The sequence below is a fragment of the Ostrinia furnacalis genome, unplaced genomic scaffold (genome assembly GCF_004193835.3).
Source record: "Ostrinia furnacalis isolate ACB-3 unplaced genomic scaffold, ASM419383v2 OfSCF5765, whole genome shotgun sequence".
NCBI classification, from domain to species: domain Eukaryota; kingdom Metazoa; phylum Arthropoda; class Insecta; order Lepidoptera; family Crambidae; genus Ostrinia; species Ostrinia furnacalis.
Genome location: NW_021136004.1, coordinates 139,475 through 255,100, shown reverse-complemented (window position 1 = coordinate 255,100; position 115,626 = coordinate 139,475). Strand labels below are relative to the sequence as shown.

Sequence of the window (115,626 nt, the reverse complement as noted above, 5' to 3'; positions counted from 1 at the left end):
TTTGTTTTAATTTAAAACTAAACATTGACNGTAAGTAACAGACAGACAGACAGACAGACAGACAGAGTTACTTTCGCATTTATAATATTAGTTGGGATTGGGATTACAATGTGAAAACTTTTTTTAATTGAAATTAATTTGTTTTAATTTAAAACTGAACATTGACATTTTTGTTATAATTTACATAATAGAGTAGTAGAAATTACTATTTAACATATGGCAACTTTGTTTTTCCTCCAAAATGGCCGGTGTTGTTTTTGTTAGGTTGAATTGAATGCATTATTGTTTTCTTAGCCATCGTTTATGAGTTCTGTGGCCCTATTAAAGTATTGAAGAGTCGAGTCAAATTCAAGTTCATTCCTTCGTACCTGCTGCTGTTCTGGTTCATCGGAGTTTTGTTCGTTCCTTCGTGAATCGCGAAGAAACTTTCTGTTATGTTCACAAGTGATCTGAGTTTTCTCAATGTGCTGTGTTCTGTGTTTATTGTTGAAAACTTTGCGAAAAGACGCTTTTGGTGTATAATATTATGTGTGTTCATAAATAAAGTAAAATTATTATATTCAAAAGTTTTTGTTTACTTATTTGCATTTCCATGTGCAATGTAGAATTTTTCCAAATACATTGTTTTGAAAATACGTACACCATAAAGATAAATATTTTCAAAATAATGGATTTGAAAAAATTCTACATTGTACATCATAAAAACAATAATTCTTTGAAGGTTATGAGGGCCTATGTGTGCGTGAACTGTGTGTATGTGTGCGTGGACTTTATGTATGTATGTGTGCGTGTACTATGTATGTATGTGAGCGTTACGTACGTAGGTTAAGTATAGATGACCCACGCTGAACTGTCCCGCCAAACTCAATGACAGGGGGGCGCTACCATCGTTCAACTATATGGTTTCCAACATGGCAAAAATCTGAACCAGCGATCCGGTATTGACGGTGGCGCCCCACTGTCAATGTCATCGACAGGACAGTCCAGTATTTTGGAACTATACAGGGAATTTAACACCAGGCTGTCAATTAGTAGGCTCAAAAATTTGACAGAGAGGGTTCTCTATTTCCTATGTATTATATTACTTTTCTCTATGCTGTCAACTGTCACTAAAATGTCAATGTCAGGCAGACTGCAGACGTCACTGTCACTGACAGGCAGTAACACTTGGGCATAAGCCTTTTTTGTCTCCCATAATTGTTTGTTATTTTTTATTTTTATATTTTATTTTCACGTATTGTGTTGTCTTATTTGTGATGTCTGTTTGTTTTAGGTATAAGTTTGCTTAGATTGCAGCTACAAAATTATTTATTTTCATAACATCCTCCTTGTAAAAGCTGCGCACGTGACATTGGCGGAATAGTGTGCCCTCAGTGGCGAAAAAACACAAGTTCATCGCCATAAACCAAAGAAGAAGAAGAAGAAGCTATTTTGCCCAAGTTATCATTTCCAAATGTGAAATTTTTATTTCTTCAAATATTCGTCAAAATATTTTGGATAAAAACTGTCTGGCCACTGGCCCCCAATATTAAAATTCTAAACTCTGACGCCATTTTTCTAACAATTTATTTCTAACAAGCGCTATTTTCTGCTGAACGCAGCCATTGATAGCATGGCGCAAGCACACTATAAGGGAAATTCGCCAAGACGTAATAGTGTGAGCATCATCTCGGTCACTTTTTCCTCTCTCCTCGCGTGCGTCTCCCATACTTCGGTGTGTGCTAAGCGCTTCGAGGGACAATAATTTCCGACATAGTGTACTAGCACCATAAACAATACTGTCTGCTGTCACTGTCATCAAGCTGCCTCTTGGCCTGTTGTCAAATTCAGTCAAATTTGAAATTCTCAAACGCTTTTTGTTGTGCGTAAAAATCGCAATTAAATTAAAATTTGGGCTTAACTAACAGCAATAAGATGTGTGATCACAAATTAAGTAGCGATGAAGTGCCTGCAAAGTTTGCGGAGTGGCTCTTATCAATGGGATGTCCTCCTGAGAAAGTTCCCACTGTTGACAAAGTTGTAGAGTACGTATCACAAAAAACCTGATTTATTCCATTTATTGCCGTAAAAACGGTTTGAAATCTATTTCAATAATGTATTTAGAACCCTAAAATCATGCGGTGTTTAATACTTTCTGCGTAGTCTTGTGGAAATCATTGATTTTAAGTTATCAATATTCAAATACAAATTTTGCAGGATGTGTCGCGGTCAGTACTACATGGTATGGCGCAGTTTGATGGAGCACGTTGAGTCGAAAGACACAATCCGACAGAAGAGGCTCCGAGTATTCTGCGACGACATCTACAAGTACAAGAGAAAGAATGCCTTCAATAAGGTTTGCTCACCATTTCAGAAAAAGGTGAGACCTTTTTCTGGATTCTAAATTGCTTAAATGCTTGATAAATTTGCATGGCAATTTCCATATTATTCATAAGTAAGTACCTATGATCAGCTAAACAGAAAAACATATAAGTATTTAGTTTGATATTTTAGCAAATACTTAAATAAAGATTAATTATAAGAGAAATAGTACTACTTGTGATTGGCTATGTGTGGATGGATACAGTCTAAACTTACCCCTAAATTATGCTTGTTTAAGTGAAGCAGCAAATCTAACACACAGCGATGAATAAAGGTCTGTGATTGGTTCATGTGTCACCCTGTGCGTCCACGCGCACTGTGAGACCTCATAGTAATATTTGTGAATATGGGCATTACTTATCTACCTATCTAAGCAGAGCTATGGTTCCTGTCTCTGAATTGTATTTATGTAAGATATTATTACAATATTGTTATAATGAAAAACTGTAATATCACTGAAAATGTTTTGCAAACAAGTTGATAAAAGGAAATAACTTATTTTAATCATATCCTTCCAAAGACACAATGTGATTACATAGAATTTTCAAAACCTGAGTAAAGATAGAGTGTAACCTATCTATGTAAACCACAATGCTATTTACTTGCCACCATAAAGCAGCTTAATGATTAATTAAATAAATAAAAATATTCATAAATTCTTTTATAATTTCAGCCGGAATCAAATGCAGCAATGCCTGAAGAGCTGACGCTTTGGCATCAACACAATGAGATTAAGGAAAAAGTAGCGGATGCAGAGGAAAGAGTGGCTAAGGCTAGGGAGACCCTCAACCAACTGACAGACAAAATAACCAACAAGCGTATGAATTTGTTATAGCTCTATTTATTCTGCTGAGCTAATGATTTCAGTAACTCCAATGGCTTTTGACAGGCATTTTAATAGCAAAAAGTTGGAGGTACTGCTGATATCGCTAGCATGGCAATATTAATGTCTAGGGAAAACTCTTTACTGATTAAAACAGGTTGTGAAGCCACAGGACAGTGCTAAACATAGGCCACTTTTAGAGTTTTTAGATTACTGATTTGGTTGGATAATGCATAAAACAAGACAGAACCAGTGGTGCATGTAAACCACCAGTCCTTACATTTTTTTATGCTGTGAAGAAGACGGAGGTTTTTTAGAACTTAGGCCCGGCTTCCACCAAGGCGGAGCAGAGCGAAGAAGTGTTTGGGCCGTCATATTTTTCTATAGAATTCAGCGGCGGCGCCGAGAAATGAAAATAATGAAGTCTGATTGGTTACTCAAAACACTTCTCCGCTTTGCTCCGCCTTGATGGAAACTGGGCCTAAGTCTTAAAGCGTTTTTACATTTAGGCGATTTAACAGCGCTACAAACGCGCTGCCGAAAATTTCATACTATGTGACAGTGGCAGTGGCAGTGGAAGGCAAGCATGCCTTCACAATCACATTATAAAAAAGCTGCGCGGCGCTTCTAACGCCTTAATGTGAAAGCGCTCTTAAGATTGTAAAATGGCGAGGTATTAAGATCGTTCTTCTTCTTTGGTATATGGCGATGAACTTACGTTTTTTCGCCACTGAGGGAACACTATTCCGCCAATGTTATTAATTAATTAAGATCGTTAAAATGTTGCAGTGTCGCACCGCAACTTGTCCCAAACGCGCGTGCAGCAGCTGCAACGCCGCGCGTGGCTGCTGCAACAAGTTGCAGATGACTTGAAGACCAAGAAGGAGAACCTTGAGGAAACCAAAGCCATCGCCAACTCACTGTGCACTATTGATGAGGATGTTGATGTGCAAGTAAGTTGTTTTCAGTGTTTCTTTTAGGTAATAAGGCTTAGCTTAACTAGACAGAGCAAAGAGAAGAAGGTACTTAAACTGATGGTGACTGTCATTTTGAAGTAGGATAAAAATAATGAGACAATACGCGACACTTTAAAGCTCGTCAGTGTCAATTATTGCCGGCTCACATATTATGTGAATATGTGTAGCAACTCATAAAGGCTGCACAATTGTCTTGTCACATACAAGCTACCAGTAAATATTTTATTTTTATAATCAGCAGATGCGCAGATGTAGAATTGCAGACACTTAATGTGTTCACTTGACATTATACTCATCTCCAAAGTGTTCAGAATCGGAACAAAGTGTTCGATCGATGGCCACTGCAAGACACGGCGACTCTTGTTTCCTGTGATGGACCCATGCATGTCGGCAACAAAAAGTATCTACACACTCTTAGCCTCTTACTGATGTGATATTTGATTTTAGAGCAAGCTGGACAAGTACATATCGTCTAATCGTCGCGGGGGTGCTCCCTCCGCGGCGGTTCTCGCGAACCCCGTCGCCAGCTCCTCGCTCGTGTCTGTCAGCGACGCCAACGACTCGGGTGAGCTGCTTCAATACTTCAATGATGCTCGACTCTGAAACATGCTAAATTACACCATATTGTTGATGACATTGAGTAAAGTCCGGTCGCCGAACACGTAGCATTTAGTCCAATGACCCCAAACTACTCATCCTTATCGCTCGCGCGTAATTATATTGCTGTCGCGACTGTGCAACGGGCGGCCGCAGTGTGTGTGCGAGCGCGACAGCAATATAATGACGCGTGAGCGATAAGGATGGGTAGCTTGGGATCATTGGAAGAAATTCTACGTGCTCGGCGACCGGACTTTAGACTTTTTTTACATACCTTTGCAAAGAAAACTTTCTGTACGTAATAGAAAGAAAGAAATTATACATAGAGCAATAAGCATAAACTTTTAAATGCTCTAGTCGCCGCTTCTTTATTGCGCCGCTTGATCCCAAAGCATGAATGAATAAAGGGCGTGGCTTGGAGCGAGAGCATGACTTAAGTAAGGGTGATAAAGCAGCGGAGGCCTCGACAAGTACATAATATAGTGTAATCGTCGCGGGGGTGCTCCCTCCGCGGCGGTTCTCGCGAACCCCGTCGCCAGCTCCTCGCTCGTGTCTGTCAGCGACGCCAACGACTCGGGTGAGCTGCTTCAATACTTCAATGATGCTCGACTCTGAAACAAGCTAAATTACACCATATTGTTGATGACATTGAGTAAAGTCCGGTCGCCGAACACGTAGAATTTAGTCCAATGACCCCAATCTACTCATCCTTATCGCTCACGCGTAATTATATTGCTGTCGCGACTGTGCAACGGGCGGCCGCAGTGTGTGTGCGAGCGTGACAGCAATATAATGACGCGTGAGCGATAAGGATGGGTAGCTTGGGATCACTGGAAGAAATTCTACGTGCTCGGCGACCGGACTTTACTTTTTTTTACATACCTTTGCAAAGAAAACTTTCTGTACGTAATAGAAAGAAAGAAATTATACATAGAGCAATAAGCATAAACTTTTAAATGCTCTAGTCGCCGCTTCTTTATTGCGCCGCTTGATCCCAAAACATGAATTAATAATAATTAATTAATTAATAATTAATAATAATAATTTATTCATTAAAATAATAACATTATAAGAACTTATTATGCTAGAGTTTACATATAGTTCAATAGTCTTTTGTAGCCTGAGCTAGGTTAAAAACCTGTGTTTCAGGCGAAAAAAAGCTCACACGTAAAATAGTAATTAAGTAATAATTAAATAAATTAACAATTTGCTATATTATATAAAATTTTTAAGAATACTTAGGTTAAAACTTAGATTACATAGGTACTACAAGTAGCTCCTCGGTTAAGTCATATGTCAAACATTGAAGATACTTAAATACTTAATGAATGAATAAAGGGCGTGGCTTGGAGCGAGAGCATAACTTAAGTAAGGCTGATAAAGCAGCGGAGGCCTCGACAAGTACATAATATAGTATACCCCGTCGCCAGCTCCTCGCTCGTGTCCGTCAGCGACGCCAACGACTCTGGTAAGTTGCATCACAATACACTGCTAAAGTCCGGTCGCCGAGCATATACAATTTCGTACAATGACCCCAAGCTACCCATCCTTATCGCTCGTGCGTATAGGAAAAGGTGGGACGATGATATCAAAGAAGTGGCAGGAGTAATCTGGAATCTGGCTCAGGAAAGATCAGAATGAATGGATAAGGTTTGAGAAAGCCTTTGCCGATTTGCAAACATCTGCAGAAAATAAACAACAGTAAATACTAAAATACTTTTTATTTTTATAATAAAACTAGCGGCCGCCTGCGACCTCGTACGCGTGGATCCCGTTTTACCCATCTATTCTACGCGGTTTAGATTTTTTCATACAAATGTCTTTTCAATGAATTTTGCAATATCCTGTTGTAACTAAGCTTTAAGTTTACTAAGGTACCTGCATGCCAAATTTCAAGCGTCTAACTTAAGCGGTTTAGATTTTTCATACAAAAGGATTTTCCCGCTAATTCCAGTTCCCGTGGGAATTCCTAAGTATACTATAACCTGCCCAGGAGTACGAAGAATAATTATACCAAGTTTCGTTAAAATCCGTCGCGTAGTTTTTGTTTCTATAAGGAACATACAACAGACAGACAAACAGACAACAATTTTACTGATTGCATTTTTGGCATCAGTATCGATCACTAATCACCCCCTGATAGTTATTTTGAAATATATTTTTTTTCTCGGATATTGGAAACAACTTTATTTACAACTAGCTGACCCGGCGAACTTTGTTCCGCCTTAATGGCAATAAATAAGCAGACTTTTTTTTAATTTCGAACAGGATAAAAAGTATCCTATGTCCTTCTCCTGGCTCTAAACTACCTCCCTGACAATTTTCAGCTAAATCGGTTCAGCCGTTCTTGAGTTATAAGCGAAGTAACTAACACGACTTTCTTTTATATATATAGATAAACAGATTTTTTTTTTAAACTAAGGCAAACTTAACTCTAAACAAAATAAAAATATAAACTTATTTTACTCAAAAATAAAAGTGTGTCCGTGAGGCAAAGAGGCGAGAATATATTACATAAAATATATTTCATATACAGAATTGACCTCTCTACAGATTTATTATAAGTATAGATATTATTATTACCAGAGGAGCAGCTATCCTGGCTGCCCAAGTGCCGCGGCGACGCGCTGTGGACGCGACTTGCCGAGCGGCGCGCGGGGCTCGCGGGAGAATTGGCTAAAGACACCGCTGACAAAACTGTTGCTACGTAAGGGTTCAAATTCAACTTCTTTAATTGCTTAATAGGGTCAATAATGATCTAGGGGCGTAATGTGAGTTTACTTTAAACGCATCCGATATCGACTGCGTAAAAAAGTGACATGTATGACGGATTGTACAGCGTCCCTAGCGGATACTTTCAAGAACTAAAATCTTCATAGAATTTATGACGCACTCGTTAAGAATCGAATATGTTTGATGTAAATTCACACTAAGCCCCCGGTACCCAATAGAGCCAAGGAACCAATACCAATATCCAGCCTCTCCTGTTCGCCTGTCCTGTTATGTGAATCCTTAACTATAGTTTTTATTTATTTAATTAGGACAACCAACAAGACAGACACAAAATCAAGCAAAGGGGTTTACATACATAATTTTGTCTTAGGACTAGGTGCTATCTTAATTACAGGCTGCCACGGCATGCTGTTTATAGCATGTATAGCTGTATTAACCACAAATAACTACAAAAATTAAGAGAAGTGGGGAAAACTAGTTTTTGCGATGTTCATTCTTTTACTCAGTACTCGTATTTAATAGCTTGAATTTTTATAACTCTTAAGAATACAAAATGTTAGCTTCTTCCATCTCAAAATATTGTCCCCTGTTGCGCAGTAATCACGCCGCGATGTAACCTTATCGCCTTTTTTAGACGACTATGGGATTATCGTCTATAGTCGATAAAATGTCCCAATAAAATGATATTTATAAATGGCGCACATCCGGACTATAATTAACTTCCAAAATTAACGCTACATTGCTTCTTTCTTACCCAGGGCGAGTCCGCAGGCCGTGCTATCGCACACGGCAGCGCTACACTGCATGCTAGCGCTTGAAGCGCTGAAGAACCGCGCGCACATAAAACAGACGCGCAAGCGACTGGCCACCGCTGTCTCTGAACTTAATGTAAGTTAATATTGAACTAATATTGAGAAAAATATTAAACTTGAGTAAACTATTCATAAATAAAAACTTAATCCTAGAATATTTAGTGTAAGTAATGAAATCGGACTGAAAACAAAAAAGATTTAATTTTGTATGGAAATAGCGTGACGCCACGTAACACGCGTCCGTCTAACATGGCTTTATTGTGTTCTGATTACAATTATAATCTACTCTTAATCACTTATGAATAAAAAGTTACACCCTCGTTGAACTAGGGTGTAACTATTTTTTATTAATAAGATGGTGATTAGGTCCTTATTAAAGTCGAAACGAATCAATCTCTATCATGTTTGTGATTGGTTAAACTTCGACCAATCACAGGACATTTTAAAAGCATCGTATTCTTCCTCAGAACTACCTCTCCGGCGAAGCATGCGAGCTCCTAGTGCTTCGATGCGAGAAAGCGCGCAGCACTGCACGGGTTAACACGCTGCGCACGCTACTGGATGACGTCACAGCGCGCAGCGGCGTGTTTAACGCGGGGGGCGATGACGTCATAGAGGACAGACGCGCCACGGGCCGACAGATCGCTGCCATAGATAAGGCTATTGTAAGTAAAGCCTGGTCCGTGAGCACGTAGAATTTTGTCCAATGACCCCTAGCTACCCATCCTTATCGCTCGCGCGTAATTATATTGCTGTCGCGACTGTGCGACGGGCGCCCGCAGTGAGTGTGCGAGCGCGACAGCAACATAATTACGCGCGAGCGATAAGGATGGGTAGCTTGGGGTCATTGGACAAAATTCTACGTGCTCACGGACCAGGCTTTAGTCAAGCTTAGGGCATAGACAAACTTCTAGTGTTACAATAACACGCTGCGCACGCTACTGGATGATGTCACAGCGCGCAGCGGCGTGTTTAACGCGGGGGGCGATGACGTCATAGAGGACAGACGCGCCACGGGCCGACAGATCGCTGCCATAGACAAGGCTATTGTAAGTAGTCAAACTTAGGGCATAGACAAACTTCTAGTGCTTCGATGCGAGAAAGTGCGATTATTGATGACGTCACAGCGATGACATCATAGAGGACAGATGCTCGACGGGCCGCCAGATCGCTACCATAGTCAATGTATCGTAAGTTTTCAAATTCAGGACTCTAGCTAGACAAACTTGTGCTGCTTTAACGCGCTTGATGACGTCACCGCGCGCAGCGGCGTGTTTAACGCGGGAGGCGATGACGTAATAGAGGAAAGACGCGCCACGAGCCGTCAGATCGCTGCCATAGATAAGGCTATTGTAAGTAGTTAAGCTTAGGGCATAGACAAACTTCTAGTGTTGCAATAACATGTTGCGCACGCTACTGGATGACGTCACAGCGCGCAGCGGCGTGTTTAACGCGGGGGGCGATGACGTCATAGAGGATAGACGCGCCACGGGCCGACAGATCGCTGCCATAGACAAGGCTATAGTAAGTAGTCAAGCTTAGGGCATAGACAAACTTCTAGTGTTGCAATAACGTGTTGCGCACGCTACTGGATGACGTCACAGCGCGCAACGGCGTGTTTAACGCGGGGGGCAATGACGTCATAGAGGACAGACGCGCCACGGGCCGACAGATCGCTGCCATAGACAAGGCTATAGTAAGTAGTCAAGCTTAGGGCATAGACAAGCTTATAGTGCTGCTATTACGCGCTTGATGACGTCACAGCGCGCAGCGGCGTATTTAACGCGGGGCGAGATGACGTCATAGAGGGCAGACGCGCCACGGGCCGACAGATCGCTGCCATAGATAAGGCTATTGTAAGTAGTCAAGCTTAGGGCATAGACAAACTTCTAGTGTTGCAATAACGTGTTGCGCACGCTACTGGATGACGTCACAGCGCGCAGCGGCGTGTTTAACGCGGGAGGCGATGACGTAATAGAGGTCAGACAAGGCTATCGTGAGTATCCAATAGATAAACTTTTGGTAACAAATTCTGGGCATAGACAAACTTCTACCAAGTCTTCTCGCACGCTTAATGTTGACGTCACCGCGCTCAGCTGTGTTTTTAGACTTTTTAGCGCTGGGGGTGATGACGTCTTGGAGGACCTATAGAGCTATCGATGTTTTCAAATTCAATACATAACAAATTGACTATTCCGCTGAGTTACGTCATATAGAGCATCATGGATTGACAACAACTAAAGCCTGGTCCGTGAGCACGTAGAATTTGGTCCAATGACCCCAAGCTACCCATCCTTATCGCTCGCGCGTAATTAAGTTGCTGTCAAAATTCTACGTGCTCACGGACCAGGCTTTACTCGTAATTTAAATGCTAACATTTAGTTCGCAGCTGTCGTAAACATTTTCCAAACAGTTGTAATTTTATATTCTCTTTCACAGGAAAGCAAAAAGGAAGAGGTAAAAAAACTGGTAACAGCCCTCGCTACCACAGAGAAGAAGATGCACAACGTCAGGGAGTGTCTCATCGGGATATTCAATGGGTTCCACAAGGATCAGTCCTTGTACGACAATGACCGGTTCAAAGGTGGGATATAGTATAACTCAAAGGTGACTGACTGACTGACTGACATAGTGATCTATCAACCAACGCACAGCCCAAACCACTGGACGGATCGGGCTGAAATTTGGCATGCAGGTTGCAGGTAGATGTTATGACGTAGGCATCCGCTAAGAAAGGATTTTACGAAACTCCACCCCTAAGGGGGTAAAACGGGATCCACGCGTACGAAGTCGCGGGCGGCCGCTAGTTCAACAATAAATTCGTTTCCACTGGTGAGTGACAGGACTTTATGCTTCGCCGGCGCGATCAAAGGCCAATGACAGGTCGCGCGACCTATGAAAGTTCACTGCTTTACAGTGGCGCCAACTGTTCTAAAACGAGAGCTTTCACTTCATATTTGTACTTTAGGGTAAAGAATTTTCGTGTTTACCAAGTCTAAAATCTTAGTGTAACTGTTAATTTAATTAGTACCAATAAGATAATTGATAGTATTAATTTCAGATCTCAGAAATGTCATTATTAAAGGCTTATAAAACCACCTTTGGTATCTACTCTTATTTTCTTTCGATTAATTTCGTTGCTGATTCAATTTCCCTGGATCTAACGTACCCGTAAACATATTTTCTTCTTTGTCTTTTTATATCTACTTTTTTTACTAAAGTCCTGTTGTTACAGCCCACCTAGACTTCCCCCAAGAATCAGTAGCGACCTTACGCCAGTTCTACGAGGAGAGGAGAGAGAAACGCAAGAACAAGGTCGATCTCAGCATGGACTTGGATGTTTCTGACAACTGCTCGCTTACTGACCCAATAGGTGACAAATTATTCATTTATTTCTCGCAATTAAGCTTTTTAACAGTGTTAGGGCTGATTTTTCAATCGTCAGATAACTTTTAACTGATGGATAAACTTGTCATTTTGACATATTTTCCATACTGAAACTGTCAATATGCCAAACTTATTCTTCAGTTAAAAGTTATCCGACGCGCGTTAAGTGACCCCTATGGTAACATATAACAGGAGTTTTGTTTTCAAGTCACTTAAAATTAGAGATTGATGGTGAAAACGGGCATAATTAATAATACACTGGTTACTTTAGAGCCTACGCTAAACTCGCGCGGGAATACGCACGCGTGTCTGTCTGTACAAAAACACACGCCGTAGGAGCATTACTAGGCGGGCTCACACACTGGTTTTAGCGTAGTTATTTATTTTTTATCATTTTTTAACGGGTAAAATGCATTGAAATTTCTTACCTACCCCGCGGGGATAGAGTAGGTTATGTGGGTCATAAGTGGGAGGAAAATTATAGGTGAACCTTAAGTTCATTTAGAATCTTGTCTGTAAGGTTCAACCAATCAAAGGATAATTTGTTTACACCAGTGGTTCTTAACCTTTAAGTCACGAGGGACCATTTTACCAAATTTCTGTCCACTTTTTTTTTCAAAATCCTATGAAAGGGGAAGTTGATTTCTCGCCCACTGTGCGCCGTTTGCGTTGTGTTGACTCGACTCATCACGTCACGTCCACTTGTTTATTACGATGTCTTCGTGGACCACTTGGAATGCCTCCAGGGACCACCAGTGGTCCGCGGACCACCGGTTAAGAACCACTGGTTTACACAATAGCTAAACGACCTTGTAAATTACTTTCATATTTCCTTTCAGACATTACTAGCCCAAAATTCGTTGATGAATTAAAGATATATTTGAAGAAATTCAATCTGGAAAACAACAGGAAACTGGTATTAGAAAGGTAATTTGAAATATTTTTATGTTGCATGAATCAGTTTCATTCACGTTAGGTTAGTCAAAATAGAGTAAAAAAAACTAATTTTAGCAGTCATTTGAGTTCATTACTTTAGTTTTAATTCAGCCAAACTTAAATATTCTTAAGTAGGCTACTTAAAAAACTAGATTGAAAAATATTTACACCATTTTTTATTTACAGCGGCCAAAAAATCTGGGTGTTCGAATCAGTCCAATCAGCAATTGACAGATTCCACAACAGATGTCAAAACGGTGAAGTGTCTTGTGCCCTACTCAGTCCTTCAGTCAGTCTGTCTTACAACCTACAAGCGTTAGTAGGAATTGTGCAAAACGGAGCTACTTTGAGGACTATGTTGGATGCTGTTCAAAGTGAAGTGAACAACAGAAACGTCAATATAGGTAAGTAACTATGAGCTAGGACATGTAACATTGGCGTAATCGTAGTGCTGAAAACCAAGTCTTGAGGTAAATAAGAAGATCTATGATCAAAAAATCTAAAAACTATAGCTCACGCTTCTTGGCGGAAATCTGAAGCGTCATGTTAGCGGTTTGGTTTTATTTCCTCAAATTCGTGTTTGGGCTACTATTAATGTGTAATAATGGTGGATTATTAACCATTGAGTGTTCGTGAACGTGCATGAGTGTGGGCAAATGAAGCAGAACAGTGCATCGTGATTCTTCTGGTTCTCTCAAGTTGTCCATAGGAGGTCTCAGTAAAGCACCACAACTTTACTGAAACTCAAAGGGTGGGAAGGGGTATCATCTATCATCCTTCATTATATCATTACTTGATCTCATTTTGTAACTCGTATCACTTGAAAATGGCACAAATCAAGTCGACCTCGACGTGTATTGCCAACATCATCAAAAAAGAAGAAGAAGAACTATAGCTCTAGCGCATAACTCGGTCAGTGCCTGAGGTATGGGAGCGGCACGGGAGGGGTGGCAATGACATAATTATGACGTGACAGAGCATATAAATCTGAAGAAAATCTGTGGCCTAAGTCATGTATTTTGACAGTCAAGATCTCGCTGACGTTCATAAGTCGTCCCATTGAAAAACAGTTCTGAATCCGTATTCACAAGGGTCATTTTGATAGAACGATTACTCGATAGGAACGCAACTCAGTGTTTTGTTGTCGTTGAAGTTTGAAGTTTTGTTACGTGAATAAGGCTACTGAAGTCTCGCTGATGTTGGACTCATTAGTCTTAGGCAATAATTGCTGAAGCTACGCCGTGCGACGCCGTTCGCAGTATGGGAGCCTTCTTGGCTAGTTCACCCTCCGATAGTTTCATTAAGTCACTCACGACACGCATATAGGTCGCTCAACGAATGTTTGCTTGTGTTGATGGCCTCAACTTTCGTTGCGCGAACTATAACTTTCTAATAAATATAGACAAAGAAATGTTACCACTTTTTTACAACAAAGGTCAGAAATCTAATAAATATTTTTATCCTTTACAGACATAAGCCTAAAGTCGAAAGAAGAGGCGATCATCGACAAAATAAAGAAGCGTCTCAACGAGAATCTGCTGAGTTTGCAAAAATCAAGCAAGACTTTGGAATTGGGGCAGGAAAACCTCAAATTTTGGTCTAGCAATGAGATGAGAAAGTACATTTCGCCCAACAGAACCGTGGATGGGAAGTCTTATAAAGATTACGAAACTATTTATTTATCTATTTAATTCAATTCAAGTCTTTTAACATGATTCAAAACTTGAAAAAATGTAATGCCACAAGTGGGATTCAAACCCGCGACCTTTCACTTGCCTGGGGACTGTTCTTATGTACTGAGAGCAAAAAATTCACCCGTATTTGCTTTGAAAAACAACGTCTTATGTACCTGATGCAGTTGATTTTCTTCAAGTTTTTAATTATGTTTAATATTTAACATTAGAAATGTAAAAATCCTAATTAATCCCATCTTATTATTATTTGTATTGTTAGTCACCATCTTTTGGTCTATTGATTTTATTAAAAATATTTTCTAATCGATTTTTTGGAGTTTACTTACCTTTCAAACTTGATGACGTCATTTACATCCGTAGTACAGTCAGCATCAATTAGTTCGTGACATTCAAAGTTGCCAAAATGTTGATAACACAACCTTATTTCTATTGTAACAAAGACGTGTTGCGAACTTATTGGCTACTTTTGGTATCACGAACTATTTGACGCTGATTGTACACAATGTCTAAGGCGGTTATCACACTGCGCCGCGTGATTTTCATATAAAAAAACGCGCGCGGACGCGTCGTAAGTGTGAAGTGCCGCGCGTGTTTTCTATACAAACTGAGGTACTTGTATACAATGATTAAACCTGTCGCCCCGCGCTCCGCGGCGGAGCGCGGCGCAGTGTGATAACCGCCTAATAACATTAGATGAATGCAACCTCAAATTAACTGTTTTTAAAGTTCTTTGAGTGAGAAATGTACAATACTAATGTGAGAAATCTCTACTAGTGTTGAAATAAGGTCCACCCCGCGCTGGGATGCGCGCCGTGCGCGGTCTTATCGTGCAAAATCGATAAAAGTATGGCGCGCTAGGTCTACCGAACCTTTACGATAAATTTTAAACAATGTGGTAAAAACCCTTTCTGGTTCATTGTCATTCTTTTTTACTTTTTGATCCAAGTTTATATCTGGTGAATTTAAAAAGAAACGTAGACAAGTGACGTCATACGTGCCTTATTTTTACTGTTTGATTTTTTTATAATATGATGCTTGTTCTGTTCATAATACTTATAATTTGTTGACCGACGATAACTATAAAACTTAGAATAGGTCTACGGTACTAGGTAAATAAAACACGCTGTATTGGATTGGATCCTTTAATGAAAGTCATCATAAATAAATAATGTAAATGTTATAAATTATAAATGGTAGAGTATAAAAATATGAAATCATAAAAATATAAAAAGATCTGTTTAAAATGTATCAGGCGGAAGTTTTTTTTTTTAACAACACACACGAGAAACACATACAATACGTAATCTTACTGGCAATATCATAATTTCTTTGACATTTTCGGTATGTCGTAAATAAATAGCACAACGATTAAATCATTGCCTTCCTCTTTGTAGGTACATAATGTCGTTGTGCAATAAAAAATGGACCCGCAACATGGCGGTTGTCGTAAGCGTACTTAAGTATTCTTAAATCTAAATGCTTGTTTACAAGCATTGTATGGGGAACGCGGGGCGCGAGGGAGTAATATACTTAGTCAAGAATACACATTGATGCAAAATAGACATAATACAATTTCCTAATATGCCAATGTCGTCTACGAGACTGCTTATAAATATGCCCCGGTCACACCTCATAGCTTAGCTATGGAACATTATGCATTACATAGCTAGCTGTTGTACGAGTACTACTTACTTATAATACTGTTCAATACATAGCTGGGCATCGTTAGCCAAAAAATTAAATCGTCACTAAAAAAGGAAAAACAAATATTTTAAACTGCGATCTCCAACCCGCCTGCCAAGCGTGGGGATTATGGCAAAACCCTCCACTACAGTGGAGGAGACTCATAGTCCAGCGGTGGACTGTAAAGGGCTGTTGTTGATGATGATGATGGAAAAGGTAAATTATAGGTAAACTGTGGCTGTGGAAAAAAAATTGACGAAAGTGGAACACAGGGACAACCTGTTGTGCCTATGAAATACTCGTAGTAACATGATTATAGAAACGGGTTCTTAACTCTTGTAGTAAGAGAATATTTTTTTATATAAAACAAGGTGTCATGGGACTATACTGGAGAGGGTATTGAAGATTTCGTAACGCATGCCATAGGGCCCGCATTTGGGGAATCATTTTCGCTAATCGATTGGATAGGCGGAGGGCGGGAAACTGGGAACGACGAACGCCGATTGCGAGAGAACTTTACGCATGACTGTAAGTACGACTCTTTTAGCCTTTTAGCAGTTGCTTCAAGAGTTTGTCTTTGATCAGACGTACCGGGATTCCGTTTCATGGTGTTGAGTTATCGGACTTATCTAATGAAAATGAGTCATATTTACTAAAGAGTTAACAGCTTAAATTACTCAAGTTAAGTTATTCCGTGACTAGAAATTTTAACTTCGATAGATAAGTGTGACTGCAAAATGGCATCCTGAGAATCATCTCAAATGCACCATGGGTCATTACCAACACAGAAATCCATGAAGCTCTGAGCATGAGAACTGTTAGGGAGGAGCTAAAGGTAACAGGGAATAAATATAAAACGCGACTGGAAAATCACCCAAATCAGTTGGCTACCGCGTTGGCAACAGCTACACCACAGATAATTATAATACTAGGCTACACTAAACGACTGAAGCGCCACGATATACCTACTCGGCGACAAATGGTGAATGAGAAGTGTCCTGCTGGGGCTCCTTGTTTTTCTTTAAATTTATTTATTGGGCTTTCAAGTAACACCAATATTGTTGGGGCAACATCATTGTGTCAGAAGAAAATCTTGAAAGTTCGCGTCGCGGAAGGTGCGATTTATTTGATGTTGAGTGTAGTTTGGAACTGATTGCAGATGAGCGCAAAAAAAAAGTATGGAATAGCAATAATGATTTTGAATTTGAATAATTCAGTACACACACCGGCAGATTTAGCGGAACGCAAAAAAAAGTATGAAAATAAGGAAAATTACTACTGATCTATGAAATATTTATTATACAAAATAAAGAGATAATTAAAATAAAATAAAATAACATATATTTTTTAAATATTTAGTCGTTTTTATTTAATAAAAAATCATCGAAACGAAATTTCAATTTTTCAGTTTTGAACAAAAATTAGAAATTGTGGCCAGATTAAAAATTAGGGTAGCTTATCACTATCCAAATGAATGAATTAATGATGGGTATTTCCCCCTCTTGCTCTGATGATGGTTTCCATTCATCTGAGCATGCTGCAGTTAATGATATGAAGGGTATTTTGGGGCAATGTCTGCCATTCCTCTAGTAACGCGTTTCTCAACACCACCGGTGGTATTCTGAGTTTAACACATCTTTTAAGAAAGTCCAAGACATGCTCTATAGGATTCTTGTCTAGGGATCTTGCCAGCCACTGCATCATGGGTATATCCAAATGGTTTAGATGTGCCTGTACTGAGCGAGCACTGTGAAAACGAACATTATCGTGAATTAAACTAAAGGAGTCCACAATAAATGGAGTAAATGGCACATCATGTTCTTCTAAAATGTTCCTAGTGTACCATTCAGAAGTCGTATTTCCTCCATCACCCACCACTAACTCCGTGCGAGCTCCCAAAAAAATCCTTCCCCACACCAGAATTAAGCTACCTCCATAAACCACGATATTTTCAAAATTAAGACTAAATGTTACGTTCTCTTTGTGTCTCCATATTCGCTATCTTCCATCGATCTGGTTTAAGAGAACTCTGCACTCATAAGTGAAGAGATCATGCCTCCAGTCGTTCAAGACCCAATCACGATATTCACGTGAAAAGTTCAATATGTTTTTTCGGTGCTGTGTCACAAGTTGGAGCTTTCTCGGGTATGCACGACCCTATACCAACTTCAGTAAATCTCCTGTGAACTGTGGGCTCAGTCACTCTTACTCCTCGAGTGTCTTTAAGGTTATTTCTGGCTTGAACAGCAGGTAACCGCGACTTTCTGAAAACTCGAAGTTGTAAAAAACGGTCATCCCGTCGCGAAGTACGCCTTTTTCTGACTTGAACCCTCCTCCTAACGACAGAAATGATCAATCTGTACCGTTGGTTACTGCCATGGGTGGTCGATACTGATCAACGACGTCTTACGGCAGCCGATTTGTATGCATGGCCGTTACTTCTCATTTCATCTGCCTTAATGATTTCTGACGGTGCTAAGCTGGGCATAATAAACCCTTATAAGTAACTGAATGCTTACACAACAAAATTCTCAGAAAAAAACATCTTTCACGTAAAAGAAATCCAAATTAGCAAAAGCTTCATTCAATTCAAAACACTCAACGAAACTGTTGATGGGGTAATTTAAACAAAATAATTAAAAAAATATACTGTTGGCAATTATTTTTTTCATATTTAGAATTAAATTAAAAAATAATGTCATAATTAGGCATTTTTTTCCTAAAATAATGATGATATTGATGCTTTTTTTTCCGTTCCTCTAAATCTGCCGGTGTGTGTATAATTACCTACTAACGGTCTTGTGCCCAGCTATGTATCTTATTTAGGTACAGTGTAGACACAGATAATATAATACGTATAGATTTACTCCTTACGAGAGCAGTTCATATTAATAAGCATGTTCATATCTATAACATTAATTTCATCGTCTTCATCCTCCTCTTCTTCAGATTCAGAGAACTTGCGCTTTGAGAAGCCTGTAACAATATTTAACCATTATAGGTAACTGTTACAATTAAAATAGTAAGACACGGGTCTTAACGCGATGTTTATTAATGAGTTACATTAAGTACTCACGCTTGACGTTTCGGCTGCGATGCTGCTGAAAATCTTCATGAGTTAAATTAAGTACTCACGGCTTGACGTTTCGGCTGCGATGCTGCTGAAAATCTTCAAGCCCCCTCGAACGGACGCCGCGAACCGCCAGTCTGCTTATGACCACGGCTGCAGCATCGCAACCGAAACGTCAAGCCGTGAGTTAAGTAGTACATAATGTAACTCATTAATAAACGTCGCGTTAAGACCCGTGTCTTACTATTTTAATTGAAATGGAACGCGAAGGTTTAAAAACTTATATAACTGTTACAGTTAAAACCCGTTTTCCATAGTTAAAACTAGAACTAGTTAACTGCTACTCTAAGTTTAAATTAGTGTAAAACTAGTTATATTAACTGAATCATTTCGTAACAACGCGTTTTCCCTAATTTTCACATTGAGTGAGGATTTAGTGAAAACTAGTTTTAAATACCCCTCCAAAACGATTCAGAACCATGTATTTGTAAAACTCCAGCAAGCACCTACTTATTTATGTCTTTTTCATATATTTTTTTTAATCGAATCGTAACATTAACATGCAACAGGTCGAGGAGAGCCATGGCTGAGACGAAGAGAGTTAACGATCACTGCTGAAAATAAATAAGTAAGGTACGTACTAAGCACGAATAACTTGCGTAAAAGTTAATCGTATCGTTAACGTAAAAAAAATGTATGAGAATCTGAGAACGCCTACAAGTGCCTACAACGCCTAGCCGAACACGGGCCGTGCGGGCTTACACGTACTTTTGCCGATTGTCACGCCTATGCGGACAACACATACGTCTGTGTTTTGATATAATGTGGACAATATGTGTTAAAGCAGTGTTTTTCAACTTTTTCATGACGGGACTCCCTAGTATGAAAAAATATTTTGCGACCCCCTCGACCGCTCGTTTTTTTCATGCATTTTATAGTGTTGCTTAGATGTTGTAAGAATCGAATATTTAAATCCATAGTTACAACATTTAAACTGCGGCGTTATCATGCGTCGTATTGTGAGACGGAGCGGAGCGGGAGCGAAAGGCTGACTCCTCTTAAAGAGTTCTAACTGTTCTAACTGTTGAAAAACGGCATTCAGTCGCCTGATAGTTTATAATGATCCAATTCAAGTGAATGGTGCAACCTTATGAGTCTATCCAAGGAGCCTATGCGGCTATGCTATACACTCCGCGATTTTTAAGAGCGCTTTCGACTCACGTTTGTTTGTAGCGATACAGGTGACGTGATACATGCGAAATTTGCACCCAATCTATGGATAAAGTTTGTCCATTTAATGTCCATAGACTGAACCCAAGTCCGACTTTCGCGTTTTTCCTGCAAATGTAGGAAAAACGCTCGCGCATGTGCTAAGAACTGTGTTAACCACAGGTGTTAACGTTCAAACCATAGACAAAAACCAAAAGGTCCTTAAAATTGCCAACATGAAAAAATACACTGGTCAACAAAAAATCAAAATGAAAAAGGTGCCGAGATTCTGTTGATAGTTTATTATTAGGTGTGTATTAGTAATAATAAAAATATTTTTCTTTTTTTTTTCCTACGTGTAGTTTTGGATCTACCCTCAGTTTTAAAATTTAGCTTTAATCGGTACTTTGGTTGCACAGATTGTAGTGTTCTCGGTACATTTTTATAAATGCATTTATTTTAATATCATGTCTACATTGCCAAGAAGTTGTCTCAATAATCAAAATGTATTTCTGTTACATTGGTAGAGTGTACACAGTTAAAAAGTTCATAAATTCAGGCAAGATTTTATTAAAAGTGCTTATTTTTCTTACTTTAAGTCGGAAATTGTGGTTGAATTCAAGCCGTGGATACCCAAAATTGTTTTTATAATCTTCTGTGAACACTTAAGGCAATATTACAATGGTCAAAGAAGCCGTAACATGAAGTTCAGAGTGGAGAAAGTGAGAAAAGAACAAAAAAAAATTCTACTTTGAGCATATTTTTTTTTTAAATTAATTTATTAAAAGTAATTTTTAATGGTCCATAAATAACAATATTAATAAAAGATACTGATTTCTTAAGTTCGATGGACTATTTGGGACGATTTGCATAGATTTTGTTCATTGAAATTACATTTTTTTTTTTCGGAAATCACTAGTCCAGTAACTACTCTGAAATTGTGAGACATGCCTTAAAAACTCAGGATGTCATAATTTTTATCAAAGAGCACTACCTCCACAGTCATCTTGACCAATTCCCAGAGAATTTTGGGTCACTATAGCATGCTATAGCTAAGAATAGCGAGAGCGATGCTATCAAGACCTAAAAACCATTGGAAGAGAGGTACCAAGGCAGATGGGATCGGTATATGATGGCTGATTACTGCTGGAGGATGTAACGTGATAGTTCCATTACACCTCATTCACAAAAGTCGTGGAAAATAAAGTTTTTAAGCATTTCAAAATATTATAAACGCTGATTTTGGTGAAATTTTGTATTTTTCTATACACGTCAAAATCTAGAAAACCACACGTAGGAAATCAAAAAATTTGCTACTAATGCAACCAGCATAAGGTCCTCAATCAAAAAATATATACAATTCCTTGGCACCAAAACCACTGTTGACCAGTGATATCAATGCAACTTACTGAGCAATGGCTTAGCCACTTTCAAGTTGAGGACTTCGTTGTTGCACGTAGCCTCAAGCTCGAGAAACTGGTCTATGGCTGAACCAGCGGTGGATGGACCAGATTTTGGACCAGGAGCCGCAGTAGACGGCCCTGGGGTGGCCAATGAGGCCATCTCGGAAACCAGCTTTTGATCTGAAGGCGGGACTCCAGTGACTCCAGTGGGTATGTCTGAAGCCTTCTTCAGTGGTTGACCCTTTTGGTTGAGACTATTTTCTTTAATGAACTCCCTTTTCATGTTTTCCAGCTGCATCCTCTCAATCTGGAACCAAGAGTTTATTGTTACAACATTCTCAGTTCTCACTCAAGTTTCAAGCTAGGTAGATAAAATATATCGTGGGCATTGTTCTTTTTTACAGAAAAGATTTACGTTTTAACCCCTCTGGCTAAGCTAAGTGCTTTTGTGGTTTCACCACAATAATCAAATTCGGACCAGTATAACCAGTATTTCTCAGATCTTGAGTCGACCAGTCTGACACTAACATTGAGGTATTTGTCGTCTTAAAAATACAACTAGGAATTGAAGTAAGAACTGCAGCGCTCGCGCGGCGCGCGTCTCATACTTAGTTGTTAAGTAATAATGTAGGATGTGTATACCCTACAATAAGTGTTATGTTAATTTATGTTAATGTGACATACCTAATTATTTTTTTGCGCAGCTTTAACTTACAGTTGAACTACAACAACCAAATGACGGGCGGTAATCTATAAGAAACCGCAAACCGCGATTGCTTGCGGATTTATAAGCCTAAGCCGTTTTGCGGTAAAAAGCTACGTTACTCGTACGGAATACGTTGGGTATGTGATGCTATTTATGTAATGTCAATGTTTTGAATAATGTTATTTTTTTTAATTTAAATGTTGGTTGGAGAGGCACCCGCTGAAAACCAGCGGCTCGATTAATGCTGAGCGAGCGCCTTTTTGACACAAAAATATGCGTGTATAGTTTTAAGTTCCTTTGTTCTATTTTTTATTTTTTCTTTTTGTGTCAAATAAAGTTTTTCTTATCTTATCTTAATGTCGATGTAATGAAAATTGAATTCCCCTATCATAATGTAAGATTCCACATTAAAATTTTTAAATTTGTATGTAATTATGTATGTAAACCCCTTTGCTTGAATTTGTGTCTGTCAGGTCTTGTTGGTTGTCCTAATTAAATAAATAAATAAATTTAAACATTGACAGTGCTCGAGATAGGTCCAGTTATAGACAAAACCAACTATTTCTAACGTGGTTTTCACCAAAAAAAGTACAAATCACATTTGTCTACATTGAGATTATCTAAGAATCGATCTACTTGTTCGAGCGACACTGTTGAAAACTTGAAACCGGAAATACGGAAGCGCGGAAAATCCCGTATCAAGAAACGAAACCGCAGCTTTAGTTACACACGTATCTACTCAAGGTTAAAATTGCGTGCGTTTAAAATATTGTTATTAAATTGATTTGTGCTTGAGTACCTAAATTATCGATTGAGCGTCGTTGCACGCTTCGAGCAACTGTGCAGCGACGCCTACGACTCAGATCTTGCGCACACCCTAAAAATAAGCGCACCTGGCCACGCAGAATCGCATGCAAAATCAACAAATTATAAGTATTTTTGCAATAAAATATGTAATCAAACATAACAGAACCATAGAAAGTTCAAATTTAATGTTAGAAGGCTTGATTAACTAACAAAATCGCCTATGTCTACCGGTCGGACATTTTAGGCTGGCCGCGCACTTTAACTGCGACGAACGCGTCATGGAAAATTGAAAATTTTATTAAATTATTTTTAACTATATTTTCAGACGCATCACCAAAAAAATTGTTATTAAGAAAATGCGTTTAATCTGAACATAAGGCACACTTTTATAGTTTTAACTAGCTATAAAGATATTAAAATTTGATGCCTGCTGCTCGTAAACATTTTACTATTCCGCTAACAAAGAAAACTTACAATCTTTTAAAAACAAGAGAGTAAATATTTAAAATAAAGGTTCTTTTCCTCTAATCTCCTAAAACATTTTTTTCCTAATAAAATTACGAACCTGGAGAGCATTGCGCTGATTTTTAATTTTCTTTAATGCGTCGAGTATCCATTTTTGTTCAGCAATAAGCTGCTTTTCTTGATGTATTTTCTCATTTAAATCAAAATCGGGATTGTTCTCGCTCATTATTTATGCAAAACAATTTTCTAGGTAATTAATTTGTATCGGTTCGTCGCAAGTCGCAACTTCGGTCGTCGGATAAAAATCGATCGATAACATCAAAAAGTGTTGCCAAGTCATTCATTACCTGTGTGTAGGTAGGTATATTAAAAACCCATAAATCATTTATCGGATGCTGTACCGTGTCACTGTGTGAAACGAAACGTCGACAACAAGGGATGACAAGGTTAGGGTCTTGCCTGGGTAAACTCGCACTGTTAGTACAATAGTGTTGTAACTCAAAATGTGACTTTTTCCAGAATTTATGAATAAATGGATTATACTTTATTTAATACGTTTATAGACACGATATAATACACAATCTAATATACAGGGTGTTAGGTAAATGGGAGATTTGTATGAAAATTAAAATAATTAATAAAATGAAGATATCAATTTTCTGACTTCACCATACCATTTATATGCCCATGTTAACATGGGCTAGTGTCGGCTCATATACCCATTTACCTAACACCCTGTATATTTGTTACGGTATTTAAGTAGTATTTTGGCTGGTTAACAAAAGTTGAGCTATTTTAATCGAGTAAGTATCGTGTTAATTTATTTAAATTCGCAAGCTTTCAATGTACTTAGTCAATGCAGGTAATGGTAGTTTAGTAACCATATTATTTTAAACTTTAAGGTCCTAATTTTTTTTAGTTTTTTGTCATATTAAGGGTTATTAAGTTACTTTAATAGTCTTACTCGGGAATATCGACATGCTCTATTATGTGGGTACCTAAGTAATGAATGGTTGTCCTAAGCGGTAGGTAGCAAGAACTGAAGGCGCTGGATATAGGCCAATACCAACTGGGCGATCTGAGTTGGGGGAGGAAGGTAGACGTCCTGTGCTGTGACTGAAATGATGATGATATTATTAGGGATGTTATGGATATGTTGTTTCGGTTATGGATACGGTTACTGATATATGAATAATATTATACCGATTATACCGATTATACCGGTTTCGGTTACGGTTACGGATATTTTTTTATTTCGGATATCCGAAAGTTTTGGTTACGGTTACAGATATTTGTGCTTTAGAATGCAATTCTTAGCCGCACATTTTACATCGAATAAAAAGTAAATAAAAAATAAAAATTGATACGTCCGATTTTTAATTCGACGGAATTCTGACAGCTGTCATTTTTTGACAATTCAGATGTAATAAGCCTTTTTTGCTTTGAATTATTAATAAATAATATTAAATTAAATTTCATCAAGTACAACTTACAAGAATGAACTATTGTTTGTATTGTGAATTCAATGTACACTAATTATTATGTACATTTTAGAGATTAAATAGAAAAAAACGTGTTTTTAACACAGTAAAACAACATATTAACATAAACGAAAATATGTATTGATCATCAATCATCGTTGTCGTCATCATAATCAACTTGGATTATAAAATTGGCATCTTGTTAAATTGATTATTTTATGAAGCTAAGATTTTATTAACAAAAGGATTTTCATAAAAAAGGTTTGTAACCCATGGATTATTGGGCAGGGATTCCAGTAATAGAAAAATAATTTCCCAATTTTTTTTGTAACTTCCATAATATGATAATAAAAATTCAAATAACCATTTTGAAATGATCAGTACATTTTTAAGCCTTAGTTTTTCAAGTGAAACCTTAAATTCAAGAAAGGATTATTTTTTAATTTGTGAAAATGCTCTCCATTCTTAGTGGAAATGTTTCAATGTTGACAACACTTCTGAAATGTCAAAATTCCGTCGAATTAAAAATCAGAGTTTAGATGGCATTATAAAAGTAAATCAGATTGTTATGCCTTTACATTATACCTAATGCTATACAAAAAACAATTTAAACTGCCTACATCTGAAACTATCCGAAACATTTGAAACTGTTACGGTTTCGGATATCGAAAGTTTCGGTTACGGTTACGGATATCCATAACATCCCTGGATAATATGTCCTACAGGCTACAGCCTCTACCAAAGTGGGTTTGTTGTAGAGACTGAGTTGACCATGTTTCTTGGTGGTCTTCCGCTGAAAGTAGCCCGATATAACAGCGAGATTTGTTTTTTACCAGTCGTCGCGTCGCGTCGATAGAAAAGAATAAAATAGGTTCCCTTCCCTTTTTCATTCCCAAGTTCTCCCAGGCTAGCACTACTTGCAAAAAGTTAGAGGAGTGTCTGCTGCTTGCTTGTGCCATAATTAAGAAGCAAGCCTTTTAGTCGAGTAATTTAGTCGAGTGGCGAGTAATTTAGTAGCTAAACGTGGCAACACCAAAAATTTAGTCGAGTAGGCTACTAAATCGTTCAGTCAAGTCAATCCATTTTGTTCTATTTTGACCACATTAATTTTAAATTAATTACCACCGTGTCGCGATGCCTTGAACTGCTCCTTCCCAACACTGAATCAAAGATTACATCTTGACACGTATTTGCAACTCTAAAAAGTGTGGGTAGAAAGACAATTCCACCAAAATATAGGAATTACCTACAAATATGCAAGGTTCTTACCTCCTTTGCCGCTATTGTCCGTACTTTAAAAATATAAAATTTGACATCATTTATGTTCCGAATTTAATGCTTTAATGATTCTAAGCAAAGTCCTTGAAAAATATTTATAGTAAGCAGCTGTACAAATGTACGTTATAAATAATGATTTCATTATTTCAAAGCTTTATTTGAACTTTTTGAACACTGATTTTTAATAAACTGCTCAGTATTATTAAATTTTAGTTTTTACAAATTTGAATTAGGATCAAATCGGAACGCTATCCTAGCCTTAATGACATTGACAACAAATGTCAATTTGACATTTGTTTCAGTCGGCAATTCGGGCTGTTGTTTCGTTGTTTGTTTTATTTTCTACAGTACAAAACGAATGAATTGCTGTGTTGTCTGTTTACTTCCCTCATTAGATAAATTAAGTATCATTTAATAAAGTGTATCTATACCTAGCCATTATCATAGTGCACAAACACCATAGTGTACTACTATGAAACGGAAGTTTGAATGCTCAAGATTAACTAAACATACAAGGTTAATGAAAATTAAGCGAAAAAATGAAGATCTTGAGGTTAAAAAGGAGAAATTAAGGAAATCTAGAGATGCCAACAGGGCTCGGAGGGCGGCGGAGACACCAGAACAGAGAGAAGCAAGACTAGAGAAAAGTAGGCTATATAACAGAAGGAAACGGGAACATATAAAAGCTCAAATGAAAAGTCAACATCGTAATGCTATTATAGAAGCTGTTAAAAGAAAAAAATCTGCACAAGAAATAAAAGAAATCAGGGAAATAAATAATGCTGAAAAGCAATTGGCTCGTGGACAGAGAGAGGTAACAGAACTCGTAAACAAATTGAAAAAGCAATCATCCAGTTCTGACGATGGTCAAGAGAACCATACGGCTAATGGTGAGAAAAACGAATCAAACAAAACGGGAACATCAGAAGACAGTGACGAAATTACCATAAATCACCTTTGTATAGTGGAAATAACTTGTATACAATCTGAAGCTGATGATATAAATTAAATTACTGGTTCCTTTTGGCTCTTTACTCGTCGTTAATTTTGTGGTCAGGAAGCCTGGCAAGAGAATTAATTTGAATTTTACCGATTAAGAATTCATTTTGCACTAGTGGCTGTTGTTTTTTTTTTTAAGTTTTAAATAATATGTTCTTAAATATTCAATTAAAAGAATTGTTTTATTTATAATTTGGAACTACATAATGATAATAAGAATGCCTTTTATTTTTTAGGTAGAAGTTGTTTACACTGTGCTGTTAAAAATAATGTTTATTTTAATAACAGTGTAAATAATTATTTTAAAATTTTAAAGCAGTGTTCTTTCAAGTCATTTGTAAATAGAGTATTTATTTAATTAATTGAAACTTGTAATGTATGAATAATACATAAATAAATTTTAAAAGATGTAAGCTTTATTAAATTAATCAAATATGTTTTTAATATTAAATCCACCTCCTTTTATTCTATCGATGATTGTAAATCCTGCCATCTATTGCTTTCATTATAAACTAAGAATAAATATCTGGTAGTGAAACAAGTCACTAGATGTAGTCCAGTCATTTAAGCTTAAATTAGGTAAGAATCTCGGAATTCGAGATACCCAGCTGTAAGTCTGTAAATACTTGTATATTGACACCCTAAAAGTTGTCTCAAAACCTACATATGGTAGGGTGTGTTTAAGCAACTATTAAATTTTAAGGTCAAAGGTCACAAAAATCGCTTTTTTTGGAAATATCTCATTTCCTATGGGTTTTTTGCTATTTGTATTTATTATCAATATTGTAGAATACAAAATTCTCTACAAATTTTGTTCAAAAAATTTTTTTTATACGTTGAACCGTTTTCGAGATAGAGGGCGGCCGCTAGTAGGTANATTTTTGTCTGTCTGTCTGTCCGTCTGTATGTTCCTTATAGAAACAAAAACTACTCGACGGATTTTTACAAAACTTGGTACAATTATTCTTCATTCACCTGGGCAGGTTATAGTATACTTAGGAATTCCCACGGGAACAGGAATTAGCGGGAAAATCCTTTTGTATGAAAAATCTAAACGCTTAACGGAAGTTAGACGCTTGAAATTTGGCATGTAGGTACCTTAGTAAAAGTAAACAACAAGGAATTCCAGAAATTCCCACGGGAATTAGCGGGAAAATCCTTTTGTATGAAAAATCTAAACCGCTTAAGTTGACCTGAAGTGATGCAGTGACCGCGCGCTCTCCGCCCTCTATTTCGAAAACGGTTCACCGTATAAAAAAATTTTTCAAACAAAATTTGTAGAGAATTTAGTATTCTACAATATTGATAATAAATACAAATAGCAAAAAACCCATAGGAAATGAGATATTTCTAAAAAAAGCGATTTTTGTGACCGTTGACCTTGAAATTTAATAGTTGCTTACACCCTACCATGTAGGTTTTGAGACAACTTTTAGGGTGTCAATATACACGTATTTACAGACTTACAGCTGGGTATCTCGAATTCCGAGGTGAACTTACAATAATGACTGGACTAATAGACAGTCATGCTTTGTTCATTCGCCGAGTCGAGTGAATAACCGGTATAGGTATACCTACTATGTTTAAGTGAAGGCTGGGCGCCCAAGTGGTGGCGTGCTGTAATAAAAATAAAAATGTCGCTAGACTCGCACAGCGCAGCGCACTCGGTATAAATCATAAAGTTTATGGTAACTTTATGGTATAAATAGAAGTAAGTACAGGCGACAGCACATCGGACGGCTAGGATGCGCGCCGTGATAAATTTTTACGATGATTTTAGTTAGACGTCAAATTATATGCAAATGTATAGGCTTATCGCGTAAAATCGATAAAATGGCGCGATTAGAGCTTATCGCCACAGTTATTCGAGGTGCGCATAGATCCTAGGTTTACAGACAGACCACAGATTAGTGTCTTGGACTACTTACACATTTTTGTTGCATACTCGCCTGTATTACAACTGGTTAAGACCCTTACAGTGGTTAGCTTGACATGCATGCTGCCGCCTGTACACAATTCACAAGCGAACCGTGTCGTGCAGATTTCGCAAGCGATATGAGTCCTTACACTCAATGTTTTAAAGGTGGTAATGGTTTGACATCATTATTATTATTACTGCTTGCCCTCTCATGGCGGGAAATCAGACCACCCCCCGCCCGGTACCCTTCGGACTTGTGGAGTGCACAGATTAGAGAGGTGGAGTGATCTCAAGCCCTTGAGGCCTTTTTGTAACTTAACTTTTTTCGATCAATAATTTTTGTGTTAGGTTTTTTATGGCTGATGGCGTGATGTAAAATAAGTAGGTACCTACCTATCTACACAGTATTTTATGATTTATTTACTGTGCTACCTACTTAGTAACATTGAAACTAATTCGTTCGTTTCAGTCACATGTCGTCTTCTGCTGGACAAAGGCCTCTCACCTCTCACAAAGATTTCCTGCCCTGCAGCCTGCATTCAAGCATTCCATGCCTTTCCGCGATCTTCAGCAGATCGTTGGTCCACTAAGACTGAGTTGCACCAACATACTTTTACCGTAACTATAACCGATTTTTTTTTTGTATGAAGTTTGTCAGATTTTGACCTTTGTTAAAGTTAAAGATGGTGCAACTCACTCAGCCTTAGATGAAAAAAAAAGCGCTACTGGTCTGTTTGGCTAAATATTGCCAACATTATTATTATCAACATTTTCAACATGCTCTGTTCGTTGCGCGTGTTTCTCAAAAGGGGATCGTTATCTTTATTTTCGTTCAAGAAGATAACGATAACCGGTTGTAATAAATGGTTTTGGCATTCGTTGTTCTGATTACATTTTATTTGGCTTGGTTACGCTCAAAAGAAGCGTAATCACTAAAAATGATTCTCATTAATTATTATAACCTAGGTACTTCTCTCGATGCTGAATTAGGTAGGACCTACTGCGTTAATTTGAAACATGCTCACTCAACAACGCCTCTACGCTAGGCCACGCTCGCGCCACGACGCCACGCCACGTCATGCTACGCTGCGCCACACATGACAATGTAATTAAATAAACATGTATTTGTGATAAGATTACTTAGGTATTTGGGTTGACTAGGTAGGCTAATACCTTCCAAGTCGAACAGTTAAAAACCAGAGTACGATTTTATCACCATAATACAACATCCATGGGTCGGCTGCGGGCGAGAGCTCGGTCGTTTCGCCGGGCCACCCGCCCCCTCACCCACAGGGGGTAAGGGGTACAGCGGAGAGGGATATTGCGCAGTCGGTACCCTCCCCGACCCCGACCCGACTCACCCTCTCTGCCACTCGGCGAGGCGAGAGAGGACGCACCCTACTCCTACTCGTCTTATTGTTGAAACATTTTAATACCACCGGGACTCGAGGGAAAAGCCGGATTTAACCGTGAGAGGTAGGGAGAAAGCATGGATATTTGAAAGACATTTTAAAATAAACTTAGCGCTGGCTGGACGCACCCAAGTGTATAAAATTAATGAGAAGTAGGTATATTCTTCTGAGTGTTTTTATTCTACAGGGTGTTAGGTAAATGGGTATATGAGCCGACACTAGCCCATGCTAGTATGGGCATATAAATAGTATGGTGAAGTCAGAAAATTGATATCTTCATTTTATTTATTTTAATTTTCATACAAATCGGATTTTATAAAATTTATTTTGTATGAAAATTAAAAAAAATAAAATAATGATATCAAATTTCTGACTTCACCATACCATTTATATGCCCATGTTAACATGGGCTAGTGTCGGCTCATATACCCATTTACCTAACACCCTGTATTAATATAAACTTCTAAAAATAATTAATAAAGTTAAGTAGGTATACTCTGAGGGAGAAGTCACACGGAGCGGTGCGGTCGCGGCGCCGCTCCGGAGCGGTGCCGCTGCGGTGTCCTGCATATAAAAATCAATGATATGCCAGACAGTGCGTTCCGGGCCCGGCACCACACCGCAGGCACACCGCACTTCGATTGAGGGAGAAGAAGCCACACGGTGCGGTGCGGTCGCGGCGCGGCGCTGGAGCGGTGCCGTTGCGGCGTCCTGCTTATAAAAATCAATGATATGCCAGACGGTGCGTTCCGGGGCCGCCGCACCGCTGGTCGATTGAGCGAGACGGTGGCCGTTGCGGCGCCCCATACCACCATGTGTACAGAGATGCGGCAAAATGTTTGCGGTGCGGCGCCGCACCGCACCGTGTGGCATCTTTCTGAAACTCTTATCATCTATCTATGGCGCGGTTGCCTTCTTTGTTAAACTCCTTTTGGAATGATGGTTACAGCAAATATCAGTGTTTCCACAGAAAGCCTACAACCAATGAATACTTACATGAATGAGACCAGGAGGCTCATTAGAAAATCATTTCTTACAATAGAAGTAAACTTATCGGGAGTTGGGAGTCTTGGGAGGTCTTCTGGTATTGCAGATGTTGGTAGTACTAGCTTGTTTGCTTCCTATGCTATTCCTGCGGCTGCCTTATAGTAAAAAAAAAAATTGTTGTCCTCACAGGTTGTTCTTAGACCGCTTCTTCCTAGGGTGGCTGATGAAATAGCCATTCGGAAAGGAGTTAAAAAGAAGTTAGACATCTAGTTATTTTGAGCATAATGTTGATCGCACTCAGCCAGAAAAGTTAAGATATTATTATAGTGGGGTATACCTATGGTAATGGTGGGTCTTCCATATTCTGAACATAGGCCTATCCCACAATGATTTCCAGATTGCTTGCTATGCTCGGTGTTATAAGATTCAATAAAAAATTAGGAGATCCGTAAACTAACCAAAGTCGCTCCTTCCTTACCTACAATCCGATCGAGTTATCTGCGTACCTCGCTGGAATGCGACTCTACCTCGTACTCACCCGCTCATCTCCACGCGTTCGCCAAATTCGTACCAGAGAGCATCGATATGACGTCATAACTGCCAGGTGCGTAGTTACCTTGATAGGGTTGTACAAGAGCAGGAGATGTATGGAGAATTAAAGCCAATATCTTTGCACAAAAATACCTAGCCACCTAATAAAAAGTTCGCCGTAGAAAGCAGAGCCTTAGGGTGTTATGGGATAAGTATGTACCGACACACCCTGCCTAGTGTAACCCTGGGACTGGGAGGTAGGTGCTTCCACCTCCTTCCCCCACCCACAGTGGCCACCACTTACTGGTAATTCCCTAACCACCCCTCATTTACTCGTAGGCTTGTAGCGGGATGTGAACGAATTTGAATATAATTTCTTCTAAAACAAAGTACTCGTAAGTAATTTATTATTTTAGTAGATACCTAAGTAAAATTTTCTGATAAACGTCCATTATTAAATTAAATTTTTGGCATGAATTTGTTTGTCCTCAATTTAATTTTTAGTTTACCCACTTACTCTCTTAGGATTGATAAATTCTAACTTCGTACAGTAACTGTAGGTACTCCTACGTTTTTAATTTAGTTTCGATGACCCCATGCAAATCGTTGATCACGTAGTCCAATACACTAGAGCTCGAGCGAAGTAGAAAACAAACGAAAGAGTAAGTTCTTTTAATTTGTAAATTATTGCAAATAATAAAAAATAAATAGTTACACGTATTTGAACCAATAAATTATTTTTCTTTCTTTCTTTCAAATATACCTAAATTGTGCGAAATATTACGGGAAATCGGGTTGGTGTTGTACGAGAAAGCGGGTCGGTGCAGTACGGGAACTACGGGAAAGCGGGTTTGTGCTGTACGAAAAAGCGGGTCGGTGAATGGCTGTACGAAAAAATGGGTCGGCGCCGCGCTGGCAAGAGAAAATGGAGTGGTAGACCGACACCCATGATTTCATTTATTTAATGACTGACTGACGTTTATTAACATCGAAATAGACGTCTCATTAAAACTGCTAAAGTAAATTATTTAGGGACAGTGATAAGATAAGACTGATAAGTAAGCAGTAAACACCTACCTATACAATATTAAATTACTTAAGTAAGTATTTAAGTACTTAACTACTTAAACAAGTAGGTAAGTAATTATTTAAGTACTTACCTAAGTAAGTAATTGATTATTAATATAACGGCAACGACGTCAATAACACAGAATGAATGATAACGTCGTAAAGTCGTTTGTAATTCTCATAACCAATCAAGGTCATCACGCTAATAACCCAGGAAACAACATATCGTTCGCTGTACACGACTCGACCACAATACGCTTTGTGAGCTGGCATTATTATTATTATTCCACTTTGAATCGCGTGCACGACGCTCAACTCGAGCCGAGTAAGCGAGGTCATTCCAATACGTAGGCAGGTACTAAATCCAGCGGCCGACCCGTTCCGATCATAAATATACCTACTAACATCTAGCCACTCGCTAGTATGTTTATGTAGAAAGAGTCGCTTGTGGAAAGCGCGAGATGAGACAAATATAGCGAACACTCATGCGAGCGATTGCGACAGCATGCCCAGCGTCAATCTGCCGCTAGGTGTTTGCCAGCCAACCAATACTGGCACTTCGCAACACTGGCACTGGCAGGGCAGCCGTACGTACAGTGCCTGTGAAAGGAATAGAAGTTCGCTCGCTCGCTCGACCTTGCCTTGCCTTAGTCTGCTGTAGTCTGGCTGCGCGTTCGATCGAAGCGAAGCTGTGAAACTGTGAAAGTCGTTCGGTTACTTACTTATCCAACACGTTTCTCAAAGTAATTATTACAATTGTAATTTGCATAAATTGATTACAGTTGTAATCGAATATCAACAATTTTGACTGACGTACACAACAAGCCTATTGGTGGATAAAACTATGGTTGAGAATTGAGTCAGTCTTTTTGACGTGAGTCGTTTATTTATTAGCCGGCCATTTTGTATTTTCGTTTCCAAGAATTCCAAGTGCAATACAAGAGATCAGTGACAGGAGTGCGCGGAAAATACAGAATTAGCATTTTTCTTGTTCTATTGTTGTTTTTATGACAAAACTGAAGCCGGGAAGAGTCGGTATACAGTTGTTAGCCTTGTGGACTCAGATTTATTGTGTGAATTGAAGTTACGTCGAGTACTCGAGTGGCTTGCATTGCATCAATTCGCTTCAGTAGAAAACGCAAAGCAAGCATTCAGTGAACTTTTAGAAAATTGTTGTATGTGGACAGGCCTGTAATGGTGACTTTCTTCGATTAATTGAACAATGAAAGTGAGTATTTCACTATATTTTGTGAACATGTAATTACCGATTGATACACAGCATGATGTGTTGTTTGTTGTGTGAGTGATTTGTTTATGTACAGTCCCGGAACGAAATGTTTTGAGTTCTGTTTCATTTTATCATAAATTCGAACGAAGTACGGCTTGGATTATTAGCTGTCTTACACTAGATTTACTGTAATTTAGGAAGTAAACTTGTACTATTTTATCCATCTTTGCATTTCACACCAAATTTCAATAATAAACATGAAGCTTTTAAACTACTTTTTAACTCCTCTAACTAAAGTAGAGGACTTCACATATATTTCACCTATATTTTTTTATTTTAGTAATTATCTTATACTTCAAGCTGTTATTTATTTTTTGTTAAAAAATAAAAACAGTTAGGTATCCCACATCACTTTTTTATGTGTGCATGGTTTGTCTAATATAATAAATTTTAAGTAATTTCAACTTTTTTAAATCTTACTACCTATCATAAAATAATCAATGACTTAACTATACGAACCTATACCTACTATTAATTAGACAAAGGACAGTGCCAATCCATGTATGGAAGTTGGACCAAGTGCTGCCCAGAATGAAACCATAGTGCATTTTTTTCCTCAGGCCAATACTAATTTGTAAACCGAAGCGCACTGAAATCTATCCCTGGAGTTAAGAGAAAAAAAGAGTTTTGTTTTGAATTATTTACATACAAAATATCATCGATGTAAACGTACTACGCATAAGATTTCGCGATTGTGGCATTAAATAACACTGTCTATGCTGAACTTAACCATACTGCATCCGTACACCTTACTTTAGTACGACTTGGACATTCTTTATAACCGATCAAGCGCTGTTGCAGTAGTTTGGTTACTTGACAGAAATTAATTATTTCCAAAATGGGGCAAGAAGTTTTAGCTTACTTAATAACTTCAATAATCGATTGTAATACACCAATAAATAGATTTTTTGCAAGGATAGAGAACTAAAACTTCTTGCTTCATTTTGGAAATAATTAATTTCTGTCAACTTACTAAACAATTAAAACAGCGCTAGATCGTTTATAAAGAATGTCTAAATCGCACTAAAGTAACGTGTACGGATGCAGTATGGTTAAGTTCAACATAGCGAGTGTTATTTTATGCCATAATCGCGAAATTTTATACGTAGTACGTATACATCGATGATATTTTGTACGTAAATAATTCCAAACAAAACTCTTTTTTTCTCTTAACTCCAGGGATAGATTTCAGTGCGCTTCGGTTTACACATTAGTATAGGCCTGAGGAATAAAATGCACTATGGGTTGATTCGGGGCAACACTTGGTCCAGACCCTGGCACTATCCTTTACACTTTATATTTTGTTGTGTGTTGTACTTAGTTTTACTATTTCCTTACAAGTGTGTGGTCGCACTCACCTGAATGTTGATAAATAATGCAATATATTTACTAAAATACATACATTTATAATAGTACAATAAATTGCAGTACATTTATGAGCAATAAGTAATTGATAATAACAGTAGTTAGTATTATTTTTATCTGTTTGATGAGTACCTAGTTAAACATTTACGTTTCAGGGTTGTGCATAATATTGACGCATCTCGTAGCATTTAGTTCTTAGAGAATGTAGGACAATAACCACATTCCCTTCCCTAGAACCTTCTCTGAATGTTAATTAAGTACCTATGCTTAAGATTATAATTTTAATTCAATTCCAATAAACGGTTTGGTACGGTTTCAGAAATACAGGGTAAAATCAATCTCTGTAATTATCTGTGAATGAGTTTGATTCACAAACAATTGGCTGTTACATTAAATTGCATTTAAATTGATTGGCGAACTTTCCATATGTCCAATTATAAATTATGTACGCTTGTAATTACTAAATTATAGGAATATTGGACATAATAAGAGAGTCTTATCTCTTAACTTGTTCACAGGTATTCTATCATGGCATCAAAGCCAGAAACTGACTTTCCACCGTCACCTACAAACAATGAATCAGGTTTGTTTTATTTTATTTTGTGCTTTTTATATTTCTTATAAAAACCTATTGTAGTTATTAATTGATTGATCTCATAAGACATAATTCACAATAAAGTATTCTAATAATATTACTAACATACAGTAACCAGTAGTATTATATTAATGCAACATAGTGTAGCGACACACTGCATAAATTGTAATTTTTTTTCAAAATAAAGATCTTTTTGTTTATTGTTTTTTGTAACTTTTGATTTGGGTTTAAATAGGTACTAGCATCATTTTATCACTTTTAAAATAAAGTCACTTGTCTATGTAGACAGCATAAAATAATAAAATAAAAAGTTTTAAAAAGTTCATGGATCCCATTAAGGGGGTGAGGAGTGAGAGGAGGAGCGGGTTTTGACGCAGAACGTCATTTTAGAAAAATGACATCGCGAATTTGGTCACTTTCTCAAAAAGTCACATTTACAGAAAATTACTGAAAATATACAGGATTAAACATTACTTCGCGATGATATTTTGCGAATATGACCTGCGTCAAAACCGAGTTGGTTTTTGAAACAAAAAACGGGTTTGACGCAGACCGTCCCATCCGCATTTCGTCACGAATTAAAACACGGTCCCATTCGCATTCGGTCTCATTCGCATTCCGCCCCATTCGCATTTGGTTCCATTCGCAAAATGGTCACATTTTTTCAGTCTACAAGTTGAACTATTGTTTCTTATATGGTACGCATTAATTGGTGAGTTAATCTAAGAGTGACCATTTTGCGAATAGGACAAAATGCGAATGGGACCCAATGCGAATGGGATGGAATGCGAATGGGACTGAATACGAATGGGACAAATGCGAATGGGACGGCCTGCGTCAAACCCCAAAAACACGTTGGAAAATTATCGGAAGGTTTAGCGACCTAACAGCCGATTCACACAATATGTCTCCGTTTTACTGTTCCGTTTTATCGTGTACGTTTTTTTTTCGTCGATGTAATGTATTACTGTATACAGAATACTGTGTCATGTGTGAAGTCGCTCATACAACTACATAGGTACGCCATCGACGAAAAAAACGTACACGATAAAACGGAACAGTAAAACGGAGACATGTGTGAACCGGCCGTAAGGAACTTTTGAAAGACACTATCTATTGCAAGCGGAAAAAAATCAACTATGAATAAATGTATACTGTTACAGTTGTTACTGGTGTCTGATTGTGATATTACGTTTTATATGAGATACATTTTCAGCTTGGCTTGCTTTATTAACACTAATGTATAAGTTTCGCCAGTACATCAAGCAATACATGTTTTTGCAAAAATATAACACTTATTTTAACTACTTACTACTTAAGATAGCATCATAGCAATATTATTTAGATTTTATTTCAAGGATTTATAGCAGTTACAGGATGTTAAGTAATTTTTTTTTAATTAAATCCTTAGAAATACTCATCACTCTATTTTTTCATCGTAAATTAAAATTATTGTCAGGGAGGCAACAGTGACTCACTTTTTTTTCGAAGCTTAATAAAAATAGATATCGCTTTAATATTGGCCTAAAATTTGCTCACATTTTAGATACACTATTGAACTGTAACTGAGCACTCATGATTCTACATTATTTACTACTTATGTCAAAGTAGGAACCTAAAACAAAAAAATGATAATTGAGCCACTGTGGACTACTAGGTGTACACACTGACTCACTACCGTGGTACACAGTATTAACGTGGTACGGCAGTATTTATATGAAAAGAAAATGCCCATTCCGCGTAGTTTTTTATTAGAAATAATAACAAAACTGCACAAGCTATTCTTATTATAATCAACAATTCAACACGACTCTTAGTACTTTTATTGCTACCTATAAGATCTTAAGTCATCTCAATCTCTTCGTTATTTATTTCTTCCCTATTTTTCTGTCGGTTTTTTTCCGTGGCATTCTGTAAATAAAAAACAAAATTCGATTTAAGTTATAAAAATATTGAATTCGTATAAAGTATTAAAATTGAGTCACTGTGTACTTCTACGCCATTTTGTAAATATTTGATCAAAAAAACCAAGATGTAAAACAAATTAGTCAAAATTCGGATTAAAGACAATTGATACAAGACCTACTATCCGATAAATATAACGGCTATTACCTATAGCAACAAACAAAGATATGAAAACAATCGAAACTCACCTTAGAATGTAATTTAGTGGGCGCGAAAACAAAAAACATTCCCTCACCCTTCCGCACGGCACTTGACCGGCGAGCAAACTGGTTTAAAGTTATAGGGGCATTTTTTGGAGAAATTTATCAAATAACCAAAAAAACACGAATTTAAAAGCAGATTTTTTTCAAAAAGTGTCATTTTTTATTATTTGTTGGCCTTTTTTGTGTATTTTATGTATTTTTTTAGTATCGCCTGTTATTGAGCATTATTTCTGTTTTTATTTTATTAGGATATACCGCTTAGTTTAAAAGTTATTACGTTTTCTTTACAATAAGTAATTTGAAGATAAAAAATTCTATAAAAAATTAAAAAAAAATCTCAAAAAATTTTTGACCTCTTTTTTGTCGATAAAAATAGGTCTAGTTTCATCTATTTTCATATGTACACTTTAACGTGACTCACACTGTATAACGGCTATTACCTAAAGCAACAAACAAAGATATGAAAACAATCGAAACTCACCTTAGAATGTAATTTAGTGGGCGCGAAAACAAAAAACATTCCCTCACCCTTCCGCACGGCACTTGACCGGCGAGCAAACTGGTTTAAACGTGTTCGGGTACCAAGACCTTTGAATCGGTAAAAGAGACAAATATATATTCCTATGCCTTCAGGTCGAAACATGACTGAGCCACTGTAGCCGACCGAGTCACTGTTGCCTCCTTGACCTCAACATTGTAAAAGTTCAGTTTAGAATTAACTTTTAAAAAAAATAAAACCGACTTCAAATGCGTGAACACAAAAAAAACAAAAAATTGAAAATATTGCGTATAAAAAAGTTCACCCCCAATTTTCCACCCTTGGGGGTGAAATATTTTCTTCAAATTCGCATGAAACCACCCTTTTGATAATACCTATTCAACAAAAAAATAATCGTTCAAATTGATTTATAATCGGCGGAGATATTGCGTATAAAAAAGTTTATCCCCAATTTTCCATCCTTGGGGGTTGTTTTTTCTATTATTAAATTTAAATGGGACCACCCTTGAGGTATTACCTCTACGCCGAAAAAAGATTTGTTCAAATCGGTTCATAATTGGCGGAGTTATCGCGTAACAAACATAGAAAAAAAAATACGGGTCGAATTGAGAACCTCCTCCTTTTTTGAAGTCGGTTGAAAATCATTACATAATGGAAAATAACTACCGATTTCACCATAGGTAAATAATGTAACCTATAATACCTAAATTCCTAAATTGTTATCATCATCATTAGCTTTTTTAATTTAATATTTGTGTTAATTAGGTGTAGTAAAAATTATTTTGGTTTAGTTTAGATGTTCCTATTAAAAATATGCCACGAAACTAATTCCACCGTGTCATCAACGTGATTAATATAATTACATGTCATGGCTACCATTATAATCAAGTAATCAACGCCAAAACGTATTTGTTTTCAGATGGCGAAGCTGGTTCAGTGGGGTCCAATTACCAAGAAGATGACGACGAGCAGGGCTTAGACGAAGAGCAAGAAACGGAAGAACAGGAGAAAAAACCCAGTGTCAAACCGCAGAACAACAATGTTGCCGATATCTTGAAACGACTGCAATCCTCAGGGGCTCTAATAAAGAAGCCGAAACAGGAATACAGGTGCAACACTTGTGACGAAGACTTCCCCGACTGGGAGGAGTTAGAGAACCATCTTATACAACACGTGTCGCTGCCCTCGGTGGTGCTAGACAAACTGCCGTCGGACGACGAAGACTACCCTCCATCCGGAGATGAGAACTGGTCCGATGAGGACGACATCCCAGTTCCGCCAAAGCCTGGCACGAAAACGACGCCACAAAAAATTGACATCTCGCAAATACTCAAGAAAACCGGATTGTCACTCAAAAAACCAGCCGAAACTGAATCTAAAAATTCAAATGCATTAAACAAACTTAGCGGATTAGGATTCACAATTAAAAAGAATAATGTACAAGTAAAGAAAGAACCAGAATCGGAACCCGCGAATACCAGTAACGATGTTATGAAAAAGCTAGGCCAGTTAGGCGGGATTAAACTCAAACTCAAATCTGACGGTAATAATTCGAATTCTTTTAAAGTCATAAATGGTCTTAGAGATTTTAAAGCTTCAGACGAAGAAGATAATGACGAGAGTAAAGAAGATCAAGAGGACGATGAAGAATTAGAAAAATCTGGAGAACAAGAAGGATCTGGAGCTGAACACGATTCAGCTGAAGAAGACAATTCAAATAATAGAAATAAGAATTCCGATAGCGACGACTCTGATAAGTCGCCAATAAACCAAAAGATTTCAAATGCTCTCAAGAACTTGAAAGCTAAGAACGCAGCTTCAGTAGTCAAACAAGAACCATTAAAAAATTTGGTGAAACAAACTGTAAAAGAACTACCGCAATCTAAACCGGTGGGCAGGCCGGCGGTAAAGCAGACGCCTAAGAGAGGAGCTAACTTGCCAATTGCTAGTAAAGAAATTACCCAAGAAACAGTACCAGCAAAACCAACGCCAATAGCTGTGCCTCCAACAATAGATCGACGGCAGTCGAGAGAGACCACTGCAGCTATGGAAAATATTGTTGTTAAAAAAGAAGTGGATTCTGGAGAACCACAATCATCATCCACTATTCCTCTCTTTTCGGGGCAAGTCAAAACTGAACGAGCCTCACCTCCTATAGAAACAGTTTCCACACCGATTATTGCCCGAATAAAATCAGATCCTGACGCTCAAACTGTCGTTCCAGTTTCATCCACAACTACGCCTCTTCTCCCAGTAACAAAACAAGAAGATGCAATCATTGAAATCAATGGTGATTCAAATGATGAGGACGATGATTGCTGTGTTGTGTCAGCTACACCAGCTCCAGATATCAAACCAATAGTCCCGAAAATAGAAGAGGTATCGTATCCATCCCAATCCTATCCAGCACCAACTCCGACGTCCCAGCCTAATTATGGTGCGTCTAACATACTCAATTCGCGACTCTCATCTTCTACGCCGTCCACAGAAAAACAACACAATTTCAATTGGAATGCACCTGACACCAAACCACCAATTAATATGCTCGATAAAAGCGCCGATGATATTTTTGAGAGTCTTCTCTCGACGTCTACTAAAAAGGAAAATCTATCACTGTCAGACGCGAGTGAATACATATCTTTAGACACGCTTGGGCCCCAGCAAACCTGTGAAGTGTGCAATACGAGGTTCACTGATTTGTCTCTGTTAGAAGAACATCGTCGTATGACAGGCCATTCAAAGAGTGTAGTACTACCTTCATCATCAAATCTGCTACCATATTCTAGTCAGCCCACGAATCTTCTCTCAAGCTTATTACCGGTAAAACAGTTGGCTGAGCAAGTTGGAAAACTATCGACTATTGGGGGTGGTGCACCTGGATTCACTCATCAGCAAAATGTAATGATCAATATCCAAGCATATCCAGGAGGAGGTGGAATGGTGCCTCCTCAACCATACAATGCGTATGCGCCAAGCCAGAATATGCATCCCGGATACCCGCAAGCGTCAGGCAATATGTATGGAGCTACTACAGGACAATCGATGCCAGGCCAGTATCCTGGTCAACACTACATGGGACAGCAATATGGGCAATTCCAAACACCAATGTCTAAAACCAGTCCATATCCAAGTCCGCAGAGCACCTATTCGACGGCTTCGTCACCGTACTCCACTACATCACCCTTGCAAAGCATGCAGCAGGCTTACGGTCAAAACGCACCAATGATGAATAATCAGGTACCGATGGGACAAATGGGACCACCTGGTTCCGCACCTAGTCAATATACCCCCGCTTCAAGCCCCGGAGGTACCATGAAGCCACCCACAAGTAGCGGGGTTAGAATACAGAATGTCCAGACTTTCCAACCTGGGCAAATGGTGATGCCCGGACAAACAGTAGCGTCTGGGCCTGAGATGGGATCACAAGCTCCGGGACAGATGATGGGTGGTCAAATGCCCGCACCGAGCCAAATAAGAATGGCGACAGGCGCTAACGTTGGTCAAAGACCGAGAATGCCCGGCGTCAGGAATACGCGCCCTTCAATAAGGCCAGGGATTCAGGTGCATGGACAAGTGCGGGGTCAAAAACCTGGAATGCGAATGCCGATGAAAAGACCCGGAGGTATGGTGGGCGGGCCGGGACAGAAGCGGCGGCCTGACATGCTGCTCCCCGGCAAGCACGACAACGAGGATTGCCAGGTCATGGCGATGCAGAAGCAACGGGAGGGCCTGCCTCTGATACACAGCGTACAAGGTGCCAAAGAAAAACTGAATCTCGGCAGTCAAATCTCAATAACTAAAAAGACTGTTAATAAGGAAGCGAACGCCATGGCTAACGTGCTGGCTTCCCGGGGCATTAGCATAAAACAGAAGCAAAAGAGTCGGTCGCCCACTCCCGAAAGGCCTATCCCTCACATTCCTAATCTCGGATCTGGCGTCAGTATCAAACATACGTCGAAATCGAGTAGCTTTTCAATTCCCGAAGCGAAGATTGGCGGGGGCGTTGGTAATTCTTGTAAATATTGTAAAAAAATGTTCATGAATCAGAGTTCGTTACAAGTGCACATGGCTGCAGCGCATCCGCAGAGCAAAGTTCCTATGTTTAAATGTGACGAATGTCCAGCTTCATATCCGAAGTCCTTACAATTGCAGCATCACAAGAGAGTTTTTCACAATGTGACAGGGCCCAACAGGGAGTTGGGATTGCCGGTAGTGGATTTGTCTCAAGAAGACAATTTGAAGCGGCTGAGTGCTTTAGGTATCTATAGTTTTATTCCGTTGGCTAATAGAGAACAGGCGAACGGTTGTTTCGGAATCCCAGTGATTTCAGTCCATCATATGCAGAACGGTATGACTAGTGGCTTGCAGGCCCTAGGTGCCGACGGTTTACTAAGTTTAGGTCCTCTAAAACCTTTACCTAATACTTAAATAGTAATAGTGCAGTGAAAATTTAATACAAATACTGGAACGGTGTTTGTAATATGAACTATTCATATATTTTTCTAATTTAATGTGAAATTAAATAGGACGTTATTGTCTTCACTTTGCACACCATGACTTTCTAATTGTAAATCTGGAGTCAAAAGTACATCGGCCGGGTTTGACGCAGACCGTCCCATTCGCATTTCGTCACAAATGATTCCAAAACATTGACCCATTCGCAAAATGGCCACACTCAGATAAAGTTAAAGCCTATCGTTTTTGAAACAAAGTTCAACTTGTAGGTTAAAAAAGTGTGACCATTTTGCGAATGGGACCAAATGCTAATAGAACGGTAGGCGAACGGGACCGTTTTTTAATTCGTGATGAAATGCGACAGTCTGCGTCAAACCCCATCGACCTACCACCAAACGTTATGTCCATTGAGTAAATTGGTCGTCTATTGTGCATTTTATGATTTGACAACAATGAGTTGTGGTAAACAATAATCAAGAAGTGACACAACGCCTTCGGAATTTAAAAATTTAATCCATTAGTAATAGAAAAAGTTACATTTATTTAAGACATTTTAAGTAACTTTTTCGTCAAATTCTCGACACTGATAATTAAATTTAAAAAGTAACAATACATGTTTGCTTTTTTGTTTATAATAATCTATAGAATTTTATTTCATGCTAAATGTAGGACTAGGCATTTACGACTTGGCGAATACTGACTAACCTACGGCATTTAGTATTTATATCACACAATTCTATTTTGTATCAGATGATAGGTATTTTTAATAACCTACATTAAGTATTGTTACTCATCATGCATAGATTTATATTTTTATTTATATTCATTGCAGCAGACTAGTTACATAGTAAGTAATATTATTTTTAGTTAATTACTGGATTTGATTATGTATGCCCGAATCAAAAAGAAAGGATTTTTTTAGTTCCTTATGTTCTCAGTTTAACTGTTAACATTTATTTACTGTAATGCCTACTTTAGATTTAAGCTTATTCTTGTTTGGAAGCTAAATGAATAATTGAGTTTTGTTTTGTAACAACCCATTTTGATGCAGTAACTAAAATAATACCATTCAGTAACCCTAACTTTTAAAATATGACAGTACCATGCGATTTCGTTAAATGGACAAACGTAAAATAAATGTTTGTATAGCAATACAGTGCCCTGAAATTGTGTCAACTAATTGTTCTGCAGCACTCATACCTAGTAATAAGTTAAGCTATTTGTTTTTATAAGTTACATCACAGTTTTTTTTAATCCTTCTCTTACATGTTTGGACTGAATAAAAATATTTTCTTTCTTTCATAACAGTTTGGTTACAAACATAAATTTTGGGACTATTAATTTTGTTGGTCTACAACTCGTTTGTCACAAATTAAGTTGGTGCGTTTTATAAGTGGTAGCACAGGTGGTAGTTACTGTAAATAAATAAAAAAAAACTAAGGCTTTGTAAAAAGTGTGCCGACAGTGCAAAATTTAAGTTTTCCACTGGTTTCTGAGCTTGTTGACAACGCCTGAGGCAAGTTAGTTGAACGGCTAGCACAGAAACCAGGAGGCTAGTTATTGTAAGCAGAGTTAATAAGTTTAAGTTTACATAAGTATAGAGTACAGATATTGCAAGTTTTTGTATTCGAGTTATTATTTATAAGGGATATGAAACTCAGAATAAATACATTTAGAAAAACTTCCGTGATTGAAGAATAAAATATTATATTCAAAGATACAATATAGTTTTATTTGGTTTTATGTCTTCTACTGCAACCAGAACATTACATGTACGTACCTGACTAATTTATATTGACGTATACTCGAGGCAACTTTCATACTATGGGAATACATATAGGTACAATGGGACTTCTATTATGGGTACAATGGGAATTCATATTATGGGTACAATGGGAATTCATATTATAGGTACAATGGGACTTAATATTATGGGTACAATGGGACTTCATATTATGGGTACAATGGGACTACATTTAGGTGTACAATTGGACTACAATTAGGTGTACAATTGGACTACAATTAGGTACAATGGGACTACATGTATGGGTCTATCCCAATCAAATCAAATAAACATTGATGGGTCTTAAAAATTGTTCAGCCACAATTTGCCAAGCAGATGGCGTGCTATATGTAAATGGTTGCTTATTATTACTAATTAGGTATGTAGAACATTTTATATGCAAACATTTTCACATATTTAAATTGTCCGGGAGGAATTCGTTAATGGAGTAGTATGCCTTCTCAACAAGAAAATGAAATACGCAAGTATAAAGGAAATTAATTAATTATTCTTTATTTCTTATATTGTCCGGTAACTTATTGAAAATACGTCTCCATAAAATAACTTTTTATTCTCACCATAGTCTATCCATCCTTAGGGGTCTAGTCTATTTGGATATGACACCATATTATATTTTGGTCACTGAGGGCACTGCCAGGTGATAATTTTTAGTGAGTAAGCCCTGTTAGGTAAAAATGTTTTTTGTCGTGAACACAAGGCAATAATGTGACACATTCAACCTAATGAAACTGGAAGTCCGAAATATTTCCATCAAAAAATTGGGTTTTTTAAAGTTTACAAAGTTTTTGCTAAGTGAGAGAGTTCGTTTATTAGGTAGGATGTCAATGAAAAAGCTGAGTTGTTCACAATTACTTTATTTCATCTTAGTTTTACAAATAAAGCTTTAAACAACAAAATCGGTATCCTGGGTGTTGTGCTTATTATAGATATTTACAGTCTTGACAATTAACACTGGTTCCAAATAATTACAGAAAATTGCCACACAGTTTTTGATAAAAAAATTCTCACATAGGCTCAGTTATTGAATTATTTGTGTTTTGACAAGTAACTTCACAATGTTATATTAGAAAAAACTGGGGCTAAATGCATATTTTCCCAAAATCCCTCTAAATGCCTTTGGAATGTGCTGGAGACAAAGTGATGTGTATAACTTTAGTGAAAGTGTGATTCACAAGTTTTGTTAGACAGTCGTACTGGTAAATCTAATTAAATTTAACCAATAGAATCTTCAAATTGAAAGTCTTGACTAGATGACACTATTAAACGATTACATATATTGTGACATAGAGAAAATTTTGAGATATCAATAATCTATGCTACTCTACGCATAAAGATATTAAATCCACTCATCAAGGGCAAATGATGCAGTTGATTATTGAGAATAATTGGATGTAATAAGGACACTAGAGCGCCCAATGCCCATTTAAAGGTCTTATGAATGTCATACAGAGAATATTAACTGGTCTAACAAAACCATAAAGATTTGGGTGTGGTGGTAGAATTTATTCGAGTCGGATGAGTTCGACGTCGAAAATGAGAGTGGAGTTAGGCGGGATGACGCCAGGGTGGCCTTGTTGGCCGTAGGCGTAGTCGGGGGAGCAGGTCAGCTTGGCACGCTCACCAACGGACATCTGTAAAAAAAAGGGAAAATTTTCATTAATGTTTTATATTGCCTTAGCTTTTTCGCATGGGCTGCAGAGCATATGAGCATTTACATAGTTTACCCCCAAACAGTGTTATAATAATGAAATTAGAATTAGAAATGTACAGTTGTCTATTTCCCACCGTCAAACAAAAATAAATTATAGGTTCTCATTGTTTGATTTAGGACAACTTTCTATGAAATGTTACCAATTTTTCAGTTCGCTGGGTTTATGAATACAATCTCAAACATTGAATTCATAGGTTACCTTAGCCACACCCTCATCCCAGCCTCTGATGACCTCGCTCCTGCCGATCTTGAACTTGAAGGGCTTTCCGCGGTCGCGGGACGAGTCGAACTTCTGCCCGTTAGTCAGCGTGCCTGTGTAGTGGACTACCACTGTCTGCCCCGATTTGGGGTAAGTCGACCCTGAAGATAAGAAAATAAATCGATAGTAAGTGATTTAAATATTTATTTTAATGTTCATGAGGACATGCACTTCAATTGTCACTGAAAAATGAAACTAAAATGTCCCCCTAAGACAGATTGCAATAAAATGGGAAAAAATATGTTCTTGGATTTCGCTCAATGCTTATTATTGTATGTAATCTACAGATTTTGAAGCCCATTAATTTGTAACTGGAACCTCAATAGGACTTTTATAAATATCCCATTGAGTCAAATTGGAAAAAGGATTTTCAACTAAGAAATTGGATAAGTTTCTCTTGCTGAGGCGAGGGCCTGATAGCAGTATGCTGTAGGGTACTAGCTTAGATTAATAAAGCCTAGAAGCAGTGATAAAAGGGAATAATATTGCAATGGAAAAAAGTGGAAATAGGAATATTAACTATCAAAGACTAGATAGGTTAGCTTAAATGCAATAATTGATTGCTGGGAGATTCTATGCGTCATTGCCAGAAGCGGTAGCGTCATTACACTTTGTGATAAGAAAAAAATAATACTATTCACTGACAATAATCAATCGTAATGTGTTCCTTTTATATTACACAGAGTTTACAATACAATTAACGATTGCACGAATGGAAATTTTCCATGAAAATTCCCAGGATGTTCCACCACCACCGCTGACAAGTGATTAGGGTATTGGCATTTTAATTAAGGAACTTACCATCTCCGGGGCTGATTGTTTCCACAGTCACACCCATGATCAAATTATCTAATTTATAACCTTGTGGTTACTTTTTCCAATAATTTCGGATTTTTATCCGCAGCACGACGGCGTCCGGTAATGGCGGGCGTTCGTGTTTTAGTGTTGCCATGAGTAAAAAAAAGTTTCACAAGCATTTTTAAAGGCTTCAATAATACTTATTCATCGAGTTTGATTTTTAACAATGGAGAAGTCATAATCAAGTTTTGTTATTAAAATTGAACCACTCAGATTTGGGATGTACAGTAGTAGTAGTAGTCAGTAGTGTTTACTGGTGTTTTGCAAATTATAACATTCGCTTTTAAAGTGAAACCTATAAAAGCGAATGTTATAAAGTTATAGTATAGCGTCTAATTTCACGGTCGTCTGGCCATAAGTGGTTCACGTTCCTACCGGACTACTTAGCAGAACCCCGTCGAAGCTGTGGGTTCGATACCCGCACCCGCACAATACCTACAAAAATCTAACTGTTTGTATTGGTCTGAGTTTTTATATCATGAATAAAATGTCTTACTTAATGGGAGACGTTTAAGCGAGCACAAAATTAAATCGGAAATTAAATTCAAATGGGTTTTCAGGAAAGTAAAGTAATTATTAATAAAAGCCCCAACAACTTTATTACAAACCCCCTTTTCGGGGCAATTAATTGGACACAAGAAATTAATACTTTCTTATTTAATTTCAGATTCAGTTATGTAATACTAGACAGATTAAAGACGAGATCCTCAGTGCGTGGGAGCACGTGGGAGTTCGACAAACTACAATCTATTGGAAATCAAAGGCATAATATGGGCACAAGTAGGTAAGCAGCGCAAGATTGGTCATTGCGGAAATCTGAGACTTTTGTACAGCAGCGGATGTCCTTTGGCCTAAATGGACAATCGGATTAAATAAAACTCTTTAGATATAAATATAAACATTTTATAACAAACACCTTATCCAACATTAACACGTGCCGGGCTCAATACAAATAATTTTAGAGGCCTAAGTAAACGTTTTTGCGACATAAATATTTTATAGGTACTCTTACATAACCATCAATTTCATTCATAACGACAAATAACTAACACAATAAGTACTCATGTACTTATTATCCAGTTTTAATTAAAAAATCACGTGGACAGAAAGTTATGAAGGATTAATTTTTTCATGACATAACAGACTAAAGATGACGTAGAAATGCAAAGTTACACTTGGCGTATAATTTCAACATAATTATTATCATTCCATCATAAATATCTTACATCTTGACTAGAAAGAATAAATACAATTTGTGCATATTTCGGTAGTTTGTTAAAGCTACATTATTTTATCACAACACCGATTTAGACCACTAATAAATAAGTAAATTCAAAAAGGAAGGTGAATAAACTTGAAAAGTGTGATAATTAAAAAACTTATTATTACCAAAAAAATTAAGAACTTATTAGGTTAATAAAAATTAAATTAATTAAAAAGAATAGGTACCTACTTTACTTTTAAGGAAATAAAATGGCAGAAACGCGACGTTATGTCGACGAAAATAAATGTGATTTTAAACAGACTAAGTATAACGTATAGGTAATAATTAAATAATTAATTTAACATTCACTCGATATAAAAATATTTACGAATATACACACAATGATGCTATAACGCCACAGAGTTGCAGATTGCGAAATGCAGTAGCTACAATCTACCTCATTGTATTCGCAACTTCATAAAGTTATAACTCTTAATAAAATACAGTCATGTGATCTACGTGTAAATAAATAATTACAATAATTTATAACACCAAAGCTATACAAAGTTATAGACGAAAATAACGACATCAATAAATGAGGAATACTTGCTTATCTTAACTTTTTTCTTTAAAAAATAATGATACAAATGCTGTGTTAATTGAATTTAATGTTATAATAGTACATAAAATATCAGGGAACTATTTATTTAGACAATTATGTGCATTTCTCTACCCAGCTAGCCACACCATTTTGAAGCAAAGACATTTAAAGATTTTAAAGCTACACCGAATCTATAGGATATAAAATCTACGTTCCAAATGACATGACAGGGAAAAATAAATTACAAGTTTATCTGGGTAAAATACACTTTTTTTTACACAAAAATGGTTTTAAGTAGCTAATAAATTTTTTATTATCTTTCAATTTCAGTGCAGAATAAAATGCATTTTTTAAAACACCATAATTATATTTACAATCAACAGTTTTTCATTATTAACGTCAGGTATTACATTGTTTGCACTTATTTTTTATTTGAGTAGTTGTAATTCAAAAGTACAGCCTATCGCTAAGTCCTGAGAAGTTTTGATCTAAGAATTATAGGAACTTTAAAGTTTTTATTGATCGTTAAGATGATTTTTGGAAGTGTAAAGAGTAGGTAGGTAATTAATTCAAAATGACATGATGGTCATATATTTTTCTTTTGTGAATTTTTAATTTTTTTATTAGGGATATCGCCACAGTTCGAGATATTTGAGCACATTTTCCACCACATTTATTTAGAAAGTTTAAGACATGCAAAGTGATTTATTTTTAGTGCAATAATAGTTTAATTTGATTTGCTGTCGTTTTAAGTGACACGAATGTTGTTAGAAAGTCGTATCACTGTGGCGATCGAAAGCGGTCTGAATTTAATTTTTAATATTATAGTAATTAATAAAGATTGAAGATTGTTTTAAAATTGGTGTAAGTATCAGGGAAATGGTGTGATATGTGGGATCGTAGTGATATCAAAAATGTACGTTAAAATCTAGGTAGCATTCCGTTTAAACGACTTATGAAAATATTCGCAACTTTGTGATTGCGCAGCTAATTTAAATATTTGGCATTTGATTTGGCTTTAAAATTGATAAAAGTTTTTCTAATGAGTATTTTCTAGTATTTTCTAGTATTTTTGAGTATTTTTCCCCATTCGTTACGTGAAATCTGTGTTACTAAAAGCTGACCCAATGAACTGCTTGATTTGTCTGCGTTTTGGCTCCGCGAATGTCGGATATAATTTCTACGCAATATAAAAGCTTTCTGAAACTTTTCTCCGCTTAGCTAATTAATTACTTACTCCAAAATAGCAAAATTTGTTAAATGTTACGTGATTATGTAGCAAGAATAACAATAAAAAATGGTGTATTTTAAAACAAAACTCCGCGGAGCCGCAGGTATAATTTTTTTAAAGTGGTAGGTAACAAAGTGTTTGCGCGGGAAAATTCCACCAACAAAACCACAGAGAAAAAATGCAAAGTTAACAAAAAATCCTAATTCTTTTTAAGATGTCGCAACACTAGAAATTCGTTCAGATATTCGGGACGGACTGATGTACGCGTTCGGATACGCTTACGAAGCTTCTTCGGTCGGCTCTTCTTCTTGATGGTGCTTGGCGAGCGCTAGAAGGATCATGGTGAGCTGCTTCCGGCTGATTTTGCCGTCGCTACTGTATTCAACCCCTTGGAGGATAGTTTCTTCGAATTCTAGAAGATCTTGCGCGTCGTAATCCTGAAATTGATAGAATAAACCTTTAAGTAGAGAAATATTTAACCTACTCTCTTATATAAATAACTATTTTCGCAGACGTCTCACTTGTTATTTTTATTACTGAGTAATTTACACACAGGTCAATGTGGTCTAAATTGAAACAAAAATGTAGTACAGGCAGTCTGATTATGCTAACATAGATTACGTAAGTTATAATTAAGTAAGTACTATAGTTTTACCTTTTTTACTAACTCTAAAAGATCTTTCAAGAATCCTCGCAGCTCTTCGTTTTCTATGGATCCATTGTTGTCCTGTTGAAAATTAATCTCATTAAATTTTATAACTTAGCAACAGAAATAAAACATATAGAACCTTTAAGTTCCAATCCATAATAAACCATACTACACTACTCTACAACCTTATCAGGCTAACTGCGCACCTCGTTGAATGCGACTCTCCATCGCACTCACCCGCACACCTCTCCGCGTTCGCCCCGTTCCGTACCAATGCCACAGAATAAGTAATAGTACAGGTACAGAAGGATTACTCCGCAAGACGATTTAAATAAATGCGAGTCTTGCTACGACGCGATAAAGTGGAATTCAGCTCGCACAGCACTACGTACCTACAATTTTATTCACCTACAAGTTTTGTCTCTTTCTATCGCGTGCCTCTGAACTCTTCTTACGCTGTTAGGGTTGCTGTCTAGTAAAAAAATAATTAATCTACTTATATGTAATGAAGTACTCGTACGTATGTAGGTAAGTACGCATTCATTATGGAAAACCTTGGGAAAGGCCTTAGTCCAGCAGTGGACGTCATTCGGCTGAAACGAACGAACGCATTCTGAGCAGTAGTCATGGTAGGTTAGGTTCCTATACTATCCTAAGAATTATTGATTACCTACATGGCAAACATACCTTTCAGCATCTTTGGGAAGCGAAAAAAAAGATAAATCCGGTAGATTTCTTTTCGAATTTAAACACCCGAACGCCGCACAATATTTATCTCTCTTTATGTCCATTTTTAAATAATACTTCGATCATAGAATTAGGTACCACTGCAACGCACGCCAGCGTCCTGACGGGCGCGCGCGTGACACTCGACTGATATAATACCCGCCGGCGGGGCGCTTCGCTGTAGGTAATTATCGGATGTACCGCGCGAAGTGAGCCAGGCCTGCCAATGCGTCGACGTGACGTCACGGCTACCAGGTGCGCAGCTAACTCGATCGGGTTGTATTTCTACTACTCGTACTTCGATTTTATCATCACTTTCTACCGAGTGAGATATCCACTGGAGCTTTCCCGTTGTGGTTAACAAATAAATTAAGGAAGAAGATTTGACGAATATGCGGTTAAAACAATAAATGAAAAAAAAATTTAAACTTACCCTGTCATAAAGTGAGAATACCCTTTCTATGTCATCTTTCGTAAGTTTAGTTGCCCCCTGTTAAAAGAAAAATGCTTTTGTAATATTAGTTAAAATTAAATCATCTACGAGGTATAATAAGGCCCACTTGTTCAAACAAAATTTTACTGAATAATATTAAATAGAAAAATAATTGTATTTTACTTAGATTTAGTTTTTCAATTTAGGAATGTCTCAGCAAGTGGTCAATACTTTAAGTACCCAATAGAAGACCTTTTCATATTATTGTGGCGCCCAACATGGTGCAAGGACCCGTATTTAAAAATAAACTAAGTAAGTAAAGTAAACTATACTATCACACATAAACGATTACGATTTGACATTTTGCAATGTTGGCTACTTCACATCACAAATAAATATCAAGTCTAGAAAGTTTTATTTTGCTAGTCCCAGCTATAACTATTGTTTTGTGACTATATACACATAAATGTTACACTCCTAATGTAAATAATCTTTATTAAAAGTTGTGTTTATGTAAATCATCATTTAAAAATCACAATTCACAAAAGCATAGAAACAATGTGCTGCAAATTATTGCTATTCCATCGCCATAAGATAAAATTGAATCGTTAAATTTTCTGAAACTTTCTTAAGAAATATGTACAATAATCTGCACAGTAGGTATAGGTATAGTAAGGTAATCTTATCTGTTAAACATTTAAAAGTGAACTTTATAAACATTTGGAATAAAGTTCGTCAAAAGATGCATTTTTGTGCAATTGCTGCACTCAAATCAGTCTAAGCTTTTAGGAACGTTAGTTTATCCAATGGCGATGCTATTATAAGGTCTCAGCTATTGATATCGTATCTAATATTTTTCTACGTCCCAATTCCACAAAGATCATAAAATACAAAGGCATACATTTGTTCTTAGATGAACAGATTATATCAAGTCAAAGTATCTTATTTTTTTAGTTAAAATCCAGTTCTAACGAACTTTTTAAAATATTAAGTGACAAGATTTTTTATTGTCATAGGTCGGGCTTTTGATCTTCACAGTCCGTAAAGCTTGACTATTGACACCCTGTGTACTTGTAATTTTATATTTCTGGTAAACCAGTCAGTTTTATAACAGATCGTATGAATTGGGCATTCCCAACTTCTATAGTAGGTATTCGTATTAGGCTTTTGTATAATTTGTTCTTTGTGAAGTTAAGGATAGTATTGGTTGACACGATAGCAACAGACCTCGAGGACTCACCTCTATGCCCTCCTAAGGTGTGCAGTGCAAGACAAGCTTAGTGTTAGGACAGACAGAAGGACAGGCAGCAGACAGACATCATGCTAATTTTGATCCACACTACAAAACATAGAATGTGTCAAGAACGTCGTAGGCATTTTTAAAAGAAAAAGCCACGAATATTTTTTGTTATGGTATTACTATTTTTTAAAAATGACACATTTGTGTTGTAATGTGGATTCGTGTAAGTAAATAATAATTTTGTTACACAAATAACACAAATAATATTGTCAGTATTTTTTAAAATAATTTATTAGATTTAGAACTTACGTTTCCAATTTTAGTTTAATGCTAAATAAGAAAGGAATACAGGGGGAAATCAAGACATAAGTTTATTTATTTAAATAGGTAATGTAGGTACCTAAGTATTAAATATTTATTTGAGTTATGCCTTTTTAATTTAGTAGGGTAATGCCCTCTATAATACACAATTGCAATGGTTCAATAGAACAGTATTATCGGTATTATTTTTAGGACAAGTAAGGTACCTTGATTTCACCCTGTATTATCTGTACAGTATAGATAGAGCAATTTGTTTAAAAGTATTATTATTTTTCGTTTGGTTTAATTATTTATTAATATAGTGCGTGATATGTTGTAAAATGGAAATGAAAACTAGAAAAACGTGCAGCGGAAAATGCGTGAAAATGCGTGAAAATGCGAGCAATTTAAAAAATGCACACAAATAACTAATATTACCTACATTGTTTAGTATAATTTGTATTGTTAGCTCTATTTCGTGTGCTTTTAAGTATTCGTATTATACTTAGATCTTAGACCTAGAAGTATTTCATATAATTTAGATTTCTTGCTAAAGATCTCCATTTTATTTAATTTTAATAAACAAAAAGAATAGCTTTGATATATTTAGACGATGAGGCTATCGGTAGGTATTGCGTTGTATTTACAAATAACTTTGTTCGACTAGTCGCTAATATTTTTGAAAACATTAATGAAAGCAATGGGGACAACTGACTATCAACGTGGGAACCATGTTTCTAATGTTTATGGAAAATGAAACGACTTGTAATACTCGCAACACTGTCGTTGCACTTTAACAATTTACCCAAACACTTTTTGTTGATCGATGATCAAAATAAATCACCAAAATTTCACTTACATCCTTTGCTAATAGCTATTGGTGATTTATATTATTCTTTGATGAAAATGAACCATTTTTCATTCCATCATGTCTGCCTTTCATTAAAATTCCCGCGCGCGGGACATCCTTGGCAAGATGGCGTCTGATTTATGGCGCGAAATGAAGTGTCACTCACCTTGAACACTTGTCTGCAGAGGAAGTTCTCTTTGACTGGCAGCAATCTGCAACGTGATGGTATACGATACTACCCGGCTGAAATAAGTCGGCACATTGCTTTGGAAATACGTGGATCGTATGTCCACGGCGTATGGGCCTTGTTTGATTGACTAATATTTTTCATGTGCAGAGTTAATTCAGCCGCATCGTATTGTGTGTTCAGATACAAGTAAGGATACAAGTAATTATAGAAAAATGTAAGTTACTAGTAAGTTAGTAGGTAGGTTCTAGGCCCTAGTAGAATTTAAATATCATAGTTGTTGTAAGGCATATTTTTTTGAAATAGAATGCTGTGATTAATGAATTAATGTTATGTAATACGATATTTAAGTACATAATAACTGTATCATTTCACTGGCTTTTACAACAAAAATTCAAATCCATCCGGCAAGCATCAGGTGAAATTAATTTACGACTGCGGTATGTGAAAACCAGGAATCCAATATCGGGTGGAAGTTTGTATGAAAATAATTATCTCGGAAGCCGCTAGACGAGAAAGGGTAGAGTTTCATGGGTTGAATGATCCGTTAGGGTTGGATTACACGGTCATGGGATTTCCTCCTTTTAGATATTTCTGTATAGAAGTATGATGGGGCAAACAATAATAATTATTAGTCATAATGCTAAATGTTTATTTCATAAGTTGCCTTTGCAATATCTTCCACAACTTAAAGCCGAGTAATTTAAGCCTTGGGTTGGTCCACTAACGCCCGTATTCACAAACGATGCTTGCTTAACTGAAGCAGCAAATCGAACGCACAGCGTTGAATAGAGCTCTGTGATTGGTTCATGTGTCACCATGTGCGTCCACGCCAAAAATCACAGAAGGCCTATTCAGACCTAAGTGGTATTCGCTACCATCTGCGGCAGAGAAAACCCTGTGGGTATGCGGTAATAATACTGTTCAGACCTAAGCGGTATTCGCTACCGTCTACCTATGTACCTCTAACCACAGCAGCAGCGAATATCGCTCAGGTCGCTCTGGCTGCGATACTTGATACTAAATACCTGAGCGAAACCCGCGCGGTATGTACCTCTACCCACAGCGACAGCGAATATCGCTCAGGTTTGAATAGGCCTTTAAGGATCCACGCGCATGAGCCTCATAGTAATCAATGTAAAGGAATTTTGCATTATTAGGCAAAACTGTAATATGGTAGTTATTTAAGCAAGAGCTTCGCACAGCGTTAAAAAACGGGGTCGATTTCGTCCCATTTCGAGACTTAGGTATCAAAAATTATATCTGAAAGTTTGTTACTTACTTGGCCATTTCAGATAGTTGCAGTCTACCGTCTTTATTAGAGTCGAAAACTTGTAGCTGTTGAAGAAAAATATTTGATTAGACCTTAAACTCTAGAACAACTTATTTGTCAGATAAACTTTTGCTTTACATGGCGCTATACGTCAGGTTACTATCTATAAATTTATCAGGAGCCTATGCTAGCAAGGTCAAAGTTAGGTCACTCATTTCGGCTGTGTGCCAAATCTAATGAAATCAATTTTAATATTTACCTACCTACTACCTACTTAACCACCACAAAAAGTTCTAATAAATTGGTCTATTCCACTTTGACCACCTGGATTTGATCACCTAGGTGATCAAAGTGGACTCCAGGCGACATTTTGGCGTCCTTTGATCACCCATGGAGAAGAAGTCCACTTAAGTAGGTGATCTTATCCGTGGGTTATCAAAGGACACCAAAGTGTCACCTGAAGCCCATTTTGATCACCTGGGTGATCAAATCCAGATGATCAAAGAGAAATAGACCTAATAAATGGAGTATTTCTGATAGGCACATAAAGTTTTTTGTCCTCAATTCTAAGGTAGCGTTTGATTCTCGTTTTTCCATTTAGATAATTACTACATTAACATAATGAGATAAATAAAGTGGAAATGTAATAAATGAATCAAAGGGACAGGTACCATTGTGTCAGTGTACTCAATGAGCTTGTCCTCTGAAACGTCGTTGATTTTCTTCGCCTCTTTCAGCAGGTCTCGGAGGAAATTCTGTGAAAATTAGGAAAACATACCATTAGGTAAGTAATAAAGTAAAATAAATGAATTTTACTTAAAAATTAAGCAGTAAATTAAATCGAATTAATTTTCTCGTTAAAACTGTTGAGTAGGTATAAACCTAAATCGCTATAAAGTCCAGGCATTTGGTAGTTTTAACTGGAAAGTTTTGAAAATTGGTATTTACATAGATTTTCATGTGCTCAGGTAACCACGTTAATTTGAACTGGTAGGCAACAACCTTAAAGTTCTTATTTTGTATGTTAATGTGCTAGGTACTTCGTATAATTATGTAATATTTAATCAATCGTAATTTGTAATATCTGTTAAAAATATTCGATGTTATTCCGAGTAGAAACTAAGGCATACAATCAGTGTTTGCGATCAATCAATCACTCAATCAATAACGATTAATTATTATAAGTACCTATCACTTTGAGGTAAATGAGCTCATTTCATTCATACTAATACTGATTATGATATTAAAATTACGTCGAACTGGAGATTACCTACACTTCACAGATACCTATGATAGTAGATAATAATTATAATTACTTATAAGTCATATCAATTTATTAGATAGGTAGTTTAATTATAGTTCTTGCAACTCACGAAGGCGAGTGATATTTTTTACACGTGTGGTGGCTCGCTACTGATCGTTTTTCAAAAGTTTTTAACATTACACTAAGTATCATTATGTGCATGTAGTACACGTACACACACAAGTAAAGCTCACTCGCCTTCGTGAGTTGCAAGAACTTGGCTATATGCCCGTTTTTTTCACCATCAATCCCTAATATTTAAGTGACCCCTACGATAAGTAATATTAATTTACCTTAAGTTCGTCGGCCTCAATATAGCCGCTGCCGTCCGTGTCGTATTCCCGCCAAATCTGGAATATTGATTAGTTAATTTTACCTCAGAACAAACAGGGTCAGGCACTCATTCATTTAACTCCGTAATTAACTCAGTAGAGCAATATCAATTATTTGGGTCGAAGAGAAATATAGCAATAAAATAAACTGTCAAGTGATTCTACTTGTAACTAATTAAATGGCAACAACATTATGAGACTAGCTTTTGCCCGTGGCTTCGTCCGCATTAATTTCTATTTTACAAAGGAAGCGCACGTACACGTTCCTTCAAGGTATCCCTAGGTTCAGTGGTATAACCGTGAAAAACAGATTTTACTAAGCCTAGGCGCAGACCACCAACTTTTAGTCGGCCGATAGTTGTCTAAAAATCAAATCTGTGTAATTTGGGCACTTCCATACATGCTCATACTGATATGTCAACCGACTAAACTATCGGCCGACGAAAAATTGTTTGGTCTGCGCTTAGGCTTACTCTCGCACTTATAATATTAGTAAGTAGGTATAACTAATTATGGAAGAGTCGATGGATGAAAAACAGCTTAAACTTACTTTCATAAATTCGACGCTAGATTCTAAGGGGTTGTCGAATCTGAAGAGCAGTAAGAAGTTCTCCTCCATGGGCAGCAGTTGGGCAAGCTGGAAACCAAATAAACGATTAACTTGCAACTACGAGTTTCTGAAACTTGCTGAAACTGGTGCAGAGCTAGCGTGATTGTGACATGACTGTATAGTTCCAAAATACTGAACTGTCCTATCCATGACATTGACAGTGGGGCGCCACCGTCAATACCGGATCGCTGCTTTTTGCCATGTTGGAAACCATATAGTTGAACGATGGTAGCGCCCCCCTGTCATGGAGTTTGGTGGGACAGTTCAGCGTGGGTCATTTATAATATTATGTTGTTGCAATTGCCTGGGTCAAAAAGCAAGAGTTTTAATTAGTCCGTCAGTTAACTTATAAAAAAATACTCTACACGTATTTTTCACTTTTTCAAACTAATGAAAATTTAAAGAGATAAAGCGCCCCAAAGTTCATAAGAAGAGGCCCGTGACGTCAACGCTTGCTTAAAAATGCCGCACGTTGTGACGTCGTGCGCAACTTCAACGCACCATAACTATGTAATTATTTGTTAGATTGACAAATAAAAATATATGTGTCTAATATTTTTTGATATTAAACATTACGGACTAAAAAAATTTGTTTAGGCAACTAGCCTATTCACGAAAGCGAGTGAGCTTTACATGTGTGGTGGCTCGCTACTGTTCGTTTTTCAAGTTTTTATATGACATTATTACACTATCGTATGTGCATGTACACGTACACACACAAGTAAAGCTCACTCGCATTCGTGAGTTGCAAGAACTACATTTATATAGCACAACGTTATTGTGTCCAAACAGTTAACGCGTTAAGCCATGCTATTACACACGCTGGCTTACTTCTGTCAATTTATGGAAACATCAGGTGGCGTTATGTGCCAAATGCGGCTTGATATCACCGACTGCGCCAGAAGGTGAGGTGTGTTATGTTTTTCTAAGTCCGCTTGGCTAGCTACCACCATTCTTTCTAAGTAGTTTCGGCAGTTGGAGATAGTAAGATACCAGTTCCTCTCTAGATGAGGATTTCGAGTGAATCTCGCTTTCACCTTCAGTTTGATCATCACTTCCTGTGAGATAGAGCTCAAGAGCTTTCCTCGTTGTGGTTTAAAAACCTCCTATATTTCTCTTGTAAGTATAAATACCTCAAAATAAAACCAATGTACGCGAGTGTTACCTCTCTGATGTCAATCTTTCCGTCCTGGTTGTCGTCATACGCCTCCATGAAGCACGCCTTGAGTTCCACCAGCATGGAGTCGGATACCGCCTGCAACATTACAGTGCTCAGTCAAGTGGAGGTGAGAGATTGGTATAAGCTTCTGAGGTAGGTATGGAGAAATGATACTTTAACGGTGAGTATAAACTAGCTAGAGCATTTATTTCAGAACAACGAGCCGCTCTATGTAATCATTTACATTTATGTTCTAGTTCTACGACGTTTGGTGGGGTGATATCCTTTCAAGAACCAAACGTCGTAGGCACATTTTACCTGTATTGTTTTTGTTTACCATTCGTAAGAACATACATAGAAATGGTCTAGTCCATACTCACTTTAAGCTGGACATTCATGGTCAGTTTAGTGATGTAAAATCCAAAATTTGACCGTGTGTGAAATCTTAAATTCAAATTCATAGTACACGGCCAGTTCTTTTGGATGTACGGTACGTAAGTCCTACTGATCAGTTTAATTGACTGCAAATGCTTTAATATACGTAATTTTAAGATGCTTCTCAATATGCAAAACACTGGCTATGGCAGGGTTTGTAAGTCTACTGCAATCATGGCGTCATAGATAATTTTATCTCATACCAATGTTGTTGTTAGCTACATTGCTTGTTTTATTATGTTACAACTATAGCTTGATTTGACACTTATAAACACTCGTATTAACTGCCATGGTCATTTTAATTAAAACAAAAATTGGGGACAATGACGCGTATTCCAATAAAATTACAAGACCGTAAACTTTAATTCAATTGGGACTATAAAACTCAATTGTGAATTTATGACACATAAAAATAGGCTACGTCTCTCGAATACCAAATTACCTTTAAGAAAACTAGCTCGGAATTCAACTTTTAATGCCGTTAAATTCTAAAAAACTACCGTATTAAACTGGCAAACTTAAATTCGAAGAGAACCATGTAAAAAGCGGAATCCATTTCCTCAATGGTCACTGCCGAGCATTCTTCTAAAACTAATCCCGAAGTTAAAGAACATTGGGAGAAAAATTCTTACTTTCTATTGGGATGCACAGGGCTGTATCTATATCCTCAAGTAGACAATTTATTATAGGGTTAAGTCTTTATGTCTACTTGTGTACTATCTTCTAGACTAACTGATAAAATCAGTGCTAGATTGAGTCAAAGGTTATAGAAGTTATTTTTTAATTTACTTATTTGGAAAAATACAGATTAAATCTACCTAATTCAGGTAACATAAGAAAGTTATGTAAAGTTATTTAAGATGGATTTAATATGCAATTTTATTTTAAGCATCTATTTATGTATTATTATAACTGACTTTATATGAATTTTCTATTTATGTATAGTTTCTTAATAAAATTATACTTATTTGATTCTTACCTCAGATCATAGTATGATCTGAGATTCTGACTGAATGTAAGAGTATTATTCCGTTCCTTAAATAAACTACCATAGCAATTTTTCATGTCCAAGTTAAAGTTTTTCAGAATCGAATTAGAGATACAATAGTTTAGTAAACCATTATTTGCATGTTTTATACCTAGGTATTAAGTTCCTCTGTAAATATGACTTTTTTGCACACAGTCTACAACACATATTATGTATTATACAACGTAGGTACATCCGTCATCCCGTAAAAAAATAAAAGTGGGTCAACCGTGTCGTCCACTTTTCAATACCAGGTACTCTACGACCTCTTCAATACGTATCTCGTTTCCCGGGACTCAGCACTGTAAGGCCCTGTAACCCTCAATCCATCCCTGAGAAAACTTCACGGGAAAACTGGGAGTTCGTTATTGTAGAGATAGTGAGACGGGAAGTGAACAATTGTAGAGCTGAAATTGCCGTGTCCCTTGCTGTGTTTTGTCACGAAAGGGAGGAAGAAAATGTGTAGTGTTTTGTTTTGTCCGTGGATGAATGTCCTGGAGTTTGAAAAATAAGAATATTGTATATCAACGGCACATCAAGTTAAGCATCTTTTGTAATATGTAGATGCTAGTTTGTAACAAAAATGTAAGTCTGATGTGCTGGTATGTACTAAGATGTGCTATATGTGTTACTGACTAACTAAGGCGTGGAATAATACAGAACGAAGCACAAAATTAGATTCAATTTCAAGCGTAGATTAAGGCTATTCAATAATAGAATTTCAATTACAGCACATAACCTAGGACTAATAAAGTTCAGTAGAATTTTAAGGGTTGTTTTGTAATAAATGGTCTCTACAAAACACATAGATACCTAATATTAACTAATATAGACGTCCGTTGGCAAGAAAACCCCGAACTTTTCTTGCTATTGATTAAATTTTGTGTCTGCAAGATGATTTTTAAATGTTTAATTAAGTTCTGTCATTTGTCTTTGTACACTTATTGGATTAATGGTCTCATTAAAATTTAACGAGGTCGAAGGACCTCGAGTATTGGTAACAAATTACTGTCGCCAATTTAATTTGACAAGCCGTCTAACTCGGCGATGTATTGCTCTTTAAAGAAGAACGGTCACGCCCCATACAAAAAAAACCCAGACCCGACAGAAACGAGACATCTCTCAGTTTTTTTGTCATGTCTTAATTAGTTAAATTATATATTTTTTATATTCGAAATCTATGTATAACACCAAAATATTACCCTTTGTTTTTGTTCAGGCGTTATACAAAAACTAATACAAAATGCCTATTTATCACCAAAATTGGTAAATGTATGTACCTAAATGTCTATTACAGCTGCTATGGAATGTACCTAGGTGACCTGGAAATACAGCCGGATTATACAGGGTGGTTATACATATGGAACGATAAGTGATCTCACTCGATTATTTCTAAACTATACAAGATATCGAAAAACTAGTTACTGATTCTGAAAGTGCTTCACGAGCTCTTTCATATGGTACCAATAATAGGTTACAGATTATGGAAGCTGGTAACATTGAATTTTTGGATTTTGTAACTTCTCGTTTCCACCCTGTATAATCCGGCTGTATCTCCAGGTAACCTAGATACATTTCATAGCAGCTGTAATAGACATTTAGGTACATACATTTACCAATTTTGGTGATAAATAGGCATTTTGTATTGGTTTTTGTATAACGCCTGAACAAAAACAAAGGGTAATATTTTGGTGTTATACATAGATTTCGAAAATAAAAAATATATAATTTAACTAATTAAGACATGACAAATAAACTGAGGTATGTCTCGTTTCTGTCGGGCCTGGGTCACAGATGACCGTTCTTCTTTATTCTTATAACTTTTTTCAAAGCGTTATTGTTGGTCGTAGTTGCTTAACCTTTAACTATAGTCGTGAAAAAATAATCACACTCCCATGGACGTCGGGTCTCACAGACCCGTATCTAAAATTCTTCATAATTTCATATCTGAACCAATTTGAATTTATCAAAGAGTTGATATATATCTAATAACTATTAATAAAGGATCTAGTAGTAAATGTAATCAATTTTTAATCATTATTTAATTATTTTTTGGCAAATTTAAAAAACTTAGACATTTTTCAGTGTTAATTGACTTGGCATCACATATAGGCTCCTTAATTACAGTCGATTAATAATAAATCAAACTAATATTTTTTTCCTTGCTAATTACTAACCGTGTGACATAAAAACATAAACAGAATTTCTGAAAGACATAAAATAATAATTTTGACAAGGGTTAAACTTACTAAAATTATAAACAGTGGCCTAGAACACTAAAGACAAATTATCTCTACAGGCATGTGTCATCTTTCTTTGAGAGCTTTGATAGGCAAAATATACACCATTCAGAATCGAAATCTGCAGCAATGGTACCTTCTAAGACATCTAAACTCAAAAGAAGGATCGCCTACAAGTAAAACCTTACTTCTGGAATGTTACTTAGATAGTTGGGCTAATAATACAGTGTGAGTCACGTTAAAGTGTACATATGAATATAGATGAAACTAGACCTATTTTTATCGACAAAAAAGAGGTCAAAAATTTTTTGAGATTTTTTTTTAATTTTTTATAGATTTTTTTTTCTTCCAATTACTGATAGTAAAGAAAACGTAATAACTTTTAAACTAAGAGGTATATCCTGATAACATAAAAACTGTAATAATGCTAAATAACAGGCGATACTAAAAAAATACATAAAATACACAAAAAAGGCCAACAAATAATAAAAAATGATACTTTTTGAAAAAAATCTGCTTTAAAATTCGTGTTTTTTTGGTTATTTGATAAATTTCTCCAAAAAATGCCCCTATAACCGGTGGTTTTTACTACTTTGTATTATTCTCTATCGTATAACCTTCGTAAAACCAAAAATCGCATGTCTCTATCCCTATCACAACATTTGCAATGATCGTTTGAACTTAGCCTCTCCGGGCGCGCTATTCAACGCTTCGTTAACAACGAAACTGAAAATGGCTCTAGATTTGTAATTTAGATAAAGACAAGTTAAATTTAAATAAAAACAAAAGATTTCGAAGTAAAATAAGCATTTTAGTTAAAATTAAAATTTTCACTACCTGCAGGCGGAGAATAATGTTGTGGCAGGCCTTTGTTCAAACGCTCATAGCAAATGTTGTGATAGGGATAGAGACATGCGATTTTTGGTTTTACAAAGATAATACGATGGAGAATAATACAAAGTAATAAAAACCACCTGTTATAGGGGCATTTTTTGGAGAAATTTATCAAATAACCAAAAAAACACGAATTTTTAAGCAGTTTTTTTTTCAAAAAGTATCATTTTTTATTATTTGTTGGCCTTTTTTGTGTATTTTATGTATTTTTTTAGTATCGCCTGTTATTTAGCATTATTACAGTTTTTATGTTATCAGGATATACCGCTTAGTTTAAAAGTTATTACGTTTTCTTTACAATAAGTAATTGGAAGAAAAAAAATTCTATAAAAAATTAAAAAAAAATCTCAAAAATTTTTTGACCTCTTTTTTGTCGATAAAAATAGGTCTAGTTTCATCTATTTTCATATGTACACTTTAACGTGACTCACACTGTATAGCTGATATACTCAGATACTTTCTACCATTATGTATTCGTAAACTAAAACAATTTACAACATATTATAATGATATACTATAAAAAAATTATAGTTGACAAGTCACATCCATACAAGTATGTTTGTATGGAAATTATAGTCATCGGGTCTCCCAGACCCCGATAAAATTTTGGATGGTTATTACTCACGTAATAAGTGCCAGAAGACGCGATTTTATGCCTCCTTGGTCTAAACACAGTTAAAACTGAAGCTACTGAGATGGTCGAGAGCAGCACGTGGCGGGAAGGTATTTAAACCGAGAAATTGAAAAGGGGGGTGGGCCTCTGAGACCCGACGTCCATAGTTAAAGGTTAAGGTCTCTTTTTTGCTGTTGTTGCGAGAAAGCTTAGGTATTTTAATAAACATGTTTAAATAATATTTTACATTTTTACGTAATAATATTTTACATACCTAATAAGTACGGTTTTGTTCCCCAGTCGAGGAAGCACATGATGTCGGGCCCTGCGTGCCCAAACAAAATGGAGGCTACTGACAACGCCACTCTTGTGGTGGAGTTTTGGGCTGACGCTGGGCTGACACTGATGTAGGTTTGTTGTGGAAAAGAAGAAGAAGAATATTTTACAAGTCTAAACATATTTTATTTACCTATTATAGCGACGTACGTAAAATAACTTTTAACAGATTTGCAAAACGTTTCTTTATCAACTTTGTATTTGTATGAAAGTTTGGACATTTCAAACATGAATTTGTCTTGTCCGCTTATACAACAGTTTCGGGTCCAATAAAGTTAAACTGTAAACGTGGTCACTACGTGGCGATAGTGAGGCCTGTCGACCAGTGGGAGCGAGGCTTTTCTAACAAGCTTGGCACTTGTCCCATCTCTGACAAGTAAGCGACTATCAACTGTTTTCCTGGCCAAGGAACATACAAACATCCAAATGACGTCCACTACTTACTGGATAAAAGTTTCTCCCCAAGGATTTTCAAACTGACCAGACCTGTCCTGTAGCTGCACTGCCCGCATTCTGGTTTTGTATTTGCACACATTTTAATTACTGATAGCTCCATTAACTCCTTGAGCTAAGGAAAATATCCTTCTGATACGAGCAGATTCACCACAAAGCCCAGCGGCGAAGGGGTTCAAACTACTAAGACCCTACATTTCCATTACAGTGTATTTATAAATATTAGGTATCATATAAAAATTGTCTCCCTTAGCTTAGCATAGCATTAACTAGATTTGTGCCTGATCTGGCCCTAAGCCAAATACAGCCGATGAGGGCACACGCGGCTGCCGACAAATTGTGGCTTATTGCATCGGCGAAATTCAGCATCACCCTGTATATCACCTCGAAGGCTGGATCAGCGGTTGTTTACGATATATGCTCAATCAGCTACAGGAATTTGTTTAGACGAAAATGTTGTTTGTAAGATTATCGTGTGACTACACTTATACACATTAATTATAAGACCTATTTTGTCTATTTCTATAAATATTTGTGTTGCACTAAGTCCAAAAAATATGGTTCTTTTGATTAGTAAAATGCTGAGGAATTTCCATAAAGACCGGTCCTGCGCTTCTTGCATTCAGGAGTTTCCCACGATTTTCAAGATCGCTGGCCCACGAGTCTGTCCTGAGAAAGCCTACCAACATTGCATGTTTCCCCATGAAGTCGCCACTCAAGAATTTTTTTGTCCCAATGACTACCATCACCAACTGTCATATAAGTTTTAATATAATTTGTAGCTAATTAATTAACATTTATTTTTCCCTTTCTACTGCTCACTGTTGACACACTTTCTTCATCTTTAATTCTCATTAAGTGTTTTCGTATCATGTGAAAAACAAAAAGGTTTCTCAAAGCTTCAAGAACGCATAAACATTTTAATTATATTATTTGAGAAAAGGCGGAGAAAGGAAAAATCCCAATTCTTTTGAGAAACATTTTACCAGACCTTTTGGAAGCAATTACCGTTAATTTTGGTGCGTTTTGTTTTGGCCAATCTTCTCGCTTTTACTTTATGTGACTCTCTTGGGTTTCTTTAAACGTTTTATGCTTATTTACTTACCTAAGTTTATGGTTTATGTAATGTACCGTTAGTTTTCAAAATCAGGAGCCCGACCCTCTAATTTACCAGTGGCAAATGGAAGAAATCATTTTTTGTGCAATTCTTTCATATCCAAAAACAACGATCTCTATAATGAAAACACTGTTGAAAGTCGGACCCACTGCTTCAAATACGCACTATTAGATATTGAGGCAAATAAATAAAATTAAGTAAGTAAGATCAAATGTAGGATTTTATAAGTACAAAATGAACATTTAAATTAGATAAGTAAGGTGCTACATAGTTTAAACAAAACAAGCACAACGGCAATTTGTACTTATTATGCTATGTTTGACTTTGCCCGTAACTTTGGTAATTTTAAAGTTATCAACTCTAAACCCTTTTGTTCCCAAATTACATTAGGATAACGAAATTTTGATGGCCCTGAAAAATGAGGCTCGGTTGTAATGGATTTAGTAATTTGTTTCAAAGTTAGTGCTAAGCTTTAAAAGGGATTTAACTTTATGGATTTATGTTGGTTAATTTATATCTTAACGCTTTGATAATTCTGTTATGCTAAAGCAAAGTTTATCTACTTAATTAATAGCAAAATAATGAGGTCTACGTATTTTGTATTTTTGCTCCATAGTTGGCACCACTGGCAAGTGACAAGACCTTACTCTACAGTGGCGCTACCTATAAGAGTGCAAATGCAATGATACTCATATCATTTATTTAACCTTAATTTCGAACTCCTCTTATGTTCTTCTGATTAATTTCGTTGCGGGTCTAATGACAGTTAAACTTTCTCCCGGGACAAACTTGACCTTCATTGGTTGGATTTTTATGGCGGTCAAGCTGTAGATCCTGGCTACACAGGAGTTGCAGTGGTGGAGACGAGAGGTGGGAATAGTCCCGTTTTTACAGCACTGTACCTCTAGCACGAAAAACTTTTGACGTCGAATCGTTTGCGTATTCTAATTGCCATCAAAATATTTAGTTAGAAAACTACAACAGCGCCCTTGTGAACGTGTCGTAAAGTGAACTCAGTATGAGAAATGGTTGCACGAAACTTATTTTGACAATCAAAATTGCCACGCTGTTGTTTAATTCCAAGGTTGAGTATTGAATAAAGTCGAATACGCAAACGATTCGAAGACGAAGTTGTTCATGTTACCTTACTCGCCAGTGGCGTCAACTCAAATACGGTAGCCCTCATTGTAATTATTTTTCCTCAATTGTTGCTTGATAGTATTCAGAAAAATTAAACGACAGCACCTTAAGCACACTGTGGCATCTTATTGACTTGCAATGAGCGTCATTTTCCAACAAAATGTGTAGCCTCATCCCTACGCACAGTGTGTTAAGAGACTGTACAATCGGAAATTCTCATTTATTTGATGAACCCTATAGAGCTCAGTTATACAAACCTGATAGTAAACTCCTGTTTGAAAATTCCACGTAGTTTTCGCGGTATAAAAATTCAAAGGTACCTATTTTTTTTACTTCAAAATTATGCAAAAATATTGTTACTCGTTAACTATTAACATTTAATTCACAAATGTTACAATACTACATAGAGCTCTTAAAACTACACGCAATAAGCGTATTAAGTGCTTCGTAAACGCATTCAGTTAATTAGGAAAAATGATTTTAATTGCAAGATATAGTCTGATATCTTCTATATCTATACTTATAATAAATCTGTAGAGAGGTCAATTCTGTACATGAAATATATTTTCAAAATAACTATCAGGGGGTGATTAGTGATCGATACTGATGCCAAAAATGCAATCAGTAAAATTTTTGTCTGTCTGTCTGTCTGTCTGTATGTTCCTTATAGAAACAAAAACCACTTGATGGATTTTAACGAAACTTGGTACAATTATTCTTCATACTCCTGGGCAGGTTATAGGATACTTAGGAATTCCCACGGGAACGGGAATTAGCGGGAAAATCCTTTTGTACGAAAAATCTAAACCGCTTAAGTTAGACGCTTGAAATTTGGCATGCAGGTACCTTAGTAAACTTAAAGCTTAGTTACAACAGGATATTGCAAAATTCCCATGGGAACGGGAGTTAGTGGGAAAAAACATTTGTATGAAAAAATCTAAACCGCGTAAGATATACTCTTGAAATTTGGCATGCAGGTACCTTAGTAAACTTAAAGCTTAGTTGTAACAGGATATTGCAAAATTCCCACGGGAACGGGAGTTAGCGGGAAAAAACATTTGTATGAAAAAATCTAAACCGCGTAAGATAGACTCTTGAAATTTGGCATGCAGGTACCTTAGTAAACTTAAAGCTTAGTTGCAACAGGATATTGCCAAATTCCCACGGGAACGGGAGTTAGCGGGAAAAAACATTTGTATGAAAAAATCTGAACCGCGTAAGATAGATGAAGGGGGGGTAAAACGAGAACCACGCGCACGAAGTCGCGGGCGGCCGCTAGTTTAATCTAATTGTATAAAAAAGAGTTTTAAATTCCGTGGTATATTTGAGGAAATATACAGTCTCATAACACACTGTGCAACGTGCCAATAAAAGAAAATGGATCGCTACACCGGTTCGCTTTGTCTCTTCGTCTTCGCTCTTAGCGACAGGAATTGATTGTGTAGACTGTTACCACTAGAATGTAATTTCAGATACCTTAGAAAGTTCCTAGATGGATCAAGTAAGTCCTGTGAAATACTTGAAAACACTGAAAAATAAATGCAACGAGCATTTTGACAGTTTAATATGCCTCGGGACTAACACTAACTTTTGGCCTTCACTGGTCAAGCTGTAAATCCTAGCATCAATCCTGAAACCCCGTGTTATTGGTAAATCCACACTTCATCATCATCATCATCATTTCAGCCACAAGACGTCCACTGCTGAACATAGGCCTCCCCCAATGACTTCCAAATTGCACGGTTGGTAGCGCTAGCGGCCTGCATTTAGCGCCTTCCTACTTCCTTTATCAGGTCGTCGGTTCACCTTGTGGGTGAACGTCCCACGCTGCGTTTTCTGGTACGAAAATCCACACTTACTGGTATATTATTATAAGTATTGAATAAGCACCGAAACTACTGGACCGATTTGAAAAAATATTTCCCCATAGACATTATCCCTGATAAATATAGGCTATAGAATATGGATGGATAAGACATGTGACAGACAGAAATTAACGTGGCCGAAGTCACGGGCAAAAGCTAGTTAAATAAGCACCTAACGCTACATGGCAACATACACCTATTTACTAACATTGGAACGCTTTTAAACATACTATATTGACACGTTTTTAATGCTTCAACCACACCAACGCGTGCAGCGATCACATACCAATGACAGGTCGCGCGACCTGTCAATGGCTTATGATCGCGCGGTGGTTGAAACTTACAGAAATACTGGGCGTTTTGGGTTTGGGCAGAATTTAAAGTGCAGCCGCGACAAGAGGTAAGTCCAACAAATTATTGTGCTGCCATGAATTTTTATAAGCCTCACGTCTGCACACATTCGTCTATGCCTCGCTTTATTGGAGAAATTATTCGTCAAAGGAAATGAGAATGTTTGGCAATATATCCTTACAGAGACATTGAGGTAGATTCCGGCGAAAAAAATAGAAAATATTGGCTCTTACTTCATTGAATGTTACTCAATCAATAGGTAGGTAGAACTTATTATGCATTGAGTAACCAACCTATTAGAATAGAGAGTAGCAGAATTGCTAAACTCAAGTGGCAGTGGGCGGGGAACATAGCTCGTATGTAGAGACGATGGCCGTTGGGGTAGAAAAGTTCTCGAGTGGCGACCACAGGCTGGAAGACGTAGTGTGGGCAGGCCTGCTACTAGGTGGACCGAGGACCTGGTAAGGGTCGCGGGAAGAGCCTGGATGCGGGCAGCGCAGGACCGTGCATTGTGGAAAACCTTGGGGGAGGCCTTTGTCCAGCAGTGGACGTCATTTGGCTGAAACGAACGAACCAACCTATATGAATATTTTGTAGTTTGTATTTCTTGTAATAAATAAAACGCTGAGAATAGGGCTGAGTTTCTTCTTCCACTTCTTTTCAATATGTTTCTGCAAGTGGTGTAAGGGTTAGACTTGTACATAGTACCTACTTATATACCTACTACATGGCTATTATGTATCAACATACTAAGGTAATTTTACTCATTGTTTTTAACGACAAAGGTATACTAGAACATTATCGTTGATGAATTCAAACTGTACTATCTAGCTAGAGAATCGTGATGAGTAACTAGGTAAATGTTATAAGAACTTGCATTCAAATTTACATAATGTAAGTAGAGCAAGGAACATTGAAACACTTGTTATGTTAGTGGGTTTATTGTGTTTATATCAATTGGAAATATTACAGGAAAATTATAATCCTTATCTAATACTTATCTAGCAATGTGAGTTACTAGGAATTATTTCGCAAGTCGGTATTTTTTTTTATGGAATCGGTTCCTTAAGCTAATGAACTAGCTGAATTTCAGGCATACCTAAGCCTGAATTTGTTCAGTCATAGATTGAAATTCCATCAATTAAAATGCCTAATGAAATTATAAGCTTGATATTCAATAGTTTTAAGTTTGGATCTATAGCTAATACTAACTGTTACTGTAACTGTTATATTTATCACGCATAAAAATACTAATCCTTTATAAATAGAACACCTGAATGGATTTATAATATTTCTCAATAAATCAAATAACTATTAGCACAATTTTCATTAATCGCTGGTTGGTAGCGCTTATCAAAAAGATAGTACCAAATATGAATTAGCAAGAAATTAAAGCAACAAGTATCTCTTTATCAGCTAATTGATCTTAATTAATTTACTTGAGCCTACTCATACCTCGAAAAAAATAAAAAGATGTGCAAGTATGTGTGTGTAAAGTAAACCGATCCCTAAGTTTTTTTGGCGCCACTTTTGACAGTTTTGTTTTTATTTTTTTTATGGCCAGGGCGTACGTCGATTTGGCAGAAACTTTATACGCGGAAAATCTAGGCATCGTGGTTTCTGGCACGACCACCGCAACGGCATAATGAAAAAGGCAACCCATGCCAAGAGAGCGACACCTGGTGAGCTGACAATTAAATAATTTCCCGTTGCTTCTAGCTTCTTCCAGATTTTATACGATGCGTTTTTTACCTATCCTAATAGACAAAATAAAATAAAAATCAAAAATATTTTATTCAATTTAGACTACTAGTGGCACTTATTGGGCCCTACCAGTGCTTCGAGACAATTAAAATAACACTATACTATATAAATAACTATTAATGAAATAATAAATTTATGGTAAAGCCGCAGGCAGAAGCTAGTGTAATTACTGATATTCAAGTTTATACTTCTTTTCCAGAGATGTACAGACGATTCATCAACCTAAACACTGTTTCTTATGTAGTTGTAATAGTGATTATTAAGCAATAAAGATAAAGTTTTAAAGTCAATACTCTTTGCATTATGATGACTGTTCCTTTCCTAAAGATAATCTGGCAAATAGGTAGATAATGATAATATCGACAGGATTTCTTCCCAGAACACTTTTGTTTATGTAATTAGTGATTAATTATGATAAACAAACTATATCTTATCGGACGAATCATTGGGATGTATATAACATAGTAATTAGGAGGTTCTGACATTGTACGGCAGTAGCTAGACGGGTTTACGTGTGGAGAAAATTAATTAAAACTTCTAAGGTAAGTAGGTACCCTAGTAATAGTTTGTTTGCTTTTACTTATATGGAGTTTGAGTTACTTTACCCTTTGTTTAATAATTTAATCGACTTGAGAAACGAGAAGGTCTTCAATAATTGAGTTGAAATAAGAATTAATCGTTATGCCTTTTTTTCTAATGCTGATTTTTGATGATTTTTATTTTCTGGCATTGTTTAAATATCTTTTTGTGTTTTTATTGTATTGCCAATCCTTTACTTAATTTTTTTTATTTATTATTTTCTACCCGTTGCTTATCCTTATTGCTAGCTTCTGTATGAGGATTATTCGTGAATTTGGAGAAAAAGTATCCTGACTTCTAATTATCGTCTAATTTTGAAGTCCATACACGCACAGTATTGAATACTGTTAAGTGTCACCAAAATCTTTCCCTTACTTTTTACGAAAAAACATTTAAACATAGGTTTAATTTTGAGTGTTAAGAGATGCTTCTCAAACTAATTTGAAAATTTAAAATAGCTTGAAAAAATCGAACTGCCTTGTCGTGGGTTCTCGAGGCTTGTCGTGGGTTCAATTCTCGCCTTAGGCAGTTCGATTTTTTTCAAGTTATTTATAATTTTCAAAATAGGTTTATCTATCCTCACAAATCGCGTTTATAATTATGTTTTTTTTAATTACAGATGAAATTCGCACTATCCTTGGTTATCCTATCGGTGCTGGCCTTCAGCGAGGCTGGCCTGCTGAAGGGCCCCTCCTCCAGAGCCAACCTCAACCACGGCTCCATCCAGCCTGGCGACCGGCTGCTGTACAGGTGAGCATGAGACTTTGTTTAGATCGACAAGTACCTACTCTATTGTCGACAACAGAGGGTCTAGTATGAGTTTTCATCAAAAAAGTAAAAAAATGACATTAAATGTATGACGGACTGTACAGCGCCCCTATTCAAAAACTAAAATTTTCATACATTTTTTAAACTCACACTCAGCCCACACGTACTAAAACTGTAGAGTATTTTACTAAGATGCTAAGAAACAGTGTTTCTTAGCGCCTCTAGTACCTTTAAGCTCATAGCAGTCTTATCAACTCGGAAAGGGATCAACGCCGTATCGCATTTCGCTAAATTCATATTTCCTCTTTCCAGAACATACTTCCAAAGATATGGCATTGCCAACACGGTCCAGACTCAAGACTTCGTCTACCGAGGCAACGTGACCACCAGGATCAGTGCAGTGGTAGCCCAAGAGGTGGGCTTCACCCAGTACGCGAACGCCTGGGTGATTGCTGGAGGCAGGGGCTTCAACCACGTCACGGTGCGCGCCCAGACTGCTAGGGGATGGGGATTCTACTACCTGATCGATATTTGGGGACGATAGATACTAACCCTCGATGTTTTGCTGTGCCCTTGCAGGGCGTTACATGTATACCTATCTCTATTTTGTAACACCACTATAAATTGTAATGTGACATGCAATAAACGTTTGTGAATTTGATTATATTTAGCTACAAATGGAAACTGATGACGAATTTGTTGTTATTTTCTAAGCAATATTTTTTACAATAAACCAAGCAATTATTATTTTTCCATTTTCCTGTTCTAATTCGCTGCTGATGTTTAGCGCTACCATTATAAGTAAGTATTTCTCAATAAATTCTGATAACACTTATAAAGAGATAGAAAAATGAATTAGCAAGAAAGACAAGTATCTCTTTATCAGCTACTTAATTGATCTTAATTCATTTATCATACACATTAAAACTAAAATGATGTTTGTACCTATGTTAGGTAAAGTTAAACCGGTCCCTGATAGTTTATTTTGGCGCCACTTTTGACAGAACCTTTTTGCGCGGAAAATCTAGGCATCGTGGTTTTGCACGAAAATCGAATTAAAAAGGCAACCCATGCCACGAGAGCGACACCTGGTGAGCTGAAAATGAACTATTTTCCCGTCGTATCCCGTCGTGACCACCATACAATAAAATGAATATTAATTAAATAATAAAATTGATAAATAACAATAAATCTTAGAGAGAGAGAGAGAGAGAGAGAGAGAGAGAGAGAGAAAACAGATTTTATACCAACCACTGCGTTTTTTAATCTCTTAATTTACATCTTTTACTATTAATATTGTTTGTATAAGGGGGAAAGAATACTATACATAATTTATCATCTAAATCTACGCGGGCGAAGCTGTAGGCAGAAGCTAGTGTAATTATTACCTATATACTGATATTCAATTTTCTTCTACTTTTCCATTTCGCCAGAGACTTAAAGGCAGTTCAATAAGCTAAACAATATGACATCTAATCATCTAATGTAGTTTCAATAAGTACTATTATCCAATAAAGTCAATACTCTTTGCTTATGATGACTTTTCCTTTCCTAAAGATTAATAATCTAGCAAATAGATAATGATAATATCGACAGGAAAATTTCTTCCCAGAACACTTTTGTTTATGTCAACTAGTGATTCATTCTGATAAACAAACTGTATCTTATCGGACGAACCATTGAGATGTATATATAACATAGTAATCACGAGGTTCTGACATAGTAAGGCAGTAGCTAGACGAGAGGTTTACGTGTATAGAAAATTAATTTAAACTTTCAAGGTAAGTTCCCATAGTTCGTTTATTTATGCTTTAATCGACTTCAAAAAGAAGGAAGTTCTGTATTCGAATGTGTGTTTGCCTTTCCATGAGCAGTGTTTATTATCGTTAAAATACCTATATATTTTTGTGTTTTATTGTGTTGCCTATCTGAGATGGCGACATTAAATTTGTTTTACTTCGTGAATTACTCTGATGTTTTTTATGTGTCTCTACCTGTTGTTATTGATTTATTATTTATTTATGACATAAATAGGCATTAATTACATTTTTTGGACCACCAGCATCTGCATGCGGCTTGTTAATGAATTTCAAGAAAAGTATCCTAACAATCTAATCATAACCTAATTCTGAAGTACAAGCTACAACACTGTTAAGTTTCATCAAAATCTGTCCATTACTTTTTACAGGAGAGTCACAACAAACGTCCATTTATTTATCCTCACAAATCACGTTTACCTATAAATAAGGTGTTTTGTTTACAGATGAAATTTGCGCTATCCTTGGTTCTTCTATCGGTGCTGGCCTTCAACGAGGCTGCCCTGCTGAAGGGTCCCTCCTCCAGAGCCAACCTTAATCATGGGTACATCCAGCCCGGCGACCGACTGCTTTACAGGTGAGTTTCAGCACAAAAGAAAGAAAAAAAAAACATTTATTTTGGTACCAACATAAAAAAATATTACACTCGGATAATAAATGCAAATACAATTATTTAGAACCAAAATTGACCACCGCTCAGCATGTGTCATGCTCAGTAAAACCCAGAAAATGACGCTGTTATTCTGTGGAAGCCACGAGATTATGTTCTTTGGATCAAAAATTACTCTATTGTCGATAACAGGTAGAGTGTCTTTACTAAAATGTTAAGAAACAGGCTGTATCTATTAGCACACTGTTTTGAAATCATAATCATAATGTTTGATATTTTTATATTTGGCTGAAACGAACGAAACGAACGAATCATAATGTTTGATATTTTAGGTATAGTCCAGTCAATGAATGCCTTAACGACGGTGTAGAGAGAAATCCGTGGAACACAATTTCTGACCTCGGGACTTTATTTAGCCTAGTTAGGCGGTGAACATAGCAAAAGTCCCCGCCCTCAGCCCTTGAGCCGGCGGGGAGAGGGGGGTTTAAAGGTACCAGTTTTCGGATTTTCGCTTAATCCTCGGAAACTATGCGACGTCAATATCTAAAGAACTGTTTGAGGCATATTTATGAAATTTGAAACTGATGTATATCTTGCAAGTCTCAACACATGAGCCAAATTTGAAGTGTTAATGCACAGTAGTTTTTGAGTGATGAGGAGTCAAAAGTGGCTCAAAGTGGTTCGTCTAAATATACGCACGGTGCAGTCCCCTCCCTGGAACTAGGCTTAACATGCTCCCGCATGTCTAGAATGATTGCTTAGTGTTGATTTAGTCGATTTTCTCCTGATGGAAACATGTAAGACAAAAATAAAATTTCCAATATTACAGACCTTCTAGAGCAGATGCCGCGAAAACTATACAATTTATAGAAAAACTTGTCTATCTCACCTGTAGCAAATTGAATATGCTTTTTTTGGTTCAAAGTAGTCATGTCACTAGGACGCATAGTTTCCGAGGATTAAGCGAAAAACCGAAAAGTGGCACCTTTAAACCCCCCTCTCCCCGCCAGCTCAAGGGCTAAGGGCGGGGACTTTTGCTATTTTCACCTCCTAACTAGTCTAAATAAAGTCCTGAAGTCAGAAATTGTGTTCTACAGTTTTCCATCTATAATGCTCTATTGACTGGACTAGTAGGTGTAATTTCAAAACATCACATGATAAGTTTCTTTCTTTTAATTTGATCCCACCAAAAACATTCTGTAAAAAACTAGCCAAGTCTCGATGGAGCTGCTTGTTTATCTCTAAAAAGTAATGAAATCTAGACAAAGTCGTGCCAAGTCTATGATGGTTCCTTACCGCGATTTCTTTATTATTATACTTAATGTTGTGTGACTTGGCCGTTGAAGGGTACAAAATCAGGTGCTCCATGACATCATTGCACCAATCTGTCGCCAGAACCGCTACCCATTGACGATGGAAAATTACCACTTGGAAAACGTTGATTCAATAACCAGTCAATTGTAGGCTTAATAAAGCTGCGTATTTCAATAATACTTATGTATGATTATCATAATAAAGATTGTTCAACGGCCAAGTCACACAACATTAAGTATAATAATAAAGAAATCGCGGTAAGGAACCATCATAGACTTGGCACGACTTTGTCTAGATTTCATTACTTTTTAGAGATAAACAAGCAGCTCCATCGAGACTTGGCTAGTTTTTTACAGAATGTTTTTGGTGGGATAAAATCAAAATAATTATGGAAATAAAAATATCAGTCTGACAAGCAGTTGTGGCAAACATAAGAAAATTCCTCACCAGTGCAAGATTCATGAGCCCAGTTTTTGCACTCCAGACATTGCACCCACTTTTCTTTGGCTCTGCTATTAGAATATGGCTCAAAACAACAAAGGCATAAAGTTTCCTCTTCTTCTTCACTGTCTTCATTTTTTCTTTGTTTCTTTATAACCAAATATGCCCAAATTAAACCAACAAAAAAAATATATTGAAAACTAGGAGAGTTGAAACACCCTGTTTCAAATCTCCTCAGTAAGAAAAAACCTCCCATTTTTTATTAAATCTATGATCTAGAAGCAAATACACAGAAACCAATGGTACTAAATATATATAACAAATCTTTAGTTAATGAGCTTTCGAAACATATATAACTTAAACCAAAATACAAAACATATAACAAAATAAAGGCATCGCAAAAATTCGTTGAAAACTTACTTTTCACGATTTTTGTCACATGGCACACTAAACTCCACAACCGCGGGACTTACACGATGGACACGAACTGACATGGCCGCGGGAGGCGGGAAGTAGGTGTAAAGGACCGTTGCCAGCTCGCTAACGGTTTTGAGTACAGAGAAATCTGTACTGTTTCAAATCACCTTTGTTTCAAATGCCCTCGGTCTCCCCTACGGCAGTGTTTGCTTCGCGCTTGACTTGGCGGGGGCACTGCCGTGCCCCCAGATGTGATGAGACATGAAAGATTATCATGAAGATCAAGATGTATTCAATGATTAGGTAGTTTAAGGCGATTAGTGTCCTCAATCCGCGCCAAATGGGCATTTTGTAAATCCTACTCCTCTTTTACTGCTGGACAGAAATAGTTGAAAAAAATATATGTTATACAACAGTTCAAGGACTACATTTCTGACGTTTGAATTTTCGCTACGTCTCTTTGTTTTGGATTAAAAAAATAAATACGGGACATCGATTTTTTACTTAAATTCCCTACTCCTCCAAAACGGCTATGTTAATTTAAAAGATTTTTGCACGAATAGATTGGGAATTCTTTAATCTTTAAATGACACGTTGCGTTTTTCAATCGAACATTACTTTCATTCATAAATTTTACTTTTGATAAATTCCGAACGTTTTGCTGTTGAGGGGGCCTTCGCGGGGTGCGGGCGGCAGTCGGCCGCTGGCCTTCAGACGGGGAGGTTGTGTCACTCGCTAATGACACCGACATCAAGGTTCATCAATTTAAGTTTAAAATAATAGGCAGTAATGTATGAAGAAACAGCTTCTATTCTGTATCTACCTATGCCCGTGTATTTTTGATCGGTGTCAAATCGGAGTTTTTGGTGCGGGGTACGCGGGTGTTGCTCGCGGCGTGAAGGTCAAACGCCCAAGGTCATTGAGGACTCTAATCGCCTTAAGTACTAGCCACGGCTATAATCTGCATCACTACATGATCTGATAGTGATGATGTTCAGCAGCAAGACCTTCTAATTTACCAGAGACAAATAGGGGATTCCTGTTGATTGGCCGGGCGTTTTTGGGAGGCTTGATGTTCGCATCTCTCCCTTTGTCACCTACAAAATCTATGGCCTACATTCACATGTCTCATATTCTTAATCCATATTTTCTCTTCCAGAACATATTTCCAAAGAGCTGGCATTGCCAACGCTGTCCAGACGCAAGACTTAGTCTACAGAGGCAACGTGACCACCAGGATCAGTGCAGTGGTAGCCCAAGAGGTGGGCTACACCCAGTACGCGAATGCCTGGGTGATCGCTGGAGGCATGGGCTACAACTATACCACGGTACGCGTCCAGACTGCTAGGGGATGGGGATTCTACTACCTGATCGACATTTGGGGCCGATAGATCTGATATTTAGGTAAAAATGGAAACTGATGACGTAGTTGTTATTACTCGTACTTGCTAAGCAATATTTTTTTCAATAAACCATTAAGAAACCACTTTATTTTTCCATCTTCCTGTTTTAATTAGCTGCTGATGTTTAGCGCGGATATTATCGATGTTTTCTGAGATTGACAATAAATTTTGGATCGACACTGTTTCATATTGTACTAAAGAAGGTATCTATCGAATTAATTTTAAATTATAATCTTCCAATATAATTTTTATTAACTTTAACCGAAACTATGTACTTCTTAAACCTAAATTAAACAGCAACAATTATTTATCTTATATTTTCATGCGAGTATTTTTTTTTCTCAACTCGCTTGAAATAGCAATTTCGCTGCAGGCTGTTAAATTGGCTCGTCTTGGCTCGTGCTAACGGCAGCGGTTAGAAGACTGCAATTAAAGGAGCGGGGTTGTGCAGTTTTAATATTTTATTGAGTGAAATAAGGCTGCAAACACACTCTTGTGTGTCATACATAAGTTGGAGAAAATCGTGTTTATTTTGGTCGTGCGTAAAACAAAATAATGTGTCCTTGTCTGCCAATGGCTTTAAGCTCATTCATCCTTTCGAGAGTATGACCACAGTATGACTCACTGAGATAGACATGGTAATAAGTAGTAACAGCATTTTTTTTATGCAGAACAAGGCAGGCACCCGCACCTGCCTGCCTGCCTAAGTGAGTGCTTATTCACTCTCACGTCTAGTTATCTCAGTAACAGTAGAGTTACTCCGGCTCATTGATTCAAAATTAACGTAATCAAATGGAACTGTATTCAGCTTTCAATTGTATCTCAAAATACTTAATAAAAAATCAATGAGTAAGTGACCTGTAAAGTAAAGGCACAGAATAATAATAAGTACTGTAAAGGGCAAAAAGAAACCTTTCACGGAGTTTTAAAAAGTATTATTCTTGTAATGCCACAACTTTCTTTATATTCTGTGGAAAATTCGACAACTTTACGGCCACACGATAAAAAACAATAAAGGACACAAGATAAAGTTTATTTTCTCCATTTTTTACACTGTGGCCTCGTTCAAATACTTCAAATCACGCTCGGCTGCGTGGAACAAAAATTATTGTTTGAATTAAACGACTCGTAAAGAACGTCTTCTTTGCTGAAAACTTTCGGGGTTTTCATGAAATGTGAGCGGTTTTATTTTTATTCTCGTAGCTTAGAAAATAATAATTTTTAATTCATAGCGTAGTTACCTACTTTTTATGTGGTCACCAGAGGCCGTGATATTTATGTAGTTTAGTACTTAGTTTCTTATGTTTTTTTAGTTACGTTTATGTGGTAGTATGTGGCTACATGGTCGCTCTAACAGCACTGTATAACGTGTGCGATGGAGACTAGATTTTCATTAAAATACAAAAGAGGTGACTTATTATTATCCACACAGTCTATCTATGTAATAGTATCTATCTATATGTAATTCTATACTCCATAAATTATCAAGGAAGGCTATGTCACCATCAATAGCAGCTGAGCATCAATGACAAATGTTGCAAAAACGGGAAAATATATTCTAACGGTTTTCACGCGTATGAAGTCGCGGGCACAGTTATAAACAGATTTTATTGCTCCAATATCACTGATATCCCAACCACAAACAGAATTTATTCCCCGAACGAAATGTAAACTGAAATCGGCCAATAACTTTTATTATAACATTTTAACACTGCAAACACCAGCATCATAAATCTAGTGTCCACTCCAATTACATAGCCTTCCGCTACATAGCGGGAATGTGTGCTGGAACCGAGCCAACCGAGTCTAGGTAAACAGAATAAGGGCCATTCTTAAATTTGTGCCAATTTTTTTTTTAAAATTAAAGTTTTTTTTTTTTAACTTTTTGCGATGTGTATCGAAAGTATAAATCAAAAGCATACTTTTGATGTATATGGACAACCTTAAAGCCCTCGGAAAGGAAACAAAATAGCCTACGTAACCACGGCTGTGACACTGCATGACACGGATGTGACAGTTTTACATTTTTACTGTAAATAATAATATTTATGTTGTTAAATTTATATCATAATAGTTTAAATTGATTAACAATAAAATACACTAAATTCGTTTCATCAACAAAGGTGTTATTTGGTAATATGTACTTTTTTCTGAACATCCAAAAATTTAATTAAAATTGAGATCAAAAATACCGCCAGGTAGTTAATATATCTACTAGATAATAAAAAAATAGACTTTTTATTATTGGCACTATCTGATCATGCTTCCGATATGCTACCTACATGGTTTCGATATGATAATATGCTTAAAAATTAGTAAATCTTAAACACAGTAGGTACCTAATTGAGTATCAAATGAGATTTCTGTAGGATTCACATAACAGTTGGTTTTGACAACTTAAACATGTTTCATAGTCACCGTACCACTAAAAATATGGTTAATAGCAATTCCTTTTAAAGCAACTCCGACCACCTCTGCAGGGCCTTTACCGGGAGCTGTCTCAGTAAAATTTGATATAACTGCAGAAATGAGAAAGTGCAATAATTTTTCCTTCGTGGCATCTAGAAAATCATACTAGCGAAAAATAAGTACACTTACTAAAAGGCTACTCCTAAAAATTGCACAATACACAAAATAATTTAGCAGAACAACAAAAACTATTAAAATAATAAAAATAGAATGTCACAACCACGCGTTGTAATGTCACGACCATGTACTTAAATAGTTTGCGGTAGTGACACATTTTTAATACCATGGCCGTGACAATTTGGAACGTGTCCGATATATCCAAAAAACTATCTGTGAATTAGCAGATCTTGTGCAATTATCTGAAACTATACTGCATGAGGTACATAATTATGTTTTATACAATAGCGTGACATTGATAGCTACCTTTAAAAACCGTACACGGGATGGACGTGTCATGGTTGTCCCTTTTTTCAAATAAATAGGAAATATTTTTTTGCGGCTCACTCACTACGTTCAGCCATTTGCAAATCTAATAAGATGACAATGTTACTGTTCTAAAAAAACTTAGCAAGGGATGTCAATATCAAAGATAGTTTTTTACCGAGTTACGCATATTTAAAGTGGCGCACGTGGTTGTGACACAAAAACTGCTCACACAATGTTTGGTGTTCAAAATCAAAAATGGTAATTATTATTGATATAAATTTTTAACAGTCTTATATAACATGTATTAATCTTGCATAATTACTGTAATATTTATCAAAATAACATAACATCTCTTCAGAAAAAAATATTGTATGTCCAAATCCGGGAATCTCACACTACACGGTCCGTGACATTTTGGACTTGTAACTTTTTTTTAATATTCTTCTAATAGTTTTATGATAAAAATAATATTGGGCCTAGTTAATAGAGGTATTTTACTAAGTAAATTAATATACAGTGCACTGATTTTCTTTAAAAACATATGCTATTCTTACATCTCACACAAAAATGCGTAAGAATAAGAATGGCCCATAAGCTATAGAAACTTTTTCAATAATAACAATGTCAGGTCTCATCAAAGTTGAAGGACAATGATATCGCGAAAAAACAAATGAAAAACTAATGTAATCATAGTTTCTTTTTTGCTTTCGCGATTTGCGTATCATAGAGTCGCGGATATTTTGTAGTTAAAAAAGGACACGTCGCCGTCGATTCGAAATCCAAATTATTATTTTTTTATTGTACATAAGCCTACAGGAGGTAACAAGTAGCCAGTTTTCCAATTTACCAATGTATTTTAGCTGATTTATTGGATGTAGAATAGTCAGCATTTCCTGATACGTCTTGGAATAAGGTCGTGATGCCCCACTTTTTGGTCACATTGGTGGTCACGAATTATTTGACGCTGTACCTACTTTACAATTAACACAGACCTCACTTTCTTTGCACAACTTTAGTAAGTACCTAAACATCAGAGTAATTAAAGACAGAGTAAACTAGGTCGATAAGTACAGGATTTAAATTGCGTGTCAGATAGTGTTGGTTAGGGCTTTAGAATATTTGCTTCATTAGGAATTCTACAGACTAACTAAGGAAAATAATTTTCAAATTATTAAGAAAATGAGTGTTCAATATCTGAATCAGCTAAAACGATGTTCTGAAAAACTTAAAGCACTTTTTAAAACAGCCTAAAAAGGTATACTTATAAAGCAGTTTCACTTTGAACCGAAAGCTTTCTCTTGGGCGTGTGCCAAAGCCTAAGACCGTAAGCCAGGGGTAGCAAACACTTTGGCGGCTTAGCGGACCGAGCACTGGATAATCTGGAGACGAGAATAACGGCGAGTTCACACATTGTGGTTTGTCGATATAAAGGTTTAGCCACACTAGCTGCGTTCTGCGGTCAGGTCAAAGTAAACGCAGCTCGCATCATGTATGAAAAACATTGTCGTGTGCCAAGGCCTAAGACCGTAAGCCAGGGGTAGCAAACACTTTGGCGGCTTAGCGGACCGAGCACTGGATAATCTGGAGACGAGAGTAACGGCGAGTTCACACATTGTGGTTTATCGATATAAGGATTTGACACACTTTCTACGTTCTGCAGCATACGGCCAGGTCTTGAACGCAGCCGATGTCGTGTATGAATAACATTATCGGTCTCTACATTTTGTATTGATGCGATCTGACCGTGCGGCCACGAGCGAAGAACGCGGTTCGGTTTAGGAGACTTTAATTTAAGTTTCAATTTAATGCTATTACAATAATAAGTTACTGGTTAATGTATATAATTGTAAATTCATACATGTATGAATAATTTATTAGGTATAAGCACTAGCAGGTCTCTACAAACATTTTCAGCGATGTTAAAACAAACATAATTTCATATTCATTCAACGAGAACTATGTAATAAATGCTAACTTTATTTTCTGTTTTATACTAATAAAGGATTTGATTAAATAACCGGCATATTTGTGTAAATATTAGTTGTGATATAATCATTATTATTCAACCGCAAATTGTTTTTATAGTATTACAAAATGATAATGTGCAGTAGAGTCGCTTATTATTTTGCTATTTTGTTGTATGTCAAAAACTTCTACTACTCGTTGTGCTGCCGAGAAATTTTTACTGAGTTACAAGCAATTCGATAAATAATGTATTTAGCTATAAGGAATTGAGGTTATAATTTAGTTGAAAAACTATCAGAAAATTGTTAACAAATAATCTATGTAGTTGACTTAATTTGACAGATTCCACAATAATTGTGGTCACTAGGGGCGCTGTCATCGTGCATACAAATACGGAATGCGAAGTTAGTGGTTTTACTGTTCTTTAAGATACACTGTGGCAGTGGTTTAACAAAATAAATCGTTATTTGATGGCATAAATTAATTCTGGTCCTCTATTAAACAAATATTTCGAGGCCCATTATAGATCTTGTTTCAAATGAGGTCGGTCAAAAAATGAGGTTTCTAATAATTTTAATCTGTGTTATTTGTCAAGTTATCTGTGGTGTTTTTGGCGGGAAACTGGGTTATGGGGCAGTGCAAGGAGGCGGTTTATGGGTGAATAATTTCGGGGTTCCTACGGCTACTACGGAACCCCCTTTGGTACCCCTTTCGGCGTTTGTTGGTGATGACTGTGCAACGGGACTCGTGAAGTTCAATGGATTTTGTGCTGATGTAGATTAAACATGGATAACTGTAACTAATGTTAAATTAAAAGTGTTTATATGTGTGCGTTTTGTATTATTTCTGGTATGTACTGTACTAATAAGGAAGCCTTTTCTGAGAAGGGTTAAGGTAAGTACTGAGAGGTAAAAGGGCTTTTTAAATGAATATTTACAGAAAATAAATGTTTTTATACCTACAGGTTTATCTGGTATAGTGTCAATTTTGACGGAATGCATTCTCTAATGACTCTACCGGTTAACGAATTAATTAAAAGATAATTTTCTCGAGTTGATGAGTGGTCCATCGGGCGCATTATTCATTTATTAAATAATCTTCCTGGTTTCAGTTACTTTTATTGAAATGTTTGAATAACAATAATGATCTTAATTATGTAGACTTATTATTACTAATTTTTGATATCATGTCCCAAATCCTAAATAAATAAAGCCTCCGGGTACCGACTACAGATATTACATAAATAAACTTGTATAAATAATCATACATGAATACTTCTTTTATTTTTATAAATATGTACAAAAAACTAAGAGGAATAAACATAAGAAAACATCCAGACTATAATACAAACAGAATTAAGCACATAAATATTTGTATTGAAAGTGCCCATTGAAAACCACAACCTTTGGCGTAGTACTAACATCAGTCAGTGTCTGATGTATAGTTCCAAAATACTGAACTGTCCTATCCATGACATTGACAGTGAGGCGCCACCGTCAATACCGGATATCTGGTTCCGATTTTTGCCATGTTGGAAATCATATACAGGGTGTTAGGTAAATGGGTATATGAGCCGACACTAGCCCATGTTAACATGGGCATATAAATGGTATGGTGAAGTCAGAAAATTGATATCTTCATTTTAATTATTTTAATTTTGATACAAATCGGATTTCATTATTATTTTTTGTATGAAAATTTAAAAAATTAAAATGATGATATCAAATTTCTGACTTCACCANTCTTCATTTTAATTATTTTAATTTTGATACAAATCGGATTTCATTATTATTTTTTGTATGAAAATTTAAAAAATTAAAATGATGATATCAAATTTCTGACTTCACCATACCATTTATATGCCCATGTTAACATGGGCTAGTGTCGGCTCATATACCCATTTACCAAACACCCTGTAGTTGAACGATGGTAGCGCCCCCCTGTCATTGAGTTTGGTGGGACAATTCAGCGTGGGTCATCTATATTGGAGCGGCACGGGAAAGTTATTTTGTGACGGTCAAATGTCAGCCAAACTTCTGATTTGTGGCATTCATTTGAAACAAAAGATAAATAAAAACTTACTTACGTTGAAGATAGAAGTTTTCACTGTAAATATTATGCAATAATTAAACTTAACGAGTCTGCTTGGAAAAGATCTACAGAATGAACCGGGAGCCGTGTCTCTATTTACTTAATTTAATGAATCTGAAACTTTCTCTTTCAAATTAATGTCAAATCTGTATTTGACAGCTCAGGTATTGCCATCCTTTTCTTAGCTATGAAATGGTAAGAGACAGCGCGAGTTTAAGCAAAGTTATGGCAAAGCAAAGAGGAAAGCGTCGGAAAAGTTGTTTGCAGGTGAACGTAATAATCGTAGAAGCGAAATATAAACCTATACTTATTTTTGTTAGGAGTTAATTAACTTTCTTTTGGGGGGCTTTGAGATATGTCTTAACTTTTTTGTTGTCTTGCTGCTTATTTTGACATTATTCTGCTTACAAAACCTAATTAATAAAATAAAATCGATTAATAAAGTATCATTATTTATTTAGATGCATTCGTAGAAGTGTAAAATTGAACGAGAGGGTTTAGCTAAGATTTTGAATGTTGAATTAAGAAAGTTTCTATGTTTTTGTTGTTAAAGTGTTTGAAAATTCGCTTAAGAAGTTCCACGAAACGTTGATTATTAATTCCATTCCACTTACCTACATCTCCGATTGAGGAAAACCGAATAGATCGAAAATTTATACGAGTAAAATTAATTTTTAATTTCTTACCGTGCCACCAGATGGCAGTAGAGAATAATGTTTTAGAACTTTAAAAAAACCAAATCAAGCTTGTATAAGTATGTGGTAAAGTGAGGTTATGTTTTTATTTTAAGTAAGTATTGGTTATTATGCTTATGTTGCTGATTTGTCACTGAATAAAACATTTTTCTTTCTATATTGCTGAGATGGTAAGATTATCACGTCGTCGTTTCAAAGGCCCAAACAAATAACAAGTATAGAAACAAATATCTTCGCAAAGTTTTCCTCAAATAAACTGAACGCAGACTTTCCAAACTTGGAGCTTTGGAGCCTTCGTAATGATGAGTGACAGCAGCGAACAATAAAGACCCTACTCTGGCAACCTTCGATACGATTCACTCGATTTGTGTCGCACACTCTTAAGTTGTAACAATTCCAAATTTAAGTTGATAACGTCATACACAATGTGACTTCATGAGCCGACAATTACTTGCCCTCCGAAGTAGGCTTTATTTTCTGAAATTAAATCAATTTGAGCTTTTCATATCATTTGTAAACTGGGAACAGTACCTATGTGATTTTTTAATCTGCTTGTATCAAACCCAGGACCTTAAATATCAAAACTCTGACAGAGAGAGAAGAGAGAGGGAGGGAGGGAGGAAGAGAAGAAGAAACTCTTTAAAATATAAACCACAGAAGAGTTCAATAGAGCAGCCACACCGTATTCGTAAATTCTTATTCTTATTCATTTATTCATATCGTAATGTTAGTACAGAACTATAATTAAAGTAGGTAGCTATTAGCTATCAAGGCTGAGTTTGAGTTGTAGGTACCATCTAACTATAACCGGTGGAGTTTGACAGATTATTGACGTTTGTTAACGTTAAAGTAAGATGGTGCAACTCAGTCTAAGAGTCATAGAGACAGATCTCAATTATATCGAAAATGTTTTCCAGAGTAGAACCCCGGCGACTTTCAGCTACGACTGACAAGAAGATTGACTGCCTTAGCCGGGGGATTCGATTAGAAATCTCTAGCTACCCACAGAGGGATCCAACGAATGGCATGTGAAATATTGGAAACCCGAAGATTCTTAAAATATATTGCGGCTGTTCTAGTTCAATGGAGTCCTATAGGATATAATGTGATAGTAACAGCGACTCAGTAAACATGATGTGTGTTTAATTCCCTTAAAAATATTATATTAATAGGCCACCAGAATTAACTCAATTTTGAATCGGACAAAATGTTTTGTTTTTCGAGACTGTAGGTACCTACATGTTTTAGTAGGTAGCAAGTGATTCATGTTTAAGTGATTGCGCTTTAATATTTTAATGGTTCCATAGTTTTCACTTTGTTCGAATCGAATTATAGAGCCATATTTTTACTCTTAAGCAGGCAGATGGATATATTATTATGGAATGCTATAAAAAGATGGACAATTGGGTCAACTTTTCTGGAATGTACTAAAATCTCTATTCTCTTTAGTCCAAGACGAAAGAAGGATTTAAAAGCATACTCACGTCCGGACTGATGTCGGTGAAGTTGGCACTGGAGACAAATTCTCTGAGGAAACCGTCCAGCTCGGTGCCTTCGATGTAGCCGTTACCTGACAAAATAATAAAAAAGTACTTTTTAAACCTTTGCAGATTCATTGGAAGAAGAATTTTTTGACAGATTTCAGAACGTCTGGTTTAGGCCCGGTTTCCAACATGGCAGAGAAAAGGGTGAATTATTAAAACCTTTGCAAATGTCATTGGAAGAAGCATTTTTGATAGACGTCTGGTTTAGGCCCGATTTCCACCATGGCAGAGCGGAGCGGAGAGCGGAGAAGTGTCGGGCGGACTAATTTTTCTATAGAATTTGATAGCGACACGCGACGGTGAGGTGCGGACTGGAGCTGCGCCGAGCGGAGAGGAGAAATGGAAATAATGAAATCTGATTGGTTATTCAAATGCTTCTCCGCTACGCTCCACTCTGCTCCGCCTTGATGGAAACCGGGTCTTGTAGTTGACATTACAGCACTAGCTACGGTTGCAGACTGGAATCCCCCAGAGGGTAAATTTTAGATTAAAAATAAGATTAAAAACTAATTTTTAAGTCACAAATTACTAACGGTACCCCTTTAGCAAAGATAAAATGCTTTTAAATAAACAACTTGAAAAAATCGAACTGCTTAACGGTAAAATGCTTGTATCAAGAATAGCATTTTAAATAAATTATGTTTTTCAAAATAGTCCAGCGGACGGCATTGACTCAATGGCGGACGGTATCTATGTATTATTTTAATAATTCAGCTTTTCCAGCATAAGGTACCCAGATATTTAGATGGCCAAGATATTTCTGGAGAACAATGGCAACCGTGAAAATAGGCCAAATCCGGTTACCGTTTCTCTCGTCATTGAAGGGCGAATGTTTTTAATCTTTTGGCTTTTATATTTTTCTCTTTTCTGTTACTGTAACCTCATATTACCCCAAAAAAGTTGACAACATACAGTTTTCGGAACTTCATGAATGTTGTTGAGTAATCTGAACACGGCGATAGGACAGTTCATACTTATGGTGGGTTGCACCATCTTACTTTAACTTTGACAAACGTCAAAAATCTGTCAAACTCCATACAAAATACACCGGTTATCGTCATAGTTACGGTCAAAGTTAGGTGGTGTAACTCAGCCTAATACTTTAAAGTTTCATCAAAATCAATTCAGTAGTTTTTGCGTGAAAGAGTAACAAAAATACATCCGTATTGGCTCTGTGCACGATTAGATACAGCGCCAACTAGCGTCCACAACTTTGTGGGCTCTGTCACATTGACATTTAGGTCGTATATTTGTGAAAAAATATCGAAATGAAAAAATAACAAATATTTTCAACTAATAAATTGTTGTGATACCACGATTTGGGTGGAAAAAAGGTTTTGAAATCATTTTGGTCATTCAAATCAAATGAGGTAAGTTCAAAAAGTGTGTTTAATTTTGATTGTGTCAGGGTTTGTTTACATCATTTATAATTGTAGTTTTACAGTAAAACAAAAAGAAAAAGCTACTTTAACGGTTTCATTATATAACAGTAAATATATTTAAATGTTCCTGTATCGCTAGTAATAAATTAAATATCGTTTTCAGATCGAAATGAGTATTGTTTTGAAGACCGGGTTTGTGAGTTTTACAATATCAAATTCCAACCACAAACCGTATTTACAGGAAAGTTGTTGGTATTGGCTGGACAAGTCCGAGATGTAGAAGAATTAAGAACAAAACAAGGGCAGAGTTCAATAATTCACGCTCTCATCATAAGGCAAACATCTGTGCACAACAACTACTGTGACTCATTTTTGTATTACCACGTTGTATAGTCTAGTTATTTCCAAATTGTAAACGGCTATTAAACCTTCCCTATCGAAATACAGTCCACTCTTTTATTTAAGTTCCCAGTAGGACACTTTTCATGCGATTAGTTAATGATATTAAAATGTATTATGTAGAATCGCTTTGCCATTGACAGATACATCTGATGACAGAGCTTACATTATTTCTACTTTTGACCACCATGAGCGCTGCGATCGATTATGTTACCCCCACCTAGTACTTCGCACCCAGCGAATATTCTAACTTATATTGGGGCATACGCTGACAAACTATTAGTATGTTGTGATGTGTTTGGTATAATAAATACCATAACAGTCGGAGTTTTTTGCTAATACGATGTCTATGAGGTCCAAGATATTTTCCTTGCCCCTGCAAGCAACAAACTACTCTGTTGACTGAGCAAGAAACATTGTAGGTAAATCTGTAAAGGTAAATATTATTTTTTAACGCAGACGAAGCTATTAAAAGTCGAATTTTAAGCCAATTAAAAACTTACTCGATTTTCAGGAGTAGCTATGGAAAGAAGTTGGCGTCTTTTAACCTAAATAGGCTCTCGCGCCTAATATTCTATGACAACTAAAATGTCGTGATATCTATCAAACGCTTATATTTATGACTTATTTGTAGATCTAACTTTAGGTAAGCTTCGTGTACGAGTTGGCCAACTATCTCGATTGTCCAGCTGTAATGTGCCGGCAAAGTAGGTCACATTGGTTTTCAATAGGTAATGAACTTCCCAACTTTGACCGAGGGAATGACCAATCGATAGGTTTATCAATAGAGTATTAGACTAATGGGACTGTTTAAAATTAGTTGAATTTCTATATTTATTATAGCTGTTCCGTCAGAGGTACTCTGTTTTAAGAAAAGTTAATTATGGTAATTTTTCTTACATAAAAAGCTTCTCCTGACATTATTAAACACCACAAAAAAGAATTAGATAAATCGGTCCAATTTTTATATAGTAAGATTTAATTCTGCGAAAAATGTGACTGCTTTAAAATTCGTATAGTCACCGGGACACCATTCCCCAAGAGTTCCAAGCATCATCATCATCATCAGTCATTTAGTATCAACTAGGCTGACGCACGAGCATGACCCTTTGCAACATACCAGTAAAAAAGAAGTTTAAGGGAAATACATTAATTTGTATACCCACCAGCCGCGGGGGCAGCAAGTGGGTTATGTGGGGTTCTCCCTGCCAGAAGGGCAGAGCCTACTCACTGAAAACCTGACGTTGCCCTCAATAGCCATATGAGTCGGGAACGCGGGACACCACTATCGGCGTTTTGCCTCAAGCATTCGTCCGCGTTCCCTGCTCGGCATTCGGCTCGCTTAGTGCGCAGCCCCAAACCAAGGAAGGCGTCTTTACGTGTTCAACCTCCTGCGAGCGGCACGCAGGACACGTGCTGCGCCGTCGCGGAAGAAGTTTGTTGCTTCACTTACCTAAGCAAGCATCGTTTGTGAATACGGGCGTTAAAGTCTCTTGACTCTCTATAAATAAATATCCTTAGACATTTTACACTGCGCTTCTAGTCCCAAACTAAGCAAAGCTTGTACTATGGGTACTAGATAACGGATATAAACATACTAAAATACTTTTTTTTTGTAAATACACACTTATTATACATAGAAAACACCCAGTCCAAATACAAATAATACAAAAAATACAAACAAATATGTTCATGCACACAAATGTTTGTACTGTGCGGGAATCGAACCCGCTACCTCCGGAATAGTAGTCCGTTTCGAACCAATACACCAAACGTAGCTACCACATGATATATTAGTGCGTTTATTTGTGGGTACTTCTCATTTACACTCAAATTTGATGGTCACACAATAATAGTTCATAAACGGTATAAGTTAGAACAATACCTTTGAAATCAGATGATAAAATATCTATTTAGCTACATACAAAATAAATTTTATCGTAATAGAAGCAAAAATAATACGAAAAAATCACATGAAACGATAAAAAACGGGGTCATTTTTCGCGTTCTCATCGTGTCACACCTTCGGTTGCAATGAAACATTTGGTTACTGCATTCACAATTTTCATTCAATTTGTGTGTAGCATATACTAAAATCATCGTAATTAAATATACTTTCCACACAATAGTCAAAAAAATATCTTCATATAATTATTTTGAATTGAGAAAGCGAAATACGTTGGTCACACGATTTTAGGTACCTAAAATTTTGAGTAATAATACAAGATTGCCGTTAAACCGAACACCAGGAACCAATCACAGTAATCAGTTAGAGTTCTTTTTATTTAGGTACTGACAATCCGTTTTTTGCTTCTTTAGCATTTCAGAATGCCACCAGTGTCACCCTTAAAACCAATTGCGTAGAATCTTGTAACTTAGTAGGTGACCTAATCGGTAAAATTTTATCTTGTATTTAAGTAGGTGCCTATTTATATTATGTTATTGCTTTTCTATGAATGTTTGTGTGTTCTATGAATGTTTATCTATGAAAATAAGACAAAATATATGTTTTATAAGAGTCATTTACAGTAGTAAAGTTTGAAAAAATTATTGCTGTGAAGTACAGAGTCACTTTCGTGGCATCAAAAAATTCAAAACGTTAAATCTTCCAAACGAGACTCACTATTTTACTGATTTACTGAGAATACAATCTTCACATCAAGCGCTACAATTTTTGTTTACAAAAAGTTGAAATAAGTTAGAAATAAAATTCGCCACGAAGGTGACGATGAGAACCGTGACGATGAGAAATAGCCTTGTATAAACATTACATATCTGAGTACGTAATGTGACTCGCCTCACGCCTTTACATAATTTACATCAGTGTACATTGGGAAGGACCGATTCCCGTGGGCAACGTTTTTAGCGCGAAGCTACAGTTTTTATTTACAAAAAAGTGCCTGGTAAAAAGGGAATTTATGTAACGGGTAATATATTGGGAGTAAATTCTTATAATCGAGTATAGTTCTTGCAACTCACGAAGGCGAGTGAGCTTTACTTGTGTGTGTAGGTGTAGGTACATGCACATAACGATAGTGTAAGTCTACCAAAACTTGAAAAACAATCAGTAGCGTGCCACCACATATGTAAAGCTCACTCGCCTTCGTGAATTGCAACAATTATAATGTAAGACGCTAATGATGGTTCTGAAAGGCTGACATCAGGGACTTTAGATGATAAATTCCCACACGGTAAAAGACCGTATTTAGTTTTGCATTATTTGTGTTTTGGATAACTTTTGATTTGAAATCTGTCAAAAATTTTGACCAAGGTGGTGAATGTTACTTGATTTGAAGGTACTGTACTGTACACATAACATAAACTAGTACACCACCTTTTAAAACAACATATTAGCACAAATGTTCAAAAAATATTCACACGATTTTAAAAATAAGGTTTACTGCGTAATGGATTGGAAAAGTATTTTTAAACCAACGGGATTCTTACGAATACGAAATCGCATCGAATACAAATGTTATGCAATTTATGTGAAATCTTATGCGAGTGAACGTGAACTTACGTTAAAAAACACGCTCCAAAACATAAACATGATATCGCGTGCGTTTCATTCTCTTTTAAGTGTTTCAAATATTTATTCATTAAGTAGGTACTGAACACTGTTTCAAACATTTATTCATTACTGGACCCAAAGGTATTGTAAACTTGACATAACCTTCGTGAGTGTTTCATAAATGTTTTCTATTTTATCTTCGTATACTAGTATTAGTTTGGGACTAGAAGCGCAGTGTAAAAAATGTCTAAGGATATTTATTTATTATTTATTTATTAGTATTATTACGCCGGAGAACCAAAGTGCAAATGCTAAAATCAAGTGGCAGTGGGCGGGGCACATAGCTCGTAGAGACGATGGCCGTTGGGGCAGAAAAGTTCTTGAGTGGCGACCACGGGCTGGAAGACGTAGCGTGGGCAGGCCTCCTACTAGGTGGACCGACGATCTGGTAAAGGTCGCGGGAAGAGCCTGGATGCGGGCAGCGCAGGACCGTGCATTGTGGAAAACCTTGGAGGAAGCCTTTGTCCAGCAGTGGACGTCATTTGGCTGAAACGAACGAACGAACTAGGATTAGTATACAGTCGACTGATTGTATATAACAGCATAATGTATATAGAAACACTAGAGGCCGCCCGCGACTTCGTACGCGTGGATCCCGTTTTACCCCCTTAGGGGTGGAGTTTCGTAAAATCCTTTCTTAGCGAATGCCTACGTCATAACATCTACTCGTACGTACCTGCATGCCGAATTTCAGCCCGATCCGTCCAGTGATTTGGGCTGTGCGTTGATAGAGCGCTATGTCAGCCAGTCAGTCAGTCACCTTTGAGTTATACATATGTATTTAAGACAAGGATTTTGTAGAGTAATGAAATAATCTGTAGAAAGGTAATGAAATGTAACGTTTGGTGTGTGAAACATTTTTTATTTGTAGTTAAATATTGTGTTAAATTGATAATTTTATGACGGATTCATAAAGTTTGCTTGAATAACACTTCTTTAGGTGTGTAGTAATACCATTTGTTATTTATTTATTAGAGAATAAATTTTATAATATTACATTAACTTAAAATGACTAAAAACTAAAATTTAAAAATTACTAATGATAAAAACTTTGTTATCAATATTTAAAAGGCACTAGAAAACTTTCTTATCTTCGTCTTTGAGCAGTTACTACGAATTTTCTTAACTAAATTAAAAAATAAATGATAAATGAGACACGTAATACAGTCTACCCTACTTGTCAAGGGCCGGTGGAGAACTCAATGACCCCTAAGAAAGGGCTTCACGGTCACCTCCCAACGCTTACAATGCAGTATCTAAGAATCTTAGCATTGAGCAGTGCCTACTTTTTCAAGTATTTAGTGGTTGTATTATTGTACCACAAAGAAGTCTCACTTTCTTATTCGAGATCTCAATAGTTATTTCATTTTAAGCGTTAAGCATCTCCAACTAATTTGAGAATTATAAATAACTTGAGCGATTCAATTCCCGCCTTAGGCAGTTCGATTTTTTCAATTGATCTTAATCTCAAGTACGTTACGCCCTGTTAAGGTACTGTAGAGTACCTAAATGACCTTTTTAAGATCATGATGATGAAACCTTTTTAAGAAATGGAACATAGGTACTTAAAAATGTAATATCCTACAGAATTAGGTATTGTTTCAAATATACTATTCAATATTTTTCCTCAAAACATCATTCCAAATTACTATTTTATTTAATTGAAGTTCTATCTGTATCATTTCTATCATGACTATTTGCGTTCGTTCAGTATTACGACACCAAATCCAATTCGAAGTTCTAGTAAACATGCGAACACATGGTTTTTATCACTTTTGATCTACGCAGAGTGACGTCACCGCGTGTCTACGCATATTTTTCGATCTGTTGCTGACGTAGCATGTAGTATTTTTCGTAGCTGTTCGTAGCTATTTGTAGCACACGCGTGCCGTAGTACGTTGTTGTAATAGGGATGGGCCTCTAAACCGGAACTTATTCTCAAGTCCTTTTATAGATGGTATCATTTACATATTTTTATTTAATCTAAGCTAATTTAGGACGTGTATAAATGCCCTGAAAAGGGTCTACACACAAATAAATGATTTGAATTTAAGTAATATTAGAAATAAAGTATCATATATTAATCGTTGGTGTTTTACTTATAACATCTCAAATATACTAATTTTTTACTCAATTATATTATATATATAGATAGCTATTATATTTTAATAGCAATTGTGGTATTAATTTTCAGATAACACAGTACTTAAAAGTTAATTGTGACCTCAAAAATACGAAACAAAAAAACACATCTCTTCTACTTCCGTTTTAAAAGAACTTTACGGCGACTTTCACAAGTTTTCTAAAAACATTCCACAATAAAAGCTCAGCGGGAACGCTGCACATCAACCTCAATTGTAGCATCAATGTACATATAAATACGTGCTATTTTCCAACAAAATTGTTATGTAATAGTGTAATGTGCTGCCAGCTGTACATTTCAAGCGAAGCGCCACAAAATCTCCTGAAATTGTGTTATTTATTTTAATTAACTTTTGTAATTATCTCTGGACGTTTCCGGGACTTAGAATTCAGGGTGAATTTCAGGTTGCTTTGTGACACTAGGAAGTTGTGCTGTGAATAATAGCTGTGCTGAAACTGAGCTACAGTTTAAAGAATTTTGTGAAAAAAAGTTTTCAGTGTTAATGTCTTCTTTATATCACTCGTAAATCTTTATATCGTCGGCCGTTTGGTGTAGTGGTTCAGAACGGACCACTATGCCGAGAGGTCCCGGGTTCGATTCCCGGCCGGGCAGAAATTGAAATGATGAATTTTAATTTCTGTGACGGGTCTGGGTGTTACTATGTATAATATGTACGTATTTAAAAAAAAAGTATATAAGTAGTATATCCGTTAAGCTAGCACCCATAACACAAGCATATTAATTGCTTACTTTGGGGCTAGATGGCGCTGTGTGAGATTGTCCAAAGATATTAAAAAAAAAGGTTTTAGTGTCTTTTAGGCGGTACGCGGGACGACAGATTTAATCATTGTATGCAACAACCTCAGTTTGTATAGAAAACACGCGCGGCACAACACACTGACTGACAACGCGTCTGCGCGCGGGATTTTTTATATGAAATCACGCGGACCGCGGCGGAACGCGGCGCATTGTGATAATCGCCTTAATGAATTGGGTAGGTATAGATCAGTGCTTGAGGTATGGGAGCAGCACGTGAGGAGTGATATTGACATATTCTGATGTGACAGTGACATATACAAATTGAAGTCGTTTGACCATCACAAAATCACCCTCCTGACTGAGTTCGTAAGAACTACATATCTATCTATCTATACTAATATTCTATACTATATTCTATACTAATATTATAAATGCGAAAGTAACTCTGTCTGTCTTGCTTTCACGCCTAAACCACGGAACGGATTTTGATGAAATTTGGCATAGAGATCGTTTGAGTCCCGGGATAGGACAAAGGATAGTTATTATCCGGTATTTGAAACAGGGACGCGCGCGTTAAAGTTTTTCTGTGACAGATAAAATTCCACGCGGGCGAAGCCGCGGGCGGAAAGCTAGTAACACCATAAATCAATAGTGCCAGGTCAAAACTTTTGTAATAAACAATTAATTTTGACCTTAGATTTAGATTTTAGCCCTGAAAACTTTTTTGTGTCCAATTACAATAAGTCACATTACGTAATAAGAAACTTTTAATTAATTTAGCCTTATAATCTTAGATGTTTAATAAATTGTTTTGTTTCATATACAGGGTGTTAGGTAAATGGGTATATGAGCCGACACTAGCCCATGTTAACATGGTCATATAAATGGTATGGTGAAGTCAGAAAATTGATATCTTCATTTTAATTATTTTATTTTTCATACAAATCGGATTTTATAAAATTTATTTTGTATGAAAATTAAAAAAATAAAATGATGATATCAAATTTCTGACTTCACCATACCATTTATATGCCCATATTACCATGGGCTAGTGTCCGCTCATATACCCATTTACCTAACACCCTGTATACGAGTAAGTAACTAGCTGCCGTACGCATGGAAACTTAGTGAGGAGCACCTACGTTCTAAAAGGAATTTCCATGCAAAATTTGATACTCTTAGTATCACTTGCAGTTTCTGAGATTTCGTGATGAGTGAGTCTGTCAGTCAGTCAGTCAGTCAGTGACCTTATAGATACCTAGATAATATGTGAAGATCATGTTATGAATAAATACTCGTAATTTTTCCTTTCCTTGTTACAAAATGTTTATAACCTTTCAAAGTTAACTTAAAGTTAGCAAGACTGTATCATTTCCCATTTATCTTGGAAGCAAAAATAAAAACTCTTTTCTGGAACGGCGAAGTTTGCTCTTTAACACGTATTTTGCATACAGTTGAGGAAACAAAGGAACACGAGTTTCTGAAAGCGTCGATCGGAATAAAGAAGTGAAATTCTTTCTTACAAAACTTGCTCTACATATTGCTGTGTTTTCTAATAGAAGGTAAAGGCATATTAAGTTAAAAACACTGTCTTTTGAATCGTGATCGCATCAGAAATTAGGAGATCCGCAGGAGAATCAAAGTGACCGACATAAAGGTAGCACTTAAGGGACTCTAACTGTCGCCTCAACTGCCTCAACGCCTCGAGAAAACACGTCACAACAAATTAATATGCGAGAAGGGTAGGCTGACATTTTAACAATTGTAACAAAATTTGATGTCGTCAGTCCACCTAATAAAGGTAGCAGGAAGGCGCTGGATGCAGGCCGCTACCAACCGGTCAACATAAATAAATATCCTTGGACATTTTACACTGCGCCGCTAGCCCCAAACTAAGCAAAGCTTGTACTATGGGTACTAGACAACGGATATAAACATACTTAAATACTTTTTTTTTGTAAATACATACATATTATACATAGAAATCACCCAGACCCGTCACAGAAATTAAAATTCATCATTTCAATTTCTGCCCGGCCGGGAATCGAACCCGGGACCTCTCGGTATAGTAGTCCGTTCTGAACCACTACACTAAACTACACCAACATGGAAGTCAGGGGGGAGGCCTATGTTCAGCAGTGGACGTCCTATGGCTGAAATGCTGATATGAAAAAATTGATCAATGGTTGCGTTAACTACGGATGAAAAAACCGGGTCTAAGAGTAATATAAATCATAAATGTAACAAGAGCTATTTTATAATAATTTTGATAATAATTAGCAAAACGTTTGTACATTTCTGGCAGAGAATTAACCACTTAGTTATTGTTTACTGTAATGGTAACTGTATGAATAGAGGCTCGACGTGGTTATATTTACATTATAAGGCTGTATCTACACTATTGGTGCACTCGCTTGGAGACACGAAGGTCGTGCTCAACGATGCGCATCACTGCACATAGTACGAGTATGTTGTAGGTGAAAGAAAAACTGTAAAACTATTTTAGTAACTAAATGTTCCTTATCTTCGAAATGAACCTATGTTCTTCTAATTAATTTCGTTGCGGGTCCAATGACAGTTTAACTTTACTCCGAAAAAAACGTAGTTACACATAATTTCGGTAGAAGTTATAGCGAAAACTTACAATATGAAAACTGACCTGAACTGACAACTGACTGAATTCAATATCATTGGTATTTTTGCTCGGATATTAAAAGTCAAGTTTTTGAATTACATTATTACCTTTCTTTCACGCCTTTAGGCGAGTGAGCTTTACTTGTGTGTGTACGTGTATATGCGCGTAACGATAGTGTAATGTCTATCAAAACTTTTGAAAAAAGAACAGTAGCGAGCCTCCACACATGTAAAGCTCACTCGCCTTCGTGAGTTGCAAGAACTATACATTGTACCATAGCACCACAGTGTGGACGTGCCCTAGCTTTCCCGCCCACACACATAAATTTACATCTTGACGGCTTGTAAATTGCCACTTATCCCTAATAACGTATTGTTAGCATAATGTTTTATTTTTACTTTTCTGTAACACTATAATTTGGTTTATTTATGGTGCAAATGACGTCAGAAGTGATGATAGATGTTCGTAAAGCAAGTTCATTAGATTATTTAAATTTATTACGCGCTTTTGTTAATAAATCGAAGTAGATTGAGATACTATTTGCAATTGTTTTCTTGTATGTAAACTCTATCCTGCCCCCAATTGTCACGTTTACGTACGATATGATTTTATACAATGTTGCCAAACATAATTTAGCAACGTTGGCAGTTATGCCGTTGAGGAATCGGTATAAAATGATAATCCAGGCTCAATGTGAGAGGAAAACGCAATACATTGGAGCAACTTACAGGAATTATAAAAAAACCACAAAATTCCAATCCAAAATTCCCACGAATCACCATCCTGAAGGAACTCAGTAGCATGGGAACATCAGGCCTCCCCAACCCGTCTTGCAAAAGTAGTAAACCAAATCCTCCATTTGAATCTGGTAAAATTATAGAGGGTAGTGCTCCTGCAGTGGAGACTAAATGACCTGATGTTGATGTCAATGCTTCACTTTGACAGCATACGCTATCCATTAGTGCGGTGCGTGTCAGTGGATTATTTTATGTTATGTATGGGCCACACGCTTTGATTTAGTTGACCATTGATTTATGACTCCCACCACTTTATTATAACTGACAGCTTCTTTCAGGGACGCCTTTTATAGAGTAATACATTATTATTCTGTGGTAATACTAATACCAAAGAATATTAATAAGTCTTAATACCAAAGAAGAATAATAATAGCCTATGTCACGATATTTTTTTCTTGGTCACATGTAACTCTTCATTTGTAACTTTTTTTAATTCATAACGTTTATTATTGTAAAGTTTCATCTAATAAATTATTAATCTTTATTTGTATTGAATCAGATAACTTAATTACTAGGAAGATAGAATGATCATTGGACATTTAGCTTTTTTTATGTTTATTAGGCTACAAATTATACCATACATTTTAAAGCCCCATTTTCCTGAAGTCCCTGAATAAAATAGAATAGAATATAGCTGATAGCCTATTATTCAATTTTATTACAAAAAGGAATTGAAGATACGGTAAACAGAAAAACGACTGAAAAGGAGAATGAAAAACCAGTTCATTCAATTTACTAAAGCCATTTAAACTTCGTTGTATTATTTAGCTAGGTTTAAAAAAGCACTGAAGTCTTTCAGCGCCGACTATAGTTCTAAAAATAGTTGTGAATCGATAATTTAGCCCCGAAACGAAATTGTAATTAAAAGCTCTTGTGCAGACACGTGGTGAGAGCTTCCGAAGCGGCGGAAAGTCTGGAAATTAGGCAGAGTGCTCCCGGAGTGAGGGTAGGGTTACCACTAGTTTGGGGTGTTCGAGACTTCTGGATATGTCAAAGGTTCAATATTTCGTTGTTTTCTGCAATCGCAGGCTTTACTGCTGTCACTGTAAATAGTGCACGGAATATGAAAGAAGTAGGTACCTAGGTATAATATTTTGATTTTTGTTTACCTACATAATTGCTAATTCGAAGGAACAATTTTTTAAGACAATTAATTATACCTAAATTGACACCGTTTCGAAACAGCATCGGTCAGCACATGGTTTCCAAGAGACATACATGTATAAAAGAAAGGACGCAAACGTTTTACGCTACTGATACTATTGTAATTTGTTTTTGGACAGTAAACGGGTTAACTCTAGTGATCCACCACCAAAGCACAGCTTTTATGCTTGGTTTCTTCATATCAAGTTCATACATAAGCAGAAGATGAGCACGTTTAGGCTAAAAATCTCATTTCAACCGGGCATTAACTAACAATCGTCTGAGTTATTCAAATGCTTGTCAAAATGGTTAAATCCATTTAACAATAAAAAGATGGTGTCCCTACTCGAAGACATTTTCCCAATTCCGTCTGCGAAGAGTGAAGGCGCTTGATGTACTAACTTGATTGTGTGAAATTCGAGTTTCGGTCCCTCTTATTATTTTGAGTGAATTGAAAGCTTTTGACGGTTATTTTGTATGTTTATGCCTAAATTATTTTAAGATGTAGGCATACTGCTCGTGGATTTCGGTTTTTGCTTGTTCTGTTGCTATTTATTCATTAATATCATCAGTTGTGGTACCTAACTTGAGATTATGGGCTCTAGGTGCAATGAATGTTTGTATCTCACCTCTATCTATATTTTTTGTGATAAAAGTTCGTAAGTATGCGATAAATCTTTCTTCCATATTCGTCTCTAACGTTTAATATTCGTTTAATATTACCAAATTCATCAGAATTGGTTTAGCTGAATAGCACGTTTAGTTTTCGACACGAACTTTATACTATACCTACTGTAACGTTGTAGGTACGCTACAGTAAAATAGAATAATCATATTATTTTAGTACCATACCTTGCTTTTTTACTGCGATTATGGACTTTACTCGACTAATTATGAAATTTTAGTGTTGTTTTAGGATTCAACGGGTTACGGTTATAATCTGTTGACCCAAAAACGAATAACTTTGTTACATGACTAGTACAAACATCAGGTATGTTTTTACCTAAATTATATTTACCTACCATTATTTTTAATACCTCATGTTCCTCCGCACCTAGTTCATAACTAAGTAAAGCTTTGACGTACTTATAAGCGCTTATAAAAGCTTAATTTGAAAAACTTTTGTGACTTTTATGGGTATGAATATACATTACGTAGGTACTCAAACTTATGAATACTTTTTTGTAAACAGATGTTTACAAAAAAGTTCAGATGAACCCAATAATTTAAATTAAAGACATAAAATAGTTGATGATTTTATACTTGAAAGGATTTGGATCTCGAAAATTTTGTTTCTACAGACGAATTCGCACAAAATTCATTTACCACTTAACAAAGCTCATTCAAATGACGAATTCATGCGAAATCTTCAGCTTCAGCAGTGTAATGCGAAAAGTACACAGTGTATTATATTCATGGATGTGTATTGTGAGTCACACAAAGGCCTTGTTAGGGTGCTCGACTGCAACCTTGTTATCTCGTGGACCAGTGGAGTGCGAACATGACATTGTCTCTCAAAAGTCAGGGTACAGCACTTCAAGAATAGCTTTACTTTAGCTAGTAAGCGGGAATATCGATGACAATATGAAGTTAACAATAAGGTGAATTTTCAACCAATACAAAATAACAAAACAATCATAATCAAACCAAAATGTAGCTAAGGGTAGGTTAGATAAATAAAAAGATGGCGTGCTTGGAAAGCAGTGGGATAATTAAAACACGCTTATATTATGGTGAAAGCCGCAACTACGCTACGTTCTTTCTTATGTTTCTTACTAAAGTGCCTAAGCGTGGGTGACCCTGCCTAAAAATCTGGTTCGCCCTCCCTAAATCAAAATGTCTCCTACTGGCAAAAAAACTAGATGAAATAAAAACAGATAGGTATTTTGAAAAGAAAAAACTCACCATCTCTATCGTAATGGCTCCACACCTCCATGAACTGGTTAGCAGACAGTTTCTTCAGCTCCCTGGAGTCAGGGTCTCGGAACTGCCTCATGAAGTTGGTAGCTCTTTCGATGTTCAGCCGTTTGGCCGACGAATTCGAATCGAAACTCATTTTGAACGATTTATAATCGAATAAATAACAGATGAGTCGATTTGCGAATCGAAACTAACAATATTTGAGGAAATCTGAGTGAGTAAATTTGTAAATATGAAAATAAATACTGATCTATTTCAATTTGTAAATACTATGTTTTGGCTTTAATTATTGTCAAATGTATTCAATAATCTCTATTTAATCTTTACTTTACAAGCGTACATTTAATTTGAGTGATTTAAATAATCTTCTGGGTTCTCATCTCATCTGAAACAAAAAGAATGAAGAATTAGTATTTTGTTCTTATGTTTTATTCTTGATACTCCTTCGGTTTTTCCCTAAGGCGGCGTGAATAATTTAACGAGGGAAAATTTTCTTTTACATTTACAAAACGCTCCTTTATTTTTTCAATGAGCGTACCATTATTTTAGGCACAATTTGGGCTTAAGCGGGTGAAAGTGTGTACGGGACAGGTAAAACAATATACGAATAAAATATAAAATGATTAACAAAGACTAAATGCTTTAAATTGTAATGTCCTTGAATAATTATCACCTTGGAAAAATAAAATATAAAAAGTTGATCTTGACTCAGTGTTTGTTTAACTAAATATGGTCATTTACATACACTGTATGTTGTACAGTATTAGACGTAGTTCATAGTTAACTGCGTTCCTATTAAAGTCGGTTTAAAGTGTGATATAAGTGAGAGAAAAGACAACATTAATAACTGGGTACTACTTATAGTTATCAAATTGCCAAAACAAACTAAACTTACAGAGTAAAGACCTAAAGTAGGTAAGTACCTACCTAGTGACTTGAAAAAAAGGGGTATCTTGCATTGTTTCGTTCTCTCGTGAGGCCCATTGGCTTAAATGATGATGATGATGACCAAGCCCAAGATGCCAAATATAAGGCACTATAAGGCAAGGACATTACTGTAACTTATCCATCCGACGTGACGGGCTAACGGGGCTAAGAAATAAGTCGCAAACTAGCACGCAGTTCGCAGAACCAACTATATTTGAAATGTTTGTCACGGTGTTGCTGGACTGTTCCAAACTTGGCACTATTCATTTGGGAAATCATTGTAATTTTTCTTTAACATTAGTGTTTTAAATGCTTTTTTGGGATTGCTTCACGTCAACCTGTTGTTGAATTAGATTTTCTTCCAAGGCGTGTCGAATAGCTTGATCTTTTGATATTATTCTTGCAATACTTTGCGTTTATGTTTTGAGGATTCATATTGCTTGTTCTAAGCCGTCGTTGTTAATTACTCTCTCATTAGCCGCGTGGAATAAGTTTCAGAAACCGAAATATCTTCTTAAATCTTCTACCTAATGGCGCTTATTTAACGTCAAACAACGCAAAGCTTAGGCTTATCTTGGTCTCTACCAGCACTTCGAGAAAAACATTTAATGAGAAGAACAGGTCAAATCAAGTTAGGTAGCTGCCAGCTATATTTAAGTCATCATCATCATCATTTCAGCCATAGGACGTTCACTGCTGAACATAGGCCTCCCCCAATGACTTCCACATCGCACGGTTGGTAGCGGCCTGCAACCAGCATATTTAAGTAAGAAGCTAATAATAACCGGTCATTATGGGAATCACAAAGAATGATGATAATGAATAATCAGGAAAGTATTTTTGTCAAGTATTTTTAAAAAAGCCGACTCTCTGGCGTGAGAATACATAAATATTGACCTTCCATCAACACTTCGTGACAAAAAGCCTACCGATGCGGGAAGAGCCCTCGCCTCGTGTCTGTTACATTTATTCAAAAGGATATTTTCGCCTTACGTAAAGCTTGTGTTACTTGGTAAACGCCCGGATACTCAAGGAAAAAGGTTGCTAAGTATATTATTTACTGTTTTTGGAATTTAACGAAAGTATTCAGAAACAGCGTGATACAGGAATCGCTTTGTAATAGAAAAAAAAAACAGATTAAGGTCGTACGAATAAGGAATGGAACCATTTTTCGATAAAATAAAGTATTTTACTTTTCGACCTTATTTTTCACGTACATTTTAGTAGGCTATGGCATGCGTGAAATTGTTTGTATTAATTTGTAATATTTTTAGTGGTTTTCTATACAAAGTACAACTAAAAATAATTAATGTATTTTTTTCTCTCTTTTTAATTAAGCTAGCTATGGATTTTCATCCAAACTTCACCGTTACGCTCCTAGAGAGGTCATTTTCAGTCTTTTTTATATTTTACAGACCAAACCAGGCATATTCGTGGGCTAAACTTAGTGTTGAAATAAACAAAGGAAGAAAACCTACAGCTCCTTCAGGTATAGCAATCAATCTTCAGTTGTTATTAGTCTAAGTTAATTTACAATGTTCCCAGGTGGTCTGGGAATGGCACGGCACAACTTTCTCAGTAATTTCTAAGATGAGTTTGAAAGAATACCTGAGATAGCCATTACTTACCGGGAAGTTTTGCTACGTGTTGAATTTATTTTTGGAATGGAAATTTTCTTTAAGTAATGCCATCTTTAGTAATATAACTCGCTTTATTATGTACCTAATCGAGGAGCTATTTAACAGATGGGTCACTTTCGTTCGTTGGTTCAGCCAAGTGACGTCCACTGCGGGACAAAGGCCTCTCCCAAAGATTTTCACAACGTAGGTAGGTGCATAAAGGTAAATAAACATTAGGGAATCTAATCCCCTTTTTACCATCAATCCCTAATTTTTAAGTGACCCCTATGGTAATACATAACAGGCATTTTGTTCTCATTAGGGGGTCACTTAAAAATTAGGGATTGATAATGTAAACGGGCTTAAGGCACCAACTAACTTTAACTTTAACAAACGTCACAAATCTCTCAAACTCCATACAAAAAACACCGGTTATCGTTAAAGTTACCGTTAAAGTTGGGTAGTGCAACTCAGTCTATAGGCTTTATAAATATCCTTGGACATTTTACACTGCGCTTCTAGTCCCAAACTAAGCAAAGCTTGTACTATGGGTACTAGACAACGGATATAAACATACTTAAATACTTTTTTTTTTTGTAAATACATACTTATTATACATAGAAAACACCCAGTCCAATACAAACAAATATGTTCATGCACACAAATGTTTGTGTACGGGAATCGAACCCGCTACCTTCGGAATAGTAATCAGTTTCGAACCACTACACCAAACGGCCGACAAACTTTTTTTAAACACATTTCTAGTCTGTTTTCTGTACCAGTGAAATTGTGTGAAAGTGAAAAATAAAGCTGAATATTACAGAAATTGGCATAGCCAAGAGCTTACATACTTTTACAATGTCATAAAGAAACCAAAATTTTCTCCAGTTGTTTTTAGGGCTTGTTCGTCCCCGAATTTTATTACGATAGAGTCTATCACAACCCCGTGACTTTCAAACTGGGATTTCTTAGAGAAAGTCACAGAAGAAATTTACATAAAAAGTTCGCTCTTAAAAATCTTGTAAGTCAAAGGGCACGGAAAACATAGAAGTAAGTCTAGAATAAAAGCGTTCTGAATAATATAAATTCTAATGATAAACGAACGGTGAAGGGATCGGAATGGCTGACTCGTGATCTGGGGAACGCGGGTTCGGTCCCCGCCGCCGCTCGATTATTGTGGTGTGCCCACTTGTGACACAAGCATATTTACCTTAGTACGAGGGGCTAACGGGACTATTAGTAATTTGTGTAATAACAAATTTACTTACTAATCAATGTTTATTAAAAAAAAGTAAGACAGTGAAGTTTGCTGGAATTAATCTTCTAATGTACTTAAATACCTACTTACTTACTGGTGATTCTATGCGTTAGAAAGAGAGTTATGCTTTAACTAGTATTTGCCCGTATTTGAGCTTACCTGTTGGAGCAATCCCAAAATCATTCAGGACTTTGATTTTAATGCCTGTTGCGAATTCTTTTTTTTTCTTGGGTCACCTAATCACCTTAACTTTAACTGTAACATTTACTGTAATCGGTATTCTAGTATGTAGTTTGGCAGACTTTACACGTTTCCTAAAGTTAAAGATAGTGCAACCCATTAACTTTATTTATGTTTATAGCACGTGAAGGGCACGTGAATATCCATAATAATACGAAATTTCTTCCAAAAGTTATAGACGATTTTATACCCCTTAAGGGCATGTTTATGAATATGTTTGCGAACGAAGAATCTTCTACGGTTTTTCGTTATTCCATAAGAGCCATTTTGGCATAATTTATTGAGCCCTTGTACCCTGAAACTTCACGAAGACTCGTTAGGCTGAAATATATTTGGCCCGTGACTTCCTTCATAATTTAAGTGAGAAAAAGTGGGTATTAAATGTAGGTTTAACTGTTTTTATTAAGTGAAAAACTAGAGAATTTTAAGAGAGTGATTGAAATACATAAGTATCATTATTTTAAATATCTACCGATTACCTTCGATTTAAGCTTGAGTTTGATACATCATCATCATTATCATTTCAGCCATAGGACTTCTGCTAAACATAGACCTCTCTCAAGGCTTTCCATGTTGATCGATTGGTAGCGGCATCATGTTTTGTGTTTAGGGACAATTTTACCGGTTTCCTAGATAAGTAATAGTCTGACATTGTAACGCTATCTTACAAATAAAAATGACTTCGCCGATTAGGTTGCTATGTGAATTCATCCGAAATCTGCAAAATTACGAGATGTACCTAGTTAATCTGGCAGATAAGTTACTAATAGACTATCAGGGACTTTATAGCTTTACGTCAGAAGGTTTGTAATTAGGGTTTCTGCTCGAGCTTTCTTGAACTCGAGAAAACTCGAGAAATTTGGCTTCATTCGAGACGAGAAAAAAAATTACCGGAGCTCGAGAATTCTCGAGTTTCGAATTTGAAGCTTTATTATTCTTGAAAGTGTATTTTCTTAGACAAAAGTAGGTTTTTAATTATTTAATAGGTTAACGTTACTTTTAGACTGGTCTAGTCATTCCTTTTTTACCCGATTGCGTGACGCAAAGGAGTGATAATATGTTTAGCAGCCTATGTATGTATGTTTTTTGAAGCACTATAGAGACCAAACTACTTTGTGATCACCGTCCATAACGCCCCCTGTTGCGCGCCTTCTTGACTGGTAGCCACAATATGGTCCCGGTCAAGAGGGCGCGCAATCCGCAATCTTCGTGTTGGTTTCCGCTGAAAACCAGCTTCTCGACATGGCGCTTGTTATGTCGCGAATATAGCTGAGCGGACGCCTCTTCAGCATAGCTTGTAGTTTAATGTTATATGTACTGTATTTTTATTTTATTTTTCTATGCTGAATAAAGTATTCTTATTCTTATTCTTAAAAAACTCCTGGGTCGATTTTTATGATTCGCACGTCAACCAATTCCTCTTAGTCCGGCGAATGTCACTAAAGACATGACGTTAGTAAAAATTCAATATGGCGACTACTGGACGCCATATTGTCAAACTCAACAAACTATGGCATGTAGGGTATCGTTAGATTTATTTTAACTGTGAGAGTGACACTGGGTATATCAAAATTGGAAAATATTAAAATGGCCGATTTTTGGCGCCATAATATGTATTAAAACAAATATCTCAAAACCTATCGAGTGGGTATCAAAATAAATGTTTTTTTAAATAGCTTGCAAAATGTATTATGTTCTTTAACTAAAAGATTAGAATAAAAATATTATTGAAAAAAAAAAAACTAAAAACCCAACTGAGTAAAAATGATAGAAACAAGACAAAGTGTTTACAAATGCAGTCGGAAGCATCAAACACTTATCATCATAACCATCAACAGCCCTTTAAAGTCCACTGCTGGACTATCTATGAGAGAGTATGATGAAGAGTAGGGGTTAGTGACAAATGTATTCTATTCTGCCGTCACCATTCGGCTTATCACCAACAAAAAAAAATAGTCATTGATGCTTCCGACTGCATTTGTGAAGACTTTGTGTTGTTTCTATCCTTTCAGTTCATTTTTACGTAGTTGGGTTTTTGTTTTTTTTTTGTATATTCGATTTAAAAAAAACCTGTGTTTTTATCAAATTTCCACCGATTTCAACAATTTTAATTAAAAGACTCGAGACCCGAGAAAACTCGAGATTTTTGCCTCGAGAATTCCCGAAACTCGAGAAAAAAAATAAGTCGAGAAATCAGAGACCCTATTTGTAATGCGCAGATATTATGATAATTCTTACAAGAGGATCTCTAGTTCAAACTTTTCTCTTAGGTATTACCATTTTCGTAAAACTTTCCAAAAGACCCCAGGCGTTAGTACCCATATTGTTATTTAGCTTCATCAATAATTCATGCTGACGGCCATCGAAAGGACAAGGTTACTCAATTAACTGAACTGAACACAAAATCGATACGTTCGACTTAGAAAGAATTGTCTTTGGTATGCCTAATTTAGGACTTCTTAAGAGAGCTGAAAATGTACACCGAATAAAATTGAGGTCTTTATGAGAAAAAGCATGCATACAGACTACTAGGTACACCATCTTTGTTGCAAAAATCGCCTTTATTACAACTGAATAAGATGTTTAACTTCATATGCCGTGGTCTTTTCAAAAATTTCAATCTTTTATAAACATTGTGTGATGAGACTTCTTTGCGCATTTTCCGCAAACAACAAACGATCGACGATATTTGATTCTGGCTACACAAGCTGTGAAAGCCATAATAAAAAAGAAATAACAAGATTTTCTTTTTTCAAATTAAGGTGTGACACCTCCTGGCGTTTCCGGAAAAGTATAAGTTTATCAAAAACTATTTCGTAGTCAAAAAGACTTGACAGTATTTTTTTAGGATAAGGTAAAGCTATGCTATGCAATACAGACTATACAGTCAAGTCTTCAGTTTTTACTAATCATAATAAATTGAAAGTAAACAATACCTATAGTTGAAATTCTACTAGACCTTTTTTCGCAAGTTAAAAAAGAAAAGAAAATCGATCTACCTCTAGTAAAAAATGGCGGCTATCGGCCACTAGTTGCTCCGATACCGTGATCGCAGTTTAGGAGTCGACTCCCGTTTTATGGGCCTTCATTGAATTACGAGTATCGTAGTGATGTCACTGATCCCGTAGTAAAGAAACGTTTTGATCTTAACTAACGTTCTTTTTTAAGTTTTTAAAATACATAGTTAATGTGACTGTTAGTTATGCAATGATGATGTGGATGATTTTTAGAAGTAGTTTTCAAATAAATGGAAGTCAATTACGGAAACGTTATGTACTATCGGCAACAGTGTTAACGGCCCATTGCCGGTCATGTCACGTCAAGAATCACCATTTGATGAGAGCAAGAGCAAAAACGGAAATGGATAGTTAACACTGTCAGTGGCCGTGTGTACTTACATTACTTGTTTTGTCGATTACAAGCTGGTTTAAAAATCGAATATTGCTTGATACTGATGCATTTTTTTCGCATTATATCGAGTGACTTGGCAACACTGCCCATCCCTAGTAGAAAATAGGCAGGCTAAACGGGCCCATTTCATGCCCTCCCTTTGACGACGGGTCGCTTGTAAAATAAAGACACATAAAACCTCGATAATAACGCAGTTCAGAAAGATTAAAAAGGCATAAAATACAAGCGAATATTTGTAGAATATTGTTTGAGTAGGTACCTACTTGCTACTTCAATGGTTTTGATTAAGTTCTCGCATAAATTGAAGTTTCTCGAAACTTAATAGACTTTGTTTCTGTAAAAACAAGATCTAAGATTTACTAGAAGACCTCCTTTGCGTCAATACCGTTGTGTTTCTACGAGTATATGGTTATTTATCGTTAAAAATAATGTTACGCTCAAAACCCATTATGTTTAAGCTCTGATTTGAGCGAAGAGAGAGGTTAAAAGTTTATGAGCTATTTTTTCAAAAACTTATGACTACCTACCTACTTAAACATTTAAAACTAATTCGAAATTGCTAGGTAGGTAAGTACCTAAATTATTTTATAGTCTCTTTTAAAATCATCCAAGATTCACTGTAACCTACACAGAAACAATACCAATATACTCCACCCGAGAACCTAAATCATCTGTTGGCTTATATTTTCACAATAATCTATACTTACTAATTATTGTAAAGCTGAAAAGTAATCTCAAGCTGAATAAACCACTGGTATCATCACTCTATAGCCAATAGGGACAGAGCAGTAAAAAAAAATGTTGCAAACGCGAGAAATATTATTCAAACTATTTTCACGCATACGAAGTCGCAGGCAGAGCTAGTAATAATATATTTTGTCAAATTTTCCCACTAGATTCTAATCCTTGTCTTTTGTTTCCATAAAGGTACAAACTTAACCAATTACCTAATAACCCACATGTAAACTAGATTTCGGTTTAAATCGGACGATTAAGATAAACTGCTGCCACTAAACTCGCTTTTATGTGCGGATAATTTGTAACGTTGTAGTTTAGGTGACTATCGCGAGAAATTTACGGTTTTGAACGGTGGCGACACACGGGATCCAATTTGGGAATAAACCGTAGTAAATTTTGCCGATAGAGAACACGAGTAGTAGGTAATGAGAGTCAAACTCTAAAGTCAACTCTAAAGAAGAAACTGGTGTTTTTGTGAAGGTTAATTTGTTGGACGGCACTTAAGAAAAAGGTAAAGTTATAGAAAAATAGTTCAAGATCGGTTCTTTGTATTGAAGGAGGCATGTGTCCTTACAATGACAATATTTGATTTAGCAAGGCTGATGCTGACGACAATAAAATATAATAGTACCTATACTGTATTAGCTAACGTTCGAAATAGAGTATATTGTCGCTCTTGTAATTAGAAGTAGAGTTAGAAATATTTGAAAATATTTGAATAAATATAAACGCAGCGTTACAGCTCCAACTAGACACCCGTGTGTCCATTCAAACACAAGTTTGTAAAGTTAGCGTTGCCAACAGCGCTCTATTGCCCGCGAACAGCCACTTGATATATTGCTATTTAAAAGTTCCGTGTTTAATTTCTTTTTCCTACTAGATGTTGGCTGATTTATTGGATAGGGAGGAAAAACAATAAAAACTTCCTCTTTTAAAATGTAGAGCTGATAGAGTCTATTTCGCAAATAACTTGATCAATCTAGTCATTCGAGAAACAGAAGTGAGAGACCTAATTATTGATCAGAGAAGGAGATATCGACTGTTTTTTATGTATGAAAGGAAGAAAAAAATTGTTTTGGTATTTGGTTTGCAACCAGAAAATTGAATAAACAAAACTAAATGCAATTTATAACAAACTAGCGGCCGCCCGCGACTTTGTACGCGTGGGTCCCATTTTACCCCCTTTATAGGGGTGGTGTTTCGTAAAATTCCATCTTAGTGAGCACCTACGTTCTAAGAGGAACCTTCATGCAAAATTTGAGACTCACAGCACTTGTAGTTTCTGAGATTTCCTGATGAGTGAGTGAGTCAGTCAGTCAGTCAATGACTTTTCGCTTTTATAAATATAGATAGGCGTTAATTGCAGCCGCGTGAGTTTTAGCGGATCATAGCGGATCACCTGGGTAAAGAAATTGGAGGCCCTAAAACATGTCTAATCTTTCACTGATAGCCTGGGGAAAAGAAATACCTACTTAAGGCGATTAGAGTCCTCAATGACCTTGAGCGTTTGACCTTCACGCTTCGCACAACACCCGCGCACCCCGCACGAAAACTCCGATTTGACACCGATCAAAAATACACGGGCATAGGTAGGTACAGAATAGAAGCTTTCTTCATACATTACTGCCTATTATTTTAAACTTGAATTGATGAACCTTGATGTCGATGTCATTCAACCCAGGCGCAAGTGATCGCCCGAAATGTTCTAAACTAGCGCACCGTATAGTAAGGTATTTATATTTAACAAAAATTACAAATCCATGAACATTTTGTATGGGATAATATTTTTTATTTAATTTTATTTAGCTTACAATTTATGTTGTGTGTAAACTATGTTTGCTCGGGTGGAATTTTGCAAGCTGAATTAGTTAGACCCATTTCCTAACGACAACCGATTGAGTTAAAATTTCGGATACACATGCAATTCGGATGACAATGCAATATTATGATGACATGGAGCTGATCTGATGATAGAGCTGGAAAGTCAGTGACCCCATAGGAACTCCGGAATAAAACGACTCCATCGAGTTGAGGCTCGTTTGATTTGTATTTATTTATTTACATTAGGGTTTACATAGTTACGGTAAACTACTTTACAAATCACGAGTACCTACTTCAATTCTATTATGTAAACAGGGTCTGATGATGGAGCTGGAATGTGGCCATAAGAATTCTTCGAATTATTACGAGCTACATTAGAGAAAAACGATGCTACTACGCCGTAGTATATTCCGCATCATAAATACTAAAATGCTTAAATTAAAATTAACATTCTTTAAAAAAAACGGTTTTGTATGCTCTAAAAAGAATAGAATAAAAAATAAAGATTCTATCATTACTCAATTTATATGACTAAAAGCTCGTCGCGAGATTTACTTGTGTAAACAAAAATACATTTATAACGTAACTTAATTTTAAAGTAAATCTAAAAAAAACACGGATAGATAAATAATAGGTACATCTATGAGAACTTACCTAAATCTCATAACAAGCTTTTAGTCAGATAAATTGCGTAAGGACAGAATCTAGGTATATAATAGAAAAAGACACGTTGACCTGTAAAAATAACCAATGGCAGATAGAATAAATAGATAGTACTGAGATGACGATAAGTTAGTAAGGAAAGTTAGGTAATTAAAATTCATTAAAGTTTAATTCTCTTTGTTGCTGGCAGTTTGGCCAGTAATCCTTTTTTGATAATATTTATGGTTTTTTACTTTTTTAAATATTGTTTTTGGTTTTTGAAGTTGCTTTTCAACCGACTTCAAAAAAAGGAGGAGGTTCTCAATTCGACCCGTATGTTTTTTTACAGTCTCTTGTGCTGACTATTTTCATGTCTTGAGCAAATACACTGTTTTGGCCCTTTTGGAGTTTTTCCTTAAAAGCTTCTTGCATATTAATCACACCAGCAGGCCTATCTCAACAATTACAGTCCACTCCATCACCTCTTAACACTCTTAATATATAATCGTAATTGAAATAATCTGCATTATGGTTCTGTTCTATTAAGACAGAAGATGTGTGATGAACAAATTTTCTTCATTCTGGTCAAAGAGAAAAATACGTTTTTACAAAATTTTAATAAAACACGTGAAGAAAAACAAAAAATAGAAAGAGACTGTACTGCAGAGCTCGTATAGTGAGTGGTTGGAACTACGGCGTAAATTACTTACCGCTTAAAATTTAGGAAAAGTAATTAAGAGGCGCAATGATATAAGCTGCCATAATATTGTCAAAGATATTATTTACAAAGACTTTGTATCGCACATTAAATCCATTAAACATGGGAATGATAATGAACAAAAGGCGTTAAGACAATAATTAGAAGTCCAAGAAAATATAAAAATAAACCCGTGTGGCCTTTAGGTATATAGACGAGGAATATTATTACCTCGGAGCTACACCTGATGGCGTGATTGATGATGAGACAATTGTGGAAATGAAATGTCCACTCAGTGCTTATGAAAAGGACA

At 36.4% G+C, this 115,626-nt stretch overlaps 7 protein-coding genes and 1 long non-coding RNA gene across 10 annotated transcripts; 4 read left to right on the top strand and 4 right to left on the bottom strand.

The window, feature by feature from the left end:
• The first annotated feature begins 1,848 nt into the window (after positions 1-1,848).
• LOC114361510 (uncharacterized) lies at positions 1,849-14,627 on the top strand. Of its 2 annotated transcripts, none has more exons than XM_028316567.1 (13): positions 1,849-2,024; positions 2,197-2,335; positions 3,035-3,179; positions 3,974-4,137; positions 4,609-4,726; positions 7,345-7,465; positions 8,250-8,379; positions 8,771-8,968; positions 10,743-10,887; positions 11,539-11,676; positions 12,530-12,617; positions 12,813-13,030; positions 14,097-14,627. In XM_028316567.1, exons 1-13 carry the CDS (start codon positions 1,915-1,917, stop codon positions 14,315-14,317), a joined length of 1,935 nt encoding a protein of 644 aa, XP_028172368.1. In that variant the 5' UTR covers positions 1,849-1,914; the 3' UTR covers positions 14,318-14,627. The 2 variants fall into 2 exon arrangements, with proteins under 2 accessions (XP_028172368.1, XP_028172367.1); XM_028316566.1 differs by having other exon boundaries at positions 1,860-2,024; positions 2,197-2,359.
• A 4,159-nt stretch (positions 14,628-18,786) lies between these two features.
• Positions 18,787-23,922, bottom strand: LOC114361516 (uncharacterized). The gene is made up of 3 exons (XM_028316575.1): positions 23,764-23,922; positions 21,692-21,992; positions 18,787-18,979 (listed from the first exon to the last, which is right to left on the bottom strand). The coding sequence occupies exons 1-3, from the start codon at positions 23,887-23,889 to the stop codon at positions 18,867-18,869; spliced, it is 540 nt and encodes a 179-aa protein (XP_028172376.1). The 5' UTR covers positions 23,890-23,922; the 3' UTR covers positions 18,787-18,866.
• A 9,966-nt stretch (positions 23,923-33,888) lies between these two features.
• LOC114361503 (uncharacterized) lies at positions 33,889-45,123 on the top strand. The gene is made up of 3 exons (XM_028316557.1): positions 33,889-34,565; positions 36,509-36,573; positions 40,172-45,123. Exons 2-3 carry the CDS (start codon positions 36,519-36,521, stop codon positions 43,678-43,680), a joined length of 3,564 nt encoding a protein of 1,187 aa, XP_028172358.1. The 5' UTR covers positions 33,889-34,565; positions 36,509-36,518; the 3' UTR covers positions 43,681-45,123.
• LOC114361504 (uncharacterized) lies at positions 38,175-39,456 on the bottom strand. Its single transcript, XR_003656601.1, has 2 exons — positions 39,235-39,456; positions 38,175-38,496 (listed from the first exon to the last, which is right to left on the bottom strand). It is a non-coding gene; the product is annotated as an uncharacterized LOC114361504 (long non-coding RNA).
• A 1,226-nt stretch (positions 45,124-46,349) lies between the features above and the next one.
• Fkbp12 (FK506-binding protein) lies at positions 46,350-48,437 on the bottom strand. The gene is made up of 3 exons (XM_028316571.1): positions 48,283-48,437; positions 47,422-47,582; positions 46,350-47,142 (listed from the first exon to the last, which is right to left on the bottom strand). The coding sequence occupies exons 1-3, from the start codon at positions 48,317-48,319 to the stop codon at positions 47,014-47,016; spliced, it is 327 nt and encodes a 108-aa protein (XP_028172372.1). The 5' UTR covers positions 48,320-48,437; the 3' UTR covers positions 46,350-47,013.
• Positions 48,438-49,228: 791 nt separating this feature from the next.
• Positions 49,229-104,333, bottom strand: Cbp53E (Calbindin 53E). Of its 2 annotated transcripts, XM_028316558.1 has the most exons (12): positions 103,946-104,333; positions 89,152-89,237; positions 60,444-60,533; positions 59,219-59,305; positions 58,630-58,686; positions 57,705-57,788; positions 57,043-57,098; positions 55,740-55,785; positions 54,424-54,435; positions 53,184-53,240; positions 52,031-52,102; positions 49,229-51,812 (listed from the first exon to the last, which is right to left on the bottom strand). In XM_028316558.1, the coding sequence occupies exons 1-12, from the start codon at positions 104,094-104,096 to the stop codon at positions 51,654-51,656; spliced, it is 957 nt and encodes a 318-aa protein (XP_028172359.1). In that variant the 5' UTR covers positions 104,097-104,333; the 3' UTR covers positions 49,229-51,653. The 2 variants fall into 2 exon arrangements, with proteins under 2 accessions (XP_028172359.1, XP_028172360.1); XM_028316559.1 differs by lacking the exon at positions 54,424-54,435.
• Positions 73,128-74,774, top strand: LOC114361507 (uncharacterized). The gene is made up of 3 exons (XM_028316561.1): positions 73,128-73,214; positions 73,871-74,001; positions 74,332-74,774. The coding sequence occupies exons 2-3, from the start codon at positions 73,871-73,873 to the stop codon at positions 74,561-74,563; spliced, it is 363 nt and encodes a 120-aa protein (XP_028172362.1). The 5' UTR covers positions 73,128-73,214; the 3' UTR covers positions 74,564-74,774.
• On the top strand, positions 75,703-80,104 carry LOC114361506 (uncharacterized). Its single transcript, XM_028316560.1, has 3 exons — positions 75,703-75,800; positions 76,283-76,413; positions 79,778-80,104. The coding sequence occupies exons 2-3, from the start codon at positions 76,283-76,285 to the stop codon at positions 80,007-80,009; spliced, it is 363 nt and encodes a 120-aa protein (XP_028172361.1). The 5' UTR covers positions 75,703-75,800; the 3' UTR covers positions 80,010-80,104.
• Positions 104,334-115,626: the final 11,293 nt, after the last annotated feature.

Bases quoted from the DNA above. Each gene is read 5' to 3' on its own strand.
- Cbp53E (XM_028316558.1), bottom strand. From the start codon at position 104,096: ATGAGTTTCGATTCGAATTCGTCGGCCAAACGGCTGAACATCGAAAGA. The intron at 60,534-89,151 runs GTGAGTATGCTT...GTAATGTTGCAG, and splicing joins TCACCGACATCAGTCCGGAC to GCGGTATCCGACTCCATGCT. The intron at 52,103-53,183 runs GTAAGTTTAAAT...AATTTTCAACAG, and splicing joins TATTCTCACTTTATGACAGG to GACAACAATGGATCCATAGA.
- Fkbp12 (XM_028316571.1), bottom strand. From the start codon at position 48,319: ATGGGTGTGACTGTGGAAACAATCAGCCCCGGAGATG. The intron at 47,583-48,282 runs GTAAGTTCCTTA...TCTTATCTTCAG, and splicing joins AACAATCAGCCCCGGAGATG to GGTCGACTTACCCCAAATCG. The intron at 47,143-47,421 runs GTAACCTATGAA...TTTTTTTTACAG, and splicing joins GGGATGAGGGTGTGGCTAAG to ATGTCCGTTGGTGAGCGTGC.
- LOC114361516 (XM_028316575.1), bottom strand. From the start codon at position 23,889: ATGAGCGAGAACAATCCCGATTTTGATTTAAATGAGAAAATACATCAA. The intron at 21,993-23,763 runs GTTCGTAATTTT...TCTTGGTTCCAG, and splicing joins ATCAGCGCAATGCTCTCCAG to ATTGAGAGGATGCAGCTGGA. The intron at 18,980-21,691 runs GTAAGTTGCATT...ATATTGTTACAG, and splicing joins AGTGGCTAAGCCATTGCTCA to GCTTCTCAAAGCGCAAGTTC.
- LOC114361503 (XM_028316557.1), top strand. From the start codon at position 36,519: ATGGCATCAAAGCCAGAAACTGACTTTCCACCGTCACCTACAAACAAT. The intron at 36,574-40,171 runs GTTTGTTTTATT...ATTTGTTTTCAG, and splicing joins ACCTACAAACAATGAATCAG to ATGGCGAAGCTGGTTCAGTG.
- LOC114361506 (XM_028316560.1), top strand. From the start codon at position 76,283: ATGAAATTTGCGCTATCCTTGGTTCTTCTATCGGTGCTGGCCTTCAAC. The intron at 76,414-79,777 runs GTGAGTTTCAGC...TTTCTCTTCCAG, and splicing joins GGCGACCGACTGCTTTACAG to AACATATTTCCAAAGAGCTG.
- LOC114361510 (XM_028316566.1), top strand. From the start codon at position 1,915: ATGTGTGATCACAAATTAAGTAGCGATGAAGTGCCTGCAAAGTTTGCG. The intron at 2,360-3,034 runs GTGAGACCTTTT...TTATAATTTCAG, and splicing joins GCTCACCATTTCAGAAAAAG to CCGGAATCAAATGCAGCAAT. The intron at 8,380-8,770 runs GTAAGTTAATAT...ATTCTTCCTCAG, and splicing joins CCGCTGTCTCTGAACTTAAT to AACTACCTCTCCGGCGAAGC.
- LOC114361507 (XM_028316561.1), top strand. From the start codon at position 73,871: ATGAAATTCGCACTATCCTTGGTTATCCTATCGGTGCTGGCCTTCAGC. The intron at 74,002-74,331 runs GTGAGCATGAGA...TCCTCTTTCCAG, and splicing joins GGCGACCGGCTGCTGTACAG to AACATACTTCCAAAGATATG.